The following is a 142,511-nucleotide window of genomic DNA, read 5'->3' on the forward strand; positions in this document are numbered from 1 at the left end:
CCCAGCAGGAAGCTTTCCTAGGCGGGGCTGCCCTTTTCCTGCGGAGCACCCCGAGGCTGGGCATTGCCAACCTGCGGCTCCCCACCTGAGTCTCAGCTGCCCCCCTGTGTCCCCCTCTTCCCTTTTGATGATCAAATCGTACTTCACAGACCTTAAAAAACATCTCACCCACCCTTGTATCTCGTGGCTGCCTGGCTCTGAGCTCACCACACTGCAGGGACAGGAGTGGGTAACGAGCAGATCAGGAACCCCACTTACGCTGTTTTGCCCGGTGTTAAATAATTTTTTTTTTTAATTTGTGTGTCAGCACTTACAAATTAGCAGATGTCATGTAAAAATCTGGATTTTGGGCATCTTAGGGAAAACTGGAAGATTTTGGAAACACGGGGTCTGTGTGTCCATGGGCTGCCAAATTCAGAGGGAACATGTTCTGGCTGCACTGACACAGGGCCCTCCTGGCCGTTACCCAGCCACCCACGGCCACCTTCAGCAAAAAACGATAATGACCATACACGATACATGTGAACACAGGACTGTGTGGCAGACACCACCCTAAGTGCTTCCATTGCCTTTCATTGCCATGGTCGGCCTTCGGAAGAGGTGCTGTTGCTACCCACTTTACAGGTAGAAAATTAAGGCCAGCGCTAATAGTAGTGGAAGGGCTGGGACTCGGTCTCAGGTGCTGTGGCTCCTCAATCTTTGCTTTTAAATACTATTCTGCTACCTCTCAGTATAGCATTGGAATTTGTGTTCGTGCTCAAAAGGGAGAAGGAAGCAGGGAGGGGACGCGTCCCTGTCCCTTGTGCTGCCTAAAGCAGACTCACTGGAAGCACAAACTTTCAGAGCTGATTTCCTACACAGATGGCACGCAAGCAGGGAACGGCTGATTTTTCTCTTTGCTCTGATCACAGTTGAACCTGCACCAGAGGAAATCAGGGCAGTGAAAGGAACCTGGGTGACTACCTAGGGGTGACTTTGGGGCCATCTCAGACCCAGTTGTGGTGGGGCATTTCCCCTTATCTCTCTTCCCTCTGGGAACAGAGGGAATTAGTTCTACTGAGTCTGCGTCCGACTCTCCCTTGAAACACTGGCCCATAAACAAGTGTGATCCATCTCAATCCTGGTTCTCTCCCAGGGTGGGGGGTGGGGATGAAATATGATGCCAAGCTGAGCAAGCATCTTCACCCGGGTGCCCAAGATGGTCAGTCACCCAGCCTGCCTGACCACCTCCCTGCGCTGTGGCATGAGTCCATGGGGAGATGAATGAAGCCTGAAGCACAGAGAGAGATTCACTGGGTGGGGCGACCTGCCTGTGCCTCAGGGAGCTGAGCCCTTCCACAGGCCCCAAGGAAGAGGCAGGGGCAGTAAAGCCAGTTCAGGTGGGTGACGCCTGTCCCAAGACCCAGTGGGGAGAAGTAAGGGTCTCTGAAGCTGTTCACTGAGCACTTCTGTGTGCTCAGTGCTGTGGATGCGAAGATGAACAAGCCTATGACATAATCAGGGTGGTCATACGATTCCAGACCAGGGCGCTTTGAAGAGTGAGGAACACAGGCTTAAAACTGGGACTATCTGGGCCTAACAGGGACATTTGGTCACCCTAAGACCACTCACAACTCTGGAACTCCTGATTCTGAATCGGGCGGAGTGACCATAAGAAGATTCATCTATGAGCCTGTATCTTGCTTGTCAAATGGAGATGCTAACAGTCCGGAGTTCTTACCTCTCAAAAATGGTATGAGAACTTCTCTGGCTGGTGTGGCTCAATGGATTGAGCACCAGGCTGCAAACCAAAGGGTTGCTAGTTCGATTCCCAGTCAGGGTATATGCCTGGGTTGCAGGCCAGATCCCCAGTAGGGGGCGCATGAGAGGCAACCATACACTGATGTTTCTCTCCCTCTCTTTCTCCTTCCCTTCCCCTTTCTCTAAAAATAAATAGATAAAGTCTTTTTAAAAAAATGTGAGAATTGTGTCAGATAATGTAGTGGCTGGAAGGAGCTGAGAACCCCCTGCCCACAGGGACTAACCTGCTGTATAAGCTGAGATGCCTGGTGGGCTTTGCAAGGTGAGTGGTGGTGCCAATGGCTCTGGGAAGTCCAGGGAGTTGTACAGGCTTAGGGTGGGAAAGGAGAAATGAAAAGACAACTGGAGGAGGAAAGAAATTTTGTAGTAGTGATGGAAGGAGACAATGAATAGAAAATTTTGAGTTACCGCTGAGCAGTGTACACTGGGACTCAAGTCTACACGCCCATGTCTGCACAGGCCTTCAGTGGAAGAGCCTTCAGTGGAAGAGCCACTGCTCACGGAAGCCTTCTAGGGGTCCTGGAGGTGCAATGCACTCAAGGTGGGTGGGCAGTGAGAGCCGAGCACCCCTGGTGAGAAGGGCTCGCTCCGTGGAGTTCCTGAATGCCAAGTGCTTAGCTTCCTGCTGTCCGAAGGGAAGACTCCACCAATGTTAGTTCCTGCTCTTACGTCCCATTGTTCTAATGTAGGCCGGGCTCTCTCTATCAGCGTCGACCTGGAAATACAAAGCTGCAAACCAGTGGGCAGACAGGACAGAAAAAATGCCCCCCTGAGGACAAGGGGGAGCGTTAGAATGCTCCATTCCTAGAGCAGCCTAGGATTCGGCAGAACCGACCTCAGGAAATCCCAGGCCAGCCTCGGGCAGCTCTGGAACTGGCGGGGCCAACCTCAGTAAGACAAGGGTGGCGCTCCCCCACCGAAGGGTTGTTTGCAGAATGAGAGGAATGTTAATGAATCCTGTTACCTGAGCTGACTGCTTTCTGGTTAAATTTCTCTGATAAAACCACCCTGAAGGGAGAGTTCTCAGAATACCAAAGGAGGCTTTTCTTTGGAATTCCTGAGGTGCAATGAGACCTAGAAAGGGGGTGGGGGGTGGGGGGGGGGAGGGTAACCTCTCTGGCCCAGGAAACCTTGGATTCAACACTAACTCTTCTCAGTATTCTGACTGCAGACCCTTTACCATCCAGTCTTCTTGCCCCATTAAACACGGCTATATTTCAGAAAGGAATGGGAAGTTATAAATTCGAAAGAAGAGAGGAAAGAAAGAAAAAGAAAGAAAGAAAGAAAGAAAGAAAGAAAGAAAGAAAGAGAAAGAAAGAAAGAAAGAAAGAAAGAAAGAAAGAAAGAAAGAAAGAAAGAAAGAAAGAAAGAAAGAAAGAGAAAGAAAGAAAGAAACTCAAATCTGTAAGGTGGTACATGTAAAAAATTCAAAATTCAGGATATGGAGTTAAGTAGAATTTTTGCACCAGATTTAATAATCATGTAATTGTTGTATGCCTACATGCACCAGGTGCTATCTTTATTGCTTTACAGGTACTGTATCTGTGATTTACTCTGGAGCACTTGTTTAGGTGCATTATTGGAAGTGACAGCCAATCGGGTGACTCTCTGTTCTCAGGGGTGGTCGGTGGGACTCATAGCAGGAAAGCCTCAGTCCAGAAGGCAGTGCTTCGGCTCCCTTAGCCTCCGAGAAACACCACGTGTTTAGCCAGTTGGCAAACTCAGTGTGAGGAATGGGTTTGCATCGGTGACACTAGTAGCATGTTGATAGGTATAGTGGATATTAGAAAAGGGTTCTCAGTTGGTAAGCGGTATTCAGGATCTATAGATAGGCTAAAATGTTTTAGTATTGCTCTCCCCACCCTCGTGTAAAAAGTATGTAAAAATTCGCCCTGGCTGGCGTAGCTCAGTGGATTGAGCGCATGCTGGGAACCAAAGTGTTCCAGGTTCGATTCCCAGCCAGGGTACATTCCTGGGTTGCAGGCCATAACCCTCAGCAACCGCACATGGATGTTTATCTCTCTTTCTCTCTCTCTCCCCCTTCCCTCCCTAAAAATAAATAAATCAAAATTTTAAAAAGTCTGTAAAAATTCAAGTCTTGATCGGCCCTTCATCTCACTATGTGGGGAATGCCTTGGTTGTCTGAGCCCGAATATAAGGGTTCCACAGCCCTACCGCTGCACTACTGGGGGCCCTCTCACATGTTAAAAACAAGACAACAGACCCCAGATTGAATTGTCATCAAACCATGTCACCAAACCAAACCAAACCTGAATTACAGCTCCTGCTCTCCCAGAAATGGAACCTTCAATCAATCAGTCGGTCAGGAGTCGCTTGATCAGCACTAGTGAGGAGCTGTGCCGGCAGACCCCTTCCAGCCCCTGAGGGACAATGACCTTGAAATAACCAACCGACTTCTTTGCCTGCCGTCTCTTCCTTGTACCTGCACCCTTCCTTCTGCCTGTGCAAGTTTTTCACTTCGTACAGATTCTCACTGCTCCTTCATCTCTGCCAAATGGGATTCTCTCTGGTCTGAGTCGAGTTTTGCTCCAATAAACTCTTAAAATTCTTAATATCAGTTTATCTTTTAACACATGCAAGGTGGACGGTCTGAGCAGCTAAAAAGACGATGAGAAGAGACTTCAACTGAGCATATAGCACAAGTTGTCGAAGTGATACTTCCCTGTTCACTCACGAGGGTGCAGCAGATGCTGACAGTGCAGGGGAGGGAAAACCCCCTCCTCTATTATACTAGCTTCAGTAGCTGGGGTGTGTGCACTAAAGTGAGCAAAGACAAATTAACTGGAAAAAGAGGGTTATTTTGTGTGTACATAGGAGGTTCCACAGAAAAGACCTGAAAACTCCCCCAGAGTGCTCGGGCCTGAGAGCTTACGCACCATTTGAACAAAGGCTGATAGGCTGTGGGGCAGTGACAAGGCAAAGGGAAGCGGGTTTGGGCTTCTCCGGGTTGTGAACTGTTGGAAGGTGAACATACGGGGAACTAATGGGAGAGCGGGGGTGTTAGGCAGACGAAAGCCTTAGTGTAATTCTGTGATGCAGGCACTATTCTTACCTGCACTCGCTGCCGAGGAAGCAGGTCTGGGGAGGTTGAGACTCTTGTCCGAGGGGACAGGGTCCGAATATAAATCATTTGATGATAAAGCCTGTGCTTTTTCACTACGTGGAAATGAGTTTTATGATTTTTTCCTTATTTTGAAAAATATCATATGGTCATAGGAAAATTGGAAAGCATGAATATATAAAATAGCCTATTTCTACCACTTAGAGAAAACCATATTAAACTTTGGTGTATTAGCTTCCAGACTTTTTCAATGCATATTTTATAGTTGAGATTGTACAGGGCTTATGGTTTTGTCTTGCTTATAATGTTAATTACAGATATTTCTTCATGTCTTTAACAATTCTTCATTAACATCTCTTTTTTAGTTTTAAGAATTTTTATTTTAGCCCTGGCTGGTGTAGCTCAGTGGATGGAGCGCGGGCTGGGAACCAAAGTGTCCCAGGTTCGATTCCCAGCCAGGGTACATGCCTGGGTTGCAGGCCATAACCCCCAGCAACTGCACATTGATGTTTCTCTCTCTCTCTCTCTCTCTCCCTTCCCTCTCTAAAATAAATAAATAAATAAAATCTTAAAAAAAAATCCTCACCTGAGGAAAGTTTAAAAAAAAAGAATTTTTATTTTAAATGTGTTGATTTTTAGAGAAAGAGAGAAAGGGAGAGAGGGGAAGAGAGACAGAGAGAGACATCAATTTGTTGTTCCACTTATTAATGCATTCATTGGTTGATTCTTGTATGTGCCCTGACTGGGGATCGAACCAGCATCCTGGAACAATGCCCTAACAAGTGAGCAACCCGGCCAAGGGCCTTCCTTAACACCATTTTAAGGTGAACATAATATTCCGTCCTACAGCTGTGTCATACCACTCGTTGTGAGACATTTACCTTTGTCCCGATTTTTCACTACCGTCAGTAACAAGATGGCCATCTCTGAAGGTGGCTCTTGTTTCCACTTCTTACAATTTCTTCAGGACAGATTCCTGGAAAGGAAATTTCTGGGTTAAAAGGCAAGAATGTTTAGTGGACATAATGAAACATTAAACTAGACCACAGTGTACTCTGCCTTTGTAAATAACAAAGACCAACATTACTTTCTAAGACATTTAAAATCAAGATAAATTAAAACGGAGCATTTTGACTAAGAATAGGCTGACCAGCTGTTTACTTAGTGGTTTATTTAGTGCTACTTTTCTAACCAGTAGGGGGCAGCACAAACAAATACCATCAGAGATCCTCCTTGGCCATGGAACTTGGCATTTTTGTAGTTTTTTTTCTTGTTGTTTTTGGCCAAACTTCCTTTGTTAAAATTTAGTAACAACTAAGTCATCAAATTTACAGGCAAGGGCAAAGAGGAAAATCTAGTTGATCTGAAAGATTTACACTTTTTAGGAATGTTCTGGAAAAGAGATCCAGAGGACAAAGGGCTAAAGAGAAAAGGGTCCTTCCAATGCAGGCTCACACCAGGGGCTAGGTAGGCAGGTCCGGGTGTGAGCAGCTGGGGAGGGGGGGAGAACGCGGCTGGTCAGTGTGATAGAAGGTGGCGTTCTGTGCCCAGTGAGGGGTGTCTGAGGGCTGGGAAGTGAGTTTATCATCCCAAACAGGGCAGCCAGAGGAAGGAGTCACATGACAGCCAGCCTGAGGGAGACCTTTGGAATGGCAGGCACAAGGTCAATGATGCAAGGAAGGGAAGCATTAATGAATCACCGAGAAGCATGCTGTGTCTAAACTAATGACAAAGAGCTGGCAAACCTCAGTGAGAAACATGACTGCGAAGTGCCTGGAGCCGGGTCACCGACCTGAGAACTGTGTGCCACTGGCCGCATCTGCAGGGAGGCTGTGCATACCCTGACGTCATGCTGAATTCACAGACCTGGCTTTCTGGGGGAGAGATCTACTGCTTTCAGGAGTCTATGGCCCCCAAAAGATTAGGACGAGTGATCGGTGTATGTTCCCTCCACCTCCAGGATCAAAAGCACTCTCTGCCCTGCCCTGATTGGCGTGGCTCAGTGGGTTGGGCATTGTCCTGCAAACCCAAAGTTTGCCAGTTTGACTTCTGGTCAGGGCCCATGCCTGGGTTGTGGGCCAGGTCCTCGGCTGGGGCATGCAAGAGGCAACCAATTGATGTTTCCCTGGCACATCAATGTTTCTTCCCCTCTCTCTCTCCCTCCCTTCCCCTCTCTCTAAAAATAAATAGGTAAAATTATTTAAAAAAGCCAAATCCCTTCTGCCCTCTTTCTCCACAAGTGGCAGAACACCCTGCCTCGCTAGAGTGGTGGGTGCACCAGCCTAATGCCTGGGGCATGGGGGGCTTAGCAAGAGGAGCAGGTGGGCCAGGGGCAGAGACTGGCTGCTCAGGCAAACACTCTGGGGCCCAGCGGAAAGCTGGGAAGCACCCAGGTGCATCTTTCAGGGGAAGATTTCCACCTGGAGACACACTCTCTTTCCTAAAAGTTTAATTCCTCCCCCGGGGGCGTGGCCGGGCCAGGCTGGCTACCACTGCACCTTGATGAGGCCTGTTGGCAAAGTGGGGGCTTCATGTTTGAGCCCTGAGGATCTCGTCATTATTTCTAGTTTTTTCTGAAGGATTTAAAAAGTAGGCATTTATTACTGCGTTGAGCATAGCGGCACAAACTCGAAAACAATCTGAGGGTTGTTGTTTCACCCGCACTCCACTTCTGACAGCAACCACACCAAGCAAGCTATTTTCCGGTTCTCTCTGCAGACAACACCTGGGCGGCCTACAAATCAATGCAATCCTGACACTAATTGCCTGGAGCTAATTACCTGCAGACCTCAGGTTAAGGGTTCAGTCCCACCAGACTCCCCCCTCGCTTCAGATTACCAGTCACAGGTACCTACCAGGTTCCCGGGTTCCCCACACTTCTGTCTGAGCTGGCTACAAAATTGGGTGTCCTCACAACCCCCTCCTGAGGTGCCATACTTCACTACAAAGGATCGCAGAACCCAAGGAAGCACATCTGTACTTGCTACAGCCGGCTTATTGCTGAGGAGCAGCCAGATGAAGAGGTATGCAGGGTCTGGAAGGGTCCTGTCCCTGTGGAGTTTGGGGTGTGCCACCCTCCCAGAATGTGGGTACAGTTACCAACCCGATGCTCTCCAAACCCCTTCATTTTGGGTTTTTACGAAGGTTCCATTACGTAGGCATTGACTGATCAAAGCACTGGCCATTGGTGATTAACTCAGTTCCCAGCCCCCTCGCCCCCTCCCTGGAGGTCAGGGGTGGGGTGAATGTTCTGACCCTCTAATCACATAGTCAGTTCCCTGGGGAGCCAACCCCCACCCTGAAGCTGCCTGGGGGCCCACCTGTGGTGGTTCAGGGCCTGCGCTTTGGGGTGGACAGATTCGGGTTTGCAGCTGGCCCTGCCAGCCTTGGGGAAAGTTTCTGAACCAGCCCAAGCCCCTATTATTTCCCCTGTAAAGGAAAAATATAATAATAATAATAATATCTATTTCATAAGGTAATTGTGAGAACCAATACACATTTACCACTTTCCATGATGCCTGGCACAATAAATAAGTGCTTAATAATGTTAATAGTCTGTCATCATGTTTTTTTTTTTTTTAATTTTATTTATTTATTTTTAGGAAGAGGGGAAGCGGGGGAGAAAGAGAGGGAGAGAAACATCAGTGTGTGGTTGCCTCTCACGTGGCCCCCACTGGGGACCTGGCCCACAACCCAGGTGTGTGCCCTGAGTGGGAATCAAACTGGCGACCCTTTGGTTCACAGGCTGGCTCTCAATCCACTGAGCTATACCAGCCAGGGTGATCGTGGTTGTTATTATAGTGGTTGTTACTACAATAACTGCCAGGTTCCTCTTTTGGATGTTCCTGAAGTTGTGTTTGATAGTCCTGCTCCCTTAACCTTACAACTTTTCGCTCCATGGTCTTTTTTGACAAAATCATGGGTCTCAGATTTTACATCTAGAAGATAGACTTCATCTTACCTGTTGTCCCTATCTTTTTTTTTTTAAGAATTTATTTATTTATTTATTTTTAGAGAGGGAAGGGAGGGAGGGAGAGAGAGAGAGAGAAATATCAATGTGCGGTTGCTGGGGGTTATGGCCTGCAACCCAGGAATGTACCCTGGCTGGGAATCGAACCTGGGACACTTTGGTTCCCAGCCCGCACTCAATCCACTGAGCTACGCCAGCCAGGGCGTGTTGTCCCTATCTTACCAGGCAGATGATCCATGACAGACCCCAGGCTGGGCACTACGAGAGTTCCATGCAGGACACCCCTGGAGGGCGGCATGGTCCACAAAGCCTGGAGCTCCCCACCTCACCTTTCTTTGTGCCCACACCCTGCTCCTCCCTCAAGCCACTCAAGTCCTGCCCCTGCTGACCTCTCGGATCTCTCCCTTCTCGGGACTTCCGGGTGTGTCTGTCATTGGTGCCCACTTGGGCCGGTGGTGCTATGCCAGACGGCCTTGCATCGTAAAGGAATCATTCCCCATGTGCATGTTACGGCCACGGCAGAAAGCGAGAGAGATCTCAGAGAACTGGGACTTTGTTGTCTGTATTTTCAAGTGAATAATTGCTAATGAGAAATTCGTGGAAAACTAATAATAGATGCCAAGTTCAAAGAGGTTGCTGGGTGTCGGATATGGTGCTAGATGCCTTCACATGGAATTACAATTTAATAATATCACAACATCCTTATAAGGTAGGTATCAGTGTTCCTAGTTCACTGGTGAAAAATGGGGTTCAGGAAGGTAATTCAGTAGCTCTAGTAATTAAATAATTCAGTACCACCCGAATATATTAAAGGGCTGATTCTTTTTTTAGTCAGTGCCAAAGACACAGTAAGTTCAGAGTAAATATGAAGTAAAGTACCTTGGCGTCCCTGTCTGATGAATTTGAATTTAAGGTTTTAAAAATTCTTATATCTAAAAGCAACTAAGTTAAAATTAAAAACAAAGGAAAACAAAAGCCCCCCCACCCCCAAACCGTATGAACTTGTACTTGGTCCTTTTTGGCATCTGGTTACCAAACAGGCAGAAAACCCACCTGGAACTGAACCCGGGGCAGCGAGGGAGGGGAAGCGGGAGGCCCTGGTTGGCTCGGGTTTCCTGCAGGGGAATCTGGGGCCTGAGCATCCACTTCCTTCTGTCTATTGTTCCTAGGAAGGAAGGAAAGGGGCCTTCTGCTCTTTCTCCAGAACCCTGTGATGCCCACTCAAACAAGCAGGAATACTGATTCCTGCCCCACCCTCCAGGAAGCTCTCCGTGTCTTCCGCCTCCCTGGGGGCTCCTGAAGGGGCGTGTGGGGCGGTGGTGGGGTGCAGTTTCCTTTATTTCCTCCTTGATGACAAGTATATGCAGTTTTAGTTTATCACTTAAAAAAAAAAAACAACTCATCATTTCCCCCAGCTGGTGTGGCTCTGTGAACTGAGCACCAGCCTGTGAACCAAAGGGTCACCGGTTCAATTCCCAGTCAGGGCACATGCCTGGGCTGCAGGCCAGGTCCCCAGTAGGGGGCGTACAAAAATTAACTGCACCTTGATGTTTCTCTCCTTCTCTTTCTCCTTCCCCTCTGCTCTGTCTAAAAATAAATAAATAAAATCTTTTTTAAAAACTCATCATTTTTGAACCCTCCTCTACACAAGGCATCTTGGGGTAGTCCAGATGAAATGAGCTCACTCTTTTATTTAAGAACAAGGATAAAATACAGTAAGACCTGCCCATCGCCACAGAGGTTCCAGCAAGAGAGAGAAAGACAAAACTATTTCTGGCTCTGACCTCCTGCCATCTGCTTTCTTGCCCTCACCACTAGCCCATCCTGACTGATGGTGGAGGCTACCCTCAGCTCTCTGTACCCTGTAGCCCCCAGGATGATGAGGTTATATGTAGCTCTCTCAGTGTTATTTCCCATATTTGGGGGGGCGGGCTAGCAGAATTCATTTCATCACAGAGCAAGCACACTCACTCACCTGCAATATAGTAAAGTGGTTTAAAGCATACATTTTCAAGTCAGACTGCTGAGGTACAAATCCTGGGCGTGCCTCCTACTAGCTGCGTGGTGTTCAGTCAGTCCCTTAACTTCTCTGTGCCTCAGCGTGCTCATCTGTGAAATGGAAATAATAAATAACAGCAATGGGATTGTTGTAGGGAGGAACTGACCTAGGTGGAAAGCGCTCAGAGCCGTGCCTGGCACACAGTAAGCACTAGATGATCAGCTAGTAAGTAACTACCACAGACCCTAGGACATCTCTGCCTTTGACCGGGTCAGCTTCCGTGCTGCGGGAGCCTGGGCCTGGCCTTCCCTTGAAGGGCAACCACTTTCACTTCCCTCCCTGGTGTGATCACCGGGCTTCTCCAGAATGCATATGGCTCAGGATGCAAAGGAACAATGAATTCTTGTTCCTTACGTAATTATGGAAAACACTTGAAGCTTCTTTTATTTCTGCTTCCTCATTCCCCTGTGAGGCAGACAACATTTTACACCTAAAGGCTTATCTCCGTGTTTTCCTAAACAAAAGATCCTACCACTCCTCCCTGCTCCCCATCGTTGGAACAATGGACAATGCCCCCAACTGTGCTCAGAACGCAGACAGAGCTGTGGCCAGTCGTATTTTAATAATACTTTTGCCTCTGTCGGGTAGGAAAAACTTCTCTACCCTCTTAGGTCTTGACACTCAGAACTGACTGTAAATTCAGCTGACAAATGACAGACTCACAAGAGAAAAGTGTACAAGTTTTATTTGATATTGGTATTTTTACACAGCAGGGGCTTTATAGAAAAGAAGTGATAATCTCAAAGAAACAGATTCAGGGGTTGATACACCGTTTTAACAAAGAAATTGAAGCCCTGGCTGGCGTAGCTCAGTGGATTGAGCATGGGCTGGGAACCAAAGTGTCCCAGGTTCGATTCCCAGCCAGGGTACATGCCTGGGTTGCAGGCCATAATCCCCAGCAACCACACATTGATGTTTCTCTCTCTCTCTCTCTCTCTCTCTCTCTCTCTCTCTCTCTCTCTCTCTCGTTCCCTCCCTTCCCTCCCTAAAAGCAAATAAATAAAATCTTAAAAAAAAAAAAGAAATTGTGGCGAAGAGGCTAGACAAAGGGAAGGGGTACAGGTTTCTAGGTAGTACACAGTGAGAAAGTGACTAGGAAGTGTAGGGGGCGGGGGCTGAAGGGAAGGCAAGGGTGAGTTCATTAAGGGCTATTTGCGCAGGCTCATGTCGTTGTCAACTCTCTGTTGGGTAATAAGAATGCTCATCTCTTCCTGGTGCCAGGAGGGCACCTAGCTCATGGGAAATTTATGCCCCGTCTTTAGGCAGAAAGGGGGAGTAGGGTGTGAGCCAGAGAGAGGCAGTTCTGCTGACTGTGAGGGAACCACCATGAAGAAGGATTCTGGAGCACCATGTGGTCCCCGGAGAAGGTGGGGAGAGCATGGAGAGGAGAGAAACGTGCCTCGGGTCATGTGTTAGAGGCTGCTGGGAAGCCCTTGAGAGATGCTCCAGAATCTCTCAAGGGTTTAGCCCTGGAGAAAAGGAGCTGGGACTTCATCTTTAATTCAGGTGGCAATAAAGAGGGCCGAGGTGGAGAAAGAGTGTGTGTGAGCGTGTGTGTGTGTGTGTGTGTGTGTGTGGTGTGATGTGGAAGAGACCGCAGAGTAAAAGTAGAAAGAGGCAATTGCAAGAGCTTTTTGTAAGTAAACATAAAGCTTGACTTGGGATTGGACGTGAACCAGAAGGATAAGAAAGGCAGGGAGGGAGGGAGGGAGGGAGGGAGAGGGAGTTGAACTTTCAGACTTCGTTAAAACTAGAGAATTGTAGAGCCACAAGAGCAGCTCACCCCTCCCCCTGACGAACACACCCCTTTTACAGATGAAAAGTTGAGCCCAGTCACTTGCCTACAGCAGTAAAGCACATGGGTTCCAGGTCTCGGCGTCAGAAGTTAGATCTCTGGATCCCCCAGCTGCATCCACAGTTTTTCCCTCTTCCTTCCATGCGAACAACAGGGCAGTGCTCACGGTAAAGCAGATCATCGCTGGCCTGTTTCAGCCACTAAGACGCCGGTTTTAAGGAGAACAAACCCTTACATCAGGTTTCTCAACCTCAGTGCTGTTGATGAGTTGGGCCAGGTGGTTCTTTGTTGTGGGTCACTGTCCTGCGTGTTGCAGGATGTTTAGTGGCATCTTTGCTACTAGATGTATAGTGTCATTAGCATCCCCCTGCCCCCAGTTATAAGAATTAAAAATGTTCCTAGACAGTGCTAAACATCCCCGATGGGGTGGAGGTGGGTGTACCAAATCACCCCCGGATGAGAACCAATATCTTATATCAATGTGCTTATTAGGAGTTCCACCATTGCATGGGCCCAAGCCCATACAGTCTTAGAGGTTAAAGGCCTTAGATCATCCATCAAGAATTAAATAACTAGTATTTCCCAAATAATCTTTAGAAAGGTGATTTGTTCATTCCTTCAACAAACGTGTATTGCCCTGGCTGGTGTGGCTCAGTGGAGTAAATGCAGGCCTGCAAACCAAAGGGTCACTGGTTTGATCCCCAGTCAGGGCACATGCCTGGGTTGTCCGCCAGGTCCCCAGTAGGGGGCATGTGAGTGGCAGCCTCGCATCAAGGTTGCTCCCTCTCTCTCCCTCCCTGCCCTCTATAAATATATAAATAAAGTCTTTAAAAAAACCATATATTGTTTAAGAACTAGGTGCCAGGAACTATGGACATCTTCAGAGCGGCGGATGGATGAGAAGGCTTTCAAGGGTTTATAAAGCAAGAGATAGGACAGTGAATAATCATCCCTGAGATTTACAGAGTCTCACAGGGGATGGAAGAAGCCAGAGAAGAATTCAACAGTTCGATGATGTAGATAGAAAACCAGAGAACGTATGGCCACAGGAGTCCACCTAGGATTGAGCTGCTCAGAGCATGGACCTCAAAGTCAGGTGCACCTGGGTCTGAGTCTTGGCTTAATAGGACTTGGGCAAATGGTTTGCATAACCTCAGTTTCCTTATCTGTAGAATAAAGATAATAGCAATACTCAGCTCATGGCTGTCTTGCAGATTCAGTAAGATAATGCATGTAGAGCTCTTTGCACAGAGCCTGGGACGTGGTAAACACCCAACAGTCCTACAGAAGCTTCTCTAATCATCTCTCAGCTTTTTCTACTGTTTTATAGTTAAGAACAAAGTTGTGCCCTGCCTGGTATGGCTCAGTGGATTGAGCGCGGGCTGCGAACCAAAGCGTCGCAGGTTCGATTCCCAGTCAGGGCATATGCCTGGGTTGCAGGCCACGGCCCCCAGCAACTGCACATTAATGTTTCTCTCTCTCTCGTTCTCTCTCTTTCTCCCTCCCTTCCCTCTCTAAAAAATATAAATAAATAAATAAAATCTTAAAAAAAAAGAGCAAAGTCGTGCTCTCAGCAAAAGCACACCCACCGCCACCGAAGAGAAGAGTAAGTCACGGGGTATTTATCTTAGTTTCAGCCAACTGATTGGCCCTTATTTGTGGCTTGTTGGTTGTATGAGTGCTTGGTTTTGAGGTGTCTTGTGAGTATTACTAAATCCTTTCCTATGTGCACAACAGCGATGAGAGTTTGAACGTGTTACTTATGAGAAATGTTTGCTCATAATGGAAATGAAAGTAGAGGTCACTTTTTGAAATCGAAAGTCAGAACATGCAGAATTTTGCATGGGTCTGAGGCAAAGCATTGGACATTGGGGACAATGATATCTGTAAAGTTATTAGAGACAAGCTTGGCACCTAGTAGGCACTCAAGAAGTATCTTCCAACATCATCTTCTTCATCATCATCACCGTGCAGCACAAAGAGGGAATGCTAGGTATGTGAAAAACACTGAGCTTCTGCATTCTACGGTTACCAGCCGGAGGCAAGGAAAAGCGACAAGCAAATTGGAAAACATTTCAAATATGTGGCAAGAGCTGAACCTCAGCCTCAGAAGCCTCATGCAAATGTAGGAGCCGGCTGGGGAGTGGAGATGCCAGGAGGGTTCAGCTTGCAGAAAGTGGAGACTGCCTTGGGAGATGTTTGTCGCCAGCCATGGGTGTTCCACGAATTTAGGGTTCGTTTTAATCTGTTCCTCATTAACATGGATCTCTGAGGCCCTTATGGAAACCATCTGGGAAGGGAGTGTCATCATTTGCCTCAACAGATTTCCACATTGATCTATTTTAAGGAAATATGCCCGAGAGAGGGATGTATGAACACAGAGAGGAGAAACATTGACTTCAGAGCATCAACTAACACCTTCTATTCCGTGGATGGATGTGCGAAAGGGTACTGCCAACTTAACTCTTCTTGGTGCACTTAGCTTTACAACAACTCAAATTTATGGACCGTGTAATATGTGCTAGATAGTGTTCTTCACATATGTATGGACTTTCACCAAAACCCTGTGAGCTGGGTACTGGTATGTTCCCATCCGGTATATGTGGAAGCTGAGGTACCACTTGCTCAAGAGATCCATCCAGTCAATTGTGCAAGTAAGAGGTGATCCAAGTGGTCCGGCTCCGAAGCCCTTGCTACTAACAGCTGCACTTACACACGGCCTTGTAACACCTGACCTGTTTTTAAGTATAAAAGCTTCTGCGTCATATCATCATATTGCTATCAGGGAAGCATGGTTACTGACGTCAAGAAGAATGACAACCAAGTCAAAGCCATTTGATTTCGAAACAAGCACATCATTGACCCTCGAGAGGGTGATTTCGGAGAGCTCTGGGGTGGCTCGTGGAAGTCAAGGGGGTGAGAAAAGGGAGGCCCCAGTGTATACGTCACTTCCAGGAGTTTGGTAGGAACAGGCCATACAGAAATAGAATTATGACTACTGGGCTGGCCAAAAGTTTCTTTGTTTTTTTCCGTAAGATAGCTCTTAGTAGCTCTTAGTTGTCTTTAAGATCATTTGAAACGATTTTGTTAGATTGTATTGTGACAGTTGTCATAGCAGCGTGTATTTAAAAAAAAAACATCAAAAAATCAGTGAATTTTTGTGTAGCCAGTTTAATATTGAAGATGGAAGAAAATATACAACATTTGCAGCATATCATGTGTTATTATTTCAAGAAAAGTAAAAACATGACTGAAATGCAAAAAAAAGATTTGTGTGGTGTATTGGAGAAGGTACCGTAACTGATCGAATGTGTCAAAAGTGGTTGGCGAAGTTTTGTGCTGGGGATTTCTCGCTCGACAATGCTCTGTGGTCGGGTAGAGCAGTTGAAGTTGAGAGCGATCAAATCGAGACATTAGTTGAGAACAATCAACATTATAACACACAGGAGGTAGCCAACATACTCAAAATGTCCAGATCAATAAAGTTATTGGTGAAAATGAAAAACATCTCTTTTATACGATGGAAGAAAACAAAACAGACTTTTTGGCCAACCCGAGCAGCCAGCCCTATGAACGCTGCTGCTTCTCCCCCAGGCGATGAATGCACATTGGAAGGGGGGAGAGGGGGCTGGGAGAGGGGAGGAGGATGAGATGCTGAAAAGGAAGGGGAGATGTTTCACAGGAACACCTAGTGGGGGTGGTGTTCAGGTGTTCACTAGTGGGGGGTTGACATCATCTGGGTTTGGAGCTGTTTGGAGCTTAGCTTGTTAACAATCCACCAATGAATCAGTGGTTACATTTTTAGTGATCTGGGCCCACCCTGAACTGAAAGCCCATATTCCCCCAGTGTGGGTGGTTCACTATCTATCTAACTATTAGAAGAACTGGGTGTGGCCCGCCGAGTTGCTTTATTACATAGCTCTGTGATCTGCACAAATAAGTTTCTTTTTTATCTCTGAGCCTCAATTTCTCCATCCGTGAAATGGCAGATTTAAAGGAAAGATCTTGGGTCCTTTGCACTTGCAAAGTAGTAACTTTCAATAGGAGTAGAAGAATGTCCTGCCATGTTAGATGAAGAATTAACACCCATAGTATCGTGTGGTTTTTATTGTAGAGTGGGAGAGAGGCCACCGTCACTTCCTTTAATGCTCGAGACATTATTTGACCAGAATCGTAAACAGATCTGCTCTATATTTACAAACATGTATTATGTTCACCGAAATTGTCTACTTTGTTACCAAGATTCTAAAGGCATCATTCTAAATACTATGAAAACTTAGGACCTTTAGTGGCCGTGCACATATCTGAGGTTCGGGCACACGATGAAATACGGGTAGCTTGTTGCTGGAGAACGATGCACTGCCACCCCAGTCAGCACACAAGTCCACCCATCGGTGGTGGGATTACTGACCTCCCTAAGAGCCTAGTTCTCAGGAAGGAGAACCAAACGGCATATTCGTGTTGCCAACCATCCGGTCATTAACAACATCTAATAAGTATCCCTCTGGCTACCAGAACGATAAAATTCAACCCAGCAAATGCAGAGAGTGGCTACTTTGTGTCAGACACCCAACAGGAAAATGCGGACTATAGAGATCAGTTTTGCTGATCAAAGCCTGTAACCACAATAAAAACACAAAACAGGAAACCATGACGAGTATCTGACTATCTGGTGTGCGACCATTAGGAACACAGGGGTGCCACCTGTCAGCTGGAGGGATGTGTAGTCAGCGTGGACTGACAGGCTGGATAAGGCAGGTTTTGCAGTAGGTACCCACGGAGAAAACCTGCACAAGTTATGTTTGTACCGTGTTACAGCTACACTGTTGCTCAAGACCCCTGACACCTGATGTTCCAGCAGCTCCAATACCACCCCCCTCCACCCACACACTCTCCTACCTCTCTAGTGCCTTGGTGTGCATTCACAGCTCTCAGCCCGGCATTTGATTCAAAATGCACGTAGTAACCACAGTAGCACTTCCCAAAGTGTGGGGCAGGGGCCTTTGAAGTTGCCCTGGGGGCCTGGGCAGTCACACACAGGGTCCCATGATCAGTTCGATGCTCTGCTGCGGTTGTCTTGCAATTCTGAGGAGCTCTTGAGCAAGGCATCCCACATTTTCAGTTTGCTCTGCAAATTTTGTAGCTGGTCTTTGTTGCTTGATACCCTTTCATGGGGTCTGTGAGCTCAAAACTATTTTAATAATAATAATACTCATACGCAGTAATAACACATAGTTTGCCTTTTCCACTTTCATTCTCACACCAGTGCACGGTGGAGTTTCCAGAGGCTATGTGACGTTGGTATTGCAACAGGTCGAATGCAGAAGTGGATGTGAGAATCCAGCTGTTTTCTCTTCAGCTGGGCATTAGAGAGATTTCGCGCCGCCCCCAGAAAAAAAAAAAACCCAACCAAACAAAAAACAATGCCACTCCTCTCATTGCATATACTTTGCTTTTGGAAAATATTGTCAGTTTTTACCAAAAAATATGTTAGTTATGCTCTTCGTTATTAAATGAATTAAATACTTTTAATTTTTTCTCAGTTTCAGTTTTTAATATATTAAATAAGGATAGATACAGTTCACAAAAACTAAAGGTTTTGGGGGGTCATCAATATATTTTAAGAGTACAAAGGGTACTGAGTTCACGAAGTTTGAGAGCCACGGTTCCCTAGGTAGGTATTTACTATTTCTACTAGAAGAAAAGAGCTGTTATGGAATGTGATCAAAAGATACAGTGTGTTTGTTTATACCTGTTGTATTAGGCAGGGCTCACCAGAGAAACGGAACCATGAGGGTATGAGTATAAATGGAGATTTAGTATAGGGATCAGCCTGAGGTCTTGGAGCACCATGTCCAAGGGCAGGGGCAGAGGGCCATCCTGGCTCAAGCAGAGAACAAGCTCACAAATTCACCCTTCCTCTGTTTTTTTTTTTTTGTTGTTGCTGTTGTTCTATTCATACCCTCAATGGACTGGATGATGCCCACCCACATGGAGGAAGGGGATCTTCCCTGTTCAGTGTACCAGTTCAAAGGCTAATCTCTCCCAGAAACATCCTCACAGACACAGTGAGAAATAATCAGCTACCTGGGCATCCTTTAGCCTAGTTGAGATGATACTTAAAATTACCCATGAGGCTTGTTCTTTCATGTAGAAGAAGATATATCTATTTAAAAAAGGAAGCAAAGACCTAATCTTCCCCTTCTCCTTGAACTTCTGCACAATTGCCCAAAGTGTCATCTAAGACAATTGCGTTGTTTTCACTTGTTTTTCTCCTTCGAAGATGTTTCAGAGGGGCAGGTTTGGGGTTGTCGCTGGCCACGGGAGCTTTCCCACGTGGAGTGGCTGCTTGGAGAGGGAGCACACACCTCCTCCCTCCAAGGGCTCCGGTGGAAGCCAGCCACCCACTGCAGGAGGGAGGGCCGCTGGAGAGGATTCCAGCACAAGGCAGTGAGTTGGACAAAGTGACCTGAGAGGTCCCCGGCCCCGTCTGGAATGTTAGTAAACAGGGGAGTATTTCTGCTTACCCCATGCAAACTCACAGGGCTGAAGTAGTAGTGAATGGGTACATAACTTAAAAGGAAAACAAGAAAGAGAGAAAGAGAGAGAAAAGATACTCTGTCAGCACCAAAGCAGTGGAGTGGACACGAGGGACCCCGCACCTGCACAGGACGGCGGGGCCCCAGCGGGAGCCTGTCAGGAGAACCATCTCCTCCCGACGTGGGAGGAAGAATGGGGTGTGGGCGGGGCAGGACGCAGTGGCGATGGAAATGTCACGTTCTCCTTCTCACGACTCTGTCTCACTGACATTGACATTTTCTTAAAGTCACAGATCTTTCTCTTCCCTTTTAGGGGTTCCTTTCCTCTACTTTTAGCATCAAAGTGTTGATGTGCTTTCTCCCCACCTGCCTTTTGGAAATCCAGCTTGTACAGGAATGCTGAGGTATTTATTGGCTGCTGACAGTTGAACACAATCACCCTTGGGAAGGAAGCAAGGAGACCCTGCAGGCAGTATCTTACTGCAAGGAACACAGCTCCCAAGGAGGAAATTGTAGATGCTGAGTAGGCAGAATAAGGCATTTGGATGGGTGGGTAGGAGTTTCCCCAGCATTTCTCCAACCACACCTGTGGTTTTAAAGGGGTGCTTAATTTTGTCTGCCCTCCCTTCCTCTCTGCATCTGTCTATTCTTCATTCCCATTCTTCCTCTTTTCTTCCATAAACTCTTTTAAAGAGTCTCCTGTTTCACCCCGGGCATTGCCTAGGTATGGGGGATTCAGAGATCAATAACGTGGCATCATTGACGTTGTTAATTGGTGAGCAGAAACGGAGAGGTGAGCTGATCACTGTAACAGATGGAGGCAAATACTGTAGGGGAAGGTGTGCCAAGGCTATAGGGCAGCCCGCCTGGGAGGGAGGGGATGGGCACTCCTGTCCCGGCTCCTGGAAAGGAAGTGGGTGTTTATACTGGGAACAAGAGGACAAGGAGCTCCAGGCCCAGGGGGGTGAAGTCAGGCCCCCAAGTTCACACTGGCGTGTTGCTGGACCAGAGCTGATAGTTGGTTTCAGAGACTGTACTCTTGACCTAAACATAAGCAGCTCACCTGGCATAAGAAAGGAAAGAGTGACCAGGAATGAGTCAAGACGTCACATAGCATCCCTTTAGTTATGATGGTCCACCAAAAGGAAGGCAAACACGCATGGACCAGAGGAAAACAAAGTCCGTTTCTTCAAGGTGCTGTTAACGTATGTTCGTGCCCCAAGTTACTGGACACACAGCCATTGGGCGCCTGCCCTGTGCCGGGACAGACACCATTCCCTTCACTCATGGAGCTCACGGCTCTCCAGAGCAGCTGGGGACAGCTCCTGGGCTCAGCAGGACTCACTGTTAATGGCTCAACATCATTTCTGTAGATGCTGTGGTTGCAGCTTCTCACCGCTTCCTCAGAAGACCTCTGCCCCTCCTCCTAACAAAAAACCCCCAACTCACATCTTCCCGCCCCCCCTCCTTTCCTTCCTCCCGCTCCCTCTATCTGCAGTGCGGATGAGCTGTGAACTGACCCCGCGGCAGGTTTCCTGCGAAGGCGGAAGGAAGGGGTCCACCGGAACGAGCAAGTGTCTCTGCCTGCTCAGCTCGCTTGACAAAGGGACTTGGCCCCGTTCACCTGCCTGACGCCGGCTGAGAGCTCACTCTTCTAGAAACAGCAGGCCCGGGGAGCCCGGCCCGCCCCTCCCACAAGAATGCAAACTAACAATTGGCTATTAATTTCCAGTAGGAAGAACAGGAACCCATTCAGCCAGGAAATCTAAATTGAAGAGTGATGAAGTAATTCAAGCTCCCCGGCCCCCTTAACTCCCAGGAGGGCAGATGGCTCCGCATTCCTCTGAGAGACCATTTAGCCACTGATCTTGGGAGCGGACTTCACTTTTATGTGAGGTGCCTCCCTGTGCTCTGAGGTGGTTCAGCCAGACCTCTCGGTTTGGAATCCTGCTCTGCCGCTTTCTGTGTGATTTTTGGGCAGATTACTCAGCTCTCTGGGCCTTGACTAAAATATGGAAATAATAATAGAACCAGTCTCACACTGGGTTTTTTTTTTTTTGTGGTATTGTGAGCACTATATTAGTTGATATTCGTGATGTGCTTAGAATGATATACACATTTTTTAACACTTTTTAAAAAGATTTTTTAAAATTTATTTTTAGAGAGGGAAGGGAGGGAGAAAGAGAGAAACATCAATGTGCAGTTGCTGGGGGCCGTCGCCTGCAACCCAAGCATGTACCCTGACTGGGAATCGAACCTGCGATTCTTTGGTTTGCAGCCCACTCTCAATCCTCTGAGCTATGCCAGCCAGAGTAATATACATATTTTTAAGGGTTAAACTTATAAAATAAACATATTATCCAGCTGCAGGTTGGGTCTTGCTTGGGTCTTTTCCTGTTCTCGGTATCTGTCATTGGACAGAAGGAATGGATTTTGTAAAAAGGCTTCAGAGCAGGAATTTTGGGGCCAAATGGCCTCAGTTCAAATACTGACTCCACCACTTAATTAGAGGTTGTCAGCTAATCTCTCTGGTCCTCAGTTTCTTCATCTGTAAAATGGGGTTGTGATTGTAGCTATTTCTCAGAATGGTCTCGGGGAATGAGCTGGGTCAAGTTCTCAGTGTAGTGCGTGGAACATAGGAAGTACACACTAAATTTCAGTTCTTATTTTTAGGCATCCTGAAAAAAAAAGTGCTGTATAAACACAGCCATTTTGATTGCACAAGTTAAAATAATGCCAAAGCTAACGTATGGAGCAAATGTGGCCTGAGTCTCCAGCCAGCCCCTAGCGTTACCACAATCTTGGCAGCATGGCGAGGTGTGGAAGAGCTCAGTTCTTTTGCCTTTTGAGTTCCGGCTCTCCTGCTGGCGAGAGGCGTGATGTTGGGCAAGTTAACATCTCCAAACCTCAATTCGTTTCCTTCCTCCCACCCTTCCTTCCTTTAATAAAGATTTATTGAGTGTCTACTCGGTGGAGGCACAGCGCCAGGCTCTCGTCTTCCCCTGAGGGACAAGTCAAGATGCGTCCCAGGCAGTCAGTAAGACTTAAAGAAGTCCCTGTCTGCTGGGAGCCTAGTAGCAAGTGGGCAGAGGGACCTGGGCCCTGGGCCCCGTGTGCCCTGCTCATGCCGGTTTGCTATCAGGTGTCCCCAGATCACATCTCCAGTCGGTTTCTTCATCCCTTCTCATGGCTGGTTCTTATTCATTTCTCCAGCTCAGATGAGACGCTTAGGCAGGTCCGGGGAAATAATTGTTCAAGGTTCATCGTTTTGTTTTTGCAATGGAAAGTAGGCAGGGATGTTTTTTCCCCAGTAAATTTAGGATACTATTAGTAGATTAAAAAGCAGAAAGCACAGTCTACTGAATAGACTCAGTTAAGATTTCCCCTTGATCTTATTTAGTCCCGGGCCTTTTTCAAAGCAAATTTGACCACCATGCAATTCTTCTTCTGTCTAGGACAGCATTTCCGCATTTGTAATCCGTGGAATTCTAGATCCTAAACTGTTAATAGAATTCCATGGAAAGAAATGAAATTATTGAATTTTTTTTTCCAGCAGACCACTTCCAAGTTCTTAATATATGAATGCACATTATGCTATCGTATGCAGTCTTCCCATAAATTATTTGACGAAGGAACCTTACTCCAGGAAGACTAACCACATCCTGTGGTATTACCCTTCCTCAGAGGCCAGTTTAAGACGTGTCCATCTAGGAGATCTAAGCCAGACTCCATTGACGGAAGTCACGCCGAAACACCCAAACTCGAGTAACACGAGTATCATATTTATAAGAAGTAAAGCCCTAGCTGGCGTAGCTCAGTGGATTGAGCACGGGCTGCGGACCAAAGCGTCACAGGTTCACTTCCCAGTCAGGGTACATGCCTGGGTTGCTGGCCATGACCCCCAGCAACCGCACATTCATGTTTCTCTCTCTCTCCCTCCCTTCCCTCTCTAAAAATAAATAAATAAAATCTTTAAAAAAAAAGAAGTGAAACAGGTGTTGAGTGAGGGGCTGGTCTGTGTTCTTGTCAGACCAGAATGGCCCAGTTAACGCTGGAGAACACACAGAGAGTTCTTTGTGAGTGGCAGCCACTGACATGCTGGCTGGGCTCCTCTCGACTGGGGAAGACACTCGGGCACTGCCGGGCACAGTTGTCCTGTGGGACAGAGCATCTTCGCTCTGCCCACTTGCTACTGCTGCAGAATTCTTCTCGTTTCCCACGTCCAGCAGGAAGCTTCCCTATGGTTGGTGGTTTGGGTGAGAATATTTATCTTCCCTCAAATAGCTCTGCTACTTCCTTTTCCTGAACGGGGAGGTCAAGATGACTAAAAGTTGGGAAGAACTTACAGTGGGAAATAAAACCTTGTAATTTGTGGTTATTTCTACCTCTGAACAGTGGTGTGACCTTGGGAAAGGACTGAACCATTTATTTTAGCCTCAGTTTCTTCATCTGTGAAATGGGGATAATAATAGCATGCGTGTTGTGGTGCTGTCCGAGGAGTGAGATAGTGCTTGCAAAGCGCCTGGCATGGTGTCAGCATTTTGTATGTCTGCAATTAATGCTAGTGTCACTTGTGATTGTTATTATAGAATCTGCATTTGTGTGTGTCAGTGAGAGAGAGAGAGAGAGAGATGATAGAGAAAGAGAGATGATAGAGAGAAAGAGAGGGGCAGAGAGAAGGGAGAGAGGAAGGAAGAGTGAGGCATACGTAACGCTTAGGGTATAATGGGAATTCTGTCTTGCAAAGGAAGATTTAGATGGAAATGGAAACTGAATAAATTTCCTACTAATGCTGAGTCTTTCACCTAAAAAGATGATTTATAAATGTGATTCTAGGCAGAGTCCCAGGGACCAATCTTATTGATTAAACACTAATATCTTAGTTTACACATCAATCTCTGGAAAATGTAGTTAGTATGAGTCAATGCCCAAAAGCTCACTTTCCATGGGATGCACCTTGTGGGGGCCTCATGGTACCCAGGAGGCTGAGTTGGTGGTGAGAGGGTTGTTTGGTGGGCACTGACTCTGAGGAAAGGGGCCAGGTTGCTGCAAGGGATTTTTCATCCGACCGCTTGACCATAGCCTAGAGGAACTATCTGGACCAGAACCCTTGTGCAGCTGCAGTCCGTCTGTCTCTTTCTCCTTGTTTCTCCTCTTCCCTTTGGTCACCTCCCCACTTCCTCCCTCCTCTTGCCCAACAGGGATAAATAAGCATCAACTCACTCTCGCTTATCCCACTTGCCTTTGTGTACATCCAATGCAGACTATCATCTTATGTCATCATATTCATAGATAATTATGTTCCTTATTGTTGTTTTATCTGTTTTTGAAGTAGGGAAAGTGTAAATGTCATATCTTTATTTTATTTTATTTTTTTTAAAGATTTTATTTACTTATTTTTAGGGAGGGAAGGGAGGGAGAGAGAGAGAGAGGGAGAGAGAGAGAGAGAGAGAGAGAGACATCAATGTGAGGTTGCTGGGGGTTATGGCCTGCAACCCAGGCATGTACCCTGGCTGGAAATCGAACCTGGGACACTTTGGTTCCCAGCCTGAGCTCAATCCACTGAGCTATGCCAGCCAGGGCTATGTCTTTATTTTAGAATTATCATTTATTTCTATACTCTTAGACCACTTAATTGAAATCTCCTTTATTTTCAACAGTATTTTTGAATATAAAAATACTTTTGTATATTTGTATTGCAGTAATACAATAAATATTAGAGTATTTTTAAAAAAGCTAAAACAATGTGAACCCAACTGAGAACTAAGCACAATACTAGGCTTTACCATAAAGTAATTGGGATTCATTATCTAGGAAAACAAACATTACAGATAATAAACACACAAAAACCTCTTATTTTTAATTGGTGCTCATTACTTTTCTATTGACAAGTTTCTATAGTGCCAAGCACTCTGCCAAATATTTCACATAATTCCCCTAAACCTCACTGAGACCTTAGAAAGTCCCTGAACACCAGGCTGTGTCTGCAACTGAGATTCAGATAGATCAAGAAACTGCCCACTAAGTCTAAACCAAAGTTTGGGTTTCTTCCCCAGAAGGGAATATGGCTTGGCTTTTATGAGGAGGGATAACCATTCTGCTCAAGATATCTGCATGTGAAGGCCAGCCTGACATGTGCCCTGCACCCCACTGTCTCAGATGAAAGGGGCCCCGGGGCCTCTCACAGGAACAAGGCCAAGAGGGCTTCATGACAGCTGGGGCCACGAAGAGGTCTCTCCTCCCCCTTGCCCTCCCCCTCTCCTTCTCCCTCTGTGTGTGCATCTGTGTGTGCATGTGCACTCACAGGTGTAACTTTTCTGTCGTGAGATCCTCACTATCTGAGGATCATTCATTCATTCCTTCAACAAGTATATGTTGAGCGCCCCTGTGACATGGAGATCCTGGGTGATGCTGACAGGTAGTTTCAGCAGGGTGGAGAGGATGAAAGCCTGATTGGAGAGGGTGTGAGGGTGAAAAAGAAAAGAAATACCTGGGACAATGAAAATTCTTTCAAGTTGTTTGCACGACCTAAACCGGAAGGGTGGGGGTGGGGGACATGCTCCATGCTCCACTAGGAGATGGGGAGTATAGGGGGACAGGTCTGGTGCCCAGTGGAAAGTGTCGCCCCAGATTTGGCACTGGTGGTTCCTCCCCAGCAACAGGAGGGAGGCAGAAAGTCGCTGCAGGTTCTAGCAAGTGGGTGGGCACTGCAGTGCTAGTACTCATGTCTTAGCTCAGGCCGCTGTGACAAATACCACAGATAGGAGGCCTAAACAGCAGCCATCCATCTTCTCACAGTCGTGGAGGCTGGAAAGTCCAAGATCAAGGTACTGGCAGATTTAATTCTTTGTGAGGTCTCTCTTCATGGCTTGTAGGTGCCACTTTTTTGCTCTGTGTTCACATGACCTTTCTTTGGTAGGAGAGAGAGATTGAGAGAGAAAGGGAGGGGGAGAGAGAGAGATCTTCTGCCTCTTTCTCTTTTTAAAGGGGCACTAATCCCACCTGAAGGCCCTGTTCTCATGACCTCATCTGGCCCTAATTACCTCCCAAAATTCCCCCCTCCAAATGCCATCCACTGGGGACAAAGGGTTCACCATATGACCAGGGGGAGGGACCACTAACATTCAGTCAATATCATTATGGACATTTTTTTTATTACCTGTTTCTGTATTCTCATGCAGAGAAGGAAGGAAGCTTCTCAGATGAGAGTGAGGATGTGGGAGAACATTTTGGAATGTGGGAGCAGCGGGAGAGTGAATGGACCGGAGACATTTATTTGACATGGGTGCAGAACAACGGGGTGGTAGGTATGCATTTCTCCAGACGTATTTATACTGACACAGGCACTGAGTAGGAGAACAGAGGAACTGGGCAACTTTGACTTAGCAAATCAAATAGAGTGAAGTGAGAAAGGGGCAAGGGAGTGCAGATGCATGCAAGGAAGTTAGCATAATAATGGGTTCTACTCTGGATGAAGAGAGAAGTGGGGACATGAGAGGAATGAGAGGACATAAAAAGGCAGTATATCTCAGGGAGTTGAAGAATTATGGGAGTCAGAGTCCTGGAGGGAGTGAAGTGGAAAGTTAGAGAGTGGGGTAGGGTGGCAATAGGAAATGACCAGGTCAAGGCTGACCATGAGAGTGAAAATCCATGGTGAGTGTGGAAGACAAGGTCACCGGGGCAGAAGTCAAGGATCTGAGGTGCCAGGATATTGAACAGGATTCTTTCTATGGACACTGAAATGACCACACATTATGGCAGGGGCAGTAGCTAAGAGCGTGACCGTGAACCAGGCATTAGAGCTTCAGGGGAAGAAGGGGATAACCCAAGCGCCAGCCATGACCACAACGAGGAGGGGAAATGAGAAGAATAGCCTGATGTTTTGATGGGGATTTTTTTAGGGAGGAACTGTGGTTTTAAAGTGGCACAGGGAGCAAGGAAAACGACCACTCTGCCTCACAGTCCCGTGACATAGGAGGGTTGGACAGAAACTACTACCATGTGAGAAGACTTGTGGGGAGGTAAACCAGGGTTCACTTAGAACAGCAATTCTCAAAGTGTGGTTTGGGAACCCCAGGGAGCCTCTGCAACCTGCCAGAGACTCGCAGATCCCAAACTATTTTCGTGGTAATACTAAGCTATTATTTGCCTTTCACTCTTAGTCGCTCACAAATGTACAGTGGAATTTTCCAGAGGCTATATGATGTGTGATAACACAACAGATTGGATGCAGAAGTGGATAGGAGGATCCAGCTGTCTTCTATTAAGCCAGAAGTTAAAGAGATTTGCAGACATGTAAAGTAATGCCATTCTTCCCATGAGTTAGAAGAATACATAGTTATTGTTTCATAAAATAGGTTGTGATAGTTTTATTATAGTTATTTTAAATAAACTAATTTTAATGGGTAATTCCAAATCCAGTAAGAATTGGCAGGTATAACCTACACAAACAAAAGCTCTTTGGGGTCCCCAATACTTTTTAAGAGTATCCTGAGACCAAAACATGTGAGGACCATTGAATTAAGGCATAACGTCTAATGAAACATTCAAAAAAAAAAACAAAGTGAAGGTATAGGGTGGATGGACCCATAGTCCATGAGAATAGAGTGGTGGGTATAGGATGATGGACTATGAGTGGCTGACCACATACAATAGAAGGAGGATGGGGAAGGGCTAGGAGAGACAGTTAAGAAATGGGAATGAAGAAGGCCATGTGGTGATGACAGTCTGGGGGATGAAGGTAACCTTGAGCCTTGGTTTCTTATGTTGCTAGGAAGCCAGGAGTACACTGAACCAGCTCCTGCTGGGGGAGGCGTGAAGCCAGGAGACTGGCCAACTAACACGGTCACCAAGTCCCTTAGTTTCAGTTCACAAAGGGCCGTCTGATTGGCGTTCCTCACCTGCCTACTGCCAGGATCAGTCACCGGCCACAATCCACAGGATGGTCTGCTGCCCCACCCTGCAGACCCTGAAGTGTGTGATGACTCCTGACAGAGGGTGTATAATATGGTTGGGCATTCCCAAATGCCCGCTACAGTGACGAAGGAGGGTGATAACAGTTTTTTGGAACAACCTTGAGTATCTCTTTGGATGTTTCCCATTGAGTCCTGCCTTAGGTGTGGAGATGGGTTGACTGTGTGCTGATCTTACACTGTGGCATAAGAACTGGGATACGTGGTTTGCCCTGAACATCTTCCATCATCTGGATGCAGGCCCTTCTGAGAGATGAACTGGGCAGTGCAATGCCAGCATCTTTGGATGTGTATGGCCAGATTCCTACATCACTGGAGAAAGTACGGAGCTGGATCTACACCAATGGTTGGCTGGTGAAGGAGCTGGCCCAGAGAATCTTTAGGTTAAGTCTGCCATATTGCAGAACTCCAGGAGACACCATTCACTGTGGGTCCAGGGACCCATGTGTCTTGCAGTTATGTAACGCAGCAGCCCTGGTACGAGACCCTTCCCTGGGTGTTTCAACATCTTACGGCCACACTGTTTCCTCTGTCATCATTTCACCATAGTCTCAACTGGACAATTCACTTATTTATATTTATTTATCAACAGGCCAATATATTGCATTTAAAAATGTGTTTCAATGGGCCACATTTGGAGAACGTATTCAAGAGAGTGCCTCTTTCCCCACCTTCATCTCAGAAACTGAGTAAAGTACATAAATCAATTTCCCTCTCTGCTGGATAATTCCCACCAGCCTGCAAAACATGCCTTGCTATTTATCACCCAATTAAAGAGAATCAGTCAAATAATCAAATCAACAGGATTTCTCTTGACCCTGCACTCCCCTCCAGGTATAGCCCCATTTCTCTGCTTTCCTTTTTTTAAAAGCTTTTATTTATTTATTTTTAGAGAGGGAAGGGAGGGAGAGAGAGAGAGAGAGAGAGAGAGAGAGAGAGAGAGAGAGACACACACACACATCAATGTGCGGTTGCTGGGGGTTCTGGCCTGCAACCCAGGCATGTACCCTGGCTGGGAATCGAACCTGCGACATTTTGGTTCGCAGCCCGAGCTCGATCCACTGAGCTACGCCAGCCAGGGCTTCTCTGCTTTCCTTTATAGCAAAACTCTTGAAAGAGTTGTTAGTATTCTCTGTCTCCATTTCAACATTCTTTCTCTCCTCAACCCACTCTGTTGGTGTTTCCTCCCATGCCACTTCACAGATAGGACCTTCATCAATGTCACCAGTGACCCATATTTGCCAAAGAAAAGTTAATTCGCATTTTGCTTGAAATTCCGACAGCACTGGGCATACTTGACCGATCCTTCCTTCTCCGAACACCTTCTCTCTGTCAGCTTCTATACTCCACCCTCTTGGATTTCCTGGTCTTGTTAGCAACTTGCTTCTTTTTTCTTCCTCATTTGGTTCCCTTTCTTTTGCTAGATCCTCTATTTTTCCTGGTGTCTCTTCTCCATCCATAGTTACTCTCCAAAGCATCCCACCTTCTGCCTTGGTTTTCCTGCAAAAGTAATGCCAGCGAGTGTGGCTGGTAGGGTATGTGAATGTCTCGCACAGGATGGACAGCAATTTGAACACTTCACCTAAAATGTCATATGGTGTGCTTGAGTGTGATATTGTTATGTTACAGAATTATATGCTTATGATTTTGTAATAAAAGATTTTTTATGTAATAAACAAGGGATGTTATTTGTGCCAGACCCTGTATATATGCTGAGAGGTCTGACGTGTATCTCTCTGACCCTCAATGTCATCTCATACATTCAAATGTCTACTTGACATCTCTCCTTGGCTCTCAAGCAGGCATTTCAGACTTAACATAGCTAAAGCAGAGCTATTGATTCTCCTAACTTCACCCTCCACCCTGTTTTTCTCATCCTAGTAAATGACACACCTGTACACACCATTGCACAGACAGAAGCATCACACATAACCCCTATGTTTTCCTCACACACGCAACTAATCAGAAAGTCCTATCATTTCTAGTTCCGTAATGTTCTACAAACATAATTACTGCAAGCCTATTCTAAGCATCATCATCTCTTCCTTCGTTTACCGTGGCCACCTCCTTAAAAGAACTGAAAACCCCTACTTTTGCCCCTTTTCTAGTTTATCTACCACATATCAGCCAGAGGGATCTTTCTAATACAGAAATCAGTCATGTCACTTTATACCTAAAGCCCTCTGGTTATTTCCCACTGTGACCAAACTTTTACCATAACTTATCAGGTCTTATTTGATCCAACCCTAACCTATTTCTTGTATCTCATCTCGACTTCCCTTCTCCATCTGTCTGTTATTTTCAATCCTCCTGGCCTTCTTTGTTCCCCCTAACTGACTAAGCTTCTTTTTCTTTTTTTTTTTAAGTGTTTTTTAAAGATTTTATTTACTTATTTTTAGAGAGGGAAGGGGGAGAGAGAGAGAGAGAGAAACATCAATGTGCAGTTGCTGGGGGTTATGGTCTGCAACCCAGGAATGTACCCTGGCTGGGAATCGAACCTGGGACACTTTGGTTCCCAGCCTGCGCTTGATCCACTGAGCTACGCCAGCCAGGGCTAGCTTCTTCTTTTTTAAAAAATGTATTTTATTGATTATGCTATTACAGTTGTCCCATTTCCCTCCTTTATTCCCCTCCACCCTGCACATCCCCTCCCACCCACATCCCCCCCGCCTTAGTTCATGTCCATGGGTCATGGTCATACATTTAAGTTCTTTGGCTTCTAAATTTCCTATACTATTCTTAACCCCCCCGCCACCACAACCATTTCTGCTTCTTATTCCCTGTACCTTTTCCCCAATTCTCCCTTCTCCACCTCCCCACTGATACCCCTCCATGTGGTCTCCATTTCTGTGATTCTGTTCCTGTTCTAATTGTTTGCTTTTGTTTTTGTTTTTTTTTAGGTTCAGTTGTTGATGGTTGTGAGTTGTCATTTTACTGATCATATTTTTTATCTTCTTTTTCTTAGATAAGTCCCTTTACATTTCATAGAGTAAGGGCTTGGTGATGATGAACTCCTTTAACTTTACCTTATCCGGAGAGCACTTTACCTGCTCTTCGATTCTAAATGAAAGCTTTGCTGGATAGAATAACCTTAGATGTAGGTCCTTGCCTTTTATGACTTTGAATACTTCTTTCCAGCTCCTTCTTGCTTATAAGGTTTCTTCTCAGGAATCAGCTCATAGCCTTATGGTCCCTCCTTTGTAGGTAACTGTCTCCTTTCTTCTTGTTGCTTTTAAGATTCTCTGCTTATCTTTAATCTTGGCTAATGAAATTATGATGTGCCTTGGTGTGTGCTTCCTTGGGTCCAACTTTTTTCGGATTCTCTGAGCTTCTGGACTTCCTGGAAGTCTATTTCCTTTGGTAGATTGGGGAAGATCTCCTTCATTATTTTTTCAAATAAGTTTTCAATTTCTTGCTCTTCCTCTTATCCTTCTGGCATCCCCATGATTTGGATGTTGGAATGTTTAAAGTTGTCCCAGTAGTTCCTAAGCCTCTCCTCACTTTTTTGAATTCTTATTTCCTCATTTCGTACTGGTTGAATGTTTATTTCTTCCTTCTGGTCCAAACCATTGATTTGAGTCCTGGTTTTCTTCCCTTCACTGTTAATTCCCTGCACATTTTTCTTTATTTCACTTTTCATAGCTTTCACTTTTTCCTCTATTTTGCGACCATACTCAACCAATTTTGTGAGCATCCTGATTGCCAGTGTTTTGAACTGTGCATCCAATAGGTTGGCGCTGTCTTCATCACTTAGTTGTATTTTTTCTGGTGCTTTGATCTGTTCTTTCATTTGGGCCTTTTTTTTTTTTTGGTCTGGCATGCCTGTCACATATAAGGGGCAGAGCTTTAGGTATTTTCCAGGTTGGGGTAACTCACTGTGTTGTTGTGCTGTGTGTGGGGGAGGGGTCCGAGAGGGAATATTGCCACTAGCTCAGCTCTCTGCTGGTTGTCAGTCACTTGTTCCACTACCTTCAAGCAAATTGGGCCCTTCTGGTGCTGATTCCCAGGTGGGTGGACTTGTGTATATTCTAGGACCCTGTGAGTCTCTCCAATGAACTCTCCTGTGAGGCTGGGAGTTTCTCCCACTGCCGCCTCAAACCCCACAGGTGTTTCCAATCAGAGGTTTGAGGCTTGATTTTCCTGTGCTGGAACACTGGGTTGCATGGTCTTTTCTCGCTCCCCAGTTGTTCCTCCCAGTTTATCCACACACGGATGTGGGGCCGCCCGGTCTGACAGCCTCAGCGTCACCTGCCCTGGTCCTCCAGCTGCCACCTTGCCTAGAGTCCTTTCCACCCCAGCTGCCCATCTCTGCCCCTCCTACCGGTCTGGGTGAGTGTGTCTTCTTTAACTCCTTGGTTGTTGGACTTCCATACAGTTCGATTTTCTGCCTGTTGTGGTTTTGTTTTTGAATTTGTTGTTGTCCTTCTTTGGGTTGAGCAAGGAGGCACAGTATATCTTCCTATGGCTTCATCTTGGCCAGAAATCCCCCAGCTTCTTCTTGACTCAAGGCCTGTGTGCTGGTCATTTATTCTGTTTGGAATGTACTTTTGTTCCAAAGGAATGCCGCTCTTCTTTTATTTAAATCTCAACTCCAAAGTTATCTTCTCTGAGAGACTATCCTGATGACTTTAAATGAAGTCCTTTTCTCCTTCCCCCTAGTCCCTCTAGAATTCCACTTTGTCCTGGTCATGGCACAGAACGGTACTTCAAATGACGTCCTTTATGAGTTTGTTTCCATATTTATTGTTTGCCTTCTGCCTGTTGACGTTTGAGACTTTGTGTTCCTTGTTCACTGTGGCACTCCCAGTACTTGATACTAATAAGTGACCAGTCAGTACTTGGCAACCAACTCACTGATTTAGAATTGTGGAAAGGAATAATTGAAATTTGGGGAATCCAGGGGAAATTTGTATAAGGTTGCTAAAATTCTTTTCACATTTTTTAAAAGATTTAATTAATTTATTTTTAGAGAGAGGGGGAGGGAGAGAGAAAGAGAGGGAGAGAATCATCAATGTATGGTTGCTTCTCACACCCCCCTACTGGGGATCTGGCCTGAAACCCAGGCATGTGCCCTGACTGGGAATCAAACAGGTGACCCTTTGGTTCCCAGGCCAGCACTCAACCCACTGAGCCACACCAGCCAGGGCTCTTTTCACATTTAAGCTTTGCTCATTCAAGTCATTCTCAAAATACAGTCAGATCAAAGTGAATACCAGCCTCATTAGAGTGGGTGACAGATACTTCCCAAAGCCAAAGACAAAAAGGAGGGTAAAAACCAACATACCAGAAATACCCCATTGTTATTAAGAAAAGGGTGAAAACTAGGTTTTGTTCATATCTTCCAAAAATCTTCCAAAAACCCAACTTCAAGGTTCTCAGTGTTTCTACTGTGGAAGTTAAAAGGAGAGCAAAAGGAAGGTCCCTTAGTTTTCATTTGTGTATTAGGTTTTCCTGCTGTACCAAAGGTCACCGATTTTACACCCTGGTGTTAGATCAGATGCTGAGCTGATTTCTCACATGGTCCTGTTTTTATGGGCGGTGCAACACTGTTGATATATATGGAGTGCTTATGCAAGTTCTATATTTAGATGAGTATTCCTCATGAGTAACTACATTAACTTATTTTACGACTGGAACTCTGAAAACCTGAAAAACGGTGTACTCTAAGTCTGCACAGGCCTGGGGGACCTGCTGTACCCCTCACAGCCTCCGTACCAGGCATCAGCAAAGGCTCTTTCCAGGGCCTCTATTTTTCCATCTACATAGAGGAGCTAACTTATGGAAGGGTGTGATGTTTCCTTCCCTGGAATAATTTTCTGACATGGTGTGAGACATGGAAGTATCACGAATGGAGGCCCAGGCTGGAGGTCAGACCTTGAACACCTTAATTAACCAGACATTTACTTCCTACCTATCGTAGATCAGATCCTAAGGTATTAACTGCTGTGACTCTGTAAGACTGAAGTGCATTTCACTATTATGCAGAGATGGAAGTAGTCAATCAGACCAAGAGGGAGTATAGTGTGGTTCAAGAGCACTGAACTGGGACCAGGGATCCCTGCCCTGTCCTTTCTTGTCTGCGTAACTCTGGACAAGCACCCAGCCCTTCCCTGAACTCAGTCTGATAAGATGGGGGGGGGGGGGGGAGAAATGTGCGAAGGGGGATGGGATGGGCAGGCATTGTTATGGGAACAAAGGAGGGATGGAAGAGCAGGCCTCTGGAGGAGCAGGAAGTGGATGGTGGTTTTGATGCCAAGGCAGCCCCCTAGGGAGGCTCTCTGCTCCTTCTCCCTGTCTCGTCGCCCACTGACCTCTCCTTTCCCCCTCAGTTTCTTTTACTTCCGTGCTGGTCAAATTATGTGAGTCCAAGCAAATCTTGGTTAAAAAACCCAGTTGCCATGGAGCAGGGGAGAAAAATGCTATGAACCCCTGCCATCTTATGGCATAATTTCTGCTTACTCATACCTCTGGCCCCTCCTGATACGTGCCAGCCTCCCTTCTGTAGCTGCATCAGGGCCGGAGGAGGTGGGTGAGCAGGCTGGGAACAAGAGAGGAGGGAGTGCCCTGGCTTGTGGCAAACTGGAAACTGCGTGCCCTGTCTCAAGGGGAGAGAAGTGCTTCAGCTCTAGCTGATTGTGGCTGTGCGGGCCTGCGGCACGAGAGAAGGCAGGTTTTCCCAGCTTTTCAAAGCAAGCTGAACATCTGTGTTTTTTGTGAAGTTTTCTGATTTTTTATGTGTGAGCGATTGTTGTTAAAAATGTTGACACAACATTGGCAATCAAAGTATATACATCTAACATACATCTAGCTGGTCCTCCCAGACCTGTGGGATAATTCTAGTAATAATAGCTTAATATCTGTTAAATCCCAGCAGAGATTCTAAGTGCTTTCTCAGTAGGAATTCATTAAAGCCTCACAACAACTCTAGGAGATAGCTACTACGTTGTCCCACTTTCGTGCTTGCAAACTGAAGCATAGCAAAATTAAGTGACTTGGTTCCTATCCTTGCAGCTAGTAAGAGGAGGTGGTACACACACCTTGACCTTCCGACTCCAGGCTTTGGCTCAGAAGCCCTCAGCTGCCTTGAAGACCTAGCTCAACTCCCCTCCCAGGTAGCTGCCTCCTCAAGCTTTTCTTTCCCCAGCACGTGCCTAGGGCCAAGTTCATTCATTGTATACCATTCCTAGGATAAGATTTGAAGTCTCTCCTTCACCCTGGGGTTTGTACTGAGAAAACTGGGGCTTTCACTAATGTCACTGGGCAAGTGGGGCACCCAGAGCTCCACCAATTCCCCCTCCCCTTTGGGCCCACCCTGACCAACAACCCTTCCATAGGCTTTGTAAGGTCACTGTGCTCAAAATAAACACGATTTTTTTCTCTGTTTCGACTTAAAAAGACACATCTTTTCTTCAGCAAATGTCACTGTGGTTTCAAAGCCTAAGTGTGATGTGTAAGCGGGCAACATTTTTAAAGTATTTCCTGCTCAACCATAGGGTGAAATTATGCAAGCCAGTGAGTCCTGAAAAACAGCTGCATCAAATTCTTAACACCTGCAAAAAAAAAAAGATTTCAAAATAATTTTACATTGTTTTTAATTTGGGGATTGGTTGGTTTTCTGTTCTTTCAAACGCTGAAGGACCTCCCAATTTATGAAACCTTCAGTGGAGAATTTGGGAGCTTTAGAAAGAGGTTTGCAAGTCCGAGGGAGACTTCACTGAATTTGTATTTTCACGAATGCACTTAAAACAACTTCTGGAATGGGCCTGGGGTCCGTTCCTCAAAACAACAAAAGTGTCCGGGCTCCAGTTCCCCAGTGAGTCTCAGCATCGCATCGCCCTTGGGCTTCTTGGTAGTGTTTCCTGTCGTGGGGGCCTGGGGGGGGTGATACCATCGTGGGGGGTGGGAGATCTTGTCCTGTGTGAGGGAAATGCAGGACCGAGCTCCCTTGACCTGTTGCATCCTCCCGGGCTTTTCAAGTTAAAGAGTTGGATTTCCTGAAATTGTTGAACTGGATGACGGTGCGGGCGCCCCCTTCCCCCTTCTCCCCCTCCCTAGCAGGGCGCGAGCTGCTGCTGGGGAGGAGTGGGATGGAGGGCGGTGGGAGCCCTTGGAGAGAAACTGAAGCGATGAACCCAGGACAGGAAAAGTGGGAGGAGGAGGAGGCGGGGGTGGGAGGGGGAGGAGGCCGTAAGCTGAGAGAGGAGGGAAACGTGTCACCATCCCGGCTCTGGGAGCTCTGCTGCGGCTGGGGTTGTTGACTCGCGCTGGAGAGCACTTGCGGCTGGATGGGACCCTGCGGAGGGCAGAGCTACGAGAGGACCGAGGTGGGTGAGCTGGACCGAGCGTGGCGGGGTGCGCCGTCCAAGTTGCTCCTTTCTCTCGGGTGAGAAAACTTTCTCGGGAAGACCGGAAACTTTTTCCTGGGCTCGCGGCGTCTGGGGAGGAGGTGAGCTGCGGGTGTGCACGACTCGAAGTGACTCACTCCCGGGACTCAAGGGGGTGACTGGGGAAGTCTCCGGAAGGGGCAGAGTTGTTGGCTCAGCAGTGGCACAGGATTGAGAACAAAATCGCCGGGCACGCCGGGCACAATCCGGTGGGGCACAGGGAAACAGGGCGTCGCATTTGGGGCTACTGGCTAGGGACCCCTGCGAGGTTGAGTATCTTTGGATTAGACGCTGCCTGTAGAGTCCTGGACTCGAGAGCCCCTAGTGGGGAGGGGAAAGGCAAGCCCCGCGTCCACGACTTACTGTGGGCGAGGCACCATTGTGGGCTGGGATGGAGGATGCCACCAATCGTGGGACCCACGCTGAACCAAGAGATCGAAAAAGAAAGTTTGCTTGTTTGTTTCTCTCATTCTCCATCGGCCTGCGGGATAGCCCCGAAAGAGCCCATCTTTTCCTGCTGTTCCCCTTTTTTCCGGAGGGAGGCGTGGGAGGTGAGTGTGGGGAAAGGAGCAGCTTTGTCCCGCGCGCGCGGCTGGACGTGCACCGCACACCGGAGACTGGGCTGGGGCGGGTGGCTCTCAGCTCCTGCCGTATCTCCTTTCACTTCATCTTTCCCGCCCGCCCTCCATTTGGCCAGGCTTTCTCCTGCGCACCTACTATGGGCGCGCAGCCTGCTCACTGCACACAGGGGGCGCTCTGGAGCCCCCGCCTCAGCAACTGGCGATCTTGCCTTCCCAGCCCTCCTCCTAGGGGCGGCCGCTCCGGGTCAGAACTGGTTGTGTTACTTGGAAATAGTGCTTCAGAAGTCGGCCCTGCGTGCCTCCCTGGTTGGGAGTAGGGTTTTCCCCTGTTCTACCCGGCCCCTGCCCTCGGTCACATGCCGCCGTCTCTACCCCCTCGGTGCCAGGAACCCGCGTTTTGTTCGTCAGCAGTGAGGCGGCGAGTATTTATAGATGCCACTGCAATCCTGCGGTACGCAGGGTTTCAATTATACCATACGCCCTATAAGACCGACGGCTCACGCGCGCCGCTCAGCCGCGCATCTGCTCAGAAGGCCAGTGCAGAAAAAGCTCTAGCCTGGGGGTTTCCTAGTGGAGGTACAGTTCTGGACCACACCAGACATGCAAATTCAAATGACCCATGCAAAGGACCAAAGCAATCACGAAAGCTAGGGGTACAGATTGTCCCCGTCTTCTGCCATCCACCCCCACCAAAAGGTGCTTGCTGATCAAGCCTCGGAAACTGCCCTTTTTGACCTCCTTCCGGTGGTCCTGACCACCCTGCGTTGCAGACTTGACATTTCATCGGCCTAAATGTGGCAAAATGTCACAGGGTTGCGCTCTGGTAAATTGTTGTTCTAGGGTGGGAGGCTCTGTTGATAACATGCAGCAGCATGTGAGTCAGGAGGGGAAATGGAGCTTGCAGAAATTAATGTAGCCACGTTTTAAATTTAGCTTGTGGTGTGAGGTTCCTAGTGCGACTGAGAACAGCGGGGCTCTCCTCTGTCAAACCTAGCTGGCCTGCCTTCTCGTTGCAAGACTGAGCTGTGGAATCTGACCTAGCGTGCTGTGCAGAGCATGGAATGTGGCAGATAAGGGAAACTATGCCTGCCTGGTCAATTCACAACTGTTGTCCTAGGTTTTTCCGACGGCATCCTTTCAGTATTTTATTGACGCTTCTAATAGCCGGAACCATTAGCAGTGTAAAAAAGAAAGGCATCAGAGATAAATTAGTCTATTTTTCTTTCTCTCTCTTTCCCTCTTCTCTGCTTTCTCTCTCTTCCTTCTGTCCTTCCTTTGTCACATAATAGTGGCTCAATTATTTGGGATAAAAACCCCAATCCTGTCTTTAGAACCCTTTTAAATTGCTATGTGAGAATTTCATGCTGGTCATCCGGAACTAAATCATAATCTTTTTTGTTCATTGATGATGGATGTGGAATACTTGAACCATTTATCAATAGCAAATTGAATTTAGTAAGGACTCTGTGGATTTCTTAATCATTTCTCTAGCCTAAGGTTTTGTGGCATGCATGTGCATATTTTCCTGTGGCCATTCCTTTTGTGCTGTCCTAGTACGAGATAAAATATATCAAAATCTTTCTAGAATTGCAAACTTTTCCCTTTTAATCTTTTTTTGCAGAGCTAGGTCAGTGGAGAATTGATTTGAGAAATAGAGTTCGAGCCCCTCTGAAATTTCCCTACTGTGTTTAACCTGTCATTGAAGTTTGTTCCCTAGAGTTGCCTCTCTATATACAGAATGCAAATGCTTGGTAAAGACAATGCTTGTAGAAACTATCATTTGTTAACAACTTAGTGTGAATTCATATCTCAGTTTGTTGAAATTCGGGAATCAAATATTTTGTGAGTTTTTTATGGGAGATGGGGTTAAGAATTTGGGAACAGAGAGTTACCCTCTTTATTTAAAAAAAGATTGTATTTATTTTTTTAGAGAGGGAAGGGAGGGATAAAGAGAGAGAGAGAGAAACATCAGTGTGTGGTTGCTGGGGGTCATGGCCTGCAACCCAGGCATGCACCCTGACTGGGAATCGAACCTGCAATACTTTGGTTCACACTCCGTGCTCAATCCACTGAGCTGCACCAGCCAGGGCTGAGTGTTACCATCTTTACAAGGCAAGATCCCACCTGGAGCCAAGAGGGAGGAAGGGAGCGTAGGTGATGCAAAGTGGTGCTGACACATAAGAGGTGAATTTGAGTTAATTCACATTTTTGTTAAGGGCTGGGGATCTGAGGTTTGCTTTGAAACGTGAACAGTTAAATGAGCCAACTTATGTATTGGGCAAATACTGAGAGCCAGGTACAACCATGGTGACGTTATCTGAGCCTTCCAACAACCTGAGTGGTTAGATATTCTATTCTCCACTTTAAGATGTGAAAACGGAGCTTCAAGAGGCTCTTGACTTTCCTGAAGTAACACAGCCATTAACTTAAGCTCTTTGTTCTTTCCAGTACATTTTGATCTCTAACCTTGAAGGCCTTCCAGGAAGAACCCAGGGTCAAGGTAGTCAAGAAGATCCTAGGTGTTCACATGTAAGTTTCCAGATGGGAAGTCGATCCCAGAGCAGAGCAGGAACTCTGAAAGGAGGGGACAGGATGGGAGGTGGGTGAGCACTGGAGACACTGAAGGGACAGTCTGCAGAATTCTGGCAGTAGCTTTTCCACGGAAGATGGAGAGAGGCGCTGTAGGTAGTGTGACCTGGCAAGGGATGGCTTTCACGTTCCAGAGCAGGACCTGGCAACCAGCCCCGTGTGCCAGACCAGGTGCCCAGGGGAGAAGAGCTGGGAAGGAAGTACCTCAGCCTCCCTTGGCATGCCTTCTGCGCTGGAGATGCCAGTGAGAATCCTCAGGTTAGAGTCCATGTAAATTAGGGCACCCGCGAGACCTGTTTTCATTTTAATTGGACTTGGCCCTTTGAGGTTGCATTTGTCCAGTCACTCTCTTTAAACACTCTTTTCTTATGCTTTGCCAGTTTTTGGCCTTTGTAGATCAATTCTTGCATTATATTTAGAGGAGAGGGAGAGAGAGAGAGAGAGAGAGAGAGAGAGAGAGAGAGAGTGAGCTCAAGGGAGTGAAAGTGAGAGAGAGGAAAGAAAGCAGAGGTTAGTGATTACCTAAATTGGATTAAGTTCTGTCTAGCAGGGTTTGAAGAAATACTGTTTGCTCTCTAATTACCATCAACCAGGAATTTAAATGGTCTATTAAATTTGACTTCTTTTTTTTTTATATCCTTGATTGTTCCAGCTCCAACATATCCTGGGATTTTGGAGGCTTTTTTCTCTTCCTGAAAAGTGCAGAGGACATTCTCAGCCTCTGTACTACCCTCTTTTTTAAAAAAAATAGTGCATTTCTGTAGCAGGATAATAAATATTGTATATACTGGCGCCATTCAAAAGCAGAAGCTCACAGCCGGGTTCAGCTGGCCCCGTCCGCCTCTGGGGAGCAAGGCAGTCAACCAGGTTCTTTGTCAGAAATTGAAGGACACCTGCTCGAAGCTTTCTGGACAGTGTGGCTTGTTCATTTTTTCCCCCTATAGTAAAAGGATAGGCCTAGAATGAACATCAGCCACCTTTACTCTGTGTTTGCACTTTGAGAAAACATGTGAGTGTTCCTTATCAAAGTGTGTGGTGTGTGCACTGTGGGGATGGGACTAGGCTGTGGCGACTTGAGTCGTCACGGGGGTGAACTTGGGGCATCACCCCAAGAGAGTGCCTAATGGGCCTGACCCTGTTCTGGGCCCTAGGGTGCCGAGGGGTCAGCTGTGCCCAGAAGGGTTTGGGAGAGCAATGAAACTCACCAAAAGATCTCCCTCTTTTGATCGTGGCCTATGGGAAAACGTGGGCCTGTGTCAACATCTCCCCCCGCTACTGCCCAGTCAACCTGTTGTAATTACCTGTGCGGTTTGTTTTGCATAGAATCGTGCAGTACAGAAAAGCATGTATTGGCCTCGCTAGGCTGTCATTTTCTTTCCTCCCCTCAGTTTTGAGGCGTGGACATTTCTGTCACGCACCCGTAGGTGTTCTGGTTCCACTCCGGCTGCTTGCCAATCACCAGCAACACCTTCCGTTTCTTGCTTCTCTCCTCGCTGGTCCCAGAACTGCCTGCTGTTCTGTTGGTTCTTTTCGCCGCAGGCCGGGTACTGTGTTCTGTGGAAGGCATCTGTGCCAGCCGTGAGGTTTCTAGCAGATACTAGGATTCAGGGACCCCTTGGGGCTTCCTCAGCCGTTCAGGAACTAGACTGTATGTCAGCTTAAGCTGAGCCAGCCTGGGAGAATACCTGAGAGAATGTGTCTCTGTCTTTTTCCCAAGGACTGGGGCACGAGTCCAGCAGGGGCCGTGACCTGCGTCTGCATTTTTCTGAACTGAGCTGCCTCAGACCCTGCCACAACCTGTTCATGACCTCAGCTGCGTAAATCCTCCGTGTAAACCCTTTTACACTTGGCGGTTCATTCTAAACACTGCTTTGCAACGGGCTCGGGATCACTCCCCAGCTGTCTCCTCCAGGGCAGACCGTGCCAACTGCTGCCGTCAGTCGGGAGGACTCTGCTCCGGTTTGCTGGCCGCTGGGGTCGCCACTATGGCAGCCGCGTGGTCACGTTCATTGTCAAGTATCTGGAGGAAAAATTGGTGGGCCACCTCGGTCCTCCTTTGTGGTGTTCTGAGATAAGTTAACAAAAAATTCTTTTGTTGAAAAGAATTGTTATTCTATTACAGCTGTCCCAATTTTTCCCCTTTGCTCTCTCCTGCCTGCCACCCCCACTCCCACAGTCAGTTCCCACCCTGGTGCCCATGCCCATGGGTCCTTCATACAATTTCCTTGACTAGACCCTTCCCTTTCTTCCCCCCTGTATTACCCTCCCCTTCCCTAATAAAAAAAATTCTTGACCAACAGGACAGTCATTTCCTTCTAGGCTTCACGAAAGCCCCTTAAACACCTAAAAGGTCGGTATCCACTCTGCAGAGAGGAGAGCTGTTGAAACAGTTTGGGCGCTGGTCCCACGTGGCATCTTGGGACGACACAGGTCAGGGAATTGAGATTACAGTCTGATCGAGGCTCTACCATGGGCAAGCCATGGGACCAGGGGCTAGTTGCTCTGTTGTCCAGGGTCCCAGTTTTCCTGTCTGCAAAACCATGAGATTGTCCTACTTCGGAAGTTCCTTTCTGTTCCAAAATTCTGGGTTGGCCAAGGGAGTGTGGTGGCCTAGAGCAGGGCTCAGACTGCATAGGAACCACCTTTGGGTCTCATTAAACCAAAAATCTGACTCAGTGATGCTAGATTGGGGCTGGAATTTCTAACAAGCTCCGAGGTGGTGTTAATTCTGCTGATTCTCAGATCACAGGTTAAGAAGCCAGGCGCTAGAGTCTAAATCACAGTTTCCCAGCCTTGACCGTATTGACATTTCCAGCCGGACAACTTGTTGTGAGGCAACTGTCCTGTGCATTGCAGAATATTTAGCAGCATCCCTGGCCTCTGCCCAGGAGATGCCTGTCGCATCATCCATCCCCATTCCCCACAGTTATGACAACCCAACATGCTTAAAGACATTGCTGAACGTCTCCTGGGGGAAGGGAGGGACGGCAACATCACTCCACTTAGGAATGTTGGTCTAGACCAGTGTTTTCAAGCCTGGTTGTGTATCAGGGTCACTTAGAAGATGTCTAGTAAGTGCAAAAGCCTGGAGGTCTTCTCTTTGAAATTCTGGAAAAGTAGATGTTCTGAACTTGAGTCCCAGTGTGACCCTCCATAGCTGTGGGACCAGAGTTCACAGGCTCCGAACCAGAAATTCTTCAGTTCTAGAATAGGGGTAATGATGGTACCTGCTTCATCGGGCTGTTGGGGAGATCAAATGAGATGACTTGACATTGAACTTGGAAACTATAAAGTACTGTGTAGATGTTAGTAGTGAATATTATACCACAGGCCTCTGGAGTTTTGTTTGATTGGTCCAGTTCCTTTGTTTATTTTTCCCAGGACTGGGTTCGTCTTCCCTCTGGCCTGTCGCAGTGACCTTCGCCCTGTCTCTCCTCCGCATTCCTCCAGCCCTGGGCTCGGTGTCCTGCAGTCACTCTAACCCAAGGGCCTCACGCTCGCATTACAGCCTGTGGGCCAAGCTCTGTCATCAGACGGGTTTTGTTTGGTGTGAATGGTGTTTTTCTGCTTGTTGCTATCCCCCCTTGGCCTTTTAACCATGGTCTGCTCTCTGCCTCAACACCCTCCTCCCTCCCCCCAAGGCATTGAGTTTGCCATCCTTGCCTTTGGCCTCCTGTCCTTTTCTTTATCTTTAATCACAACCAGTTATTCTTCCCTTTTCTGCAGTAGTGGTAGAACCGTATCTGGCTCATCTTGGTGCCTGGGGGAGTAGGTGCTCAGCAGATATTTGTTGAAATGTGGTATGTTCATTCTACCCTTTCCCGTCACAGATAAAAAAGCATATCCATTGAGCTTTACTTATGGCAGCTTGTTTTGCCTTCCCAAAATTTCTTTCCCGGTTTCTAATGTCCATATTCTTGAGCAGAACAGGGCAAGAAAACGGGGAACTCCTTTTTCAGTTGGCCTTCCATTCGTGTTGCCTTGTAACTGGAGAAGGTGACCCAACCTTTCTGCCTTAATCTTGTTGCAACTGCCCATCTTCAACCACAGCCCTTGGTGTCCAGTTGCATTTATAACATTTCTTTTGAGTATTTCCTGCAAGAACATGAGCCCCTTGCAGGGGGTTGGGGGGGGTGCAGATACTCCATTCTTCTTTCCTCTGGTGTTGAAAGCACTTGAGTTGAACTCCTGACCTCCGGGAAATGATCAGATCTGAGAGCCCATATGGCTTTCTGACCCCCTATTCAAGGCTCTTCTACCTGACTACGTGACACGGGCAGAAGTTTCCTCTCCCTTCATCTCCTTTCCTTATGAAAAAGCATTTCATCCTCTTCCTGCAATTGAGAGAGTGCAACTAATTGTTAATAAGTAGCACATGTTCGTCTAGAGCCCATTTCCCCGCAGTTGAACTCGAGCTGGCTGCCAGACAGTAGCTTTGGCCTGCTCTGTCACCCACCGGGGTTTTAAGTATGTTACAGGTCAGAAATGCAATTGCTCACGTCATGGTCTGTCAAGCTCCCACTTGCTTGTGTCTGGACTTTTCGGTTTATCCTCTGATAGAGGCATGGCAGAATCGCCCTGGAGGGCGTTATTGTAGGCCACACCCAAATAATTTGCACTCCAAGAAACTCGACACTTACAAGTGGGCCGGATAGCTGAGTAAATGAGATGTGTGGTTATTCCCCACAGTTTTGCTTGACTGGTACCAAAGCAGGGGATTTTTTGGTGATTACACAGTGGTTTGCAGGCCAGGGTGGTGATGATGACGTGATGAAATAATTACTGCTCGACGAGTCTAAATCGTCAGTGCTCCGAGTCCCGTGGACGTTGAGCTGCCGCTGTTGGAGACAAACACTGGAGCTCGCAGTGGTTACCGCTGCGCAATTGCAGATTTCCAGACCCTCCTGTCTTCTGCATGTCAGTGGAGTGCAGAGAAAGTTGTCTCATTCTCCCTGTGGAGCCTTTTCCACAGTCCACCCTTGACCCTTAACATTTTCTCCTTTGTAGCAGTGTCCGTCCCTTGGCCGGCTTTTGTCTCCTAAGGGTTGCGAAGTTGGTCCTCAGTCAAAACAAACATGCTGTGCTGTGCAGAAGGTGCCTCCCCTCTGCCTCGCTCATAGGCTCCACTGACCAGCAAACGGACCTAGGGTTCACGTTCAGAAATGCTTAGCTGGACCCAAGCTCAGTCAGCTGTGAAGGGGATTTTTCTGGTCCCTTGGACATGGGAAGGCCTTTCTTTCCAGTGGCTTGAAAGTCCACATTTCGTTCCATCATTCAAGAATATTTCCTGGGCCCCATGCATGTGGCCAGCCAGCCCTGTGCTCACAGCAGGACACTGCAGTGAACCCGGCAGGCAAGGTCGTTGACTTTGAGGAACTTACACGCTATGAGGAATAGTCAGACAGTGAACATGTAAACAAACACGATGACTTCAGCTGGCTTGGTAAGGGCCACAACGAAACAAAGCCTCCTTCCTGTAAGGGCCAGAGTGCACTTGCTGCCTGTGCTTGCTGCCTGGACACGGTAAGAAGCTGTCGGTGATGGCCAAGACGGGAAATCATGGGTGGCATTTAGCTCTCGCCCACGTGTGTGCAGACATGAGGGTTGCCTAACAAGGGGGTGAGGAACTCAAGGCCCTGGAATCAAAAAAGATCTGACTCTGGGTCCCTCTTACCAGACTGACTTTGGGCAAGTTAATTCCCATCTTCAGTCTTGTCAGCTGCAAAGTGGGAATAATGAAACCTCCTTCAGTGGTGTAGGGTGGAAATGAACTGAGAGGACAGGCGCTGACAGAGCCTTGTCGCCACCCTGACCATCGCAGAGACGCAGCCTCTCATGGTAGACACTATGCATAAAACAGCCTCGTTAGGCAATTGATTTGCAAAATGGCCTGACTGCGCTTGCAAACCTACTTCTGACTTGGTTTCCATCCAGTGGGCAAGGCCTGGTGTGTGGAGTTCAGATCCAGTTTCCCAGGCTGGCTCAGTGGGTCCTGTTTGCCGTGTGTTTCTTTTAGCCATACCCCAGGTGCTGCTGGCCTGCACGGTGTGAAGAGTGGATCCGGGTGTGTGTACAACGCAAGGAGGAATTGAGCACTCAGTGGGTGGTGGGGTAAGAGTGAGAGCTGGCTGGTTAAGAGGCTGGCCCGCTGGGTGATGTGGTAGATGGGAGTGGAGACATCAGCGGAAGGTGCTGGGTGTGTGCTGTGCTGCCTACTCCCTCAGAGGTGCCCAGGCTCTCACGTGGGGGCTGAATGCGTACCTGGCGATGCTGAGAGATCGTCATGGCCACCGACTAGGCTCTTAATTAGTTGATAAGTCAGAAGATCTAGGGAAGGGAAGGGACTTGCCCAAGCCCACAGTGGCTGGTTCTTGCAGGCTTACATTATACCTGGCTTAGGCGCTGGCTCAGAGGTGGGACATGGCTGGTGGCCGTAGCTGCGACGGGAGAAAATAAAGGTCACAGACCTGTACACTGGGTTCCCGAAGTGCTGGTCGGCTCGGTGAATGAGGTGCCAACACTTACAGATCAGGTGATTTTCCATTTTTAAACATCTGCATTTCTGGCTTTTCTTGGAAAATTCACATCTGGCAAAACTGGGCTTATGTCCCGAGATGGTAAAAGCCAGATTGGACTGAGTCATGGCGTGGCCGCCTCCTGGAGCCTGGGCGGCCTCGTCCCCTCTCTGTGATGTTCCAGGCCTGGACCTGGGGGCGAATATGTATTACACGGTGCAAGAAGGAAAGAAAGTGGTCCTTCCTTCTAGCTTCTGTTCTTACCAGGGCTTGTTTTCGGGCCCATGTGTCCTTACTCAAGGCAGCTCCTTGGTGGAATAAGCGCTGAATAAATACGTTTGTGTTGAAGGAGTGAATGGACTGTAATTGATCGGGCACTGAGCTTGGGGTGAGAAACCAAGTGTGGATCCCGAGTTCCTGCAAACAGCTGAGTGACTCTGACCAAATCCTACAACCTGTATTTTTGTTTTGTTTCGTTTTTTTTTAGAGAGCAGGGAAAGGGGGTTCGCTGTGATTCATTCTTGCTTATTTGAATAAGCAGTACATTTTCATGTTTTAAAATCCAAAAGTACAAGAAGGTTTATCGAGAAAATTCTTCCCCACGGTTTTTCCACCACCCACCCAGCTAGCTCCCTTCCCTGTGGGAAACCTGGGCTAACAGTTTCCGGTTTGTCCTTTCAAAGATATTTTGTGCACACATAACAAAATATGTAAATGCTCTTTTTTTTTAATAGATGGAAGCATAATACATATACTCAGGATTCTGCATTTAGCTGTTTAGCACACTTTCATTTGCAGGGGTGTCTAACCCACAGCTCGTGGGCTGCACGTGGCCCAGGATGGCCGTGAATGTGGCCCACCACAATTTGTACTTTTACTTAAAACATTATGAGATTTTTTTTTTTTTGGTTTTCATTAGTGTTTGTGTGTTTAATGTGTGGCCCAAGACACCCCTTCTTCTCCCAAGGTGGCCCAGAGATGCCAAACGTTTGGACACCCCTGCAAGTGTTCCCCAGAGAGCACCCCGATCAGTGCATGGAGAGCTCTCGCCTTTTGGGGGAGCCTGCAGGATTCTTGCACGTGGGATACCACAGGTTACACAGCCGGTCCTCTGCTGCTGAGCACTTAGGTTCTTTCCAACCTGCTGCTGGTGTAAAGAAGGCTGCAGTGAAATCCCTTGTTACGTAAGTCACGTGGCATGCCTGGAGTAAAATTCCTGAAGTAGAATTGCTGGGTCAGAGGCTATAGCCTTCGTCATTTCAGTGCGGTCTTGTCAAATCTCCCTTCAGAACAGCGGCCCCACACTGCTCTCCTTCCAGCAGTGCGTGAGAGGGCCCGTGGCCCCACCCCCTGGGCCTCTGTCACCTTTTGGAGCCTATGACGGTTTAGTGAAGAACACGGTGTTATATAAAAATATTACTGCTAGCTACAGTTTTTTTTGGAGGGGTGGTACCCTACTAAGGGCCAGGCCATGAGCTAGGTCATCTTGTTTAATCTTAACAGTGTTGAGAGCAGTGTCACCCTCAGTGGACACAGGAGGAAGCTGAGATGCAGAGAGTTCGAGTCACTTGCCCAGGTCACCCGGCTAATCCATTGTAGAAGCTGGATTTAAACCTACGGTGATCTGACTTCAATACAAGGATGTGTTCGTATGGCAAAGCCACACGTAGTTTTAGGTGTTGGTGTTCTCAGGTGACCCTTCCGTTCCTGTGTCCCTCCCAGCTATAGCACCTCTTGCATGGCAGGTTCATGTGCTCGTGCATCACATATCTGTGAATTCCCGCCCTATACTCCCTGGGGATGCATCTGAGGATGGGATAGACATATTCCCTGTCCTTATGGACCGCCCAAAACCAATAAGAAGTTGTTTCATAGGATTCGTTGTGGTAGATTGTGACAGGACAACAAAGGAGGTGAGGGGGCGGCCTGTGGGGTGATGGGACTGAAGCAGGGGCAGGCGTGGAGGAGGGGCTCTGTGAACAGGTGAAGGACTGGCGATGAAAGGTGTGGGCCTGAACCTGGAGAAGCGGGTGGGAAGTATCTCACACAGAGGCCACAGCATGTGCGAAGGTCCTGGGGTAGGCAAGAACAGGTGGTGTTGGAGGGAAGGAAGGAAGGCCAGTGAGCCTGCCTGCAGTGGTGGGAGGTGAAGGCCTGAGGCTGGGGTTTGGGGATTTATTCTAAGAGCTCTGCAGAGCCTCTGAAGGCATCAAAGCTCTGGGGTGATGTGAGCATGGCCGGTCCTGGACTGTTGGGTTCTGGCCCCAGCACCACCTGTCACAAGCCGTGTGACCTTCTACAGGTTAAACACTTGGGCACTCCGTTTCCTTCTCTGTAAACTGCGGCCAGTAACAGCATCCTGGAGGTTGTGAAGATCAGACAAGGGCATTCACACATTTTGAGTGCTACAGACACGTGAAATGTGTGGTCCATGTTGACTCGGTACACATGAGTACACATGTAATACATACGTTTCCCCCAAATGCGATCGGTGCAGTCTGATGATTTCTGAGCTGACCTATTTCACTGGAGATTTTGGGTGCAGACCCCCGACAGTCATTTTAAAACCACTGAGAGGGTTCATGCTCCGTGCCTGCTCCATCCACAACTGGAACTCATTGATTGAATGGCGCTAGCATTGTCGTCCTCGTCCTCACAAAGAGAATTCTGGCTGCAGTTGGAGAGTGGACCCGCCGAGTGAAGTGACATTATCTAAGTCTTGAAGGATGTGGCCCTTGGTTTCGGTGTTCCTGTCCCGGGCGAGAGTTCTGCGCTGGGGACCCTGGCGGGTGGGAGGTCCTGAGCGGAGCGTGTAAGCCGGCTGCCTGCCCGGTTCCCCTGGGAACTGGCTTTTCCTCATTTTTGGGCGGTCACATCAGACTGTGCTGAGTTTTCTCTGACTTTGTTGTTTACTCGCAGAATGGCTTTTTCCTGGAAGCCTCAGAGTCATTAGAAGCCGCCCACTTCTTTATTTTAAGTTGTGCCATTCATCTACTTCCCTTTTCAGTGTCAGGGTTGGTGCCTTAGTGGAATTTATTTGCATTTTCCACTGAGAGTTCCGCCTCCTTCTGCCCGCCGGCCCCGCCCCCTGGCTGTGCCCCTCCCGGTGCCCTTCCCTGTGCCCCTCCCTGCGCCCCAGCTGGGGCTGCAGGGATGAGAGAGCCCCACCTCACCGTCTTTTTCTCCGGAAAACTTGTCCCAGTTGCTGAGTGTGGAGCTTCTCAAACAAACCCCCGCTGGGTGAGCCCGGGAGAGCGTGCACAGCGATGAGGCCGGATAATGCAGTAACTGCCACTGTGCTTCACGAATCTGGGACCCAGCCTTCCAGATAGTGGACGTGAACCCTTTAAGCGCCAAAATACTTAGCCTTTAAATAATTTTTGAAGCATGATTTTCTAAATGTTAAGTGCATTGGCCCTCCAGAAGAGAACACCTACCAAAACACTGCCTTTTTTTTTTTAACCGACACATTAGGCAAAGAACTTTCTGTGATGATGATGATGATGATGATGATGGTGGCGGTGGTTGAACTGTATCCTCCCAAAATCTGTATGTTGGAGACCTAGCCTCCAGCCCCTCAGAAAGTGAATGTGTTCAAAGACAGAGCCTTTCAAGAAGGGAGTGAAGTTAAAACGAGGTGGTCAGGGTGGGCTCTGACCCAATCACGAGGCAAGGAAATTTGGACAGACCGAGAGAGACACCGGGGAAGCTCACCCACGGAGGAAAGGCCGCGGGAGGGCGCGGTGAGATGGTGGCCATCTGCAAGCTGAGGCGGGAGGCCTCAGCGGAAACCAAACCGGCTGACACGTTGGCGTCCAGCCTCTAGAACTGTGAGCAAATGAATGTCTGTCGTTTAAGCCTTTCACTCTGTGGTATTTGGTTACGGCAGCCCTAGAAGACTAATACAGTGGTGATGGTGGTAATACAAATAAATAATGGGTACCATGTATCAAGTACTTCCCGCATACCAGGACAGTTTTAAACCTTAGCTGAATCATTCCATCCAACCCCATACCCATCCTAAGTCACTTGCCCTGGTCACAGGGTAAGCCTGACTCTGCCATCTTTGCCTAAACCTCCGCCTAGAGCCTGCATAGTTCCAGGAATCATGCCAGGCACTTCATAGGCAGCTTTTCTCATCACCACAACTCTCCAAGGTAAGTCTGGCTATTCGTATTTTTCCAATGTAGGGACTGCAGCTCAGAGTGATCCCAGGCTACACAATGAGTGCATTAATTTCTTGTGGCTGCAATCACAAATTTCCACAACTTTGGTGGCTAAAAACAATAGCAATTTATTCTCTCACAGTTCTGGAGGTCAAATGTCCAGATTCAAGGGGTCACAGGGCCATATACCCCCTCTAGCGGCTCTAGGGGACAATCCCTTCCTTCCTTCCTTCCTTTCTTTTCGCCCACAACATCCCAATTTCTAGCTGACTTTGGGGGATCTGTTTCTTTTCTTCTCCTGCTTTGGTGGCTGCCGGCATTCCTTGGCTTGGGGCTGCATCCCTCCAGTCTCTGCCTCCTGTCTTCACATCACCTTCTCCTCTTTGTCAACCTGTGTGTTTTTCTTCTGTCTCCAGTCTCCTTCTGCATCCCTCTTACAAGGATATAGGTGATTGTATTTATGGGCCCACATGGATCCTCCAGGACAAACTCCTTCTCTCGAGATCCTTAGCTTAATCCCATCTTTTGCCATCTAAGGTAATGTTCAGAGGTCCTGGGGACTAAGAGGTGACTCTGTCTCTGGGGCACCAGTTTTCCTGCCCACCCCAGCCAGTGAGTGGCAGAATGAGCATCAGTGCCAGGGTTTGTCTCATTCCAAAGCCTCAGGAGACGCCTCCCGCTTTGGCGCTCCAGGCCTGGTGCACTTTCTGGGCTGTGGTGGGGGCGGGCGTTTGTCACAGTGTGGAGCTAGCTAACGATCACCGGGCCCTTTGACCCAGCAGTTCCACTTCTGGGAATGTACTCCGCACAGATGGTCACGTGGTTGCGAAGAAGGGCAGATGTGCTCCTCCTCTGCCGTGACACAGAGCTGGAAACTCCTGAAATACCCACCTGTAGGGGACTGGTTAAACTAAGTGCGGTATCCCCTACATGAACTAGTTAAGAAACCATGACAAATAGCGAAGTAAGATACATACATAGTGACATGGGCAGACGGCCATGATGTATCGTTAAAAGAACAGTTTACCCATTTTTATTAAAATACGTGTGCACATATGTGTGGTTCTTAAGAATTAAATGACATTAAGATTCAGTTCCTCAGCCACGAAACCACATTTGAAGGGCTCAGTAGCGAGGCACACGTGGCCCGCGGCTGTCACAGCAGACAGCACAGCTGGAGAGCGTTTCTGTCGTCTCAGAGAGGCCCGGGCAGCACTGCCCTACGTGAGTCCAGGGCCGGAGGGAGGCCTTTCCTTTTCCGTGTTGTAGACGTCCGTGAGCATTTACCCTTTTTATGATAAATAAGCAGGTTTGCTGGCGTCAGAAAAGTAGAAGCAGCAATGGGATTTGTAAGGTAACATTCTATTTCTTAAGTTGGCGGTAGTCATTTTATCCTCAGTGAAGGTGTATGTGTTGGTGTATGTACAAATTCCTTTTTAAGTTTGTGTCATCATGGAAATATTTAAAAATGTACAGGGCGGGGAAAAGAAGAATTGCCCGGCCGGGTGCGCATGGCCAACTGGGCCTGAGGCTGGGGGACACTCGGCTGGGTCTGCTTCCCGGACCCAAAGCTTCCCAGCCTTGGCCACGTCCCGTAGCCTGTTGGGACCTCAGTTTCCTAATTTGACAGAGTTCCTGTTCCATCTGCCTTACGGGGGCAGAGTAAGATTTAGAAGGATGGTTGTGTGTGGAAACACTCTGAAACTGAGGAACGTGCTACACAGACGTGCAGGGTCAGTAAATACCGCCGCGAGCTACCCAAGGCCCGAGGGGACGAGGCCCCAATGCACGGGGACCACCACTGAGACTAGAGACCTTGCTCCGCCCCAGCAGTTTCCAGGTGTGGCTGAGGTCACCACCCTAAGCAGACGGAAGTGTTGTTGTACTCCTGCTAATGCCCTTGCTTGGAGATTGAGAAATAACTTGTTTTATTTATTTAACACACTGCGATGTAGCATTTGCTGTTTGCCTTGCACTGTTCTACGTGCTTTTATGCTCATGCAATCCTGAGGTCGTCACTGTTAGGGCGCTCATTTCATGCAGGAGGAAGCGGAGGCTCAGAGAGGTTAATTTAAGTAACTTGCCCCGGGTCACACAGCTCATAAGGAGAGGATGTATAACTAGGGCAGGCCATGCTTTCTTCTTTCATCCTGCTTGCTCCTCTTGCCCCCAGCAGATGTGGTCATAGAGCCTTTATGTCAAGTGACCTCAGGGGCATGAGATTTAAATTTTGATAGGAAATCTTGCGACTCTGTGTTACCTGACTTACTTGGTCGGTTCGATTCCGATTTCATGGTGGAGTTTGGTGGCACGACTAAGTGGGAATGGGCTGTAGCATTAGGCCAGTCTGGGCACCTCTCCGTGACTTCTCTCTCATTAGCTGTGTGACTTCTGGCAGGTTACTAACTTCTCTGATTTTCCAGCGAGGTTTTGTGAGGCTGGAGTGTGTTTAGCTTCCGTGGCAGTGCTTGTCATCCTGTCCTTGTCATCCTGTCCTGCAGGCAGGCGCTGCTGCCTCAGGGGCTGTCCGTTCCTTCATCCTTGCCTCGAGCAGTACGCTTAAGCTTGAGGATACGGAGATCAGTAAGTCCCCATGTCTGTCTTCAAGGAGTTTACAGAACAGCCTAGGTGGGGGCTGGGGGCTAGATCAGGAGTCAGGGAACCTGAATTCCAGCCCACTCGCCTCTCCTATCTTGGTGACACTGGACAGGTTCCTCTGCTCCTCTGGGCTTCACCTGTGAATGGGGTCCTGCGTTGGCAGCGCTCCAAGGCCCCATCTGTCTCGTCACTTTCTGACATGCCTGTGCCTGTGGGGCCAGCGCTGTAGGAGGGGGATGTAGGGCGCCAGCTTTTCTCTTCTGGCCGCTCTTGGTGGTGCTGCCAGCGGCTTCTTCTCTGTGGTGCCCTGCAGAGGCCTGTCCAGAAGTCAGGGTGGTGGGCTTTGGGCTGTCTGCATGCAGCCCGTCAGGATCTGAGGGTGGCAGATTTCCGGTGAGAAATGAGTCAGAGGAAGCTCCTGGTTGTGTGATCCTCTGCAGCTGATGGGAGGCTGTGGGACCTGCAGTCCTTGTCCCTTTGGGCTGAAAATTACCCATCTTTAAAAAGGGTCGTCTGTGTGTGGATGAGGCTGCCTGTGTGTCTTGCTGGATGCGTACGTGGCTTGGAGTGGGAGACCTGGGGACGGGGGGACACCAACTGAGAAGTGGAGGGGACAGGAGCCAGCCCTGTGATCCCCGGTGTCACACAGCCTCCTGGAGAAGTGGTTGTCTTGGCAGGCAGCCGGAAGGTAAACACCCGAAGTGATTCATTCCGCTCGCCTTTCTCCTTTCCTGTACCACTGCCACGGAGTGGGAGGCAGCTCCATCACCTCAAGTTTAAGAGTCTCGTAAAAGGAGTAATATCCTGTAATTACACAGATGAGTTGCACTTAGCAAGCCCGTTTAAAGAAGGCAGCAGAGTGGATTCTCTCTTTATAGTGTGGCCTCTGCTGGGCGAGTCAAATCCCTAAACCAGGCAGTTGAAGGATTCTGAAGAGGCGTCCGTGGTTTTATGACTTCTGTGCCGCCTTCACCGATTTGTATAGCGCTTTCCAGATTCCAGTGGCCCTTGTGGAGTTCCTGAGACCCTCTGCGACTTGAGCACGCATGTTATGACTTCCCCCACGTTCGCTGATAGATTTTGTCACTATGGACTCATTCTGAGAATGGAGTGGAGGGACGGAAGACTGTAAAAGAAAATGGTGCACGAGTCTGCTTCTCTGTAAACTTCACAGGTGTACGGCAAGCCATTCCTTCTTTGGCTTGTGATCTTACAAGTTCATTGTCAGTGTGACCATTGCCCGTAGTATAGACAGCTGCTGACCCCTCCCATGCCCTCCGGTTAGATGGCCTTCTCACCTGTCTCACAGCCTCATTCCTCTTCTGACCAGAGCAGCATTTGATTGGGAGATGACGCCCGGTTTCTCCTTCTTCAAATGCTACCGCTGGGGCTGCAAACCCTTCACCCCCTCTCAACCTGAAGGTAGACATTTACCTTGCAGCGTTGGTTTTGGGGACGTAGCAGAGCTAGCTGGTGAGAGAGGTGGCAGTGAGAACACTTCTGGGCTAAGCAGTAAAGCCCCTGAGAAAAAAGTGACTCTAACGTCTGTGGTGTTTCCTTTTGTTCTTCACTCTGATCAGCTCCCAAACTCACTTTAAGTCATCAGTTGGGACTTTGGGACTGAAAGGACAGGTCCAGAGGTGCCGAGAAAGAAAGCGATTGGTCTGCAAAGTTGGGAATTACCAATAGTCACGGGCATGCAAAGTGCAGCACAGGGAATGGAGTCAGTGATGGCCCTGGGTGGGGCCAGGCGGGTACTGGAAACGTCGAGGGAAACACTGTGTCAAGTATACGACAGTCTAACCACTAAGCCGTACACCTGAAACCGGTACAAAATAAAATTGAAAGTAAAAAAAAAAAAAATGAAAGCGATCGGTCTGAATGGAAATAGACAGCCCTGGAAAGTATGTCACATGGCCTCATTTCGTGCCTTGTCAGTCCTGTGAAGTTGACAGTGCTGGCAGCTGAGGACTCTCAGACTCCTTGTGCCCAAAGTCTCACAACGTGGGAGTGGCCTCGTTGAGCCTCGAACCAAGGTTCACTGCCAAGCCATTGCCATAAACCAGGAAGCCATAAAGTCTTCCCAGAACTGCTCAGGGGACAGTACCCTTGAACCCAGCCCTGCAAGGTGAGTTAGATTTAGATGAGTGGCGAGGACAAGGAAGGAATTCTGGGTGAGAGGAGCAGTAGAGACAACCAGAAAGCCTGGGAAAGGGAGTGAGAGTGCCGACGTGGAACGGGGCCTGCTGGTTGTGAGCTGCACAGGGCAGGGACCATGGTGTTCTGGGCCACCATTATATCCCCAGGACCCGAGGGAGGGCCTGCTGCGTAGTAGGTGCTCACTAAATATTTCTTGCGTGAGTGAACACACAAACAGACGGTTGTCTTCTCTGTAGACCATGAGCCTCTCGAGTGCAGGAACTAGGTCCTAGAAATATTGGGATGCACCAGTGGTTAATCAACAGTAGGCACTCAATAAATCAGTTCTGATGGGATGGATGCATGAATGGCAGGTAAGGGGTGGTGGCACACGTGCCTGAGTGAGGAGGCACAGACACTTTAGGAAATACTGAGCAATGCACTGGGGCTGTCTTTTAAGGCACAGCATTGTGGGGTCCACAGAAATGCAGCCAGTGCCCGAACTTTGGTGGGTGTGCACAGGAGCCACGGAGAAGCACACTGAGAGATCACTTTTCTGTAGGGCTGGCCTCAACCTGGCCCCACTGGCACTGCCTTCCTACTTTGGGGTGACCACACTGTTTAACCCAAAAGCTTGGGACTGGGAACCTGCAGGGTACAGGGGTTCCTGGGGGGTCCCAGAGTTGTTTTTAGGATAGTTTGGCTGGAAAGTCCCAGCTAACTTCCGCTCAGAGGTGGTCTGCTCAGCCTAGGAGTTCTCAATAAGAGCTGCCTTCTCTTTTCAGATGTTGGCTGAATGTGTGGTTTTCAGAAAACCTGAGAGCCTGAAGGTGGCAGCCCTGGGATAAGCAGCCCTTTCTGTGGGCAGTAGGAACCTTCCGGTCCAGAGGAGTGGCTGTCCCTCACCTGGACTTATGACCCGCGGCCTCGTCCCCAGCCCGCCTACTGAGTTCCACAAGATGGGCTCCTTCCGCAGGCCCAGACCGCGCTTCATGAGCTCTCCGGTGCTCAGTGACCTGCCCCGATTCCAAGCCACGCGGCAGGCCCTGCAGCTGAGCTCCAACTCGGCCTGGAACAGGTAAAGGAGGCAGCCGGGTGTGGAGTGGGGGGCTGGCTGAGCTTCTGCTGCTTCGGAGATCTCTGCTTCAGAAGGCCATGGTTCTAGAGGCAATTCGTGAAGAGAAGATGTTTTCCTGCAGAGAATAGATCCATTTTCGAAGAGGCAGAGTGGACCCCTGGGGGGTCTCTGGGCTAGCAGAGTCAACTAACTAGCCCGGGGCAGATGGGTTGGAACTTGCAGTTACTCTTTCTGCTCATTTGTCACATCCCCAACTCAGAGGACCCAAGGGTGGGACCATGTAAGGAACCTCAAGTCCCTCCTGCCTCTTTGGGAAGATAAGACAGGCGTCTGTGAAAAGTCAAGCAGCATAGACCAGAGATCATTACCTCACTGACGAGTCACAGGTGGTTGGGAGAGGAGGCACCAGGCTTGTTCTGTAGGGTGTCCAGCTGACCTTTGCACACCCAGCACTGAGTAAAAGAACCGATATTCTGTCTTGTGCTTCTGAAGGCCACTTTTCACATCGATATGCACTTACTCTTTGGACAAATGAAATGCATCATTATTTGAAAGCATTACTGACTTCTTTTGGATCAGAAGTTTGGATCATTATGTATTTTCTCAGTGAATGAACAACTCTTACGATGGGGAGGGAAAAGGGACTCTGAAATATTTTGATGTTAACCAGGTCCTTGTTCTTTAAAAAAAAAAAGGCCTGGAACCCTTGGTAAAGACAAGCTTGTAATCAGCTCCTTGCTGAAATATTGGGCTGGGATCCCAGAGAAGGCGGAGTCAAGACTTCATTGTGGCCCCTCAAGGGGTCAACCGTACTGTCTGTACACCTCACGGGTTGGGATGGAAGGGGCAAGTGAGGCCAGCACCAGGTGGGAGTCTTATGAGGAAAGTACTATTAAAAAAAATAAGGCAGGGAATGAACATTTCTTATTAGCCCAGGGCTGCCCTCTGAAGACAGTGCCTCCCAGGTGAAGGAGCCCCAGGTGTGGGTGGGTCGGCTGCTGCTTGCAGTAAACACCTTTGCAGACCCTTCCAGGCCCAGTGGTGCTGGCCTCGCAGTTTCCTGAGCCGTTCCTACTGCCTGACCTTGATCATTGCCACTCCCCAGCAGGGCTCCGGGGAGCTAGGTGAGGGCGGAAGACTGCCAGCCTGATGGGGGGAGGTGGAGGTGGAGGGGCCGCTTTTGGGTCCTCTTGACTTCAGTCTTTCTTCCTCTCCAGGCACCCTGGAAGGAAAAGGATGGGTCCCAGGGGTGGGAAACGTGGCCGTGTTGATGCCACGGAGTTTTGACCCTTTCAGCCCCCTTCGGCTCTGGGCTGCTCGCTGAGATGGCCCTGGGGAGGCAGGTCCCCTAACCAGGGGTTGTTTCTATTCCCTGCAGCGTCCAGACAGCTGTGATCAATGTCTTCAAAGGCGGAGGCTTGCAAAGCAACGAGCTCTATGCACTGAACGAAAATATCAGGTATGTGCAGCCCAGGCCAGAGGCCGCTTCCTGTGGGCCTGAGCTGGGGCGGAGGGGGCTACCCCACCCAGAGCCTCGCTTAAGTTTTGTTTTCTGCCTGGTTCTTGTTGCTCCTTCCGCTGGTTCTTACGGCTGTTAAGTTCTGAGACCCTTATTCTTCTAGACTCCTATTCCAGAGGGGGGTCATCCATTTGTTCAAGCATGTAGTGTGTGTGTGTGGCCGGAGTAGAGGGTAGCTGTCTTCTTTTTTTTTTTTTTTTTAAGATTTTATTTATTTATTTTTAGAGAGTGGGAAAGGGAAGGAAAAAGAGAGGGGGAGAAACATCAGTGTGTGGTTGCCTCCTGTGCACCCCACACTGGGGACCTGGCCCACAACCTGGGCATGCGCCCTGACTAGGAGTTGAACCAGTGACCCTTTGGTTTGCAGGCCGGAACTCAATCCACTGAACTACAGCAGCCAGGGCAAGGGTAGATGTCTTCTATCCTGTGAACATTGACTGTGTCCTGCTCAACCATTAGGCATCATGTTAGGCAAGATGTCTAGTGGTTGGAACCAGACTGCTTGGGATTTTATTGCTGTTCTTTTTTCTAAGAGACTTACCAACTTTTTGGTGCCTCGGTTTCCTTTTATGTGAAACAGGGCTAGAAAAGGTGTCTACTTCCATAGGATTCTGGCATAGGTTAAATTGAGTTGTTATATAAATAATCTGTTAGAACAGGGTTTGAACACACTAACTACTTGGTCCTGGTAGCTCTTCACATCAGTCTCAGTTACTGTCATTCCTTTAGGTTTTGGCAATACAACCTTCAATAAGATATGGTCGCTGAGGAGGATTTTTTAAAAAGATTTTATTTATTTTTAGAGAGAGGGGAAAAGAGGGAGAAAGAAAGACAGAAACATCAATGTGACAGAGAAACATCGATCCATTGCTTCTCCTACGTGCCCCACCTGGGGTCTGAACCTGCAACCTAGGCATGTGCTTTGACCGGGAATCAAACTGTTGACTTTTTACTTTGCAGGACAATGCCCAACCCATGGAGCTACACCAGTCAGGGCAGGTCCTTGAGGAGTTCTGTCTTTCAGAATCTTCTCAGTAGAGTAGTGTCAACTTTTCATTCATTCAGTCAGTCATCAAATATTTGAGCCTCCCTATTGGCCAGGCACTGGAGAGATAACAATGAGCAAAAATAGACATGGACCTTGCTCCCCTGGAATTTATATTCCATCTGGGAGATCATCATTAGTCAACCAATCACACCTACAACGTGTAGAAGCGCAGCTGTGACAGGTGCTGCCACACAGCTAAGTGATGAAAGTGCTTGTCATAATGACCTGGTCCTGCCAAGGAGGCCAGGAATGGTGATGTGATGCATCTGTGGAATGAACTAGGCGAACGGGGCTCCAGGTGGCAGGAACTGCAGGTGCAAAGGTCCTGCGGTAGCAACGAGCAAGGAACTGAAAGAAGACCCACATGCACAGAGCACCAGAGGTTGGGTAATGGTGTGAAGTAAGGGCAGAGAGGCAGGCGGGTCTCCTCAGGACAGGAGGTTAAATACCAGGTCTTTTAATGCCCTGGTGTTCATTCCTGTCTGGTGCGTTAAGTACAACACATCCAGGCAAAAGACCCAACCCTGGAGTGGGCAGCACAACAAACAAGGCCATTATTCAGGTCCTGTTTACATTTAATCAAGACCTGTGTCTAGGGTCCGTGAGGTATTTTAAGAACTCTGCTTTCATTACAACCTTTAGAGCTCACAAGTAAACAGCGTTGTGTTCAATTTCTACCCAGGTGCTTGAATTTCTCATAATCATTACACAAATGTGGAAAGCGTTGATAAATATCATCTAGCCCAAGACCTCCTTTCACGAGGGAGGAAACTGAGGTCCTGCTAAGCTGAGTGACAGAGGCAAAGCTGGGTTAGCCAACCCCGAGTTACAAGAGCTCCGTTTGACTCTTAAGAACTAAGACCCTGGCCTCTCCTCTCTCGGAAGGCTGTTCAGCTCACAATAGAAGTATAAATAAAAAACAGTGACTCAGAAATGTGCTAATTGTTCCTCACTTCAGGAGACCAACCCTGAAACTGTATTTAAAATTCTTGTTTGTGGGCAGCTAGGAAAAATATAGGCCTTGCCAGATTTCACCAGCCCTGTTAGTTAGCTCGGGGGCTGGTAACTCAGAAACCTTCGGGTGCCAGGCAGGTCTTCCGAGTGGGCGAGGCCTGGGTGCCAGGAGGCGAGAGTTCACCCCCTGCCCAAAGGGGATTACCCCGGCCGGCCGAGAGCCTGTTCAGTGACATCTTACTGATTTCTCAAGAACAGGAAACTGTGAGTTTTATATGAAATTTCCTAGCTTTTACATGTTGATAAATAATCCACATCTCCTCAAACATTGATCCAGGCCAAACAAAACACATCTGTGGGGTGAATTTGGACCATCAGGTTACCCATTTATAGGGTCAGCTGTGGCATGCATGTGGGAGGCATGGCCGATGGGGGTGTCGAATCCCAGAGTCTGGCACTGAGGCCACTCCAGGGGCGAGAAGGCAGCTCTAGGAACTCCTTAGGAAAAGCTCTAGGCACCTTTCGCCTGCATGATCATATTTCCCTTCTCAGAGCCCCAATGGGGCAACCATTGTCATTGGTGGTATATCCACAAAATTGTGGATAAGGAAAACAAAATAGACCCTGGCTGGGGTAGCTCAGTTGGTTAGAGCATTGTCTCAATATGCCAAGGTTGTGGGTTCGGTCCCTAGTCTGGCACATAAAAGAATTGACCAGTGAATGCATCAATATGTGGAACAACAAACTGATATTTCTCTCTCATCTCTCTAAAAATCAATAAATAAAAAGACAATTTAAAAAACAACAGAATAACTTGTCTAACATCATGTAGCCATGAAGGGTGGAGTCAGGATTTGAACTCCTGTCTGACTTAGATGCCTGTATTAGTTTGCTCAGGCTGCCGTAACAAATGCCATAGCCTGGGTGGCTAACCAGTAGCCATTTCTCACTGTCTGGAAGCTGGAAGTGTGAGGAGCACACTCTCTTCCTGGCTGTCATCTGGCTTGTCCACATGGCTTCCTTTTTATGTATATCAGGGGAGAGCAAGCTCTCTGGTGTCCCTGCTTAGAAGGGCACCAATCCCATCATGGGATCCCACCTTCTGACCTCGTATAAACCTAATTACCTCCCAAAGGCCCACTTCCAAATACCATCCTATTGGCAGGGGTGAGTGCAGGGCTTCAATATGTGAATAAGCGGGAAGACACACTTCAGTTTATGGCAACACCTGTGGTCTTTGCGCTATACTGTAGTGTCGGAGAGAGGTTTTAGGGAGAAGGGTTAAGGGGATGGTCTTTAACTTTCTGCCACCCTCTCTTTCATGAGCCTCTGAGCCCGTCTCTCATGTGCTGTGATTTTTTTTTTAATTATTGATTGTTCTATTACAGTTTTCTCCCCCTGATTCTCCCCCTTTGCTCCCCTCCACCCAGCACCCTCCACTCCCTCAGGCAGTATCCCCATCCTTGTTCATGTCCATGGATCATGCGTGTAAGTTCTTTGGCTACTCTTTCTTACACTGTACTTTACATCCCCATGGCTATTCTGTAACTACCCATTTGTACTTCTTAATCGCCTCACCTCTCACCCATTCTCCCACACCCTTCCTCCCATCACTTTATCTTTAACCTTTGGCATAATCATTATGATGTGTCTTGGGGTGGGCTTCTTTCTGTCCATCTTGTTTGGGACTCTCTGTGCCTCCTGGACTTGCATGTCTATTTCCTTCACCAAATTGGGGAAGTTTTCTTTTATTATTTTTTCAAATAGATTGCCAATTTCTTGCTCTTTCTCTTCTCCTGGCGCCCTGAGGAAGCGAATGTTGGCTTGCTTAAAGTTGTCCCACAGGCTGCTTATGCTATCCTCGTTTTTTTTGGACTCTTTTCTTCTTGTTGTTCTGATTGGTTGTTTTTTGCTTCCTTGTGTTTCAAATCATTGACTTGATTCTTGGCTTCAGCTCTACTTTTGTTTTTCCATAAATTGTTCCTTATTTCAGCTAGTGTATCCTTCATTTCTGACACAATCTTTTTTTTGCTGTTAAAGGTCCTCACTGAGTTCCTTGAGCCCTGGACCAGTGTTTTCAACTCTGCGTCTGATGGATTGCTTATCTCCATTTCATTTAGCTCTTTTTCTGGAGTTTTGATCTGTCCTTTCACTTGGACCATGTTTCTTTGTCTTCTTGTTTTGGCAGCCTCCCTGTGTTTGTTTCTATGTATTAGGTAGAGCTGCTTTGACTCTGCATCTTGGTAGTGTGACCTAATGTAGTAGGTGTCCTGTAGGGTCCAGTGGCACAGTCTCCCCTATTATCCGAGCTGGGTACTTGAGGTGCTCCCTTCTTGTGGTCTGATACACCCTCCTCTTGCAGTTAAGCCTTGATTGTTGTTGGCAGATTAATGGGAGGGATTTACCCAGGCCAGTCAGCAACAAGGATTGGCTGTGCCCTCTTACCACCAATCTTTGCCCTCCATGTAGGATCAGCTGTGTAGGGGCAGAGTGGTAGTGCTCCGACATGGTCTGTAGCTGTCCGTGGGGTACACTGGGGTAGGGGTTTTCCAGGTGGTGCAGGTCAAGATCAGTCACCACCTGTGTTTTGCCTGGGGCAATGCGTCCTGAGTTATAAAGCAATCTGAGATGGCTGTTACTTGTGCTGGGCTTGGAGATTCCCATTTGAAGCCAAGCTATGAACATAGGCTGCTAGTTCTGGGCCTGGGGCTCACTGAGGCCAGCTGTTAACTTGTTTGAGAGGATTTAGGAAGTTGTAAAGTGTGAGCCAATACCAGTTATTCATATGGAAAAGCAGTTTGGGTGGGCCAGGAGGTTGGGTGCAGTGGAGTCTCTGGGGATCTCCAAGGTGGGTCAAACACTGTTAGTCATGTTGCTGGAATCTTAGATTGAACACCAGTTTGCTGGCTCTCTGGGAGGAGGGCCCGGAAAAGGGATGATGACCTCTGCTCACCTTGATGCGAGACCCCTCAGCCTCCCCCTGCACACCACTGGTGTCCCTTAAGCTGCCTCCCTGGCGCCGGAGCCCAGAGGGAGTGAGTCTGAGCAGGTGGGTCTGTGTGTGGCTTCTTTAAGAGGAACTGCTTGAGGCTCTAGAAATTTCTTCTATCTACTCAATCCCCGCTGGTTTTTGCAGCCAGAAGTTGTGTGGACTTAACTTCCTGGCACAGGAACCGTAGGCTGGGGGGCCTGGTGTGGGGCTGGGACTCCTCACCCCCAAGATAGCCCTCCCAAATTTTATCCACCACATGTGGATGTGGGACCAGCCTGTTCCACGTCTGTGCCCCTCCTACCAGCCTGGATGGGTGTGGTTTCTTTAAATCGGTAGTTGTCGAACTTAACTCAATTTCTGGTGGTTCTGGTGGTTTCTGGTGGTGCTGGTGGTTCTATATTTCAGTCGTAATTTTGAAGTGGTTTAGTGAAAAGGTGAGCCATGTCTACCTATGCCGCCATCTTGACCGGAAGTCCCATGTACTATGATTCTTAACACAACTCTCGGTTGCTGGGTTTTGGGGGCTGCTCTATGTTTTGAGCGATTTTTAGGCTGATGGGAAATACATATGGTTGGAGTTTGAAACTGATTGCTCAAATGCGAATTGAACCCAGAATAAGTCCAAGCTGTCCAAAACCAGATCTTCTCTTACCCATGGTCCGTACTGTCCATGCCCTGGCCCTAGGATGGTGGTTAGACTGGAACATGAAATGTGTCCCAGGCCTATACGTGACCTGGCCGTCCAAGCAGAATCAAGTGCGCTGAGCTGCACATGTGCCCGCATCTCTAAGTGCCCACATGGAAACACACACAGCTGCCCTTTTTGCAGTCATGAAAATGCCAAGGGAGACATACTGTTCTCTAGTTACATACAAATAGGCAGTTGGGTTTTGATTTTCCCTTTCTCTTCTTTTTCCTTTTGAAAAACCTGTTTGCAGAATAGATCCAGAAACTCGACAGTGCTGAGGCATGACCCTTGTGCAGTGTTCGCACATGAGGGTGGGGAGCAGAGGACAGTGGGAGTATGGGGATGAAGATCTGGAAGGGGAGAAGGTAAATTATTCTCAAGCCCATTTTTCAATCAGTTGTGATGGTTCTTTGTGCAAGAAGGTCTGTGCTGGGTTTGGTAGAAGTTTTTAACTTGTTAGGAGAGTAGCTTTTGGGTTCAGAGAGACTGGGGATCACAATCAGACTAACGGTGGGACCTTGGACAAAGCATTTTCTTTTTCTAAGTTTCTTTTTTTTCTTTCATATAATGGGGTCATAAAAGCATTACCTCATGGTGGTTGGGTGGACCGAGCTAATGCTAAGCATGCCGTTAGTACAGCACTCAGAGTATAATATTATCCTGTTATTGTGAAAACTTAGCAATACTGAAGTGATAAATGATGGTGAGTGCCACCCGTGGGCACACAAGGCAATGTGATGAACTTGCCCATGCACAGTATAAAAAGTTCTCTAGCAGTTTGAATGAGGTGAGCTCACTTTGAACTAGGCAGGTCCTGGATGGGCCCCTCCAAGAATGTGCTGGACTTAACGTTTGGGTGAGGCTCGGTTCTTCCAAGGAGAGCCAGCTGTGTCTGTCTCCTTTCCGCAGAGAAAAGAACAGAGGAAATGACTCTCTCAGTTCTCCATTTTACTCAAGCCAAACAGTAATAAATATTGTTGGATTGTTCAAGTCCACTGTCAAAGCCTCAGTCAATCAGCTCCCCCGGGTCACCCCAGCCAGCCCTGACCTTCTTTCTAACTGTGGCGTTAGTAATATTCCCTGGGAAAAGTGAGTTCCTTTAAATACAGGGTGTGGCAAAAGTAGATTTACCATTGTTGGTATGGAAAATAATACAATAGTTAATAAATAATGATACAAGAACAAACTCTGCGTTTCACATACTCACACTGTAAACCTACTTTTGCCCCACCTTATATCATCCAATACAAAGGATGACCAGGAAGGTAGAAGTTTTATGTAACTGGGTCCTTAAATGCAGTCATTACAATTAGTCCTTTCTTTTCAACATGTCATCCAAAATGAACTCCAGTATAAATTGTAGCAGGTAGACTTTGGAGTAGCTATGAGGAAGAACTTTGGACTTAGGATGGTCAAATTCTAAAACACGTTATGAAATCAAGAGAAGGGTGGGGAGGCCTTTTAAGAACAGATTCCTCAGGAATGTCACACCTTGATAAAGTGGCTAATTTCCCCAGATAAAAGTCTGGGCACTGGCTCTGTCAATAGGAAGACCATAAATCCAAGTAGCTTCTGTTGAAACTGTCTTAGAGAGCAGGATGTACACACTGGTATATCCCTAAAGGCGAGGAAACAAGGACTTTTCAGAGTAGATACAGCCTAGAGAAACGGAGTACGTGTGGTCTGGTCATCACAGCCCACCATCCGCCTGCCCTGAGTTACCATCCGCCCTGGCCTGGGCTGGACTCGTGTGTCTTCTCGATTTAAGTTCTCTATGAGACATCAATGTGGTTTTTAATGCCCCCCTCCTGTCCCCATCCTGAGGTGGCTGCATTTTGGCCATGGGGACAAGTCTGGGTTAGAGGTTTGGGTTCCATGAGCTCTTCCGAGAACAAGAGTGGCCGAAGTCTGAGACACAGGAACACACTCTTCCTAAACGTTCTTTTCAGCCAACTGTTCTACTGATTGCATGTGACCGAGAAGAATTAGAAGAATATGAGGAACCTACAATTTATGTATACCGTTTTTTATAAGAACCTGTGCAAGGAAGTTCTTCAAAGTGCTTTCACTTTTTGATTGGCTGGAGTGTGTACGTAGGAAGGGAGGGGTCATTGATTTTCTTATTGCTGTCTTTAAAAACAACTTTTTTATCTTCACCCAAAAACATTTTTTCATTGCTTTGAAGGGGGCGGGGAATATTGATGTGAGAGAATATCGATTGGTTGCCTTCTCATATGTGCCCTGACCAGGGATCAAACCTGCAACGTGGGTATGTGCCAACTGGGAATCGAACCCACGGTCTCTTGGTCTACAGGATGATGCTCCAACCTACTGAGCCACATTGGCCAGGGCGTCTCACTCGTGTGTTCAATGGATATTTGTGGAGTGCTCTGCCAGGTATTGAGCCAGGTTCCGGGGTAGTAGCCATTGAGGTAGCTGGTTCTCGTCCTTGGGGGGCTTACCACAGAGTGAGAGAGGGAGACTGAGCAGGCACTTACCATGTGGTGTTTTAAGTGGGGCGATGGCTGAATTCAGAGTGCTGGGGAAGTGAGGAGGATGGGCACATGATTAGATTCGGGAGAGAGGGGTGCCTCAGTTGAAATCTGAAGGATGAGCAGGTAGGAGGCTGGTGGAAACTAATTGACGTGCCACCTCTCCATGCCTTCCCGCCCCCTTGTTCTCCCTTGTGGCATTTTGTTTCTCTTCAGAAATAAAATACTCAGAGATGAGGTTTTCCGGAAACCATAGATGAGTTATCTGCAGCTGGCCTGAGGCAGGAAACTGACATTTTCCTTCTCTGTCCAACCACCCTGCTTCTCTGTTCTTGCTGGGAGGGAGGTGTCGCGAAGGAAACCCCAGAGGTTTTCAAGGAAAGAGGAGGTTCCAAGAATTGTGTTTGATCGTTGACAGGTCTGCACTGAAGCGTCCTCCTTCACAGTCAGCTGGCTGCCTGAGCCCTCGAAGGGAAATCCACCTCCGAATTTTCCGTCTCAGTGAGGGTGTCTCAGGGACCCACAGCTGAGGGAAGGGCTGGGAGCAGATGAGAAGGTGGAGCAGACCAGTCTCAGTAAGATTCCGTGAGGTAATTAATGGTACTAGCAGGCATTTGTGTAGTGTTGAGCAGGAGCCATGCTTTAGACGTGGTCCCTCTTGTAAAACTCACCACATCCTTATGAGACAGCTGCTTTACCCCTGTCTTACAGAGGGGGAAATCGAGGCACAGCGTGGTGGACTAACTTGCCCAGAACTGTTAGCTTGTTAGTAGTAGAGCTGGGATTTGAACCTGAGCCTCCTGTGTTCTTAAAAGCAGTACGTTGGCTGCAAGAGGTACACAGAGCTGGCATTGTCCACGTGAAGCCCTGGTGATCTGGGACATAGATGCATTATAGATCATAGTTTGGGAGTGCCCTAATTTGGACCCTAGTTTGGGAGAGCATAAGTAAGATCTTCTCTTGTTTTGGTCCAGGTGACTCTGCCTATGTGTTGTCTGCTGTGGTTAAGAAACAGACTTGACTTTGAGGGGCAGGATGGATAGTTAGAAGGAAGTAGTAAGTCCAGCATCTCTGGGGCTGGTCCATGTGGTGGTCATCCTGCACAATGTTTAGAAATATAGACGTTTCCCCTAAAAATCCAGGGATCTCTGGGAAGTTCACATTGGGCATTCCCATACTGGACCCCAGTCTGGCCTGGTATTGGTCAGTGGGCACTGGAGCCTGGCTGCTGGGAGGAGTTTGCTGCAGCCCCCTGGCCCATGCCCACGGACCCCAGTGGGCATGGGAGGTACTGCTGGCTGTGCTCCAGGTGCCTTAGTTTGAGTTGGGATCTTCCAGTGTATGGTCCAGACAAGACTCTGAGCATTGCCCTTCTCATCTGCAAGACGAGGATAAATCCCTACTTAAGAGGCTGTTGGAGAACTCTTGACACTGTGTGCTAACAGCCTAGCATCTTGTGTGCACCATAATTAGGAGCTCAGTAAGCGCTTTGTTAGTTTTCTCCATCTTTCCACTGTCCCCACTGCCACTCACTGGGATGCAGGAAGCAGAGAGGTGTGGGATACTAGCCTTTTACCTGAACCATGGACACCACCTTTGATGGGTTCCCATAGAATGGACCCAAGGAGGAGAGTGGTGTTTCCATGTGTTGTTGCTTGAAACATGTCCTGTTGCAGAAGCGAGGCGAGTCATCTTTGGAGGACTTAACAGTCAGGTTGGACAGGTACTGACCAGCTGTGGCATTGGGCACGGGATCCCATAGGCCCCCTGCTTTTCGTGGATCAGGAGGCCCAGCAGGATTCCACCAAGGGGTGAGGGCAGAGGGTCTGGGTACTTGGGGGGAGCCCCTAATTGCCAAATGGCACGGAAAGATTTAACAACCAGTAGGCTGTCCCCACTTGCGCTGACTGAAGGAGCCCTGTGGCACCTTGTCTCCAAGCGGCTTCCTCATCCTCTGGGATTTTGCTGCCTTGGGTTTTGTCCTGGGTGCCTGGGAGGTTGTAGCTCCTATCGAGGTGATTTCTCTGTCGTTTCTGCCGATCCCCACTCTCTAGCCCTCCTGTCATCTCCGCACCTCTCACCCAGCTGGACTCTAGCTCCAGCAATGCCGCCTTGACCTTCAGGCCCATAGAAGCAGGAACATGGGTTGACAAGCCTGTGAGGGCAAGATGGTGGGACTGTGTAAAAACAGGAAATCCTGTCATCGGGGGTGCTGTCTCACCCGGTCAGTCTGGGAGGGACAGGGGATGAGATAATACAGACCAGTGAGTGGTTCCCCATTTTTTTCTGTTGTGGTCCTTTTGGCTTCTGACTGAACTTCACACCCGCTTGCTTCCCTTTAGGGTTGGGTCCCACATGCGCGTTCCTTTCCCATTCGTCTCAGGTCCCCACTTCCTTCTCCTTCTAGCTCAGTGGCTGCTGCTGCTGGTGGTGGTTAGTGACCGAGCTCTGTTTCCAAATGAAGCCTGGCATGGAAGTCCAGGTGTGAAGTAGACGAACTGGGAGCTGCTGAAGCTGGGATGTTGCTTCCACCACAGCCCCCGGGTCTCTGCAGTCTTTCCCCCAAGCTCTGCCTCGATCGGCTTAATGCCACCTTTTATCAGGGTGTCCTGGCCCCTGCTCTGTGCACCCTTCATGAGCTTTCCCTGGGTCCTTGGTACCAGGTAAGCTGCTAGTCTGGTGATATTTTTAAGGAGATGCCAGTGAGCAGTAGAACGGACTTCTTAGAGGAGTGTGGGCTTGGGGGGCAGACGAACTGGACAGATCACCATCGTAGCCAACACTTGCCAGCCTGGCTGTGTGCTGGGCACTGTTCCAGGAACTAACTGGGCTAGGATTACCGTATTTTGCCTTGTACAATGCGCACCCACATTTTTGGCCCAAACTTTGAGGGGAAAAAATCTTGTTGTAATTTTCTTAATTCAACCTTTTATTTATTTATATTTAGATACTTGTTTTTTTGTATTATAATAATATCCTTTATATGGATTCTTTATATCCTTTTGTATGTATAATAAGCATTTATTTTTGAACACATTATGATATAAGAAATTTTATGTGACAGTTACAAAACACAAGAACAGATACAAGGTAAAAGAAATTTTAAAAATAATTAAAAACATTTATATAGATATGGAATTACTACTACCCATGTACAATGCTCATCCTTATTTTTCCCTCAAAATTTTGGGCAAAAACATGCGCATAATACTTGGCAAAATCCCTTTAGCTGTTGCAACAATCCTGTGAAGTGGGTGTCTCATTATCCCTGCATTCCAGTTGAGGGACCAGGCCCAAGGGACTCACCTGGGAAGTGAACCTGCACAGCTTATCGCTCAAGGCCGCCACTGAGCGACAACGGTCGGGCTCAGGCCCAGGCAGCTGCCTCCAGACCCTTGCAGTCCATGAGGCCCCTCTCTGCTGTGGGCGCAGGCCGTGCCCTCCTCAGCAACCTCCCAGGGCTCATTTCCTCGTGTACAAAAAGTGGAGGTACTACTGTTAAGGTCTAGTTTGGTTTCAGGCTTAAATGAGGAAACACAGGTACCGTGTTGACAACGGTGCCCACTACTTAGTGAGTGCTTAGTAAACGTTAACTGGAGAAGATAGTCAGGCCTTGTCTGAAGAGCAGTTTGGCTTTTATTTCTTATTCATTTCTCTGTCTGTCTGTCATCTATTTTTGCTCCAAGAATGCCTTACTTTCCTGTTTCCCAAGGAAGAAAACTGAGGAGAGGGTGGAAGGGAGGCTGCGAAATGCCAGGCCCCTGTGCCTGGCAGGAACATAGGTCCTAGAATCGAGATTTTCAGCTCTGTGCATCTGGGGGACCACAGAGCACAGGCTCTTGAACCCCGTTGTTTTTCTCCTGCTTCTCTCTTGTTTCTCGTGCTCTGCAAGCTGAACTGGCTGGCTGAGCGAGGAAGCGTGCAGGGCAAGTTGTCCCTCTGTGATTGTAGGTCCGTGCATCTCTAATGCGTGGACACTTTGACCCCCACTTTTTGGAGAAGATGGTGCTCTTTTTGGAGAAGAGTGGCCCGATGGGAAGAAATCACTGTCTGAGATCGGACCCATCCTTTCCCTCCAGCACCCGGCACCGTGGCTAAGGCATCGTGGGTTTTCAGTAGAGAGTTATGATTCAGTGTGTTCATTCGCAGGGTCCCTATTCTCTACCAGTTGCTCTGCCCTTTTTTGGAGGGAAGCTACTGCCGAGTTCCCCCTGGAGGTGGTGCATCGAGTCAGAGGGCTGGAAAATCCCTCTGTCTCTCAGTTCAGCTAAGACCAGGGTAGTTTTTCAGAAGTGCTTTTTCCTTGTAAACCAACTGCAAGCAGAATAAACACGGGGTATAGAAATAGAAAGTGGATTTTGCAGTATGATTCAGCCGCAGTCTGTTCCCAGGTTGGCTGGGCCAGCTCTGCCCTCTCCTCACCCCTTCTCTCTCTGAGTTAAGTTCTGGGGTTACCAGCCCTTGGGGGGTTTGGGCTGCCAGGTTCTCAGGCCTGTGGGGTTCTCTGACAGCCCTAGGACAGCCTGCTTCCTGACATTGTATCCTTCATGGGAACTCCATCCCACAGTTTCTTCTTGGCTTTAAGCCATCCAGGTAACCTTGGTGGCAGTTATTGTTAATTCAAAAGAAATATGTAGTGGTTTTGAATAGGATTGTGTTCCTAGGGTACACAATTTTAAATATATATAATGACCTACACGGTGAAGAATTTCCCTTTCTGGTACCCCAGAAACTCAGTTCCCTTTGCTGCCCCCCCACCCCAAAGATGATACTGTAACAACTGCTTTTTGTCTAGTCTTCCAGAGCTTCTTTATGCCTATATAAGAAATATTTTTGGAAAGCAGGTGGGGATACTCGACCCTTTATACAAGGTCCCACGGACAACATGGTATGGTGTCTGCCAGCCAGCGCCTCCTAACTTCAGGGAGTACAGTTTGCTAAGGGGTTCTGTTGCCCTCCCTAATTTCCAGCAACAACTCCAAGCTTCTCCACCCTCTTGGGGAGGTGAGGAGGAGGAGACCAAACCCGGTGCATTTATACGTAATTTTTAAAATGTGTGTGTGTTGTGTGTGTTTAAAAATCAAGGTGCTATCTATTTCAGTGCCAAGGGCCTCCCGGAAAGCGAATCCCATAGATGTTACAGAACAGCAAGCGAGAGCCGTTTGACAAGTGACTGTGTTGGTGTTGTGTAAATAAAAATGGGTATCTTTCTCTCGTTCTGTGTCTTGCATTTTTCTTTTTGCTTCATGAAACTTAGATCTCTTCATAGCATTACTTAGAGCATGTCTTCATTCCTTTGTTTTCTCCCGGCTGCACAGAATTCCATGGTCTGAATGAACCATAATTTTCCCGTGAGCACTTCAGTGATGCACGTTTGTGCTGATTCCTGTGTCTTGCTGCAGTGAAAGCTCTGAACTGTGATGCAGTGACCTTGTCTAACCCATAACCTGCTCAGACAGAAATAAGACGGGACTTTGTATGGGACAGAGGAGCTCACTGATTTGCCCTCCCAGGATAAGAATGAGAGAATGTTGACTGAAACGATCAGATAAGGTCAATTCTGTTCAGATAATTCTCTGTGACAATACCTAGTGGCGAAGGTTTTGAACTTGGGACTTGATAAAAGGACGAATGTGTGGTCCTCTTACCAAACCTGGTTATAGTCCACTACGTCTAATGTGTAGAAGGCAGGTTCCCACACCTGTGTCTGGTCCCTTCTCAGTAAAGGGTGAGGATCAACCTTATCAGTGTGGTGGAAGCCCCCTGGGTTCTGCTGCTTTATTCTTACCCATCCCCATCTCGCCACCCCTGGTATGGCTACTTCTAGCTGCAGAGTCCTTTCTGCTCAGCCTTTGTCTGGGCAGTTGCATCAAGTTCACCCCTTAGCGTCAGCTCCGTTGTCAGCTGATTCCTACCTCAAGCTTTGTCTTCCTGTGACACTCTGCAGAATTCCAGCTTGGCCATAGCCTGCTGCAGCCCTGGCCGCACTATAAGGGGCCATGCTGTCCCCCCTCACTGCAGCCTGTAGGCATTCCGCCATCCCTAAGAGGTGCAGTGGGGAGACCTCTTGGGTTTCTCAGTGGGCTACTCTGTGATGGAACACCACTGTGAAATGCCCCTGGGCAGTCATGGCCTTCAGCCCCAGTTAACGATTGTTGCGCTTGGGCAGATCCCTCTTCCACCTTGTTCCAGGAGGGGTTCCATGGTTCTTGACCTTGAAGCCTACGCTGCCTCTGATCTCTTCTCTCTCCATTTTACCTGATGCCTCTTCGTGAGCTCACCGTTTTCCCAGCATGGGTTCCTAAGGACACCAGTTCCATGTCATTGGTCTCAGCATCATGTTAGTTGCTCAGCATTGTGAATACTCAGATATGCCGGGGAAACTGTTTGGGGTAGCCCACTAATGGGACTAGTTTTCCCCATTTTGATGAAGCTTCTTCACCTCTGGTTTAGAGACTTCAAATCGCCATGAAGACTCAGTGGGGAGATGTCTTCCCTCAGAAGCAGCCTCCCTGCCCTCCTGTTTCAAACAAAGCTCCATCAGGGGCTGCCCACTGGGTTTGCTGCTTGTCTTAAGACTCTCCTTTAGCCTCAGACAGCCCCGATGGCCTACCTGTTGTTGGTCCAGTGACCGATGCGGCCTTTTGTCTCTGTCAGACCTGCCCTTACCTGGGGGGGCCCCCTGGGTTCTGTTGATGGGGTGGCCTTTCAGGAGCTTGCCATTAAATTGGATCTCAAAATGTAGTAGCTGCCACAGACACATTTTCTGTTCTGGGAAAAAGAAGGTATTTTCCTTGCTCAACACATACTCGCAGCTGTCCAGGGCTCCTTCTGGTATAGAAATTTAGATTGTGGGTGTCTCTTTTTTCTGTCTCAGTCCCTCTGGGTCTGTGTTCTGCACAGAACGCTGTCTTGCTTGCAACTTCCTGTTTATCCTGCACGTGGGAATGCGTTTCGAGGGGGGAGGTATACCCAGCAGGTGTTGTCGGAAGCGTTTTCCTCATTAATAACCGTGGCTGGCGGGATGAGTAACTGAAATCGTTTGAAGTCATGAAGAGTGTCCACCCAGAGACCTCACTGGGCCTGGGATCTAGTTTTTCTCGTTTTTTGTTTTTTTTTTTTTTTGCTCCTTCGCTTGGTTTGGATCAAATTAAAGAGAGAGCAGGAGGGAGGGTCCCATGAATTGTCACAGGGAGAAGGAAATCTAGTGCCAATAGGCCTATTTTTAATTTTTTTTTTAGCACTTAAGACTCCTTAGATTTGTCTTGTGATTGTATTTATTAACGTGCTATCCACCCTCCTACCCCCCCACCCCTCACCCCAGGATGGAAGCTCCGTGAGAGCAGAGACCGAATCTGTCTCGTGCGCGTCTGTGCGCCTGGGCTTGAACCGTCTCCGGTCCATAAAGGGCAGCTCAATCACTGCTGCTGGGGTAACTAAGCCCTGCCCTCCCCACTGGGGTCCCCTTGTAGGACTGCCTCAGTCCCTCTGGGATGGGCAGTGAGTGCCCCCAAACCATGGTGCCGGGTCAGTTGTCTCCAATGGATTCGGAGGAGGATGGGGTGGGGATTATGGGAAAAGGTGTTGAATTTTCACAAGGTCTGGGTTTGAATCTTAACTGTGCCACTGACTTATTGAGGGGGCTTCTCTGAACCTCCATTTCTTTATCCACATAGGAGGGGTAATAATGGGCCCTCCCTCCACACACACATACTTTGTCATCTTCGGTTGAAGAATGCATAAAAAATGCATTTTAAACCACAAAGCTTGCAAATGTAGGGGCTTGCAAAATTGTGCTCTTTCTCTTCCTTGGTTTTTTGTCTGTCGGTTGGCTTGTTTCACACGAAGCGAGGGGCCCTGGCCTGCCTCCACCAACTCTGCTAGTTGGGGTCTCCGGTGGCTGTCTTTCTGAGAAGGCTGTCTTTGTGAAGTAGGGAGTGGACCCCCTGTAGGGTTTTCATCACTCCAATTCTCTGATAATGTGGGCACAGTGGTATTACCAGGGCCAAGGAAAGTGCACCCTTCCGAGGCCTGGCCCTGGTCCCTATCACTGGACAGCCCTTCATCATTGCCACGTCTCTGGGACCTGGACAGCAGAAGCTGCACCTTCAAGGGCTGCTTGACAGTGTTTCTCTTTCCCCAGGCGGCTGCTGAAGAGTGAACTTGGATCGTTCATTACAGACTATTTCCAGGTAAGCTGGGGAGGGGGTGTCTGAGCACCTGTCATTATTGTGCATGTGGGAACGTGTGCCTAACAGGATGGCCGGTGCTGTACACCTGGGCATTTGATCAACATTCAAAATTACATACCCAGGTTCTTACTGTGCCCGGGAGGCAGGTGTGGTCTCTGCTTTTACGGGGATTGTAGTTTTGGGCAGTGGTTCTTGGGCTTTTTGGTCTCAGAACCCCTTTATGCTCTTAAAAATGATACCTATTTAGATTATCTCTACCTATTTTCATATTAGAAACTAAACCTGAGGAACTTGACAATATGCCTTAATTCACTTAAACAACAAACCCATTACATTTTAGCTTGAACAATGTTATGAAAAATAACTTGCATAATAAAAAATAGAAGAGTGGCATTTTTTTATATGTTTGCAAATCTCTGCCCTGTGTGGCTTCTTGGAAGGTAGCTGGATCCTCCTGTCTCCTTCCCGTTCGGTCTGTTGGGATTCTGGACGTCCTGTTGTTTCTGGACGACTCCGCAGTATGCTCACAGAGGACGCGAGGGAATGAGAGTCTGGTGTTTCTAAGGAAATAGTTTTGACCATGTGGAGAAGGTCAGGGGATCCCCCAGGGGACCCGTAAGCCACACTTTGAAAACAGTTTTTCTAGTGAAATTCCTTCGCATACCTATATATTATATGTACCCTTATATGGATGCATTATATGTACCCTTTAGCCACGTTATTTCTTGTCGATAAGCCTCTTGGTCTGGTCTGTTAAAGACAAAATTGTGTCAGGTGATCTGACATTTCTTCTGCCCAAACGCTGTTGCTACGGGGCGAATGAGGTCAGGGTTCCAGGTTCAAGTATAGGACGGTTTCTAACGCACTGACACAGCTGCCTTCCTGACTCTGCCCACAGGTACGTGGAGAGAGGTGTTGCATAGCACCTTATAGGTCGTTATATGGTTTATATGAAATAACACGTGTAAAGCACTCAGCCCTTAGTGTATTGTGGGGGCAGCTTATGAGAGTGGTCAAGAGCATGGCCCTCAGACTCAGGCTTCCTGGGTTCCACACCCACCATAGCCATTTGCTAGCTGTGTGACCTGGAGCAAGTTGCTTTACCTCTCTGTGTTTTAGTTTTCTGTTTGGTAAAAACAGAGGTCATTGGACCTAACCTTATAGAGTTGTGGTGAGGACTAAATAAATTATTACTTGTAAAGTGCTGAGAACGGTGGCTAGCACAGAGTAAGACAGTGGTGAGTATTCATTACATTTCTCTGTGTTCATAGTTCTTATTCTGAAGTGTGATCCACCTCTTTTAATGGGAAAGTGACAGAAAAACCCGTGACATCGTGGTTTCAGGTTGGTGGTATTCTGTATCCAGGGTGAACATACTTCTAAGACAGTTTAAAGAGGTTTTAAGGGTTTAAAAACCACATAGGCATGCTTCTGTTTATTTTTTTTTCTTTTTACGATGCAGGAAACAAACTTTTACGTGACTGTATGAGAATCACAAATGTCAGTCGTCTCACACACACACACGCACACACAGAAGGAATCGGCTGCTCCAAACAGGGACACAGCAAGACCCCACAGAAGCCTGGAATTCGGCTGGGTCAGCTGCCTCAGCCGCTTGAAAGAGAGCTCCCGCCCTGGGAGAGATGAACATAAAGATTAAGAAAGAGATAATTAGTCACAAATGTGAATCATTTCAGCTGCCCTTGACTCAAAGGTCAGCATTGTCCTCAACTCCCTTCTCTTGCTGCCTCTAGTGATTGATTTTTAAGTCCAGCCACAGAGAAGTGGTTTTTCGATCAGTCCTGGAGCAGCCTGCCTCCCTAGCCGCCTTCCTTGTTGACATTTAAAATAGACAGGGGCTGGTGTGGTTTCGATCAGGTTTGAAATGTCAAGTCGCCGTTTGGCTCCAGGGGCTACCCTGAGGCTGGGTGGGGACTTGTTTATCGGAGGAAGCCCTGAGGTTTGCTGGGCGGTTAATGCTGCTTTCAAAGTACCGGGACACTTAACAGCTAATACCCAGCGTGCCATTTTTCTATTGAGAGCTTAATCAGGGAGACTGCTTGGTGAATATTCAGTCCCCGGGATGGGGGGCTGTGTTCTGGTTTTCAGAGTTTTGAATGGGGTGGGGGGAGGTTGCCTTGGTGTCCGGTATTAGCCGGGAGGGTAGGCTGCCCGAGACACTGTTCGTTTAAGCGTGGTTTTCAGTCTCGTGGGAGCAAGCGCGGAGTCTTTTTTATTTTTAACTGTGTTAGGTCCTAGGTATGTAGAAAGTACCAGGTACATAGTAGCATCAGCCGTGCTGCTTAGCTTGCCCACCACTGGTATGTGAGGCATCCTAAGTGGTCCAGGCAGTGGCATTAAACAACATGAGCCCGTGTGGGGAGGGAGTGTTCCCCTTCCTTGTTCCCCTTGAGTGCTTCTGGCGGTGCCCGGGAGAGCCGTGATTTGTGCCGCTGTCCCGTACACTTTTCTGCAAGCCTGGTGGCCTCCCGTGTGTAAGCAGGAGAGAGCAGGCCTCCCACTTACCGTCTTCAGCTGGGGACACTGTAACTAGGATTTTACAAACCATCCTGTTTCTGTTGAGTTGATTGTTGAGTTGCACTCTATTTATGGTAAATGATGTTGCTGTTGGTTCCTTTTTAAACATTAATGCTCTTTAAAAGTGGGTCCATTTTTAATATAGAATAAAAAGAATAATAGTGTTGGCAGCCCTGGCTATGGCCAAATCGTGAGGGCGGTTCAGGAGAGACTCGGGTCTAGAAAGCCGCACGCTGGGCACTGCTTGAAAATGGGCTGGCTCCAAAGCAGAGCAAAGAGGAACTATCCCTGTGGGCAGGAAAATCCGGGAGGGAAGGCTTACGAGGCCAGTGTTTACGTTTGACTAGCAGAAGTAGTTTCAAGAAAAAAGTCAGCTGGGCTCCCAAAAGTTCGTTCCTCTGGCAAGGAGGTGGGATGAAGCTCTGCGACAGGTGAGGAACAGAACCCAGGGGTGGACAGGTAAGACCCCAAAGCCATGCGTGTGGCTGTTAGGGGGCGTGATGAATGGGCTGCGGGGCACCGGGCTTCTCAGTGTGGGACAGGATCAGAGGGTGGCCTCCCAGCCATGCCGTCCGCATTCGGCATTGAAGTCCGTCTTGTCCCAGAATCCCAACCTGATACCACCCACCTCTTCTAAAGCCATCTCTGTGACTCTGCTTTGGAAGGTGAACACAGTTCGTGCTGCAGCTTTAAAGACAGACTCACAGAAGGAGCATCTCCAGTGGAGAACAATGAAAATGCCTCGAGGTGAGGCAGGGGGAGAGCACGTGGGAAATAGCGCTCATCTCCTGTCCGCCCGCAGAGAGCACAGGCCGCTCCGTCTGCAGCAGCAGAGACCTCCATGAGACGCTGGCCGGAAGAATCTTTGACATTTCCAGCATGGAGTTTTCTTTTCCTCTGTTTTGAATTGCGCCCGGAAGGAAGGTTGAGGAAGGAAAGTTGAAAGAGGAACTCTGTATCCTGGCGAAACCTCCGAGGGATAATCGGTTCCTTATAGCTTTGGAAACCGGTGATGTGAAGGAAGGGCTCTGCATTTTTCTGTCGTGTCATTGGGCATCTCGGTGGTTCAGGCCATGGCGATGGGAGGGTTTGCCCTTCTGTCGTTCTGCATGTGCTGGCTGCACTGTGTTCACGAAAAGCTTTCCTCCAAGCCCAGAAAGTTCAGTTTCTTTTGGTTGGAGCTAGTTTTGCCTGATAGAGAAATTCACTCTACAGTCAGTGGCTCTGAACAAGGTAGCACTTAGGAAAAGGGAAAACTAGTTACCACAGTTGCCAGTAGGTCATGGGCCCGGTAATGTTTGATATAAATATTTCCATTTGCTGCCCATGTCAGTGAGGGATCCAGAAGGCCCATGTCCCCTTAGCCCGTTATTATCAGGGAAGATTCACTGGGCTCGTGGCACAGGACAGAAAGCTGGAGGAAAGGACCCAGTGTCCCTGTCGCCATGGAGTTTGGAACTGAAGACAGTGCAGAGATAAGGATGCATCCACACAGGTGACACACGGCGTGGTGTTAACTGAAGACCTGAGTGGATGGTAACAGCCCAGAAACAGGCCCTGAGTGAATACATTTTGGAGGAACGAAGATGGATCTTGGAGGAATCTATAGGAAGTTGGGTAGAGAGATGATGGAGAGTGGGGAAAATTTTTTGGTGCTTTTCAAACCCACCTTAAATAGGGAGGAAAAGCTTTAGCTCTTCTTTGATCAATATGGGAAGGCTCCTAACGTGATTGGAACTCCCAAAGTGGAAAAAGAGATACTTAGGTGGATAGAGGGTCGTACGGGACAATTCACATGCACTCTGCTTTGAAGGTACAGTTGGGGCCAGTAGACAAAAGGGCTTTGAACAAGAGGAGCTGAGGTCCAGGGAGAAGACAAGAAGGTGAGAAAGTCACTAGAGGTTGCATTTGGCATTTGGCCAGTACTTGGAAGAAAGGCATTGTGGGGGGAGAATGGGATGGCGTCAGTCAGGGTACTGTTGCAGGGTTTGCCCGCCAGGCAGGGGTTCCCTTTCAGCAGCTTCCTTCTATTTACTCTCCCTGGCAATTACTTGAATTTTGTGCAATTATTTGAACATTTTTATTACACTCTTCTCAAATTTTATGAAGATGAATGGAAAGATAAATCCTGAAGTTGGTAACCGTAGGGCTTCCTGTAATTGAGATAAAGATGGAAATCAGTAGGCATGCTGAAATGGCAAATCTTGGGCCTCATTGGACTGAGGTTATTGCACATTCAATTGCTGAAGAAGGAACATGTAGGTGCAAAGTACCGAAAATACATCAACCAGAGATGAGCTTCGAATATGCGGTTAATTAGGGATTTTATCATCCTTTTTAGCTTGATGGGAACAGAACACCTCCTTATATCCTGTAAGTGTCTTGTTCCACGCGAGTACATGTTTTCAGGAACCCATTACGTGTGAAATTGGGTGACTTCCTACGGACTGAGCCAGGAATCCAGGAGCCCATGGGGGAGGTGAGGGGGCGGGGTGGGAGGCAGGGATGAACACCGGGAAAGGGATGTTTAAACAAGTGGGAACGTTCAGCAACTTAGGGACCATGAGAAGTAAAGATCGAGAGTTGTTGGAAGGGCTGAGAAATATTGGCTAGAGAGGATGCCTTTCTCCGAGGCTGTTGAATAGCTACAGGAAAGACGGAAATAATGATATTAGTAACGACAGCTAACACCTTCAAGATTTATGTGCCCGGCATTGTTCTCAGCTGGTAGTTCTCAAAGTGAGGTCCCCGAACCGGCATCTTCAGTATCACCTGGGAAGGTGCTGGAAAAGCATGTTCTCAGGCCCTACTGCTGACTGTGGGGGTGGGGCCCAGCAGTCTGTTTCAGCAGGTCCACCGTGATTCCGATGCACACTCAAGTGTGAGAACTGCTCCTAGCGTGTCCTGTACTAAGTCATTTGTTTCTCCTGAGAGTCGCTGGGGAAGATGTTATCACTGCTTTGCAGATCCTGCAACTCAAGCTCAGAGAAGGAAGGTTATCCAAGACCATACAACTAGTAAACTGTAGAGCAAAGCTCAAACCCAGGCCACGTGGCTACAGATGAAAAGAATTTGGATTATACTTTATGAAAATGCCCTTAAAGCATCCCCTGAAAAACTCCATAGAAGAGAAATTTTAGTGTTGTGTGTTTTTTTTTGTTGTTTTTTTTTTTGTTGGTGGCGGGTAGGGGGTGGGGGTGGGGAGGGTGATCCAGACATTGGCTGTTTTCCTGCTTCCTCGTAAAAACAACTTTTAAGAAACCCACATTCACCTTTTAATAACCACTGATGAGGTGCTGAATGAAGAATTAGTATTTGTATCAAGTTGTTCATCTTCTTCATTCTCCATCTGGGGATTTCTGTCTGGTCTCATCACACCCACGCACGCACCAGAACTGATTTATTAGGGACTCTCGGGCCTGGGGGTGAGTTGTGCTTGTAAGACGTTTTGTGGCTTACCCAGGAAAGCATGAGCGTTCACAGGAAATGTAGGCATCCTTAGAGATGATGGCCGTGCTTTCAAAGTCACGGGGGGAAACATGGAGGCGGCCCGTGATTTCCATCACTGGCTGACGACAGGAACTTTTGTAGACATCAGTGTTCCTGGAAACAAATGCCTGGAGTGGAATCGCTGGTTAGCATGAGTTCTCGGTAGGCAGAGTGGCACACTACCAGGCCTCCCCGGGGTAGAAAAGAACATCTTATTTGGGAATTGAATCCCGCCCAGGAGCCAGGTATTCACTTTGTTAGACATCACCTGTGTGTGGGGGCGATGAAGGCCCCGTAGAGGTGGAAGCTGGGAAGCCGGTAGCAGCAGAAGTGGCCCAGCTGGATGGGAGCTGTGTGGGCGAACCTAGTCACGTGGCTGGGGATTGTCGAGCCAGCTGCCTCCAGGATCTGTGAACCTGAAATTGATCTCTGCTACTTTCCCCCGTGGGTGAGGACCTAAGAAACTTCTCCCATGAGTGGGGCAGGAGAGTGTGGTGGCTAAAAGCACCAGCCCTTCTGCCAGGCGCCGTAGCTTGCTGTGTATAATGTGCACCCACATTTTTATACGTGGGATTATTATACCCATGGTATATAATCATTATACACGGCAAAGTACAGCTGGATTCCAATCGTTTCAATGCTTGCTAGAAAACTTATTGGCCGTGTGACTGCAGGCAAGTTACTTAACCTTTCTGAGCCTCAGTTTTCTTAGTAGTAATCTGGGTGTAATCCTGGTACCGACTTCAAAAGGTTGCTACGGTTACTAGATGAGAGGACATATGCAAAGTGCTTGGTACATAGTTGGCAGTCAACAAATGATGACTGTTTGTACCTCAGTATTTTTTATGTTATCATTGCTAAAGTAAATCAGAGGAATATATTGGGGAAAAACATGGGCTTTGGACCTGGACCAACCAGTGTGCAAATTCTGGTCTCACGTAGGCTGGCTGCTTCCCTGAGCCTCAGTTTCCTCATCTGTTAAAAGGGGATAGGATTGTGGCAAAGGTCAGTGAAACATGCATGAATAGGGTATACTACAATGGCTGGCAAAGAGTAAAAGCCAGCAAATAATGCCATCATTCCACCCATTATCATTATCATCACCGCTAATGCATTAGGAAGCGATGGAGGGCTAGCAGCCGCATCATTCACAGAATTTCTACTGGGTGTCGAGTTCTTTCTTCTGGGAAGACAAGGGCAGCATCAGCCTCCCTGCCTCCCAGCCTTGTTGGTTCCCCATTTCCTTCGGTCCCTGTGGCTGGTCGGCGGAGGTGTCTGCATGCGCAGAGGCGCACTGTTCACAAGCTCCCGCACTGCAGCTGCCCGGCGTCCTCTTGCCCACCCTCTGTGATCACCCAGGATGGGCCGGGTCTTTCCCACCCACTGAAGACTGCACGCTTTTGAATGCGTTTCCCCAGACATCTTTGTTTTGTTTTGTGTATTCTTCCTAGCGGAACCTCATTTTTGTGTTGGCAGCCCATTTTACGATGCCTTAGGAAAAAAATAGATATGTCAGCTGTTTTTCATTTCCGGGCTTGTCTGCCACCTCATTAAAGTCTTGTGTGTCCCATGTCTAAGTTCATTTATGGAGCGGAGGGATGCATTAAGTAACGACAGGCCCAGTTCCAAGTCCCAGATTGTTTCCTAGGTGGCTGCTACTTAATGTACCCATGGTTTGGCCTGACGCCTTCGAACTGGGGAGGTGTGGGTTTGGCGCCGTCAGGCAGGGAGTGGGACTCCCTAGAGGGACTCCCTAGAGGGAAAAGCTGGTTCTTCTCCAGCTCCATCGCCGCTGCCCTGCTGCCAACAGTGCCCAGAGCCTTCCAGAGCCAGGCATTTGTCAGGGGCTGGGAACACTGGGGGTGAGGTCCTGGGAGAACAGATGCTTAGAAAGACACAATGCACGATGGCTGCCTGAGTCAGGGCTGGTTTTCTTCTCTTTTTTCTTTTTCTTTTTTTAGGTCTCAGCAGCCTTAAGCACCCCCCCCCCCGCCCCCCCAGATATCCAGTTGGTGTGCCATTAGGCGAAGTGACCAGCAGACAGACTCCATCACTTGCAGGGCCCTGTGCAAAATGAAAATGTGACTGCTTTCCATGGGCCTGTGAATGGGTGACCCCCCAAGAGACTGTCACCTGAACAGCCTGGGTCCATAGATCAGGGGGTCCAGAGTCCCCCACTGAGTCACCAGCACATGCGTCAGGGAGCTCCCTGTCTAGGTCGCGGAGGGCTGCATTGATCCTAACTCTCTCCACACCAGTGTCTGGTTCCCCACCACACGACCCTGTCCCTGCCTCAGGGGTAGGATGACAGTGATGGGGAGACCCTGCTGGGCCAGGCCCTAGGAGGTGGGGGGCAGGTGCCTAAAATTCCCGACTGGGGAGGTAGTAGGAGGCAGGTCCATGAGTGAGCTGAGGCCCCAAGACCCCGGCGCATGCTCCATGGCCCCATCAGAGTTCACTTACAAAACACGAAGTCGAAGGTAAACATGTTAAGGAGTGTAGATGGAACTGCAGAACATTAAATCCCAAGTGCGGGGCCCTTAGGAATGCAGGGCTCATTGGGCATAGGGGCCTGGTGACTGCAGATTCCCAGGAGAGATTGTTGGCTCAGTGCGAGACCAGGTGGGCAGGAGGGAGCATGCGGGATGGGGTAGCCTGCAGGGCTGTGGCTAAGCTGACCCACAACATCTTTCCCTAACAGCTTGTGCTCCATCCGCAAGAGATGGGGACCCTATTTACTGAACTGTGAAATAAACCAACTACAAAGTCCCAGGAGTCTAAGCATTTGCAAGATGCTTTTGAAAGGTGCTTTGGCTCGCTGGGAAATGGGTCCCCTCAAATATCATCAAAATCATGCGTGACCGCTGGATTTTTGACCACAGCACTGGGGAGAGGGAAGGAAGACTTAGATGATCTTTAAGGCTTCTTGAACCCCAAGTTTTTGTTACTCTTATTTCGGTCTAAGCTACAGAATTACCATGCTGTGTATCATGAGAATTTTTGAAAGAATGTTTTCCATATACACAAATACCTTCTTTTCCTTGCGGGGGATGTGGGGGGAGAAACCCCTTTTTTCCTCAAATGTCTTCCTGAAGGGGGAAGAACTAGAAAGAAAGGAAGGAGAACTTTGGCTATTTTAAAAATGTGATTCCTTAAGGTGTACAATGTGATTTTCATCAGATGAAGTAAATGTCAACAGATTTAAGGATGCTCTACCACTCAGTCTCGATCTGGATCTAAACTCGGTGCTGAGGTGTTTTCTGGCTTTCTGACCCAGAAACTGCGGGAATTCATTTGCTCGGCTGGAAGGCAGAGAACACGGTCAGAGTTTTACCTCGATCACCTCTCAGATCCGTAGTCCTTTCGGGAGATCACTTTGATTTAGGCTTTTGTCTGCCATCTTGAAACTAACTGGTGACCGATTTTTAAAATTAGGCCGTGTCTTGTGTGAATTTTAGTAGGGCCTATGACATTCTGTTTATGTGTGTTAGTCACAAAGGTGACAGTGCCTGTCGTAGAACATTTTGATATTTTTTTATCTAGTTCTGTATAATACACAGTCTCTTTACTTTTCACTCCTCCTGGGAAGATAGTTGGGCTACGAGAACAACTATCATCATCACTCTTCACCACCGGTTACTAAGGACATAAAATACTCTGTGTGTGTCTGTTTGTAGTGATTGATTCTTATAAGAACTTTGTGATATTGCTGGTATGATGCCATTTTACCGATGAGGAACTCAGGACTCAGGGAAATTGAGTCTAAGATCACACAGCTAGAATGTGGCCGAGCTGGGACTCGAACCCCTGCCTGATGCAGATTTCTTTGCCCTCTCCTGTTTCATGCCCTCACTATAACAGGGCTTTAGGGTTTTATAAAACAGGATACTAAGAAATGCATTAAGTTTTGTTGTTGGATACACGCCACCTTGGGCCTCCCCACCCCAGAAGGGGAGGCACCAACTCACTGTTACTCCCCAAGCTTCTGTGACTTGTGGAGAGGATGTTCTGTGTCTCACGGGACCAGCTGGAGCCTTTGGAGGGAAGGAAGGGGTCTGGGTGGGGAGCCTTGCCAAAGGCAGCAAAGCAGAGTGGAAAGAGCCCAGCTTCTGGAGCTAGGAAGACCAGCTCTGGCTCCTGTGGGCCAGTCTTGACTGCAAGCACCAGCAAATAAGGGTAAAGGCAACAACCTGATAGGATTATCGGGAGGGTTGGATGTAAATGAGATGAAGGATATGAACCCTCAGGTATACACAGGATGTGTAACTGTTGTTAGTTGCAATTGCAACGGGATTAAATCTTACTCTCTTTCTACAGCTTTCCCGTGCACACACCCAGTGGCGGATGCATACTCTGTTGCTTACGATTTTGCCTACGGTCTCTTTCATGCCAGCATGAGATACCCTAAATTTATCCTTTAAAAATCTATTGTTTCTGCATAATTGTCTCACTGTCCTTTTTTCTGAGTTTACATTAAGAAATTGAAGGGCATTGGGTGTCCACGTCCATCCGTAGAATTCAGCCAAGCTTGCGGCATGCCTCTTCCGTGGCTGGGGGGGTGGGGGTGGAGGTTGGGTTCGGCTCTTGTCTCACTCCTTTGCTATGGGATGTCTCCCTGTCTTCTCCTGAAGCCTTGGCCTTCCAAGGGGACAAACGGCTTTTGAAACGTGGAGGCGTGATGAGCTCACAAGTGCCCAGAACGCTGTTTCCCCTCGCCCATTGGAAGGGGAAGAGGGTTGTCATGCTGCACAGTAGCTCAAACTCTTGTGTTCTTTGTTCTCTTTTGGCAGAACCAGCTTCTTGCAAAAGGACTGTTGTTTGTGGAGGAGAAGATTAAGCTGTGCGAAGGCAAGTACAAGGCTGCCCTCATAGAGCGGGGTCCCCGTGACTCAGCCTTTGATGTTTGGACAGCTGAAGTGCTTCTGTTCAGAAGTGACAGGCTGCGAGCGCGTGACTCACCCTAGCCGGCGCTTCCCCAGCTAGGCGGCAGCATTTCCATTTGAGTCAGCCTCTCGGGGCGATGTGAGCTCGAACCGTGTTTTGAAACACGAAGTGGAATGGGGGAAGTCTCTTTGGAGACATCGTTGGAGGGGGGTTTTGTAACAGTGTGTGCCGGCGGTCTCCGTGGATGGGGTGACCTACACTGTAGACCCTGTCGTGCTGCTCTGTCTCGTCTGATCCAGGCTCTTTCCTGTCGGCCTCTGTCGTATTCCTCGTGGTCACACGTGACCGGACGCCTGTCCGTTTGGGAAACATTAGCAGACACCCACTTATGGGGGTACGATTTGATAGGCAAAGGAAATTTTTCTGGCTTTAAAAGGTTTTTAGAGCCCAGCTGACAGGGCAGATGGAATTGGAAGATGGGTCCAAAGGCAAGAATCCACCAACTCCATGATGCCACCAGGGACCACCGTCAGCTCCCGCCTGTGTGGGTCCCAATCTTTGCTGCCACCTGCTTCTTTGGTGACTTCTGGCAAGTTTCTCATTTCTCTGAGCTTTGGTTTTGATTTTCTTTAAAATGATAAAATTTGGGTAGAGATTGAAGGCAGGATAAAGTGTATGACTGGTGTAGCACCATACCCAGCACGGAGTGGGTACACAGACTGCGTCCTTCTTTTTTTTTTTCCCCCACTACAGCCTAAAGACCTTTACCTTACTTCTAGACCCAGACATTTCAGGCATTAGATCAGCCCCTTTCTCCCCTCATTCTCTGGGAAAGAGACTGGTGTGCAGTGAAGTGTTTGCTAGAAAGACAAAGCGGGAAGAAAATGAGGAGCCGACACTAGACAGTGAGTGTCTGGCAATGGTAGGTGCTCACTAAACCTTTGGAAGGATAGAGGTTAGAAATGTACCTCTCTGTTTGCGAGTTGACTGAACCTGTATGAATCTATCTAGGCTAAGACTCTTCACCCTTATAAATGCCCGCTAACCCAAGGCCTTATTCCTAAGTGACTTGCTTTGACAAGATCTTAGTGGACTTCCGCACTTTGGTGGTGGTCTAGTTCACATGTGTAGAAGGTGGCCGTTGGGAAGAGGGACAAGAAGCATGGCCATGGCCACAGTCTTTGTCTGTAAGTCACTTGGGGAGTTATTATTACATGCTTGTGTAAATACAAAAAAATACCAGCTTTATGACAAAGATACTGAGCAAAACCAGAGATCTGAGAACCCTTCAAAAGGAAAGTTGGCTGTCTCTCGCCCCAGCGACACTCAGCAGACACATTCAGAGTGAAACCTCAAAAATGGAGCTGGATGGGTACACAGAGGTCACCCAGGGTTCTGTGCCTCTGCGCCAGAGTGGCCAGAGAGCACCGGGCCGGGGTGTGCTCTCTGGGGCGCTCAGTCCCGGGGCCCGGGTTTCAGGGTCCTTTCTGCACAGTGAAGGGGCGGGAGGGGAACCCTGAAGGGTTTTTCATGTCTTCAGCCAGAACATCTCTACTTTATCCTATGTATTACGACTCCAGGAAAGGTTTTGTTTGGATAACAAGATTCTCTTGCTATAAGATATAGTTTGGAAATGACTGATAGGATCCATCCTGTCACTGAATGGACTTCACTGGTTTCTTGTATCTGCACACCCGGGCTTCCAGCTGCGGGAGGGGCGGAGGCAGCTCCCACCCGTGTGTGGCTCGTTTGTGGGGTATGGCATAGGACTCTCAGTCGTCTGCTTCAGGGCTTTGCAGACCTTGACTTTAAAGAAGTTTCTCATTCCTGTTCTTCATACCTCTGGTGATCTAAACTCCCATAGTACTCTCCCTTAGGGGAGAGTTCTCTAAGAAAGTCATCTAGAACCTTCTGCCCAACCCCCCCCCCCCCCCCGCCCCTTTGCAGGGAGCTGAGTCCTTGACCTGTGGGTTGTTTCTGCAGGGGGGCCCCACCTCCTTCCTTGAGCTCTGTCTACCCCATAGTTGCCCTGTTTCGTTAGCCCGTATCTGTCTGAAGTTCTTCTCTGAACACGTTCCAAAACCTCCATTACTCTCTGAGGTCTGCAGCCAGCAATTACACCCAGGTTTCAGGACGGGGGCCCACCTGCTGCTGGGCTGAAGGATCGCCTCATGTGCCGGCGAGCTTTCCGTGCTGGGGCGAAGGGGAGTGATCAGGCACCAGCACCGGCCTACGGGATTCTCCTTCCCTTCCTTCAGGTCGGGAGGGCCTCTGCCTGTTGTCTTTGTGATGGGAAGCTTAGGGTAAGGGCTGTCAACTAAGGACCTGGGATGGCCTTTTCTCCTTTGAGGTCCATTACTCCAGGTGACGGGGTTCACCTCGATTTTAGGATGACCTGACATTTCAGATGGTCCTTTTGACTTCCCTAACTCCTCCCTGCAGAGAACTAGCACAGCCTATATTTGAAAAGAGGATGCTTGACTGATTGATTCAAATATTTGTTGATTGTCTGCTCTATGCCAGGTACTTTCCTAGGTGCTGGGGACACAGTGGGGAACAGAACCATCACAGGATGACAGGCCCTTGTGGGGCTCACAGCCTGGTAGTAGAGACAGATCAGAATCAGATCATCCCACCCATGCTAGGGAGATTTGACCGCTTTCCTGTGGAAGTGATGTTGGAGCTGAAACTACAAAGATAAACAGATGTACGTCAGGCACAGAGGAGGGAAAGAACAGTCTGGGCAAAGCGGCTAGCACATGCAAAGGCCCTGTGGCAGGAGGGAGCATGGTGGGTGTGAGGGGCAGAGATAAACTGACATGGTGGGGGCCCAAAGGCTGAGGGGATGCAGGGGAGGATGGAGACACAGAAGGAAACAGACTCTGCCCAGACATGTTGCTCACATGACGGAGGTTTTCATGAAGCAGAGGAGAATGTTGGAGCTAACCATTAAGTCTTGTTCTGTCCTGTCCCATATTCGGGTTGAAGGCTGACCTCCTTCCACTCACCAGCCCTGGCATTTGCCAAAACCCTCTACACACGTATCACTTGCCATTCATTCATTTATTCATTCTTTCAGAGATTTCTTGAAGTTGATTTAGTGATGTGTCTGGCACCATGCTAAGCATCAGAAAGATACTGGTGAGCAGGACAAAAAGGGCCCCTACACTCACTCCCGTTCTCGTGGAGACAGGGAAGTAAAATGAGCAATTCCAACACAGTGTGATTAGCACTTTGCAAGGATCAAGTAGAGGGTGTGATGGGTTTGCATTTCCTCCGAACACATTTCACTCCGACCTTTCCGCATCTGCATGTGCCTGGCCCTGCCAGCCGCTGGTCATGCCCTTGCTCTTCTCTCCCAGCCGCTGCTTTTGTTGTCCATTAAATTAATAGATGGAAGACGCTAGAATGAATCTTTCTACATCACTTCAGTGGAACTGGCAGTGCTCTGCCAAACGTGACTCTTGGTGTCTGATCTTGGCTGACCCAGTTTCTCTGCCTCAGATGAGCAACGACAGTGCCCCATCAGCTCTGTTATCTAGGTCATCGAACAGCAGCCACAGCGCAGCCCCCTCTGTGCCAGCACCCACCTTTCCTGCGTGTGCAGAGTTCCTTGCACAGCCTTCCGGTGGCAGTGGGTGACCCTTGCACGTCTAGCCTGGGGGGCATGGTTGGCCATGCACAGCTCAGGCTTCCTGGTCCTTGGGGTGGGAGTAGGCACCGCATCAGGGTGTGGGTCCTGTGTCTTGCAGGTGACCACTTCAGAAATGCCGCCCTCCCGGTTACCGCAGAGCAGTGGGCGGAGGTGACAGTTTCCAGGCCCTCTTTCCTCCTCCCTCAATTGACAGCTCAAGTCCAGAATCAGAAGTCTGTGTCTCGGTGATTAAAACAACAGCAAGCAATATAAACTGTGCACGTGGTCTGCCCAGGTCACGTTGGTCAAGAGCACGGGGTCTGGAATCCCTGCTCTGCCTTCTTGCTGTGTGACCTTGAACCACACGCTTGGCCTCTCTGAGCCTGTACATGGGGTAATAGAGTCTACTCATGAGATGTCATAGATAAGTAGTTTAGCACAATGACTGATAATGTTGTAGCCATTTTGTGTGATAATAACAGTTATATGATTTTCAAAATTCAGCTCCCTTTTCTGGTTTGGGGAGAGAAGGTACATTTGCATATTTTCAGTCAAGCCTTTCTGTCCATCCCTGTGTTGACTGTAGTAGCCACACCTAACAGACCAAATGTAGGTAATGAGCTTTCTTCCCCTGCGCCCTCTCGCCCCTGCTCCATTTGACACGGAGCTGTCTTCTGGCCTCCCCTACCAGTAATGACAAGTTCTTTTCTTTCTCTCTCCCCTCCCGTCTTCTCGCCCTTGTGTAGGTGAAAATCGCATTGAGGCTCTGGCTGAAGTCTGGGACCACTTCTTCACTGAGACTCTCCCCACCCTGCAGGCAATATTTTATCCAGTCCAGGTCAGTCTCGCTGCAACGGCCTCGGCTTGGCCTTTGCCGCCTGGAGCCTCCCGGTGGGTGGGGGAGAGCCAGGAGGTCAGGGCCTGAGGCGGCTAAGGACTGGGGGGGGGGGGGGTCTCTGCAGGGCGTTCTGGCTCTGTATTTAGCGTCCAACCTCACGTAAAGAGGGGGCCCCGCAGAGGCAGCAGTCTGCCTGCCCTCGACGCCCTCTCGGTCTGGAGCTTGTCCATATATTCTTGCAGAGGTTGCTTCTCTTAGTTTCCAGAAGTAGAAAAGGTGGGGAAAGCAGACATCTCCTTTTCCTTCCCTTTCTCGGAAGCACGATTTTAAGCAAGTTTCCCGTTGCTCCCAGGCTGTGGGAAAGGAGTCGTGTTCCTTGCCCTCCATGAGGGATTCCTGAAGACAGCGCAGCAGGAAGAACACTGGACTCGGGATCTGGGTGGGTTTGGGAGAACGCTTTTCCCTTCTCTGAGCATGGCTCCGTTTCTTGTCCTGCATAGGGAGGAACTTAGACTGGAAGATGAGAGGCATCTCTCTCGTGTTCTTGTTCTGTGACCTCAGCTCATTCTGCCCTCTGAGTCCCCGCTGCCGTCCTGCAGGACGGGTCCGTGCCAGGCCAGAAGGGACATCCCCTATGGCAGGCTGAACAAGAGACCACCTCTCCAAAACAGAAGTCTCCGCCACACCCCCCGCGCTGCCCCGTGCTCACTGCCCCGCCCACTCCTGCCCCCCGGGGTCAGGGCTGCGCATCTAACCGGGCTGCATGGGGGCCGGAACTACCTCGTGCCAGAGGTGGTGACCCACATGCTTTGTTTGCTCTGAGTGCTGCTTTAAAGGAACTTGGGGTTCTTTGAACTATTTCTCAAATATTTAAACGCCGGGCAGGGGGGCTGTGCCTGTAGAGTCCATTTCCCGTTCAGGACCTGCCCCTCACAGTTGCAGTGGAAGCCTGCAGCCACTGCTCTCGTCCCCTCACCCTCAGCTCGTCCTGCACCCCCAGGAGAGGATGGATGGCACGTATGTGGCCAGGCTGGCCCCCCCCACCCCTCAGCTCCTCCCTTCCCTGCAGTAGTCACTCCTCGGCCAGCAGTGGGTCTCAAGAAGACAGTGCTGGGACGGAGGGTAGACAGATTTAGCAAATGAAAACACAGGATGCGGAGTTAAATTTGGATTTCAGACAAACACGAATAATGCAATGTTTGAGACATATGGTAAAAAACGATCCAAATTTAACTGAACAGCTTGTGTTTTATTTGGCAACCCCCCCCCCCCCCCAAGGGAGTTTGTAGTCCTGGGTCTCTGGTAGGACCAGTTGGGGGTGGAATTCCCGGGTGCAGGCTCCCAGGTGGGTTTAGAATGGGAAGTGTGGGATCTGGGTGGGCATGGTCCCGGGGCAGTCATCACAGGGCCAAGGGCCCTCTTAGGCTCCGACCCAGGCGGGACCCCAGCTGTGCAGGTCCGAGGCTGCTGCTGCTCTGTTTCTCTGGAAAAATGGTAAGATCTGGCCACAATTGGTGTAGCCCCTGTCCATCTCCCTGTAATTTCCCTAGTGATGCTGCAGCTGGTCCAGACACCCCACTTTCAGATCCCCTGACTTAGGGGTCCTCACTACTCTTGGTAGCACCCCCCGAGGTATCTGCGAGTCCAGCCAGGTCCTTCTCACAGGTCCCTCGTCAGACAGGTATGGTTCTGCGAGCCTGCTCTGTGCCAGGCTGCAGACCTTTGCCCCCCTTTTTCTGCCTTGTAAAATGAAAGGGCTCCTAGAGGTAAAGTGAGGGCACAGATTCCTGTGGGATGAGTAGTCAGTGCCAAGTGCTGGGACATGGTGCAAGAAAGAAATGGAAACTGTGGGACCTTGGGAAAGACGGGGGCGGGGGCGGACCGCTGTCAGGGCAGATGGTCTGGAAGCGGTGGTTGAGCTGAGCCTGTACGGCGTGGGTGGTGCTGTGTGTGTCTCTTGGGGCTGCAGGGCGGGGGTGCAGAGATGGCCAAGCCCTCTCACTGTGTTTCTGCAAGCCTTCCTGAGGTGTTACAGGAGATGCAGAACTCAAACCTTGGGAGCCTTGAAGGATGGGAACCTATGTCCTATTTGGTAGGGTGGGCCCGAATGATGCTTTTGTCTCTACCAAGAACAATTGATTTTTTTTTTAAGGTTTTTATTTATTTATTTTTAGAGAGGGAAGGGAAAGAGAGAGAGAGAAATGTGAGGTTGCTGGGCGGCCTGCAACCTAGCCATGCGCCCTGACTGGGAATCGAACCTGCGATGCCTGGGTCGCAGCCCACGCTCAATCCACTGAGCTACGCCAGCCAGGGCGAACAATCGATTTTTTGTATGTTCTGTGTCTATATGTGCAAAGGAGAGCCTTGGAAACGGGTCCTTTTCCCCCTTTTCTGTCTGGGTAGACTTCGGGAGATCTGAAATCAAGTAGTTCAGGGTTGCGATCTAGCTCTACGTGGGGCAAATGACTGTCACTCAGGGCTCTAGGATTTTTCACCTGTGAAGTGGGTTTTAGGGTAGCACCTCTCTCAAAGGGTGGTCATGGGCATTGAATGTATTATTTACCTTAAGACTACTTAGAATCGTGCCTAGCCCATAGTCAGAGCTCAGGAAGTGTCAGTTCTTAGGGTTATCCCTGCGCCCACCCCACATGGTTGAAAAAGGCCCCCTTTCTCCTACTTTCCCTGTCACTTTTCTTCCTGAGTAACTTGAGTATATATGAGAGTCTAACAGGTCCCACATTTGACTGCTTTGCCTGGCATGTGACTGGTGCTCAAACATTTAATGGATAAAGCGGAAGAAGCAGCCTTGGGTGTGGGGAGGAGGTGGTGGCCTTTCCTTTTACTTCCCCCATTGTCCTCTCTTCGCCTTGTTTCTTGGCCACTCGTGGTGTCTGTGGCAGACATGCCCCCGCCCCCACTTCTGTGTAACATCTTTGCATTATTGAGGCAGGTTGAGTCAGAGCTTTCATTCTGAAGGGTGGGGGCCAAATCTCTGACTCTCTGGCTGCGCCGCCCCCACCCCAGGCCTTGCAGACACCCTGTCCTCTCCCATCCTGGGTGCTCTGCACCCCACGTGGTTGATGGCAGGTCCCGTGAGCTCTCCCCTCCTGACACTGCCTCTTCCCTCCTCCAGGGCCAGGAGCTGACCATCCGCCAGATCTCCCTGCTGGGCTTCCGAGACCTGGTCCTGCTCAAGGTGAAGCTGGGCGACCTGCTGCTTCTGGCCCAGTCCCAGCTGCCCTCGTCCATTGTCCAGATGTTGCTCATCCTGCAGGTGAGGCCCTGGTGGAGACACACCCCCAAGGCCGAGAGAAGAAAAGAAGGGACTAGGGGGAAGGAACTGAGTAACCAGAGCACCTTAGCTTCGTGTAGTGTCCTTTAGTCACTTATGTTCCTTTGTCACTGAGCATCTTCAAGGTCCCTGGTGCCATGCTGGGATCCCAGTGGGGAGGGAGCAGCAACGCCCTGTTACTCACACAGTGGACAGACACCCTTCTCTCCTCTCCTCTGTCAGGGAGTCACAAGTTACAGATAACAACAAAAACCTCCTGCAGGCTAGCTCAAGCCAGACCAGGACTCTCTGGAAGGTTCCTGGGGCAGATGGGCGTCCCAAGGGACTGCAACCACAGGGAGACCACGGTTGGGCCACAAAGCCCATCTTTCTCCACCTACCGGTCTCTGCTTCCATCTGGTCCACCTTGGTTCTCTCTGACGCTGCCTCTCCTGGCCTGGCCTGGCCTCTCTTGGACCCGGCCTTTCTCTCTGCAGAACTGCATTCTGTGCTTTGGTCCGCACCTGATGAAACGTGACGTCTCACAGCTCGTGTGTTTCCCCCGAGAGACAACCCCAGATGGTTGTCTGGCATCTCTTTGTCCCGATTCTAAATCAACAATAGGAAGACGAGCTCACATTTGCTGCTTCCTGCCAGGCACGTGCCAAAGACTTTATTAAATGTGTTGCTCTCTGAGTCAAATAATCCAAATGACCGTATGGTGAGGTGGGCACTGTTGTGGTTCCCATTTTACAGGTGAGGATAGTGAAACTCAGGGAGTTTATGTGCTTGCCCGAGGTCCCTTGGCAAGGTGGTAAGATTCAGAACTATGTACACTCGGGGAAAGACGGTGATTGCTCCAGCTTGGGCTACAGAACTCCCCTCAGCACGGCCAGCTGTGACCTTGAGTGGGATCAAGGAGTACAAGCATGACCTCAGCGATCCCAGTCCTATGGATGGGGGTGCATACTTCTCAAGGAACAGGGCTTGTGGGCTAGGGATACCCCCAAAAGGAGATGACTAACCATCCTTCACCTCTGTACCAATTTCAGATGCTGCAGTATCAGCTCTGAGCCCGTCCGGGGGAAGATAGTTCCATCCTTGTCAGGCAGCCGGTGACCCCAGGGGGTCCTCTCAGCAGGGGTGGGACATCAGCCTTGGGGCCCTGACATCTCCCCCTTTGGCCATTCTCTTCCTGTTCCCTAGTTGGACCAAGCTTCTGGGCATTCGCCCCCTTTCCTGAGACCAGAGCACAGGCAGAGTTGCCTCACAGGATGAGAGTGGGCGTAACTGGCTGGGATGCCGGGCGCGGTATTGTTGTGGCGGGGAAGGAGAAGGAGAGGGTGGAAAAGTGTGTGTGCAGCTCCTGTCTGAGGAACAGAAAACAGAGCTTGGAGCCCGAATAAGGAACCCAGAAAAGCGCGCCTGGGGTTTCGGATAGGAAGATTAGGAAAGTAGGGTTTCCACCCTCTCATTTCCGTGTCTAATATTTCAGGAATGAGAGGTGATTCCTCTTTTGTTGTTTTGTGTTTTTTTGGGGGGGGGGGGAGACTTGAGGGAAGGGCTGTCACCTGTGAACAGTAGACCAAGAGGACCTTAATAAATCCCAACGTTTCAGGCCCTGTGCCCAGCAACCCAGCCACTGTACGAGACAGCTGTCATTGTCCCCCATGGAGTCCCTAAAAATGGTTAGTCTGCTGTCCCAGAGGAATCTTCCTCCTTCCACCTTGGTCCCCACCCCACTTTGCTCTCCGCAGGGCAGCTTCAACTCTTCAGCGGTCCACGGGGATCTTAGGAAAACAGCCCAAGTCTGCACCCTGGCCTCCGGCCCCTCCCACCTCCCTAGCCTCGCTGGAACCTGACTTCCCAGCTGTTCAGCTCTCCGGCCACACTGGCCTTCTTGGCCTTTCCCTGCCGTGCAGGGACCTGTGTGCCCCAGTTCCCTCCACCCAGAGCGCTGGGTTTCCAGCAGCTCACCAGGCCCCTCCGGTCAAGGCAGATCTGTATGTCTTCTGCCTTCAGCACCCAGCACAGTCTCTGGCACATAGTAGGTGTTAATTAAACATTTGTTCAGTGAATAAGGGCACCAGGTAGTAAGAGCCGCAGTAGGACTGAACCCAGGTCTCTGGCCTCAGCCCTCTTGGTGGTGACCCTCACACGGGGATTCCAGCCTTGGCAGGGGACGTATATCTGGAGAAACTCTGGTTGTGACAAATTTCTGGGAAGTCGGGCAAGGAAACAGCCCCCACTTTCCCTTTTCACAGATGTGGGGAGGTTCAGAGGAGTGGCCGAGGAGCCCAAGGTCCCATCTTAATTTTTAAGAGATGAGTGTGTCAGTCATTCCTCAGCTCTTGCTTTTTCTACCTTTCCACTCAGCCTTTCTGGGCTACGCCCGCCTCCCCCGCCCCTTGCAGTCTCCCGCGGTACTTGGAAATGCCCACGAGCTTTTAAGATGGTCCCTCTCTAACACAGAGCGTTTGGCATCATTACTCCGGAGCCCTCCTGGGACTAGCGCTAAGAGCCCATGTTTGCCCTCCCTCCCTTGGACCTACAGAGCCTGGGGCTGGGAGTGTGACAGGGACACACGCAGGGGGTCTTTCCTCCCTCGAGGTCCATCTTCCTGAGCAGGAAGGACAGCAGCTTCTGGGTCTGAATGGGACTTGCAGGTTGCACTGCCCTGGAAGCAATCCCGCCACAGGAAATGTAGGTCCCCCTCTCTCCCCAGCCCACTACCCTCCACAGCGCCCTGAGGTCCAGGCCGATTTTCCCTGCCTGACTCTCTTGCGGGGCAAAGAGCCATTTGTCAGGCCTTGCTCCCTCCCTTTTCCAGTGCGCTTCCAAAGTGTCCCTGATCAACCCGCCCCCCCCTTTCCAAAACACACACGGGGCTCCAACTTTTCTGCTGTGTGCAGCGTGGCCCCGCCCTCAGGCTGTCCCAGGCAGGGGCTGAACTGGAGACTTAGACCATTGTGGACTCTGGTTTCTCCTGGCAGGTGCAGGCTGGTCCTGCGGTCACCCTAGGACGGTGCCCTGTGCCTTTAAAGCTGCCCCCCCACCCCCACCACCCCAACCATCCTGGAGCCTACAAGGGGCCGAGTCAGCCTGCTTCTCTGGGAGCACCCACCGCACCTGGTGGTCCCCAGCCTGCAGGAGTGGCCCCTCTGGTTTTATTGCCCGACCGTCTCCCCTTGCAATCCCTGAAAACCTCAGTGCCCTGGCAGGTTCTCACTTTAAAGGGAGGGTGATCGAAAACCCATTCCACCTTGAGGATCTGATGGGCAGCTCGCTGGGCCAGGGATGGATCCCCCATGGATCCCTGTCTCTGCTCCCCTGCAGGCCCTCCACTCGAGAGCGTGGCCTGGAGTCCTTCCCAGTGGTCAGCGGAGTCCCCCAGGAGTCCGCTGGTTTTTGAGGAAACCATGGTTACTTCCCGGCTCCTCTCCGGGTTTGACTGCTGTGCCATTGTTCTGGCTGGTGTCTGCCCTGGCTTCGGCTCGGAGGCCTCTGGTCAAGCTGGGCTTCTGAACTGGCTTCGTCTCAGGGCTAAACCTACATCTTGTTCCACAATGACTCCCCCTTTCTTCTACTGCTCTGGACTTCTTTCATACTCTGTCTCCCTTTCTTTTCTAGCCTGTTAACAAGTGTCAATGCGATGTGCATGGAGCCAGACAGCCTGGGTTCCAGTGCCGGGTTTTTGCCAGTCACCAGCTGTGTTTTCCTGGGCAACTTGCTTAAACCCTCTGGGCCTGAGTTTCCTTGTCTGTGGCCTGGAGAGGAGAGTGTCAATGTCCTTGAGTTGTCAGGAGGCCTCTGTGCTTTGACACATGTCCCGTGCCTGCCTGCTGAATGGGGAGCAGTCGCTGTGACAGCGAGGCTGGGGCACCATGGGCGGGACCACGCCCCAACCTTGGAGCTGGGGTGGGGACTGTCCCGACCCCACTGTGTTGGTGGGACCTGTGGGAGAGGCACCATGGCACCCGCCATACACAGTTCTGATCGCAGGGACCCACGACAAGTACCTTGGGCGTCAGGCCTCGGTCTCCTGTACTGTGGTCACGAGGATGCTGCCTGCTGGCACCACTGCCTTGAACGTAGCAGGAGGGCCTGCTATGGTGACTTTGACTGACATTTGCCTCTCTTGGATGTTTGTTTCCAGAGTGTTCATGAGCCCACCGGCCCAAGTGAGGGTTACCTGCAGCTGGAGGAGCTGGTGAAGCAAGTGGTTTCTCCTTTCCTGGGCATCAGTGAGGACCGCAGCGCCTCAGGCCCCGTGTACACGCTGGGTAAGGGGCACAACGCTCCAGGTGCCTGGAGCCTTGATGGTCACAGCACCACCGGCTACGTTTTACTGGGCCCCGATCACGTGCCAAGATGTTTGCTTCCGGGGCAGGCCCGTGCAGATGTGTGCGTGTTGACCTCTCCTGCTTTCCGGCTGGCCCGCATCTCGGTACCCTCCTCCCCGAGCCGTGATCCCTCCCCCAGGGCTCGGACTGTGCCTCTGGGGCAGTGCTTGTCTGGTCCGCGTCTCGCTCAGTGGCTTTGACCTTTGTCTCGTGCCCGCCACGTTCATTTTTTCCTGTATCTGACACCAGAAACTGGGCGTTACTGCACCACTCCCACTTGAGTGAAAACACCGCCGGTGGTCGTTTGCCTTGGAAAGCTGCTGGAACCGGGAAGCCGGCTCTGGCACACGTGGCCCGATGAGATGGAGCTGCTGCCCCCCACTCTGTTTCTGGAGGTGCCGCCGGGGCCTTCGCCCCAAGGAAAGGGGCTCCCGCATCTGGAGACCAGTCCTACTGGGGACTGTCTTGGGGTCCGGAAAGTTAGTGTTACTGAGTGTCAGGCTTGGTGCTAGCCACCCCGGGGAAGCTAGAAATGAATCGAGTTAGTTTTTTTATCTAAGTGAAACCTCAGTCTGGATGGGAAAATAGCTGTATAATAAGGCTTACCATAAAGGACGTTTCTCAGTTACCCTGTGAAACAAAAGCTCCCCAAATGTCAGGATGTTTTGTCGGCTGTTCTATCTCCAGTAACTGGCATGAGGTGTGGTATACAGTAGGCACTCAGAAATGTACGTTAGATGGATAGCATCTGTACCATGAGTCCAGGGTGGCCAGCACCCACATAGGTGCAGAGATGGAAAGAGATTCCCCAAATTTATAACCGGTGGCCCCTTCTCCTTGCCCGAATGGAGCTGGAGCTGAGCTTCAAAGCCGAAAAGGAGAGGAGCAGCCCCGGCGAGGCGCCCGCCCCTCCCTCGGCCTCCCTGCGGCAGAGAAAGGCAGGGCTGGCTGCAGTCTTCACAGCCCCGTCATGTTCCTCTGGAGACATCAGCTTAACCACAGCCACCACAGATCGGAGGGTGCCGGCCCCAGCCTGCCGCCTGCCAGGTCCCCCGCCGGCTCCCTGCCCTCCCTCCCTCTCTCCCTCGTTCCGCACAGGAGCTGGAACCAGCCTGAGTAGAAACTGCCCTGGTTGCCGTGTTGCTGTGCCCTCCCCAGAGACCAGCTTCCCGCTTGGGCTCAGCCCACCGGCCACCTTGCCGAGGCTCCCTGAGTGGGGCGGGAGGACCCAGGCGGATGTCAGGACGCCAGCAGCAGGGGTTGGGGGGCCGTGGCAGGGACTCCATCCATCGTCGCCGGGCCTAGAGCCAGGCACAAGGGTGGATGCAGAAGTGTGTGCAGTGAGGATTCTAGGAGGGGCGCCTCCAGTTTTCCAGCCAAACGAGCAATACATACTTCGTCAGATTATGAAGCCAAGGCCTGAGGTTTTCTTATGCCAGGGCCAATCCTTGCCTTCTAAGCTGTTGTCTCAGTAGGGGTAGGGAGGGAAGGAAGTAACCCTCTTTTGATTTGTATTTTATTATTAATTCAGAAAACGCACTCTAAGGCCCTGTTCTGGGCACCGTGTGGGGTGCTGCGGGTACACCCGTGAACAAAACTGACCCAGCCCTGCCCTCTGCGAGCTCGGTCCAGTGAGGAAAGTCACAAACAACAGGCGGTGACTCATCAGGGCACAAGTGCTCTGCGTGGGGAAGTACGGGGCCAGGGGCCCCACGGCAGGGGAAACTTACCTGGATGGGAAATCAGGGAAGGCTCCCCGGGGGAAGTGACGGGGAAACGATATCTCCGATGGGACCTATAGGATGAATACGAGTTAGCCGAATAAATGGGAAAGGCGGACTGTCCCTGAGGCCAAGGGCAGGATCTGCGGGAGGGCTCTGGGGCGGCGGTAGCGGTCGCAGCATTTGAGGAACTGAAAGAGCTTCAGAGCTGCACAGCGGCTGGCGGCCAGGGAAGCCCCGGGCACAGGCAGCGTGCTGGGCCCTGTGCTGAGCGGGCTGGGCTCCGTGCCACCGAGTGGGCACCGCTGTTCCCGTTTCACAGGTGAGGGAAATGAAGATTGGGGTCACTTGGCTGTCGGAGCCAGGCTTCCAGACCCGCAAGCTGCCTGCACTTCCCCACAAGCCCCCTCTCACCCCCTCACCCTGGGAGACGGGCCTTCCCTCTCATCCCCAGCCCAAGAGGTATCAGACCAGACACCTCCCCTCAAGCCTCTGGGTACTAGAACTCTAAAACGGCCACACGGTGCCCTCCCTTACCGAGGACAGTCCTTTGCAGACCAAGAGGCCTCTCCGGGCCTCCGTCTCCCCCTCCATAACATGGGGACAGTGGCCTTTATCCTGCCCGAGGGAGAGCCATGTCCAGATGGCCTGCTGGCGTCAAGACTGAGGAGACGCGCTGGACACAAGAAACCCCTGCACCCTCAGGATGGCTCTGCCGCCATCCCCTGGGGCCTGACCCGGGCCGCGAGTGGTCCAGGGCAGCTGGCGATCACCTGAAAAGCCACCCCGTAGCAAACGCCTGTCCCGTTCCAGGTGCTGGGCCATGCGCCTGGCCTGCATTCCTTCCGTCCTGGCACAACCTGCGGGAGGCGGGGCCGGGACAGGTGCTGTGGCCACCTCCATCTCCGCGTCATTAAGACACATCCCCAGGGTCACGCAAGGGCGGAGGTGACCAGAACCGCAGACCTGGTTTTTCTAAGACGCTCCCGGGTTTGATCCCGGGATTTGTGGGAAGACTCTCCCCCTGCCAGCCAGGCCCGTGGGCTTGAGGGATAAGCCTCGTTCCCTGGACACGCAAGGCTTGCTTCAGAGAGAAAAGATGAGTCTGAGGCCGTGTGGAGTGAGAGTGTGTGGGGGTGTGTGTGTGTCTCTCCCCTCCAAAGCCGTCGTTTTCCTCGGGCAGTGGGGAAGAGAGGGATGATAATGACATCTTAAATAGGCCTATTTGTCAGAACCCAGGCCCCCATCCTACCTTTCTCCAGAAGTTCCCAAATTTTCCAAGCCGCTGCCCCAGCTGCCGACAGGGCCCTCGGATCAAACACCGCAGGCTCCATTTCTCCTGCACAAAAGCCCTGGCCTCCCACACGCCCCCGCCCCCATTGTGTCTCCAGGGGGAGGGCCCTTCGCCTCCAGATACTGTAACGTCTCCTCTTGACAAGTAGGCATTCATGGGCTTTCAGGTGCAGCGGCCTGGAGAGGGACGCCCACAATGGACTTGGTGTGCAGGGGTCACAGTGCCCGCATTATGGCCGCCACTCCGGTGGGGCCTGGCCGGTGAGCCGTGGAGATCAAAGGCCTGGGAACCGAGTCCCCAACAAAGGGCTGGGGGACCGCCTCACCCAGGCTTTCTTCTCTCAGGGGGTGTGAAAGGAGCTGCCATTGCGGGCTCCGTGCAGGGGGAAGAATGCCAGAGCTGGGCGGTGGGCGGGTGGTGGGGGAGCCTGGTGCCTGAGGAAGGAAAAAAGGCTCCCCTCGCCCCATCCAGAGTGAAAGGCAGGAGGAGGCCCAGGGGTGGGTCCCTTCTCTGTGCAAAGGGCACTGTGGCAAGGGAGGGACCTTTTTTTTTCCCTGAGGCCCCAGGGGATGCTGACAGCTTCATCCGTCCCTTGGTGGGAGGTTTCCTTCTCTGAGTGGCAGGACCAGGGCTCCCTGGTGCGAAGAAGCGGGGAGAGAGCAAACAGCAGTGGTGTGGGGAGCTGTCCATCAGGCCTAGCATCTGTTGGAAGGCCTCCCAAGGGTGCCCGGTGGGGGCTGACCCCACTGGGGACGCAGCTGATGCACTTGTCTGAGGGGTGCATCTGGAGTCTGGTGGGAATTCAGCAAGGAAGCACTGGCTGCCCAGGGGACTCGACACAGCCCCGAGGCCCCTGTGGTCTGGGCTCTGCCCACACCCAGTCTTGGGAACCAAAACATTTCGTCCAGAAAGCAGAAGGAAGGGCCGTAGGCCTCTCTGGTGAGTCATCGCAGGGAAGGCAGGGAGCAGCAGTAAGGACAGAGGTGGGGCCAGCTGCGGAGGGAGCCGGGCCTTGCAAACTACAAGGGCTGCGCTTCAGCTGTGTGGCCTGGAGTGAGTTACTTCATGTCTCTGAGCTGCCAAGGGCTGAGCGCAGAGGAGAAAGGAGTTGCCCTGCCTTAGGGCAGGGCCCAGGCAGAGCTGCACCCCTGCTAGAGGTGGCCTGGCCCCTGGGGAACCATTCCAGATGAGGCACCGTGTGTAGCCTCCCCCTCCCTCTCCTGGACCCTGGACCACATCCTGGCACCAGCCATGCTGTGTAGTCATGGCCTAATTATCTGTCGATCTGCCCCTGAGACTGTGAGCTCACCGAGGGCAGGGCGCACGTGGTTCCCCTTGCAGCCCAGGCCCCAGCACAGGCCTCTCAGTGAGTGAGTGGATGGCCAGTCTGGGTTCCGTCTGTCAGTCACTCTCAGAGGAGTGGGCCCGTCTGACACGACCCCTCTGCGTGACTCCTCTGAATCCCCACAGTGCTTTTGTATGCACCTCTGCCTTGACATTGGCCATGTGGGCCTGTTTGAATTATTGACTTGCTTGAGTAGTTGTCTCTATGGGCCTCCCAGGGGTCACAGGCAGGGCCTCCGGTGTTGGCTCGGGGCTCGAGTCCTGGTTTCATCACTAACTGTGACTGTAGAGTCATGTAGCAGCTCAAGCACACGTGCCTTTTCTGCAGAATGGTGTCCAGGAGATTCTGTGGGTGAAGCCCATCCTTTTGTGATTCAGTACCCAGCACATAATAGATGCTCAGTTAATGGTTGCGCCTAAGACAGCTCCCTCCCACACACACGCATCTGAGCACTGGGCTCCTGGCTCTTTGACGGGCCTCATATCACATTCACGTTTCTCTTTCTCCTGCAGTGAGCACGGCATTTTGCACTTTGTAGCTCAAGAAGTGTTTATTGAGGGGGCCGGGGGGAGTGTACAGGAGTCATGGGGACCCCCTCCTTAGGTTGCCCATCCTTACTCTGGGCCCAGCTCTCAGCAGCAGCCCCACTGGCCCCTCTTGTCAGTTTGCTGCCTGCCAAACCCTCCAGGGACTTTGGGCGGCTGGACTGACGACGTCAGAGAGGTGGATGACACCCCGGTGCCCGTCTGAGACAGGCTTCCTGTCTCATTCTACCGAGGTCCATGGATACCATCAGGTGCATTCCCATGTCTCCTGGAGATGCCGCTTGTGTCTGCCGTGCACATCTGTCTCCCATGCCCTCAACACACCTGTGCCCTAGGCTCCGACTTCGTTCTGGCCCTTTCCTCTTTCCCCACCTGCAGCACCTGCACGTAGGAAATGCTCAGCGAGCATTCTCACTCCATTGTCAGCTAGGCCGGCTGGAGAGTGGGGGCCACAATATGGGTGTTGCAATTGCCAGTCTGAAGTGCTTGCGTTTAACAGCAGCGGGAGAGACATGACTTGTTTTCAAGGGCATTTTTAAAGGATGGTTCTTTAATGGGGTCTCTGCTTCTTTGAACTCTTCTCGTGCTTCTGTTTTATAGGTATCGATTTTGTGGTCATAAAAGTAATACATGGTTATTGTAAAAATGTGGGGACATTATAGGAATGTGTGGCTTCAGGCAAAACCTCTGCCAACAGTCTGGCGTAGATTCTTCTGTCTTGGTTGCTCCCTGGCATTTTGTAGCCTATTCTTTCTTCCTCGTTGATTAAGAGGTTTTGACCCCCCACTATTTCCTTCTCAGTTACAGCCTTTGCTGGTTTTTCCTCTTGCAGCCAGGCGCCACTCCCGGGTCCGGTCCAAGGTCACTGTCCTGAACTACGCTTCCCCGATGGCCACCATCAGCCGGCCACTGAATGAAATGGTCCTGACCCCCCTGACAGAGCAAGAGGGGGAGGCCTACCTGGAGAAGTGTGGCAGTGTCCGGCGGCACACGGTGGCCAATGCCCACTCGGACATCCAGCTGCTGGCCATGGCCTCCATGATGCACCCGGGGTTAGGCGAGGAGCCCAGTGCCGAGGACAAGTGCCTGCTCCTGCCACCCAGCTTCTCCGCACCCCACCGCCAGTGCTCCAGCGAGCCCAACATCACCGACGGCCCCGACCAGGCGGAGGAGGTGGCCGGGGGCAGCCAGGAGGACTCGGAGGCGAACAGTGCTTCCCTCGGCTGAATGCCCAGCTCCAGGACGTCCCAGCTCCGGCCTAGCAACCAGGATAAGGACGGTTCCATCCTGTGAATCACCAAGGGGCTCCTCCTTTGGGCAACTGCTGCCTCCTGTCTTCTTGGGGACAGGCCTAGCCTAAGTGCCCTCGGGGAACCCTAGTTGTAAACCTCTCCGTTTTCGTGACTGTGACCACCCCTTCGCAGCCACACGGACCCAACTGCCTAATATTCACTTGCTGACTTCCAGCCTTGCCTGCCTGACTTGGATCCTCATCGCTGGGCTCTCGCCCTTCAGATGCTGGACCGTCCGATGGTCCCAACGACGTATCCCAGTGCCCTTGGCATTGCCATAGCAGGGGGTTATCTGAGCAGCGCGTGAAGCCAGCAAGGATGTGTTGGCTTTTGGAGTTCCCCTTTAGGTCTGGTGAGGCAGAGGCTTGTGGGTGAAAAGATACCTCTCCTCCTCTGTGTGTGTCGGTGCGAAGGGAGAGGAGAGAGCAGCCACTACCTACCAGGGCTCTGGGCCAAGTGCCTTCCTTGTTTCAGGCTCAGAATTACTGGGAAAGAATCACCCACTGGCGGTAGGGTCCATCCGCACCTCCATCCGGGTCCAGCAGGGTGGGGCCCGAAGGCAGGGGAAACCTGGCTTGGATGAAGACTCTGCATTGCCCTCTCAGGCTTCCTCCTGAGCTCGAGGAACTAACCTCCCTGGTGGAGTAGCTGATGCCTTCATCCCTTTTACTTTAGAGACGGACCGTTTTCTGTTTGTCGTGGGTGAAGGGCCGGCTGATACCGACCCACAAGTGTGTTCCTGGATTTGACTTGAATTTTCAAAGCGTGCATCGTCTCGAAAACAGTTGTTTGCAAATATTTGCACATAGGATGTTTCACTGCTCCTTTCCGACGGCGTGTGTCTTCAAGCTGAGAAATAAGGACGCCCTCCAGGGAAGGGAGACTGGACGGGTTCGGGGGCGAGAGTGGTCCGTGGTGGGCAGGGTTCAGAGGCCGCGGAACTCGAGCAGCTGGATTCACATCCAGAATGGCCTGTGTGTGTGAGCATCGTGGTTTGTAGGAGAAGCTGCAGCGAGGTAGGGAGACAGCTTGCCTTGTGGGCAGACGGTTGCAGCAAATGGAATGTCTCCACGCTTCCCATGGGGGGAGATGGAGGAGACGTCCATTCCCCGTGATTAAAGGAGAATCTGGGTGCGCTGGGAATTTCTGACGTGGGAGCTCTCCACGTGCGGTCGGGGCAGCAGGCTCTGGGGCTGCGCTGCCTCCGCACCCTGCTCCCCCGGGTCTGGGCTCGCGGTCCATCTCAGACCTCTGTTCTGCTCTGAATTCACCTGTTGGCCCCACTCACAACAGGTCCAGGAGAAAGGAGAAGGCTCCCCTGGACCCTTCTGGCACCCTCTAGGTACCCTATTAGGCTTGGAAGCTCTGTGAATAAAATCTAGAGACGTGAGTCAGCCTGGCTTCCCCTGGGGGGGCGGGGGGCGGCTACGAGGGCAGAGGACAGTTGCGGCAGCTCCCCGAAGCCTTGACAACCTTTCCCTTCCAGGGGAAGATCTGAAACGTGACCAGAGTTGTGCTTCTGATGGCTTGTGATTGGGACATCGTGTCTAACGTGTTGTTTCATGTTCATCCTGCTACAAGAGTGATGGGAGGGAGATGTTCACAGGAGACCTGAGAATTTCAAACGACAACAAAAAATCTTGGGGTGTGCGTTGGATAAAGCTCACAGATGGATGAACACGCATTAGCAGATGGCACATCAGTAGGTAACAACCCGACAATTTATTTAGCTGATGGCTTCTGTCCTGTGGTACACTAAGCACTGGGGACTGGTATTTATCGATCCAGGCAAAGTAATTAATGATGCTTGGGTTTGGGTTATTTTTTTCCTGTTTACAACATTAGCAATACACATGCTTTTAAATGCCTTTCCCATACCGCAAATGACCCTGATGAGGACAGCAGTCACTGGGTCAAATGTGTGGGTTCAGACGGGGAGTGCCGGGCCAGACCCGGGGGACTAAATTTTGCCGGTGACTGGTAGCCGGGTGTACAGCTCCACCTGGATGTACACGCCTGAGGTTTGCACAGCAAACATTTCGGACTGTACATAGGAGAATTGTGTTCGGGTTCATGGGCATCTTAACACTCTCAGAGCTGGTGCAAGGGGGACAGTTGTTGTGTTTTAACCACTGCCTCTGCCCTTTATGAGACAAAGATTCATCTTTGTTGTCTGAGCGAGGATGTTCCTGTGGCTGAGGTTTAATGACAGGAAGCGATCATGACACTAAACTCTGAGCGAGCTCACAAACCAAAACCCTTCCACAGTGTCTGTCTCCAACATGGATTCAATAAAGATCATTTCGTATGCATTACCACCCTGTGCGCACGTGTGGTGCCTTGATGGAATTTGCAAGCAAGCTTAGCGGCCCGTCTCGCGTCCTGTCCTCACCCTCCCTGTCCCCGCTTTTCCTGCTTCCACGTCCCTCCTGCTGCTGCCTCTCCTCTCCCCCAGGGTTAGGCGGCAGCCTCCCCCCAGCCAGTCTCCCTGGGGTTTGTTTGCATCCTTATTTGGACTGGCAAGTCCTTTCCTGGAGAAAGGGCCTGTCTGCGGTGCTTGGAAAACACCACACAGAGTCTGAGAAGGCAACACCCCTTCTCACACCAGCTCGGTCTCTTCCTGGAGTGTCTGGGCTCGAGGGGACACTTGGCCGTATTTACTCACGGACTGTCTCGGATTCCCCTGTGGTTCTGTGTGGCAGAAAGAAGGTATACTTCACTCGGCATGAGTTTTCCTAGCATGAGTTTTCAAGCTTCCCTAAGCCTGAGGCCTCTGGAGGTTTAGTACAAGCATCTCAAGAGGTGTGACATGACCTGATTGAAGGTCCTGGAGGATGTGAAGGGCAGTGTTTTGTGTCTGCTTTTGTTGAGTCTCCAGAGGCTGTGACTACAGCAAGTGGCCGCCGAGCAACCTGCCTCGGTAGGTTTCCTGTCATTGGTGCACCCCCGTCTTCACTCACCCATCCCCTCATCTACCCATCACGGGTTTGCGGACCTGCCTCTCTGTGTAGGTGCTTTCTTGGGCTGGGGATGCAGGGATGGACATAACCGAGGTGCCTGGTGTTTTGGAGCTTACCATCTAATGAGGAGGGGCTAGCAGTCAAGTCAAAACAGGAGTTCCAGGTAATGGACAACACCGGATGGAATGACGTGGCAAAACGCAGTGACTAGAGGGTGACCTCGGGGGAGGTGTCTGGGGAAGGTCTCTCTGACATGGAGCTGAGACCTGAGTGATAAGGAGCCAGCCTTAGAGTCTGCTTTCAATTTCTATGACTGCCGTAGCAAATTAGTAGCTTACAACAACACATTGGTTATCTTACGGTGCGGTAGGTTGCAAGTCTGACCTGGGGCTCGCTGGGCTGAGATCGGGGTGTGGGCACGGGCTGTACTCGCTCTAAAGGAGAATCCACTCCCTCACCTTTGCCAGCTTCCGGAGGCCTCCGTGCTCCTTGGCTCCCAGCCCTCCTCCTCCATCTGTAAAGCCAGCAATGGCGGATTGAATCCTTCTTGCATCCATCACACCAGCCTGCATTCTATTCTTCCTCCCTCTTCCACTTCTAAGGACCCTTGGGTTTCCATCGAGCCCACCCAGATAATTCAGGATGATCTTCATCTCAGGATTTCTGTGGGCAATGCCTGTGCTATGCTCTGTGCTGATGTTGCTCCTGGTAGTAGAAAGGCCAGCCACATGGTGTGCTGGGGACCCCGGGAGGATGAGGCTGCATTGGGTGGTGGGCAGGGGTCGGGCTGGTCTCAGTCCAGGGCAGACTGGTTGGCCTGTCCCAGAGGCCTTGGAGCCTGGCCTCCGCCCATGAGGGCCTGGACTCCCACAGTGACCGTCATTCTTGGTCCCTTGCTCAGATCTCTCTTACTCCTCATATATGCCTGTCAGGCCCTTATCACCCCGTTGGTACCCAACTTGGTACCAACTTGCCTGCAGACCTCATCTCTCCCTCTGGACATCCCCAACTGATTTTTTCTAAAATGCAGCCCCTACTTAAAACTTCCCCCTGGCTTCCAATGAAATCTACATACCTGAGCTTAACGTCAAGGTTCTTTCCAGGCTGACCGCCACCTGCCTTTTTAGCCTCCTTTGCTACCTTAGCTGCTCACTGTCCTGGAAAATTGCCTGCCGCCTTTATTCCCTCCTCTGGGTACAAAGAGCCACTTCTATCTCTACACATTCTCAGGCACTGTCCCAGGAAGGGGAGGATATGTAGGATTTCTGTTTGCGTGACCTGGCCTAGCAAAACAGAGTTTGAAGTTGGGTGTTGAATGAATTAGTGGGAAAGGGATAATGCTGACCTTCATGCCTTCCCTCCCAGGTATTTACAGAGGACCGTCACCCCCTTTCCTTTCTCCTCAGGCAGGGGCCTTCCCCCTGCTGCTCTCTGAGCATATTCCAGCTGAGGCCATGTGGCCAGGTGACCCTGTGAGCACAGGTGAGGCCGGGTCTGAGCCCTTCCTGCCCCAGCCAGTGGCTGCCATGTCCCTGCAGAGAGCCAGCCCAGCCTCCACAGGGCTGCTGCTTTGCTCCTGGGCCTGTCTCCTTTCTGTCTAAGACATTCCTCTCGAGCCTGGAACATGCGCCTGAGGGAGGGAGGGTGCCAGGGCCCCTGTTATCTGCATCAGGGCCATCTCTTTGAAGAAACCCTCCTGCCATGAAGTACGAGGAAGCCCCGCCGGCTAGCTCAGCTGGTTAGAGCATTGTCCAGATAGGCCAGGTTTGGGGATTTGATCCTTGTCAGCACGGTCAGGGCTTGTACAAGAAGCAACCAATGAATGCATAGATAAGTGGAACAATAAGATGATGCCTCCCCTCTTTCTCTCTCTCTCAGTAAATTAAAAAAAAAAAAAAAGAGGAAGTGTCCCAGGCCAGTGTGGCCCTGACACCAACCCCCCGCCCCCTTCACTCAGGATCCAGCACAGAGGAGACTCATATTCTGCTGTCCTGGTAGACCAAGCACTATGGGCACGATCCTCACAATAGCGGTGTAAGGCAGGTATCACCCCCATTTCACGGGCGGGGGAACTGAGGCCTGGGTTCTTTAGGTGATAGAGCTGGGACTCAACCCCAGGCTCTTCCACCCACATCCGGTGGTCATCCTCTCTGTTCCGTGAGCATCCCGGCTCCATAGAGAATGAGGAAGCAGGACAAAGGAGGCCAGGGCTCTAAGGTAAGCTGGTGTAAGAGAGGAACCAAGCTGCCGCTCTTGTGTTTCTCCAGCCACTTCCAGAAAATCTCACGGTGCGGGGAGTGGCGTGGGGGCACTCTGGCGTCCTGGATGGCAGGTTTCTCATGTGGAAAAGATTTCAGTGGTTTTTTCTTTTGGATAAGTTGAGATTTGGCTTTAGAAAATAATATTTTAATACATTAAATAATCACTTAACAAATACAATTAATCATTTTAGAACTAACATTCAATTTAGGGCAAATTTTAAAAAACTTCAGGTTTTTAAGTTTGGCTTATGAATTTTATTAGCGTATAAGTCTAGCTGATTTTTGCAATAACATTGGTGGAGGCTTTGACTAGTGCCTGGGCCTGTTTACTAGCTCAGCTCAGCGCTTCAAAAACACTTTTAAATGCATTTATAAATTGAACATATTTCTTTCCTTTTTAAGTGCTTCAGTTTTTCTGACAACATGCAACATCTTCCCAAATCCTAAACTGTTAATAGGAACTGATGAATTCAACTCACAAATAAGGCAAACTCCAAACATCCTTATACTCTGCTGAAACTTGGATGTCGCCGTGAACAAAACCACACGTCTGAATTAGTTACCGAACTACACATCTGAACGCGGAGCTCCCCAACTGTCGCTGGCACGGGTCTTACTGCCTGAAGTATCACATGTCTCTAAAACACCAACCGCGCACAGATTCCTCTCTCACTTAAAAAATACCAGTTCTGTAGTTTTGTTCCTCGTACATGTTTCTACACTGAAGCCTAATCTTCCTGCTGTGTGGGCTGCTGTCTCTCAGCTGCAGGCTTTTCCCATAGTTTGGGATACTGGGCTGGGAGGCTGCACGCTTCATTCCCGCTTTGTTAGCTGGTCCCTGTTAGCTCTGCCACTGGGGGGCGCTAGAGGGAGGCCGGTGGAGTGAGAAGGTGCCTCTGTCAGCATCGCCTGGCAGGGACGAGTGGCTTCAGTAACCACAGGTTACAGTTCTGTCTGCAGTTTTTCACAGTCCCAGAACCAGCTTCAACGTCTCCCCACGGCTGGCCAGGCCCCTCAGAAGCCCGAGTTCCGGCTCTCAGGGCCACTCCTCCAACCCTGTGAACCTCAGTCACCTCCAGCTCTCCCTTTTTTTTCCCCACGTCTAAGGGTGGCAGTTGCTCCCTGTAGTTACCGCTTCCAGGGTTCCTCTGTGTCCCCGCTTTGCCATTTTATTTGTCCAAAACCTGATTCCTACTACCAACAACTGTTGGTATTAAACACTCTGTTAACATGATGGATGAGGCTGTTGACCCCTGAATGGACCCTGACTGATGAACAGGGGGTGAAAACCTCACGCTCCCTGAACAAGACAATAACTGAGCTTGCTCATGACCAGAAATTTCCTTTGGATGTGAGACCCAGAGCAGCAGACATTCAGGGTGATTATTCTCATCCCCCCCCCCCCACCCATCTAGAGAAATTAGTATTTCAAGTAATTTTGGTAATTCATGAGATGACGGGGGGAAGTGAACTCAGTTCCTGTCCCCAATGGCACCTGGGTGACATTTATGATGGCCGGGTCAATGACTTCATAACCTAAAAACGTGCTCTTGCAGGCAGTTGTCTCACACAGGTGCCTGGTTCTTCGCTCTACCCTCAAAAGCACACCCTGCTCACCAAGTCACTCATGAACTTGGTTCTTAATTTCCTTGGTCCTTTGCCCTACATTTGATGACTTTGGGGAAGAATCCTAAGCAACGTAAGTACCTTGAATCTTAATAGGCTCCAGAATTCTTTCGTAGTCTCAGGACCAATAACTTTTAAGAAATGCCTAAACTTCTGTTTTGTATCAGTGGAATGTCTCAGGTAGTTTCATCTGGGATCCATCTTATGAGGTCATTCCATTTTTTTTTTGGAGACTGATCTAGGATCAAGTCAATTGCCTGTCAACAAAAACGTCTGCTGCCCATTCTAAGGTAGTTCGAAGACAGGCTCAATAAATGGAAATAACATAAGGCTTCTGGTTCTGGCCATAGGGGAATGGTTTGTCTCAGATTAATCTTCCTGCCAAAATACTTATAAAAGTTGGACAACATATATAAGGTAATTGTTTGAAGGAATTGGAGAGCACCCAGTGCGGGCAGGATTTGAGAGGCTATGGTCCCTCCGAGAAGGGAAATGTGTTTGGCACTCTTCATGTTCATTCTGTTTTTTCCTGAGGGCATTTTGCCAAGTCACGGGTGGGGGTGGGTGGTGGGAAGAATGGTGATAGCAGAAGCAGCAGCCTTTCTGGGCTGAGATCAGAAGGTAAGGCTGCCAGAGTAGCTGGGACTTGAAGGGGAATGATGGAGAGGACTTAATGAGAAAGCTACTCTTCACGTTGTTGGCTGACTCCTAGGTTGAGATGCAGCGAGAACGCCAGCAAACCCTGCAGAAAACAACTGCTGAGAAGCTAAAGAGGTGAATGGATGTCAGCTGTCGAGGAGACAGAGGTTCAAGTCCCACTGAGGTAGAGGGATTTTGGTCAACATCCTGGGCTTTAGGTTAAGACTCCAGAAAGGTGACTCTCTAGGAATAAAAGTCCTAGTGCTCAATAGAAAGATGGTAGGCTAAAGCACAACGATATCTGTAGTTACATTAAATGTAAATGGACTAAATGTTCCAATGAAAAGACAAAGATGGTCACACCAGATTAAATATGCTGTTTGTAAGAGACACTTTAAATGTCTGGACACCAAAAGATTGAAAAAAAAAGATGGGAAGAGATAAATGCCATGTAAACACTAGCAAAAGAAATTTGGTGTTGCTAGTTTAGGGTCATGCAAATTTCACAATGATAAAGGGCGATTCAAAAGAAAGATGCACATGACAATACATAAAGTATCATTTATTGGTCATCAGTTATATGCGAAACACCACCCTAAGTGTTTCACATTCATTGTTTTGTGTGATCCTCTGATGAATTTTATCAAGTAAATGTTACCATCCCCATTAGAGGACGAAATTGAAGCTTTGAGGGACTGAGGAATTCGCCCAAGGTCACACCACTACAAAATAATGGACAAGATTCAAACCTGGTTCTGTCTGACCTCTTGCCAAAGAGCTTTTAATCGCCGCTCTGCTTTCTAAGTACTGCACTGCCCATTGGAGAGGACCCCTGCGGGCACAGGAGAGGACATTCTGTGGGGACTCCCAGGCTTCTGGACGGGAAACCCTTCAAGAAAAAGACTGTCTGACTCCCTTACACATGTACATGCATCACACACACACATACACACACCTGTGTAAATGCTCTGCTCTTCCATATACATGATCCCCAAAGGTACAGAGACCTTCCCGTTTGTGGACTATTGAAGCCTGACTTCTTTGAATTTCTTCGTGCAAGTTCTCAAGAATATGGTCTGGTTTAAAGAATCATGTATTTGCCCCTGATTCAATCAATTGGCCAAAATCCCCAGAGAAACCAGGGGGCGCTATTGATGATTTAATCTTTCTCCTCTGTTACTCTGCTGCCACGATGGTCACTCAAATCCTTTTCCATGTCCAGCGACTAGGTGACCTTTGGAAAGTTACTGAACCTCTCTTCTTCTTTTGTAAAATATAGTTAATTACACCCACTTTGCAAAGAAAAAAAGACATATACATATGTACATACACTTACATACATGTGATGCATTTGCATACATATAGGTTAATGTAGGTTCTTTCTGGGTAGTAAAACCATGAGTGTGCATAGCAGCATTGCGTGTAACAGCTCCAAAATGGAAACAACCTGAACATCCGATGATGGATGAATGGGGTAGACAACATGAGGTACGTCCACACAGTGAAGTTCTATTTGGCAATAAAAAAGGAACAGCCTATGGTACCTACTACATAATGGACAGACTTCAAAACATCATGCTGAGCGAAAGAAGCCAGACACAGGAGACCACGTGTATAATTCCATTCATATGAAATATCCAGCAAATGCAAATTTATGAAGATGGAAGATTGATTAGTGGTTGCCTCGGGGGAGAGAGGGATGAGGATTAACTGTAAATGGGTATCAGTGTTCTTATTGAGGGAATGGAAATGTTCTAAAACTGACTTATGATTTAGTTACAAAGTTACTAAGTCTTTGAACTGTATACCTAAAATCTCATTTTTTTCTTTTCCATGAACTTTGTATTTTTTTACATTTTTATTGTTGTTCAACTACAGTTGTCTCCATGTTCCCCCCACCTCTCACCCCCACCCCAGCCATCCTCACCTCCCACCCTTGATCCTACCCCCCTATGGTTTTGTCCATATGTCATTTGTATATGTTTCTGAAAACCATTCCTCCCCGCCCCCCATTATCTCCTCACACCTCCTCTCTGGTTATTATCAGTTTGTTCTTTTTTTTTTTTTTTTAAGATTTTATTTACTTATTTTTAGAGAGGGAAGGGAGGGAGAAAAAGAGAGAGAAACATCAATGTGCAGTTGCTGGGGGTCATAGCCTGCAACCTAGGCATGTACCCTGACTGGGAAACGAACCTGCAACACTTTGGTTCGCAGCCCGCGCTCAATCCACTGAGCTACACCAGCCAGGGCGCTATCAGTTTGTTCTTGATTTCAACATCTCTGGTTATATTTTGCTTGCTTGTTTGTTTTGTTGATTAGGTTCCACTTCTAGGTGAGATCATATGGTATTTGTCTTTCACCACTTGGCTTATTTCACTTAGCATAATGCTCTCCAGTTCCATCCATGCTGTTGCAAAGGGTAGGACCTCCTTCTTTATTTCTGCTGTGTAGTCGTCCATTGTGTAAATATACCATAGTTTTTTGATCCACTCATTTACTGTTGGACACTTAGGTTGCTTCCAGCACTTGGCTATTGTAAACTGTGCTGCTATGAACATTGGGATGCATAGGATCTTTTGGGTTGGTGTTTCAGGGTTCTTAGGGCATAATCCCAGCAGTGGGATTGCCAGGCCAAAAGGCAGTTCCATTCTAGTTTTCTGAGGAAATTCCATCGTGTTTTCCACAGCGGCTGCACCAGTCTGCAATCCCACCAACAGTGCACTAGGGTTCCCTTTCCCCCGCATCCTTTCCAAAACTTGTTTTTTATTGATTTGTATTCGATGGCCATTCTTGCCAGTGTGAAGTGGTATCTCATTGTGGTTTTAATTTGCATCTCTCTGATGGCTAGTGATGCTGAGCATCTTTTCATATGTGTCTGGGCCCTCTGTATGTCTTCCTTCGAGAAGTGTCTGTTCAAGACCTTTGCCCAGTTTTTATTTGGGTTGTTTGTCTTCTTGGAGTGAAGTCATGTGAGTTCTTTATATAATTTGAAGATCAAACCCTTGTTTGATCTCAAACTGAGGGTCACTCCACCCACCATGTCTTGTATGCTGTTGTGCAGGTACTGCCAGAAGAAAACCACAAAGCCCTGGGTACAAACTCACATCTGCAAAAATCTCTCCTCCCCCCATCCCAATTCAGTATCAACAGCAAACGAACCAGTATTAATAAGGGTGTAAAGAGATTAAGGCTATTATTAAGAAGGGAGAGAAATAAACTACAGTATAAATTCTAATGACTTCATATGCACAAACTTGCTGGACAAGAAATGAATGTTAAAAAACCGTGCAGGAAAGAAAATATCACTAATTATGGAGAAGGCCACAGTGGAAGATTTTGTCTAGGTAGCCTCTAGTATTTACCACTGTTTTTTCTTTCTGGATCCGCCTCTGGTAATGTCAGATATTGACCCCATCTGACCTTAGGCAGCCTGCTCTGAGACTGCCAGGGATCTGCTTTCTATGGTTGTCTCCTTCAGTTGTTAATTTAGTCACTCTGCACTCAGCAGTCACGTTTAAGCACCATAGTGCAGGGCAGAATTTCTCCAGGAGCTGGGGCTATTGTTTCCCCTCAGGCTGCTGCCGCTTGGAGATCAGTGGTCTGTCTGAGCAGGATGGCTGCTGCAGTATGGGTGATTACTCAGCACTGGGATTCCTGCAACTACTCTCTCAGTTCTCTCTTCCAAGCCTCCTCCCCTAGCCTCTCCTCCTCCAGTCTCTCAAGTTTCTCTAGTTCACTCTGACCCGCCTTTTGCAGGGATATATGTTTGTGGCTATCTCCTTTACTTGTCGATTTAGTCATTGCACTGAGCAGTCAGGCTTAAGCACCACAGAGCCAGGGCAGAGTCTTGGGGGCAGGGCTGTTGTTTCCCCTCAGGCTGCTGCTGCTGCTCAGAGGGGAGTGGTCTGCCTGAGCAAGATGGCGGCTTTTGTTTGGGGGAGGACTCAGCACTGAGATCCCTGTGGCCACTCTCTCCACTCTCTCTCCAAAGCTTCTGTCCCCAGTCTCTCCTCTGGCATCTCCAGCCTACTCTGCTCCCACCTTTGCTGGAATCCCAGGTGAGTGACAACAAATGAAAATTTGTGCATTGGCCCTTTAAATAGCTCTTTGTGTCTCCAGCTGTCTGTCTCTGGCAAAGAGCAGCCCTGCTGCTTTTCACCGCCGGTTGTTATGTGTGTACTTTTGGGCTCTGGTGCTCTCGGCTGGGGATCCCAGGTTAGGGTTTAGACCCCACTCTTCTCAGGGGGATCCAACCTGTTGCTTAATTAGTTCGCCAGTGCTGCCACCTGTGGGTGCCCAGCCAGCACTGTCGAGTCGCCACCACACTCTTACCAGTCAGATTTGCTGAAGGTGGTTTTTCTGTCTGTCCGAGGTTATAAGGCTTTTCTTTCGCTCTTGTTCAGTTGTTTGTTCTGGGTAATTTCTCCACAATTTAGTTGTCATTCCAGATTGTTCCTGAGGGAAGGTTAGCGTGGCTTCCAGTCACTGCTCTGCCACCTTGCCGACCCTCTTAAATCTTATTGTTTTTTTACTGTGGTGAATAGTGCATGCAATTTGCCATTTTAATCATTTTCAGGTGTGTCGTTGAGCAGCCTTAAGCACATCACATTTGCATTGTTGTGAAACCATCACCACCATCCCACCCAGAATGTTTGCATTTTCCCAGCTGAAACTCTGTCCCATCGAACAAATCTCGTTGCCCCTCCCCCAGCCCCTGGCAATCACCATTCTGTTTTCTATTTGTGTGGTTTTTACTATTCCAAGTACCTGATGCAAGTGAAATCATACCATATTTGTCCTTTTGTGCCTGGCTTATTTTGCTTAGAATAAGGTCTTCAAAGTCCATCTATGTGGTAGCATGTGCCAAAACTTTCTCTTTTTTAAGGCTGAATATTATTCCACTGTAGGTATATATCACCTTCTGTTCATCCATTCATCCACTGATGGATAGGTGTGTTGTTTCCACTCTTTGGCTATCACAAATAATATCGCTATGAATATGGGTGTACACATATCTTGAAATTGCTGGATTTTATCATATAGAAAACTACCTCAGTAAAGTTATTTTAAAAGAAAAAGTATTTTTCAAGATGTAAAGAGCTAATAAATGGTAGATGCTATTATCAATAACTTAAAGTTGGTATTTTTGATCACAGCAAGTTTTTTAAAATTAAGTTATTTAATAAAAAAAGACATGTTCATAGTTTTAGAAAAGAAATATACAGAAAAGTATAAAGAAGAAAGGAAGTATCTGTAATCTCACCTAGAAATAACACGGAAAGTTTACTGTACAAAAGTTACTAAACTTTAATTTTAGTTTAAAGTAGCAGAAGAAACTGAAATGAAACGAAGAGTTGCTGAACTGAGGCCCTTTATTCACAGCAGAGCTGTTCACTCCTAAACAACCTCTGTAAAAACAAAATGAGTTACGGAAAAATATTGAGGTTGGCTTTTCCATTTAAAAATGTGTTTCTTGATGGTCAAAGCTGAATTCCCCCACATGGACAATTGTTTCACCAAAATCAGAGGATGTTTTTGATGTTTAAACAACTGCATGCCTGAATTTTTAGATTAAAGACAAAAGAACAAAGTTGAAAAATCTCAGCAAACTTTCAGATAAACTTCAAAGGGAGATTATTAGGGAATGACTAGTTTGTGAGCCAAATATTTACAAAGATGACAGATTGCTTACTTTAAAGGCAGGGAGAAGTGATTGTAGCTAGTGTCTAAAATAAATCCAAGGAGGCTACACATGAATCCTGAATTTCAGTCAGTTTTCTCCTCCCTCTGAATTAATTGGTTCTTGGTTTTGCATAGATCTGCTGCAGCCTGACTGTTCTCACTCGGAGGTGTAATAAACACATTCTGTGGTCAGCTTTCACTCACTGCAAAAAGAGTTATTTAAATTTTGGAAATAAGGCAGAAAGTTAGGCTGCATATTAAGGATTATTTAATTTCCCAGGAGAATGTATCTGTGTTTGATCTTGCTATGTATTATTTGATTACAGCCCAGATGCTGTGGAGTTACACATTAATTTGTATTTTTCTATCTGGCAGGAAAGATAACCCCACAGGTTGTAATTTTATTAGCCTGCAGGACATCAGCCAGTTTCTTCTGTAGCCTAGCAATCTTATCCTAACATTCTTTCTTGTTTTGAAAATGCTGGTGAGTCGCATAAACTCTTTTTCCTTAAATGCTCTCAGAATCAGCTTTACCATCTAATGCTTCCATTATAAATTAATGAGCTGAATAAAACCCGTGACACACGTCCGTTCTCTGAACAAGAGCCATGATTTTACCACTTTAACAATGAGACTTAGTTGACAGACCTCCGATGGTACTTTGTCACCCCTTCTTCTGTGACTGTGTGTGTTGCCTGCTGCTGGGTCACCTCTAACTCTCGGTAACTCCGTGAGTGACGTCCACAGTGTCCTGTCCTCCACAGCCCTGCTCAGCCCCTGTAGACTGGTGCCCATGGCTTCTTTTATGGAGTCCGTCCCTTTCCTGGTTGGCCTTCCCCTTCCCCGGCTGCCTTCTCTTTTCCCAGCGTTATCATCTTTTCTGAAGAGCCCCAAGGTCTCACGATGTGCCTGCAGTGGGACAGCTTCAGTCCTGTGATTACTTACTCTCTTTTGCAGAAGTCACCTGGGGTGCCCATTCAGGATTCAGATCCCCCAGCCTACCCCTCAGGGAGTCTAAAGCCCTGAGCTTGGCGTGAGGCCTAATGACACGCGTCTCAACAGGCAGCCCAGGAGACCCTGAGGCTGTGGTGCTTTCAGACCAGACACCCTGGGAAAGCCCCGCAGTGAACTGCCTGGGGGTGCCGGTCCTGATGCCGACTTGGTTCTCACTGCTCAGCCTGGTCAGAGGCGGAGGGGGTTAACCGTTGATGCCTTGGGATGGACTACAGTCCAGCAGTCCATTTTCCTAAACTCCCTTTTGGCAAAAGTGGTTGATCTCATATGTTCACCCACCGATTGGCTGGGAAAGAACTGGGATGGGGAGAGGGGCACCCAGGAATCTGTGTACACAGGTTGAAATTGCTGATAGTCAACTCTTTCTGATGTTACAAAAATGGCAATTTTGTATGGGTTGACCTAGTAATTCTTCGGGTTTTTCCCATGTGAAGCTAATTTAGCAATCAGCTTGTGACTGACAATGGGGACATGGAATTTCCAGTGTCTGGGGAAAGTGTCTTATGGCTTCTATCAGATTTAAAGCAAAAACAAACAAACAAACAAACCCAAGGTGCTGTTCCCAGAAAAATGCTCAAAATACAACTTATTGCACACAATATCAGGAAGTTTTATGGATTCAAAAGACCAAGGGCTCCCGTTAACCCTGTTTTTCACATTTCTTTGTGAGGGCTGCATCCTTTAGAGATGGAGCTTTGCTGCCCCCTAGTGCCACGTGGTTCTCAGACTGGGTGGGTCCCCTTCACACCTGTCTTCCAGTTTCGAGATTTGCAGTTGCTGTAACCAGCTGTCATCTCACGCCTACTGACAGAGTGGCCCCGTTCAAGGCAGGGACGGTTACCACAGACGTACTGTTTTCTCATTCACTCTTTACATTCAACTTCTGGTAGTACAGGGTGCAGGGAAACGCTGTGCTTTGACGGAATGCCCTGCCTTGTCTGGTCCAGAGTACACCCTTAGGGGGGATCGGATTCTGATGCTGAGGGGGCCCCTTCGCAGCTCTGTCCTGTAGGTGAGAGCAAAGCAAAATAATTCTTGTTTCCACACATCTTGATTTCTCTCCCCTACCAAGAAAGAAGCTAAGTCTTGCCTCCATTTGGACATTTATTTAAATATTCCTGGTTGGTGTGTCTGCTTTGGGCTCTCTTTGAATGGGTTATAATATCTGCCTGGTTCCTTCAGTAAGCATTAATAAAACCTTTTGTTTTTAATTTATTGAAGCTTGATAGTCCAGAATGATTTTTAAAAATTTATTTATTTTAGAGAGACAGGAAGGGAGGGAGAAAGAGAGGGAGAGAAACATCAATGTGTGAGAGACACATTGGTTGCCTCTTACATGTCCCCAGTTGGGGACCTGGCCTGCAACCCAGGCATGTGCCCTGACCGGGAACTGAACCAGTGACCTTTCAGTCCATAGGCCTGCGCTCAATCCACTGAGCCACACCAGCCAGGGTAGAGTTAATAAAATCTTTAATACCTGCTCATTTGATATTTATATAAAAACCATAATTTGACTTTTTTTTGAAAATTATTCTTTAACAAAGGCCAGGATCATATTAGGCATCTGTGATTGCCATCTGGGATATGAACAAGTGGGCCCTGTCCTTGAAAGCTCACAGTCCAGTTGAGACACTCAAGGTTGCAAGTAACTCTCTGAGATTTGAAGAAATCCACCCCTCTTCTCTCCTTCCCCCTCACCCCACCGCACCCCACTGCACCCCACCATTTATTCAAACAAGGAGCACACTACCTTGGCATCACCTCAGGGGAGCTACACCGGCAAAGCACAAAACAGAGTCAAACAAAAAGCAAAGGGGTTTGTACATCTTTCTAGATTTTGTTTTCCTGCAGCTGGAAGAATTGAGGGGAGCAGTGGAGGGACGGAGACCCACATGTGGGAGAAATGGGGGAGAGGGGCTGTCCCTTCAGTAAAGCACCCATGTTACTGCTTCCGGAGAGGCAGGAGCCATGGGGCCAGGCAACAGCAGAGCGTGTCGGGCGTGTGGTGGAGGCAAGGGCTTCATAAACCTGTTGTTGCCCTTGAACCGGCGTACATATTATTTATTCCTTTCTATCTATCATCTATCTATCTATGTATCTATCTATCACTGTAGGCAGTGGGCAAAAAAAATGGCAAAACACTGACCCTAAAGGCATTTAAAAAGAGCCAAATTCAGCTCCTTAGTCTAGTTGTGTTCAGAAAACCTTTCTTTCCCTTTCCCCTAACACAATGTCTCCAAAGGACTAACCCATTAGGTTTGGAGTATATTTTACTTTCAGGTTCTTAACTATTCTAAAGGGAATGACAGTTACCTTCTTTAGGGACCTTTAAGGAGGCTTGGTCTACTTTATCTAGACACCTCAAGTGCCGTGGCCAGCTGGGGGGAAGGAACCTGGGGTTGAGACAGATTAAGACCGAGGCCAGACCCCCTCAGACAGCATCCCCCCTTCCCCATCGTCTTGCCGTCTTTCCCTCTCCCCCTCTGCCAATCAGGGTACAGCAGGGTGGGAAGGATCATTTTTTCAGGACTTGGGGATCTGCTTTTTAGTGTGGTTTTATTATTAAGCCTTCAGAAGCATAAAATCTGTGAAGATTAGACTCCCCGACTCACATTTATATTAAAACGTGCAAATCCCTAGCCAGACCAAGCCCCAAATTTGTGATTATGCATTATCTCCCGACAAGGCTGCACTTGTTACTTTATAAGGTAATCCTGTCCCTGCTGGTCCCTGTACAAAGGTTAATTTTTTTAAAAGATTTCTTTATTTATTTACTTTTAGAGAGAGAGAGAGAGAGAGAGAGAGAGGAATAGAGAAAGAGATGCAGAGAAACATCAATGTGTGAGAGATACATTGACTGGTTTGCCTCTCTCACACCCCCAGCTGGAGACCTGGCCCAAAACCCAGGCATGGGCCCTGACTGGGAATTGAACCAGCGACCTTTTGGTTTGCCGGCCAGCACTCAACCCACGGAGCCAGGGCTGTACAAAGGTTAGGTAATTTTAAAAATGTGACCAAAAAAAAAAAAGTGTCAGCTGTGTAACAGACATTCACAAGAATGAATCAGAAGCGTCAAGAAGCTACCCTAAAATAGAGGTGGAATGTTTTTAAAAAGTTATGGCTTATTCTGGGATGAATACTAGTATTTCACTTTTGAAACTTTAATTGAAAAAGTTAAGGTGGAGTTTTGTAAAGCATTTACACGTCTTACCAGCGCCTCCACCCCATTCGGGGAGACAGTCTCTTTGAGAAGAGACAGGCGTTGACGCAGAGAAAGCGTAGGAATGGTTTTGACCGCCCCGCAATGGAGGTAGCCAGCCCGTAACAGCTCACCTGGGGTGGTGGCCGAGGAGAGGCAGCCACGCCTGAAGTGGGGAGCCCAGGCTCTCATTTATTAGTTGGAAGTTAAGTTCATGCTGCTGTTTGTCTGCTTGGTTTCACACTTTCTCTTTACCCGTATGGGGGTCCTCTCTCTTGGGGCCTCATTTTGTTTTGCAAAATGCATTCTTAGTGGCCCTGGAGCAGGAACCACAGCTCAGACCAAGGACGAGAATGAATCCCCATTTACTGTTCCTTGAAGGAGCTAGATATTCACTTTGTTTATTTCAAGCGAAAACGAGTGCCTGGAATCGTTCCTCCCTCCCACTACAGAGTTACAGTCCCCGAAATAGAACAAAGATAAAGCAAAAATCAAAGCAGTCTAGTTATTTTATTAAAAATACCTGGAAAATCGCTTATTTTCAATATATACATATTTCATTTTGATTCAGAGCACTTTCTGGGTAGAGATATGAGTGCATTATACAGGCTGGGGAGAGTATCAACAATAAACAGGAGGAATAAGGTGTGTCAGTCAAGCACTTGTTTTCATTTCATTAATATTCTGTAGGGTGCCATTCAAAGAGCAGCTTTGCAACCAGTATCCTTGCAGCCACTACTGAGATGTGATCTGAAGCAAAACCTCCGTGTGCCTGTGAGACACGTGTGATTCCACATTCATAACTTGGGTTTAGAAAGAGCAGGTCACAGAGCCATTAAACGGAGTGCGGAGACCCTGCTTAGCCCCCAGCCCACCCCACAGCTCGCTCGGTGCAGGGCCCTGATGGAGACCGTCAGAGGCTAAGCCACGGGCCTGCAGGACTGGGCGGGGCTTGTTTTCTGTGGGGGTCGTGGGGGGAGCCTGCAGTGGGGGTGCCGTGGTCAATCTGGGTAATTCCTTGAAGCTCCCCAGCCCTTCCACACAACCTGCTCTTACACAGAACACTGCTTTTCAGTGTGTGTGTGTGTGTGTGTGTGCGCGCGCGTGTGTGCACGCACGTGGTGTCCCCCACCTCCCACGTGTCCTCCGCACTCCCTCTCACAACACACACTGCTTTCAGAGTCCAGATGGGCTGCAAAAACCGCTTACAAACTCTGTGATGATAAGTTCTGAGCAACGGCAGGTTTTTTGGTAAAACTCTTTCACCACATGCTTTGATCTTCCAAGTCAGATTTCACTCCATAGCTTGTCACAGTTATAAAACTGTAAGAGGCTCCCTGGATTCATGAAAGTGTCTTTCTTAATAGGTCCACACATTACTACCCATTACTTAGCAACATCTACATTTCAAACTTGAGCCCCTACGTTGCAGGTAAATGGACACAAAGACAAAAAGAGTTGATTTGCCCATGTTCCGTCAGGAGCAAAACCTGCATCTCAGCTCCTGACTTGATGGTTTGTGTGAATTACATAGCATCTTAGGTCCTCTGGGAGCACAATCCTGGAACCTTCTATAAGCCAAACGGAGCCCAAATACATTCTCACCACAGAAATTGGACAGCTTATCAAGCATGCAAAGGATATTAGAATATTGTGCACAACCGATGATGGCTTTCAGATAAATCCATTACAAAACACAGCCTTTCAGGCAAAATAAATAAGATTAAAATTCAGCATAAGAGATTTACAAGTTTAAAACGAGCTTGAAGTGTGGACTACAGTTCCCACCTACACGCATACATCACATTTCCGCAGGGCGTGACAGTTCCCCCGAGACTGTTCAACCACCTTAGCCGTGAGATTTTTGTTGAAGAGAGACACCAGGCTGCAAGGAGTGGCAGTAAAAGGAACATCTGTCAGATGACACGGCAAACGGAACAAAATGTCGTTTGCAGGTTCTAGGTGACGGATGTTCCCCGTACAATTCTTTCAACATTTCTGCATGTTTGAACGATGTCATAGTAAAGTGCTGTGGGGGAGAGCAAGGGAGATAACATCTATGCCTTCCGACAGAAAACCTACACGACAAACTGTCAGGAATTGGTCAGCTGTAACCGGTATTCTCACCACATGTTCATTACTAAATGAACATCTGGGTGGAATTGGAGGCAAGCCAAGAAAAGAGCAGCAGTAACTGAACAAGGGAAAGTACTTCAAAGTCCTCCTAAGTTAGGGAAATCTCAGATAGTTAAAAAGGTTCTGGTCATGAGGGATGGGAGGATTCTCTGGATAAAGGAATGATGAGCAACTGCTCCTCCTGGAGAATGCACCCTAACTGAGTGCGTAGTCCACGAACATGCTCCGAGTTGTTAAACTCAGTGGCACAGTCATGGAGGACAGTTTTAAAACTTTACGCCTACCACAAAACTAATTGCTAGAGACCGTCCAGTATCTCCAGATTAGTCCATCATTAAGGGGAAAATAATCTTGCCCTTCATTCCATTTCACTGCTTTTCTCTTCTATTTCTAGTCTGCAAAACAAAAGTTGTATCATATTATAGCAGTGATTTTTCCACTTTTTCCATCTCAGGGCACACATAGCCTAATCACTGAAGTTCTGCGGCCACCAAAAACCATGTATATATATATATATTTTTTTTTGCCAATTTAACCAAAAAATAGATATAATTTTGATTCATTCACACTGGATGGCTATTGTGCTGGCTGTTGTCATTTTTTTATGATAGTCTAAGGGAAAAAAGGTCAGTGCCCCTGACTAAACAGTCAGGTGTTGCATGGGTTAAAAATTCCCGTGACATGACGTTGGAAACCGCCGTGCTACAGAACAGCCAGAAACCGTCACTGCCCCACAGCCAAAGGACAGTGGAAAACTCCCGAACTACAAAATCGACATCCCAACTTGGTGTCCAATAGAAAAATGTGTCTTGAGGCAAGTTCACATTTCAACACTGGGTCGGATATGTCTAGGAAGCAAGGACACCATTTACTTTCAAGTTAGCAATGTCCATGAACGGTGTCAAAAGATAAGTATGTTAAAAGGTTGATAAAGCATCAACACATGGCCCAAATACTTGTAGGCCAACTGAGCTAGTTTCAGAGAGCGGGGCAGGAGATTGGAGAGACAGACCAGCTTTCCAGGAAAGACCTGATTCTGAGTGGAAGTCCTAACAAATGTTTCTATTTGCAATGACGGTCTGGCCATCACTTTTACCGGCTCTGTCGACAATGAAGGAGTAGTATAAAGTAAGTGCTGGTTTATTACAAAATGCCAAATGTTGAGGGTTAAAAAAATTGCTTATTAAGATGAGACCCAGAGGACAGACACTAAGTTGAAGTGAAGTGTTATGTCAGCAAAAAATAAAGCCATTTTCTACTGGCTAAATCCTTTTGTAAGTCCTGTTGACATGCTGCTAGTAAGAACTTAATTTCTTACAGCAGAATTTTATGGTGGAAGTAGACCTTAGAAACAGCTAATCTAACCGCTTATCTTACAAATAGGAAACCTGAAGCTACACAAAAAAACTGTTATTGTTTGGATTATCATTCCTGAGTAGGGAAAACAAAAACAAAAAACCAAGCAGGAAATGACTCCTCAGTACCTAATCCACAGCCACACTTTTAATAGAAATTTAACCAGACCAGGGAGCTTTTAATATCATTTCCTTTTTTGATGGGGTTGCATGTTTTGTGGCAACACTTAATTTTTTGCTCTGATAAAAGTACATTTTTTTAAAAATAGAAAATGTAAAGCCTACAAGAAAGCACAAAGAAAATAAGTCATCAAAAATAGTGTATTTCCTTCCGGCTTTCTTCTGGGCAACAAAAATAACTACCGCTCACTGTGTAAATGGAATGAACTGGAAAACTTGCTTCACGGACACATGCTCTCCGGGACAGCGGAGGGGCTGCAGCTGCGGGGCAGAAACTGCCCGCTAGTCCCTGGCTGGTACTGGCACCGACAGAGGAACCGGGGACTCTGTGGGACCTTTTCACTTCAAAGAGAAACCCACCAGAGCAGGGGCCTAAACGGGGATGGGGAAGGAGGGCGGAGAGGTAAGTAAAGGGAAAGGTCAAAGTGACCTTTCCAGGCCGGGTCTGCCTGGAACTGAAACCATTCTTCTCCACAAAGTCTCTTGGCTTCCTCTTAATATTAAGGCTGATCTTTTCTTTCTAAAAAATTTGTATTAAATTGATCAGGGTGACATTAATGAATAAAATTATATAGTTTTTAAGTGTACATTTCTAGGGTTCATAATGTGTGGTGCTGCACTGTGCGCCCAGCACCCGAAGTCAAGTCACCTTCCGTCACCACGTTTGGCCCCCTTAACTGCTCCCTCGGCCCCTCACTGCCTCTGGAACCCGCCACACTGTTGTCTGTATCTGTGAGTTTGTTTTATATCCTGCATAGGAGCGAAACCACATGGTTCTTCACGTTTTCTGAGGCTGATCTTTAACACTGGTCAGGGGGCTATGATCTGGCTTCTCTGGAGACACAGTGCCATCTCTCATGACCGCACCACTTTGAACCACCTTGTGTATGGGTCCTCTTATATTTTTTAAAAAATTTATTACCCGCTACATAACACACTTCATGCTACGTAACACACTGCATCACCTTCTAGCAGGCGTAGATGAGCATAACTGAGTTATTTTTCATCAATCAGGAAAACGCTTCCTCAATCAGTATTTCCTAAACCCTCTGACCACACAGCAACGATCAAGTCCAGGGACAAGCCCGTCTCTCTCCAGTCAAGTCCACTGCCGCGCCTCACAGGCAGCCCGCTTCCTCGCCCCGTTGGTGACCCTGTGGAGAGCGGCAGCTCCAAGGATGGGGAAGCACGTGCCCGTGACGGAGAGAGATCCCTGGGAGAATCTCGGACCACACCGTGGCAAGGTTGCCAAAGCCCTTAGATTCTTGATAAGAGCCCATACTAGTTGGGGGCACCCTGAGAACTAGATTTCACCATAACATTTAATGCCTATGGGCCTTTAACAAATATGTAATGGCACAGAAACCATCTCTATTAGGAACGTTTAGTCACTTCAATACATTGTACATGATCCCCCTCGGGTGCGAACTGCTGAACTGAAGCAACTGCTCAAGCTAAGTCCTGATATAGCCGCTGTGACTTCCGACCCTAGTCTGGTGACCCTCAGGCACTGCCCTTGATCTCCCAGGTATTAAGGAATTTTGCTTTTAGAAAATCAATTTTGTGCCACTTAACTGAATGAAACCAGAGGGCGTTTAAAGGAGCTGACAATTTGTGGCTCAAATTAGAGGGCTAGTTGAGCCCCTTTAATTTTTACGTTGGTAATTATACACACGCATCTCCGTGTCCTACAAGTATTAAGCATCAGAGAACATAAGCAGGGCTGTGGGGTTCACGCTGCACTGAACAGACAAAAAGGGGTTTACGCAGCAGCATGACACTGAGCAGTAGGTGCCCACGAGTGTCCACATTCTAAACTTTGAAGATGCTACTTTGTAGCCTCAAAGAAATACGTAAGCAAGGTAGAATGAAACACCTGAACAAGAATTATTCAACAGACATGTTCACACTGAGTAAGGTTGTTAGGCTCTAAACTAGTCCCTGAGTACCCTTAGTAACACCCTGGGGGCAGGGAAATGGGGGGAATGAGAACTTAAGCTTTCCAAGGATTAAGGCTCAAATCCTTTGAATGTGAGGTCAAATAAAATGAGAACTCAACCTTATAGTGGTAACTCTTCTTGCTGGCAACAGCACGAGGCGGTAGTGATTCTCGCGTTTAATATATTACATATATACTATAAAAATAAGCTGGAGTTATAAGGAACATTATTTTGAATGGTTTGAGCTCTGCTACTCTAACCCTGGGCTTCTGACAGAACATTCTGGAGCAAAAGCCCATGAATCCACAACGAAGAGGCACACTGACAAATAGGTGCTGCAATATGCCACAGGCACTTCGGTTTTAACAATTTTGAAAAAGCACGGAACACGTAGATTGCCGAGGAAAAACTGCTGTAGGGATTTATGACGGAAAAAGCGGCAAGCGAGCCAGCTCACCACACTCACTGGTGCGTATGCCGTCTTTCCCACTGTCTGTCTGTCTGTCTGCTCACACATTGTTATTGAGAGCAGGGCTAGGAAAGGCACTGCTTTCTCCAGAAAGGCTTTTAAAAAACAAAAAGCAAACGAGGGGATGCTATACCCCTGCATCACTACTCCGTGGCTGAAAACCCTCCCTCCGAAGACTACCCATGTCGAAACGAGTGGTGACCTCACAGCGTACCAATAAAGTATCGTCCTTGATGAAGGTTCTTTGTCTTAGGGCTTCCAGATGCATAAAAGTCACATAGCCAAAACCTTTCGGGTTCCGTGGGATCGTGGGCCTCTGGAAGGCAAGCAGCTCCGGTTTGGCATCCATTATCTCCTCATGGTTCTGCCTTACCGGTGCTTCAGACTGATCAAGAATTGTAAGGCGTATCGTACCCTGGAAGGGCCAGGGCAGGTGGCTGTCATACTCCCCCTGCATCGTGTGGACGAAGAGGGATATGTAGTTCGCACAGCGCTGAGCCGTCGGTAACTGGAGGTGCAGGCGCATGCAGAGTTTGTACCCAGGTTTGCCCGTGTAGAATCCAGGGCTATGAATGACAACAGGTTTCTCCTCCTCTTGAGATTTCAAGTGCATCCCAAAGTTTCCAATCTTCCAGATGTAAATCCCATTGCACTGCTGTGCTTCTATCTCAGCAACTTTGTCCTCAAGGGTCCGAATAGTTCGTTTGAGCTCACTGACATGCACGCTCTGAGTTTCCATTTTTGCAGTCAGCTCCCGGATCTGATGATCTTGTCTTACAAGGCGACTCTCCAATTGTTGAATGGTTTCTTGGAAATTCTGGACCTCTGGGTGACACCCAGAGGAGGCTCGGGGCAGAGAGGAAGACTCATACAGCAGGACGTCACGCGGAGGCCGGGGAGCCATGGCGAGGTTTAAACTCTGAACAGCCTGGGCCAACATTCTCATGTGTGACTGAGTATCCTCTTGTAGGTGGCGTGCCAAGTGAATCCTCTGCATCTGAAAACCAAGCACAAGCTTTAGGCTGGGAATAGGTACTATGAGGACGAGAAAAGGGCCCTAGCCAAGCCAAACGAAAGGTTTTTGAGTAGCGTCACCATTTCCCTCCATCCCCTACAACCCTGTCTCCACCAGATTCTGGATCCAAAGAGATGGTCTTGTCTCTTGCTGAAAAACTGAGGCTATCTGTTGAGTACGCTCCCCTTTCATTCAGATAAACCCCCCTCCCGCTTACAAATGTATCAGGATCTGCACCCATCCTTCTCTTCTGACTCAGAGATGACTCTCTTCTTGTCCAAGGTTAATGCTTCACCTGGGCTCTTCAATGGCACCCACCCCTTTCAACACCTCCGAGGTGCTGCTTAGTTACTCCCATTCTTCTTTATCTTCAAACACTCTCTCCCCCTAACACTTTCCCTCAGAATGTAATTATCTTTCCTGTCTTCATACTCTTCGCAGGTCATCAAGAACACTGTAATTACTATATTAAAAATATATTTTTAAAAAATTCATTTTTATTTTTAATTTTAGAGAAAAGGGGAGGGAGGGAGAAATACAACTGTTCAGAGAAACATCGATTGGTTACCTCTCGCACACCCTCAACTCAAGACCTGGCCCACAACCCAGGCATTGGCCCTGACTGGGAATCGAACCGGTGGGTGACCTTTCAGTTCGCAGGCTGGAGCTCAGTCCCCTGAGCCACACCAGCCAGGGCTAAAAAAATATCCTTGATATAACAATTTTTATTATAAGAATAATTTGTGCACATTATAAAAAATAAAAAATATAGATGGTCAAAAATAAAATAAGTTACCTATTATCTCACTTAATTATTGTTCACATTTTGATATATTTCCTTGCTCCTTCTATTTTATAAAATTATTAAATGCATGCTTATTGTATTAAAGTTGGATAAAAACATAATGGAAAAGTAAAAGTATAACTGTACTCTCCAAAAAGAATGACTTTTCATAAATAATGATCTATCTGAGACATCTGACACAAGGGACCACTAGTCTCGAAACTAATTTTGGGGACTGCAACACCACCTGCTCCTGGCCTGGTTCACCAGCTTTGAAGACTGGCCACCACAGCTCATTTCCTGGCCGACTTCTCTTCCTCGTGCACACGCACTCCATGTGACCTCAGTCCTACACCTGCCATCCCTCATCACCTACTTCCCCAAATCAATGCTCTGAGCTGCAATTTCTCTTTGGAGCCTAACACTACATACAATGCACGTCAGCCCCTCCATTCCCACTGGTATTCTCCACTGCACTATCTAACTGAATTTTCTTTATCTATACTCAAGAATGAAAAGAAAAATAAAGAAACACCTTACCTTTTCCTGGCAACCGAAAGTACTGAATGTGCATGGAATTGGGGCTGTGGGACAGTCTAGATCAAAATGATTAGGCATCTGAAAACCAGAACAAAGGTTGAAAAATGCTTTTCTCTGCGTATCATGTTCTAGTTCGATGAGCTCACACTTGAAATAAAGGCTTACGTTTCACTGAAACACAATTCTGTATCATCTATGGCAGCATCACAACAGCAGAGTCTGATAGTTGCAACAGACACCAGGTAGCCCAAAAAGATTAAAAAAAACCCACAAACTTCCAAAAGTTGGAAAGAAAGGAAATATCAGTATTTCATATTATCTCCAAAATCACTCAAAATTTATTTCAAGAGTATGAATTTGTTCCTATGGCTGGAAACTGGAACCCTCTAGTGGCATTCTGAAGAAAAAGCACCTTCCGATGTCGACCTCAGCTGCAAACCTAACCAGGACTCGCGCTGTGTGGACTGTCCAGGCCACTTCACAGGTGCCCGTCAACTGTATACATTACAGCCACGGACCACACCCAGCACCTCCCTCATGACCACCTTTCACGAACCTCCTTAGCTTTTGTTAACCTGGGCGTGTTTTGGCTGTAATGGGGAGAGGCTCAGATGTTAGAAGGCATTTTAATCACATTAATAAAAGTTCTAAAGAAATGTCTCAGCTTTTGATATGGGGACTCTAAAACAGTCTTTAAGGTAAGATCCACTATACAGAAACATTCTTTGAAACTACTATCAAATTTCCTTTAGAAATTTAGGTTAGCCGTAGTCATAGATGTTTTAAGCAGAAACATTTGAGACCATTTAACCCAATCCCTCAACTTTGCATAATCTAGGACAACGGTCAGCAGGTTTTTTTGTGAAGGGTCAGACAGTAAGTCCTCTCAGCTCTGCAGGCCCTCCGGTCCCTGTCCCGGGGACTCAACTTTCCGCTGCGGTCGAAAACCAGCCGTGTATGACAGACAGACAGACAGACTCACGGGCACGGTGCCGCTCCAATACAACTATTTATAACAGCAGACGTGAGCCAGACTGGGCTGGCAGGCTGGTGTGCTGATCCCTTATCTAGAATGTCCACTCTCTTGCCAGAGATCAAGCGGGCAAGCCATTGGCACAACCAGGGCCCAAACCTAGGTTTTCTGACTCTGAACCTAGGATTTTTTCCTACATTAAGCTTTATTTTTACTGGGTTTTAGATGTGCTGCATGGTTTCCTTTAAATAGTACAACAGAGCAAAAAGAAAAACCAGGGAGGCGAGACTTCATAAGCAAAAAAAGTTTAACACCTTCAAATTAAGGCTTTTTTGGAAAAAAAAAAACCACACCCCAAAACTATAGGACTCTGTTAAGACCGATGGAAAAGTTTAGCCGAGTGACAGGGTTTGCATACCTCTAGTTAGTAAGGTAATCAATGATGATCTCTGGGTTTGCAGATGTCACGGGTGTATAAATAGTGACTAATATTCAAATCTTGTGGGCAAATCCCCCAAATGTCAGAAGAGAGCAATCACACCGTTTTCCTGCCTCTAATAACGTGAATGCAGTAGTCTTCTGCTGTACTTGCTGCTGCCCGTCCGTGGCCCCCAGGACCGCTGGACGGAGGGCCACGGGTCCTGGACGGCTCTGCTCTGCCCAGCATGTCGCGGGGCCGTGGGGACACACACAGCCCTGCTGCTGAGCAGACTGTCCTCTCCCTGTCCTTTCAGCCACTCTCCGGACACCCAAGATCCTGCTTTCACAGCATGTAGATATGTGTTCCTTCAGGCACTCTTTCCTTTAACTGGGGGTTTTGATTATTTGCATCTTAAAACTACCTGGTTTTGTCTAGGAATTTTACACATATACATAACCATGGGTATTAAGTTAATGACTTTAAATACTTAGAGAGGGCTAAGTATTTTGTTCTTTCTGAAAGTATACATTATTATTCATTTATATGATCCATGTTCACATAGTCCTAACACTTTTTCACCCTGTCTTCCGTCTGCCCTACCGATTTAATTAAAAACCTAACTCACTTCTTTAATCCATTAATGGAAATACTAGTTCACGAAAGAGAATCATCATACCTGTTCTCTGATGAGCATGGTCTTGCAGTATTCACAGACGACATTGGCCAAAGGGCAGTTCTGGTCATGGAGCTGAATTTTATTAGAGAAATAAAAGAGAAGCATGAGAAAATCTGAAACAGTAAAAAGAACCTATATTTATAAAAGTAAATTTTTCACTATAAACAAATTGAGGACATCAGTGTGTATAAAAAAAGTGAGACTAATATATAAAAGATACTTTCCCTTTGCGAATATAGTAATCAGATACATCTCGTGTTTCAGCTCTTTAAAAGAATATAGCAATACATAAAAGAATTTCCTAAATCACTTCTTTTAACCTGTGACTAGTTGAGAACATCCTTTACCAACACCATCCTTCTCCAGAGGCATTCCTCCAAAAAATCCCCAGCAACATCATGGTGATTTAAATGAAACTCTTAGCAGGAAGGTTAAAGAACAGAAGCAGTATTAGGATAGGAGGCTCTGGTGCCCAGGTTCTCATAGGCCTGGAAGGGTAAACCTTGTTTTCTAAAATACAATGAATTTAAGAAATAATGACCCCTTCAGGTTAAGTCCATTTACTTTACTTAAGTTCAGGAAGACATCGATTTGTTCTAACTATGCCCCAGACTTCTCCCCATTTATAGTGAGTTAGCTGACTTGTTTTGAATATTTCATCAGCTTCATGAGTATGATATGCTTGATTTCTTAAGAAAGTAAAAAATTACCAAAATAAACTTGCAAGAAATAAAACTTAAGGAAGTATCTTAATGGCTATAAACAAATATAAGTTATATGTAGGTTGTTTTAGTGAAGAGGACACGGAATGGGTATCTGGAGCTAGGATCTCAGTGCTGGCTTTACCATTACAACAAGAACATAAAATTGCTTATATTTATACAGTCCATAAAGTTACTGAACTCGCTCACATCTCAGTTCCCGAGTGAAAAAACCACTCCGTCAGCACGACGCTGTCCAGTGCTGTGAAGGGTCTGCTTAAAGGTAAACGTTCTAATTGACGTATACCATACAGAAAAGTGTACAAAGCCCGGTGAATTAGCACCAAAAAACCACACGCTGTGGGATTTAATTTATTCTCCCTGAAGGTTTTAACGACCCAGTCTCTGTTTCAGAGAGCAGAGCGCACGTCCGATGCAGTAATCATCCTGCTTGTGTGTCTCGAATGCGCGACTGGCCATTCAGGTATCACACAGGAAAGCAGATCAGCACATAGCTTTCCTGGGAGGTTTCGTTATTTGCAGGTCTACTACAGTGTTAAGTGCTATAAACAATGTTTTCTAAGAAAGATAGATAAATATAAGCCTTACACTTATTTACTAAAATAGTTTAATGAACTTTGTTTCTTAAAAATCAATCTTCCCACAACTGATAATATAGACTCAGAATTGGAGTAACATCCTCACCTACAGCAAAACTCCTCAAATTGTACATTAAAAAATAATTTAAGGCCCTGGCCAGGTAGCTAAGGTGGTTAGAGCGTTGTCCTGATACACCAAGGTTATGGGTTCAATCCCCAGTCAGGGCACATATGTCGTCAACCAATGAAAGCATAAATAAGTGGAACAACAAATTGATCTCTCTCTCTGTCCCCCCTTCTTCTCTCTCTAAAATCAATAAAAACAAAATTTAGGAAGTAGTGAAATGAACAAATCCAAGTCAGTACATGCCTCTTTATCTTCAAATGCCATCGACATAGCACAGTTTATACAAGAAACCTGTCTCCTTGGACACTCCTTGAGAATGTGAATATTAAGGTGGCACTTTTGGAAGGGACGCTGGCATTGGGGACAATTCATAAGAGCAAACTCACAATGTGCTTGATGATCCTATAATAAGGAGAAAATAATAGATTAGTATCTGCCAATTCTTAAGGTATCTCCTAAATATAATCTGTTCTGAGTATACACTGTTCTCTCTCAAAACAGCCACTCCTTCACAAGGAGCTAAGTAAACGGGGCAATTTGCAAGTATGTTTTAAACATTTTTGAATAGATCATAAACAATATTTAATTTCTCATAAAACTGCTAAGCTAAAAACAAACTTATTTAAAAGGAGTTCCTTTTACCTGACTGTTTCAGTTAATCTCAGGTTTTAGAAGGACTTCACTTAGTTCATAACGAAATGCACCGTTTAGGAAAAGAGGAAACAGCACGATAAGGGTGGTAAGATGGTGGCTACGCCACCCTTGCTGTTTTTTCCCAAACAAGAGAAATGAAGTTATGGGATTAATACGTGACACTTACATTTAGTATGCTCTTCAGTTTTATAGCAAAATAATGTCCCCCCCCCCAAATCTGAAGAATACTGATTTCTTTATCATCATTTGGCAGAGCCAGAGTAGCTGAAATAAGAAATTTATGGTGTATATATATATATATATATATATATCTCCAATAATGAAAGGGCTGGCATCTTAGTAAGCGACTGTTATATGCTAGGCACTGGCAACACACAGATGGACACAGCAAAGTCTGTGTTCTCCAGGAACTGCCTCGTCTATATGCTAATGGCTAGAAAATGACTTGAGTACCTCAAGATGTCTCAGTTCCATCTTGTGCAAACAGCCTTCATTTGGACACTTCACCGTCAGAGAAAGGATCTCTCGTTTTGCAAAATTGTCAGGGAACAGTTGAGTTTCCAGGAGTATTTCATTATCAACTGGACATTTGTGACCTGCATCCCTAAGAAAAACAAGTAAGGCACATACATTTAGTAGATTTAAACAAATATTAACATTAAAAAATTCAAACAACTTTAATTCACTGTGTATACATTCTCTATTATTTCCTATGGAAAATAATTTAACACATTGTATTGTATAATATTCCGGGGGGTGGGGATCCCTGTCCTTTTGTGGGCAGCCTACGAACTGTTCTTTTATACAATGAATACAACTGGTACCACGCTGGTTACTTAGCAGAAACAATGGGATTTTAGATCACGGGATAGATCTCAACCAAAAATGAGGACAAATTAACTGCATCAGGTCAAATTTTGATTGTCGTAAAAAAAAAAAAGAAGTAAAAGGTAAGGACGGGGAGTGTGCAGCGGCTGCACAGCATGCTAGTGAGAGGAACTACACGCGCTGCTCATAACACCAGCAACGTGTCTGCAGTGTGCCCCTCAGGCAGGAGCAGAAATTAAACCAGCTAGCAGCACCCCTACCAGCCCACATTTTAAGGTTTGCTCTGAACAGTCACTGTAACATTCTGGCTCATGAACAACAAGTTTCTCTTTGTTTTTATGTCTAGGGTACAATTTTGTAGGGGATTAAAGGACCTCTATTTCCTGCTTTCCCAGTGATTTGGTGGCTATTTCATTTTATGATGAGAAAAATCATCCTCAGGAAGTTTGGGTGTCCGTTCACTTCCCTTTAACTTTTCGGGATGTCTCAATCTTCACTCTCAAAACGTGGCAGGTCAGGTTGGCTACAGGAGCACTGACCAGTCACTCGGACGTCAGCTGAGCACCCGTGTGGGAGCCAGCAGTGGCGGTGCTGCCGTAGGCAAAAAGGCGCTGGAGACGGGGTCTGCTGGCAAATGCCTTAGAACCAACAGAGGTGAGAGGCATAGCCAGTCTCGAATGGGGCTTCTCTCAGGCTGATGTGGTGAGTACTCTGTCAAATACTTATAAGAAGCATGGAAAACTATAAACAAAGTTATTAAAATATACACCCAAAACCAAAGTGACAGATGTCACTTAGGGAAAAGAAACTTATAAAGCAAATTGGAAAGCATTATCCAGAGCAAATGGAAGTAGATTAACGTGGCTTTGATTTCATGCAGGACTATTTGGGTGAGAAATTTCTAAGCCATTCCTTCAAGAACATTGGAGTCACATCAGTGGTTACTTCCAGCTGAGAGGGAGAGAAAAAAAATAAGCCTCAGGCTTCCTTTTGTGGGTTTTACTTCCTTTTCAGACCACTGTCCATTACTTTCATGAACACCTTGCTATTAAAAAACTGTTAAAAATGAGCTGCATTCCTGGGCATGATGACACTTGGTAAAATACTGTACATCTCTCTACAAAAAAAAAAAAAATCAACAATCCACACTATGGTACATACAACTTACTAAGACTGAATCATAAAGAATCAGAAAATCTGAACATACTGGTTACTAGTAAGGAGAGTTTCAATCAGTAATCAAAAACCTTCCAACATGAAAAAGTGCATGAGCAGATGGCTTCACTGGTGAGTTCCACCCAACATTTAAAGAAGAATTAGTGCCCATCCTTCCTAAACTCTTTCAAAAAGTGGAAGAGGAAGGAATACTTCCAAATTCATTTTATGACTTGCATTACCCTGACACTAAAACCAGACAAGGACACAAGAAAGGAAGTCAGTATAAAAGCTGACAGTGAGTAGCCAGTTTAACCTACTTACAAATGATTTTGGCAATATAAACTAGATGCTTATTTATTGAAGAACATAAAATCTTCCCACTTCTTCCAGTGTTTTCTGTTCTGTACAAAACTCCTTAGGCACCTAAAATAGTCCCATCTAATGCTTTTGAATTATAGTAAAATGTCTTTCTCTCATGGGAGACGAACTCGAATAATTTGTGGAAATTCCATGTACCTCCATTCGGTTATAGCAACCATGACTCAATGAGCACTTACTGTGTGTCAGCACACAGGAAATTCCCAGGAATAAAACAGACCTCCACCCATGCTCTCAAGGAGCTTATTTTCCACTTCCGTAAGACAGACTGGGAGTGTGCAGACAGGGGAGGTGTGCTCTGGTGCAGAGGGAGTAGCCAGAGCTCCTATGAGAGGTGAGATCCGAGCCACAGTGCAGGGAGCAGAAGGTGTTAGCTGGGCCGTTAACTGAAGTGAGCCTGTTCCAAACAGAGAAAGCAACTAATGCCAGCCCCCTAAGGCAGGAGTGTGCTTGGCATGTAGAAGGGACGGCAAAGAGGGAACTGGCGGAAGGAAGAAGAGCACAACAGAGGGAGGTCAGAGAGCAGACACGGATCTATCACACAGGACCTAACGGGCACTTGGCTTTTTCTTCTAGATGACCTGCTGCAATGTTCTGAGCTGAGACAACATCACCTTACTTATTTAGCCAGGTTCACTCGGGCTGCTATATTGAGAACATTCTGGAAGAAGGCAAGGGGAGAATCAGGGAGGCCTGTGACCGCGCTGATGGTGATTCAGAACTGGGTAGGAGCAGTGAAGGCAGTGAGAAGTGACTGAATTTTGGATAAATATAAAGGTAGAGGCATTGATTAGTACTTTTAAAAAATCCTGGTTATTTTATAGTTGTCTACAGGTATCAGATAACAGACAGACTTTAATGTGGTCGAAATCATAACAACTGATCAATTAAGTCAGCATTCTTTGGTTGAGATGATCATATTTTACTATCATTTAAGGCAGATTTATATTATTTTCTTAAAGCGCAGAGAACTTATCTACTTATTGCTTGTGTACCTTAGGGTTAGAGAAGGGCAGGAGATAGAAATTACTTCACACGACAGTAGAAACTAGGGTAAGAATGTCGATGTCTCAAGTTTCTGCCCAGTGTCTTTTTCCCTGAGCAGCTTTTTACATGTAAGGCTACTCATTTTAGTTGTCCAGTGTTCTGTGTACCCTGTTCTCTGCATTTGGCTCTGTTACAGGACACACTTCTCTCTTCTGTCACGTACCTTATTGATTTGATGATGCAGGCTTTGCAGAACCTATGGCCGCAGGGCGTTTGCACCGCTTCCCGTAACGCCATCAGGCAGATGGGGCACTCGTACTTGCTTTCCAGGGGTGGGTCAAACTCCACGTCGTAGCCCTGGATCTCTTCCATGAAAGAGCTGGAGAGAGTCCCCGTGCTGGTAGCCCCACTCACACTGTCGTCTTTGGCCGCGGCACTGCAGGCACTGGCCATGGCTGCACAGCAGTCGCTCTCAGACTGGCTGGACACGCAGCTGTCTTCACAGTTTAACAGACTCATCGTAACGAGATTATCAATTGCTCTATGGGAACAGCAAGGAAAAAATGCCTTAACACATACATACATGCACACACATACATATAGCACAGCTTATCCATGCAGGTCACTTTTTAGTTTATATACATAAGCTGCGCTAATATTATTTATGGAAAACTTTCAAAGTTTTTTGAGCTTTACTTCATGACTACTATTTTATAATAAGTAAAGGAATGCAAATAGGTAGGACAGAATAAAAAGATAAAAGAAATCAGCTCAATTGTAATACTTAGCTATATCACAATTATCTGTTTAAATGTCTGTTTCCTGTGACTGAAGTCAAGAATTTAACTTTCATATCCTCAGTACTCAGCACAAGATCTTTCACATAATAGATGTTAATTAAGCCTCTGCTGAAGACCTTACTTATGCTGCTGAAGTTCATTCAAGTATTTTGAGCTCGAGAGAACAGGAGGACCAGCAGGCGGTGCAGGAAGAGCAACATACAAAGGATTAGATGACCACACTCAGCCAGGAGGTGTGCGATTTGGGGTGACCTAACCTTCTGGATCTTGGTTTCTTTATCGAGACCTAAAAGCTTTGAGTACTTCCAAATGTTCAGACATTCCTGTTATGTAGAATGAGTAAAATTGAAGAAGTATATTTGTATGCCCTTCTGCTTTCAGGCATGTCAAATGACCCTGTTTCATTATCTGACAGGAAAAAGAAGTGAGGTTTTGTCTACCTATGGAAAGCAGTAGCTTTCATGGGTAGGTGGGATGCCTTCAAATTCTAAATCATATGACATTTTTGATAAACTGATGTCTAAAAGCAATTCATAGCCTATGTCATCGGGTCTCTGTAGTAGATAATTAGACCTATGGGAAATTCTTAATATGTGCCAGATAGAAACAGTTCTGGAAACAGAATGTAAGCTTCTAGTCAGTGTGGTAGGCCACCATCCCCCTAGTGGGTTACAAGAGTAATCCTCTATCTTTTCTCAAATCTCTATAGATACCTTTTTTTTTCCTTCTCAAGAAGTTTTTTTTTTTTTTTTTAAGATTTTATTCATTTACTTTTAGAGAGGGAAGGGAGGGAGATAGAGAGAGAGAGAGAGAGAAACGTCAATGTGCGGTTGCTGGGGGTTATGGCCTGCAACCCAGGCATGTACCCTGGCTGGGAATCGAACCTGGGACACTTTGGTTCCCAGCCCGCGCTCAATCCACTGAGCTACGCCAGCCAGGGCTTTCAAGAAGATTTTTGAGTACCATCTGATGGGCACCAAAATGACGAGGCCTGTTCTGGCTGTAGAGGCAGTATGGTGAATTGGCAAACCCCGGAGAGCATCAAATGTGTTGCTATGTGAAAGCACTCAGAACTGTGTCTGGGAGAACACATTCCTGTTGTGAGCAGCTCCATACAGTAATTTTATGTTACAACTTCATTGCTGCCTCCCCCTCATCAAAAACGGAAACTACAGAGCTTAGGAAAGGTGCAGTCACGTGCCGAGGACCACCTGGGTAATAAGTACCAGCTGGAATCAGAACCCAGGTCTGCTTGGCCCCAGGCCCTGTGCACTTTGTACTGCACCACGTTTGGCTCTTTGTGTTTTGACAAACTTGTCCATAAAGCTGCTTTTAAAATTTCCTTCCCTTTATTTATGTTACGCTGGACCAGGGATTTTCAACCTTTTTCATCTCATGGCACACATATACTAATTACAAAAATTCTGTGGCATGACAAAAAATGTTACAATTCTTGCCAATTTGACAAAAAATAGGTATACTTTTGATTTATTCACACTGCATGGCTGTTGTCATTTTTTAAATTTGACAATCTAAGGGAAAGAGCTCAGTGCCCCTGACTGAATGGTCAGGTAGTACACATTTGTTTGTTTTTTTAAATCTTCATCCAAGGGTATGTTTACTGATTTTAGAGAAATGAAGGGGGAGACAGAGAAAGAGAGGGAGAGAGGGAGGGTGGGAGAGAGGGAGAGATGGGGGAGAGAGAGACAGACAGACAGACAGACATTGATGCGAGAAGCATCTATCGGTTGTCTTCCATACACACCCTGTCCAGGGATTGAACCCGCAACCTAGGTATGCACCCGGACCGGGAATTGAACCTGCAACCTTTTGGTGTATGGGATGACACTCCAACCAACTGAGCCACCTGGCCAGGGTGCATGTTTTAAACATTCCTGTGGCACACTGGTTGAGAATCACTGCACTAGATGAATGTGCTGACCACAGATTCTTACTAAACATGACCTGCCCAAGTGTTATTGTACTAGTTGATAGGATTTCAAAGATGCAGTAGAGAAAAACTGACATTTAAAAAAATTTTTGATATACTACTTTTGAAAAGGTAAAAACAGCTCCCAAAGCCTTGTTATAGTTAGTGCGAATTCCTCTGGGAGATTCGGACAGACTGAGGGGAAGGAAGGGATGGCAAGGGAGGGGCAAACAGAACCAGTCATTCCACCTGGGCTCCAGGACGGGGGGTGGGGGTGGGGGTGGTGGACCCCCGTGATACCCTCCAAATCTGAGGACATATGACACTGTTATGCTGCCCTAGGGTTTCTGTCCTTTGTTCTTTTTCTTCCCTTACACATCTCTGTGTCCAATACTTCCTTGGGCAAATCTCCTAGAAGCAGAATTACCAGGTGAAAGGGGAGGCAACTTCCCCAGGTTTTCAACAGACAATGCTCGCTATCCAATATGTACTGAAGGCTTCTTAACTCCCACTCCCAAAAGCTTGAGAGAGACCATTTTATATGTCCTTGACAATTCTAGGTCTATTTATCTTTTGGGTCTTTAACCATTTATTTTTTTAAAAAATAATCACTTGGAGAACTTGGTAGTTGTTATTTAGTTGTACAGAATATATCCAAGTACTAGTCAGAAGACAAAAGCAAGCTGCTGAGCTAAGTCTACTTTTCTGCCCAACTGTCCAGCTACAATTCGGTTCACTGGGCAGTCTATATACTGCCCTCTTGCAGTCTGGTTCCAAAGAGTTGAAGGTTGTTAGATTTAAAGAGACCTTTTATAGCAAATGTGTTACTAAGAAAACCTGTGTAATCAGTCACAATTTCTTAAAAAGAATTCCACTGTAGGAATGCAGTGTAGAACATGAAAGTGAGTGCTCTTAAAAATCTAGAGGGCTTCAATTTTTCACATTACTTCTCCTCCCTCCCTCCCTTTCTAGAGACAGGGGAAGGGAGGAAAATAGAAAGGGAGATAAACATCGATGTGAGAGAAAAACATTGATCGGTTGCTTCCTGTATGCACCCCTACCAGGGACCGAACCTGCAACCCAGGCATGTGGTCTGACTGGGGCGACTGAACATGGCGACTTTTCAGTTTGTGAGACGACACACAACCAGCTAAGCCACACTGGTCAGGGCTATTAAGGGTTCTTTTTAACTTTAGATGGTGCCTCAGGTATCCACTTCAGGAGAGGCTACAAAAGCAGGTTTTGGCTTTACAGAAGCTGTGTAGGATGGATGACCCGGGGGGAGCCACATTACAATAGCCCGAGTAGTCGTTCCAGAGGAACTGTCCTGCGTCCCTTATGTTTCTTTATCTTCCAAACTGGACCAAACCACCAGCACTCTGAGAAGTCAGTAAGAAGAAGCATATCCTGTTTGTAAGGACTGATGAAAATGGACTTTGCTGATGACTGAATCAATAACCAATCAATGGAATACAAATCTAGTCTTTTGTCTGATGACCGAGCATCAAGCCAATCTACACAGTACAAATCTAACCTTACCTCGTCTAGCACCAGCGGTCTCTTCCGTAATATAACTTACTTCACTTTCCTCCTGTTCCCCAAGATCCCTGTGCTTTTCTCCTGTGCTGGGGGGGCCCTTTTGGGCTTCTGCTCTCCAAATTGCAATTCTACAGAATCCCAAATAAATGCTTACACTGTCTCTCATTTTGACTTTCTATTTTTTTTAGGTTAACGAAGATAAAATAAGTAAGAAAGAATATATATTCTTTCCATAAAATTTCTTATAGCCTCTTTTTTACTCTTAACATTCAGAATTTATGTGGTTTCTACAGGAATTAGTAGAAGGGATGGAACAAAGTTTACATCATTCCTCACCTTGCAGGTTAGGAGCTTCATGACTGCAATTCCCTTTTCTGCAGTTGTGAATTTAGTATAGTAAGCACGGCCTTAATTAAACATTTTGGGGTGTAGCTTTTGCTAACTTAACTCGATTGCAAAAAGAATAAATGTTGAAAACAGCCCTGTCATAAATCACAGCTCAAATCCACCTATGTGTATCCGGGAATATACCGGGTCCAGCAGAAGTAACGCCTGCTTGAATGTGGTTGGCAGGGCAATAATATGGGAGTAATAACTTATAGTTTTAACTTGAACATTTCACCTAAAATGTCATATGTTGTGTTCGAATGTGATATTGTTGTTGGAGAATTACATGCTTATGATTTTGTAAGAAAATCTTTTGTAATAAAAAGCGGCATCATTTGTGTTGGACCCTGTATTATAATCCAAAGGGTATTCTGTTAAATGTCTAGTGGGAGGGTGAGTAGGGTGATGTACAAACATTTGTTTCCCTAACGTCCACAAGTGCTAATGAGAGAAATGTCTAAGTTAAAGAAATCAACAAGTTCTACCTTGAATCGGTCAATTTTAAGCTGATGGAAAGTCATTCACAGCTAAACATGCAACTCGTAAGTAAAACCATATAAAACAAACAGATTATGTATCATACAAATGTCCACTTGAAACCTATATAATTTTATTAACTAAGGTTACTCCAATAAATTTAATTAAAAATTTTTAAAAAGAACAAGAAATCACCTTTAAAATTTTTCTGCTAGCTTTAGAAATGGGAACTACTTACTAACTCCTTAAAATCTATTTTTAAAATGCAAAGACCTGCAGATGCAATACTGCAAAAACAGTCCATTGTTATGCTTTAATTTTGAATAGATTTAAGGGGCAGTCCCCTTTCTAGGTACTATTTGTTTCCCCCAGGAGGCAAAGAGTTGAATAACTTCTTTCAAAATCCAAGTGGCAAAAATTTATCAGCATCACAGATTCAAATTTATCCCAGAAAAGACCTCAAGGTACAATCCTGCAATACAGTGAAGTATGCAGCGCTTGCAGGTTGAAACTCATCATCACTCCGGCAAGAAGTGCCTGAAATACATTCCTTCCTTGACTTCCAGAGGCCCCGCTGTCCTGATCCCATCCCCAGCCTCAAAGTCAGAAAAGCCCCTTTGACCCTCCTTAGTAATCTAATCATCAGGGAATGGATAAAACGCCAACACTTAGAATTTCTTAACAAGCTTTTCTGTCCCTGTGTCGCTAGACATTCAGTAATTTGTTCCCC

At 48.1% G+C, this 142,511-nt stretch overlaps 2 protein-coding genes across 8 annotated transcripts in view; one reads left to right on the forward strand and one right to left on the reverse strand.

The window, feature by feature from the left end:
• Positions 1-36,407: 36,407 nt before the first annotated feature.
• On the forward strand, positions 36,408-105,663 carry PRR5L (proline rich 5 like). 7 transcript variants are annotated; one of them, XM_036029251.1, is made up of 9 exons: positions 36,408-36,663; positions 55,975-56,267; positions 57,646-57,726; positions 74,104-74,152; positions 84,970-85,027; positions 89,444-89,535; positions 92,669-92,809; positions 96,963-97,089; positions 102,887-105,663. In XM_036029251.1, exons 2-9 carry the CDS (start codon positions 56,104-56,106, stop codon positions 103,279-103,281), a joined length of 1,107 nt encoding a protein of 368 aa, XP_035885144.1. In that variant the 5' UTR covers positions 36,408-36,663; positions 55,975-56,103; the 3' UTR covers positions 103,282-105,663. The 7 variants fall into 7 exon arrangements, with proteins under 7 accessions (XP_035885144.1, XP_028372241.1, XP_035885145.1 ...); XM_028516440.2 differs by having other exon boundaries at positions 36,408-36,600; XM_036029252.1 differs by having other exon boundaries at positions 36,408-36,541.
• Positions 105,664-122,860: 17,197 nt separating this feature from the next.
• The window catches only part of TRAF6 (TNF receptor associated factor 6), a 20,806-nt gene continuing 1,155 nt past the window's right edge, over positions 122,861-142,511 (reverse strand). Inside the window, exons 2-7 of the mRNA XM_028517532.2 lie at positions 136,872-137,189; positions 133,751-133,901; positions 132,887-133,045; positions 131,217-131,288; positions 129,147-129,224; positions 122,861-127,804 (exon numbers count right to left, since the gene is read on the reverse strand). Of these exons, the coding sequence (XP_028373333.1) occupies positions 126,935-127,804; positions 129,147-129,224; positions 131,217-131,288; positions 132,887-133,045; positions 133,751-133,901; positions 136,872-137,167 (1,626 nt within the window). The 5' untranslated portion in view covers positions 137,168-137,189 and the 3' untranslated portion in view covers positions 122,861-126,934. The remainder of the gene's footprint in view (positions 127,805-129,146; positions 129,225-131,216; positions 131,289-132,886; positions 133,046-133,750; positions 133,902-136,871; positions 137,190-142,511) is intronic.

This window comes from Phyllostomus discolor, chromosome 6 (genome assembly GCF_004126475.2).
Source record: "Phyllostomus discolor isolate MPI-MPIP mPhyDis1 chromosome 6, mPhyDis1.pri.v3, whole genome shotgun sequence".
Taxonomy (NCBI): domain Eukaryota; kingdom Metazoa; phylum Chordata; class Mammalia; order Chiroptera; family Phyllostomidae; genus Phyllostomus; species Phyllostomus discolor.

Coding starts and splice junctions, on each gene's coding strand:
- PRR5L (XM_036029251.1), top strand. CDS start 56,104: ATGACCCGCGGCCTCGTCCCCAGCCCGCCTACTGAGTTCCACAAGATG. Junction 57,727..74,103: donor GCACTGAACGAAAATATCAG/GTATGTGCAGCC, acceptor CTCTTTCCCCAG/GCGGCTGCTGAAGAGTGAAC. Junction 85,028..89,443: donor GAAGATTAAGCTGTGCGAAG/GCAAGTACAAGG, acceptor GCCCTTGTGTAG/GTGAAAATCGCATTGAGGCT.